Source organism: Chlamydotis macqueenii, unplaced genomic scaffold, assembly GCF_036417535.1.
Source record: "Chlamydotis macqueenii isolate bChlMac1 unplaced genomic scaffold, bChlMac1.mat HAP1_SCAFFOLD_74, whole genome shotgun sequence".
NCBI lineage: Eukaryota > Metazoa > Chordata > Aves > Otidiformes > Otididae > Chlamydotis > Chlamydotis macqueenii.
In genome coordinates, this window is record NW_028239247.1 from 1 (window position 1) to 107,706 (window position 107,706).

General features: G+C 45.2%; 1 protein-coding gene across 1 annotated transcript; it reads right to left on the reverse strand.

The window, feature by feature from the left end:
- Positions 1 to 13,918: 13,918 nt before the first annotated feature.
- Positions 13,919 to 84,316, reverse strand: LOC147595991 (protein patched homolog 1-like; the record flags this gene model as incomplete). Its single annotated transcript, XM_086771760.1, has 15 exons — positions 83,459 to 84,316; positions 81,651 to 81,843; positions 48,919 to 49,108; positions 47,610 to 47,679; positions 46,712 to 46,803; positions 43,767 to 43,965; positions 43,044 to 43,165; positions 39,788 to 39,935; positions 39,087 to 39,218; positions 38,650 to 38,805; positions 37,894 to 37,992; positions 36,879 to 37,004; positions 18,059 to 18,177; positions 14,583 to 14,985; positions 13,919 to 14,248 (listed from the first exon to the last, which is right to left on the reverse strand). Coding segments are annotated over exons 1-15 (2,586 nt in total), but the record flags the coding sequence as incomplete, so codon positions are not given.
- Positions 84,317 to 107,706: the final 23,390 nt, after the last annotated feature.

Sequence of the window (107,706 nt, forward strand, 5' to 3'; positions counted from 1 at the left end):
CCATCCCCATTCTATGATTCTATGATCTTTCTTGTAGGCCCCCTTGAGGTACTGGAAGACCACTATAAGGTCTCCCCGGAGCCACCTCTTCTCCAGGCTGAACAGCCCCAACTCTCTCAACCTGTCCTTATAGGAGAGGTGCTCCAGCCCTCTCATCATCTTCATGGCCTCCTCTGGACCTTCTCCAACTGGTCCATGTCCTTCTTATGTTGGGGACTCCAGAACTGGACACAGTACTGCAGGTGGGTCTCACCAGGGCAGAGTAGAGGAGCAGAATCACCTCCCTCGACCTGCTGGCCACGCTCCTCTTGATGCAGCTGTCCTGGTTCTAGCCAGGATAGAGTTAATATTTACCTGAGCTGGGTGGAGAACTGAAGCTGGTAGCCCCTATGGCTGGGATAGTTAACTAATTAGCTAACAGCTGGGGTTAATTTACCCAAATTAGCCAAAGGGCTATTCCATCCCATCTGACATCATGCTCAGTATATAAGTGAGGAGGGTGCTGAAGGGAGGCCCTCCTAGTTGGAAGAGACTGGCTGTGGAGATCTGTTGTGAGTTATTGTACTGTATTTGTGTTCCATCACTCTCTTGTTTTCTTCTGTCATTACTGTTAAATTTACTTTTTGTTCAATCTCAACCCGCGTGTTTGGTTTTTTTTTCCTGGTTTTCTTTTGTTTGTCAAATCTCCTCCTATTCTCTTGGAGAGTGGGGGGAGTGAGAGAGAGACTGCGTAGTCTGGTCCCCGTTGGGGCTGAACTACGACAGCAGCCCCGGATGCGGTTGGCCTTCTGGGCCACAAGGGCGCATTGCCTGCTCATGTTGAGGTTCTCATCCACCAGCACTCCCAAGTCCTTCTCCTCAGGGCTGCTCTCGATCCATTCCCTGCCCAGCCTGTATTTGTGCTTGAGATTGCCATGACCCAGGTGCAGGACCTTGCACTTGGCCTGGTTGAACTTCATGAGGTTCTCATGGGCCACCTCTCCAGCCTGTCAAGGTCCCTCTGGATGGCATCCCTCCCTTCCAGCGTGTCGACGGCACCACACAGCTTGGTGTCATCGGCGAACTTGCTGAGGGTGCACTCTATCCCACTGTCCATGTCGCCAACAAAGATGTTGAACAGGGCCGGGCCCAACACGGACCCCTGAGGGACGCCACTTCTCAGTGGTTTCCACTTGGACATTGAGCTGTTGACCACCACTCTCTGAGTGCGGCCATCCAGCCAACTCCTTATCCATCGAGTGGTCCGTCCATCAAACCCATGCCTCTCCAGTTTAGAGAGAAGGATGTCGTGTGGGACAGTGTCAAAAGCTTTGCACAAGTCCAGGTAGATGATGTCTGTTGCTCGTCCCTTGTCCACCGATGCCGTCACCCTGTCATAGAAGGCCACCAAATTGGTCAGGCACGATCTGCCCTTGGTGAAGCCATGTTGGCTGTCACCAACCACCTCCTTGCTCTCCATGTGCCTTAGCATGGTTTCCAGGAGAATCTGCTCCATGACCTTGCCAGGCACAGAGGTGAGGCTGACCGGCCTGTAGTTGCCCGGGTCCTCCTTGTTCCCCTTTTTAAAAATGGGGGTTATGTTCCCTCTCTTTCAGTCATCGGGGACCTCACCAGACCGCCACAGTCTCTATGATAGTGAATTGTTTTATATTACAGCAAAGACTAGTCTGAGTGTGTGAAATATTTTTGAAGTATAACACTTCTTTTGGAAGAAGTGATTTATGTCATCTAAATCTCAGGGTACTCAGCCTGCTGAGCTGGAAGACAGGGACGTGGAGCAGAATGAAGCCCTCATAACCCAAGGGGAAATGTAGTTCCCCAGGTCCTCCTTGTTTCCCTTTTCAAAAATGGGGGTTATGTTATCCCTTTTCCAGTCAGCGGGAACCTCACCAGACTGCCACGGCTTCTCAGATACGATGGACAGTGGCTTAGCAATTTGTCATGGTTTTGTTAGTGAGGGGGGGCCTAAGGTGGCAGCTTCTGTAGGAAACTGCTAGAAGTCGCTCCCCTTTGTTCAGTGGACTTGGCCAGGCCTAGGGCGGACCTGCTGCTGGCCAGGGCCGAGCCAATTGGTAGCAGAATGTCTCGTGATAACGCCTCTGCGATAACGTATTTAAGAAGGGGAAAACAGGAAAAAAAAAGAGAGAGGAGAGAAGATGTGAAGAAGCTGAGTTGGGGGCAGAGGCGCAGAGGGGGAGGCGCAGGCCTCATGGACCTTGCAGGCCTCACTCTCTGGCCTCTCGCCAGGCAGCCGACTGGGCCCGACTCGGTCCATCCCGGCTGCAAGAAGTGGAGAGGAGATGAGAAGTGAATAAGATGTAAAAAAGATCCTGAGAGACATCTACCAGCCTGTTGTGAGGAACGGCTGCAGACGCCAAGGTCAGTGAAGAAGGAGGGGGAGGAGTAATGCGGCTCCTGGCCAAGATTCCCCTGCAGCCTGTGGTGACGACCATGGTGGAGCAGGTTGTCCCCCTGCAGCCCATGGAGGTCCACGGAGGGGCAGAGATCCACTTGGAGCCCGTGAAGGACCCCGTACTGGGGGAGGTGGATGCCTGAAGGAGGCTGTGGCCTGTGGAGGCCCTGCTGGGACAGCTGTTCTAGAGGGACTGCACCCCGTGGAAGAGATGACCCACGCCGGAGCAGTTCCATGAAGGACTGTGGCGTAGGGGTGGGACCCCACAACGGAGCAGGGGAGGAATGTGAGGAGTTCTTCCCCCGACCATGAAGCAGCGGCGTGAAACAACACGTGATGAACTGACCGCAACCCCCATTCCCTCTTCCCCCCTGTGCCACTCAGGAGGGGAAGGTAGTAGAGATAATGTTAAGCCCGGGAAGAGGGAGGGGTGGGGGGAGGTTATCTTGTTCTCTGTCTCATTATCCTGCTGTTTGTAGTAATAAATGAATACTTTTCCCCAAGTCGAGTCTGTTTTGCCCGTGATGGTAACTTTAAGGATTTCTCCCTGTCCTTATCTCAAACCTCGAGCCGTTTTCCTTATATCATCTCCCCCTGTTCTCTCGGAGGGTGGGGGGAGTGAGAGAGAGACTGCGTAGTCTGGTCCGATCGGGGCTGAACTACGACACAATTTCATCTGCCAGTTCCCTCAGGACCCATCTCATCAGGTCCCATGGACTTGTGCACCTTCAGTTTCCTCAGATGGTCCTGAATCTGCTCTTCTCCTACGGTGGGTGGTTCTTCATTTTCCCTGTCCCTGTCTTTGCCTTCTGCAACTTCAGTGGTGTGGCTAGAGCCATCGCCAGTGAAGACTGAGGGGAAAAAAGTCATTGAGTACCTAAGCCTTCTCCATGTCCCGAGTAACCAGGTCACCCGTTTCCTTCCAGAGATGGCCTACATTCTCCCTGGATTTCCTTTTGTCCCCGATGTACCTATAGAAGCTTTTCTTGTTGTCCTTGATGTCCCTGGCCAGATTCAGTTCTGTCAGGGCTTTAGCCTGCCTCACCTGATCCCTGGCCGCTCAGACAATCTCTCTATATTGCACCCAGGCTACCTGTCCCCGCTTCCACCCTCTGTAGGCTTCCTTTTTGGTTTGTTTTTTTTTTTTTTTCAGTTGGTCCAGGAGTTCCTTGTTCATCCATGCAGGGTTCTTGGCATTTTTGCCCAACTTCCTCTTTGTTCGGATGCATCACTCCTGAGCTTGGAGGAGGTGGTCCTTGAACATTAATCAGCTCTCTTGGGCCCCTCTTCCCTCCAGGGCTGTATCCCATGGTATTCTGCCCAGCAGATCCCTGAAGAGGCCAAAGTCTGCTCTCCTGAGTCCAGGGCAGAGAGCTTGCTACACGTCCTCCTCGTTGCCCTAAGGATCTTGAACTTCACCATCTCATGGTCACTGCGGCCAAGGCTGCCCTTGAGCTCCACATTCCCCACCAGCCCCTCCCTGTTGGTGAGCACAAGGTCCAGCATAGCACCTCTCCTCATTGGCTCCTCTGTCACTTGCAGGAGGAAGTTATCATCCATACATTCCAGGAACCTCATGGATTGCTTGTGCCCTGCTGTGGTGTCTCTCCAACAGATATTGGGGTGGTTCAAGTCCCCCATGAGGACCAGGACTTGTGACCATGAGCTGTAGCAGACCCCCACTGTAATGTCGCCTGTCCCTGCCCTCCCTTTAATCCTGACCCATAAGCTCTCGGTCGGCTCCTCATCCATTCCCAGGCAGAGCTCCACGCACTCCAGCTGGTCACTGACACAAAGCATGACACCCCCTCCTCCTCTCCCCTGCCTGTCCTTCCTAGAGAGTCTATATCACTCCATTCCAACACTCCAGTCATAGGAGCCATCCCACCACGTCTCCGTGATGCCAACAACGGTTGTAGCCCTGCAGATGTGCACATGTCTCTAACTCATGTTGTTTGTTCCCCATGCTACGTGCATTGGCATAGAGGCATTTATGTTGGGCCCTGATGAAGCCTACTTGCTGGCTGGAGCGGCTGGAATTCCTTTGGGCTGCTCTTCAGGTGCTCTCCTGCTGACCTGTGATCCTTCCCCAGGTTCTGGGCACCTGTTGTTGGTACTGGCATCAAACTGACAGTAGTGGGATGGATTGAGGTTCCCCTCCCCCGACAACTTTAGTTTAAAGCCCTCTTCAGCAGCTTGGCAAGTAAAAATATGTTGGCTGCTGGAATAGGGGTTAGGAAGGAATTCCTACTGACCCATGTGAACATCTGGCACTGTGAAACACAAGATAAGATCATCCTTTGCAAAATCAAGCCTAATTAAAAGCCATCAGGGAATTTAAGCTACCTCATTTATATTCAGTCACTTTACAAAAATAACGTTAATATTTCCAGTTTAAACAAATGATTAATGTTAACTGTCTTCTGTTGCATTTTCAGATAATAGAAAATGTTAACATGATTTGATACCAGGAAGTAAAAAACAAATGAGTCTCTGAAAAAAGAGGTATGTTAGGCTGAAGTCACTCCAAGTACTGGCAATTATGTGCATGTTTTCTAAGAATCATTGGCTGCATTGGCCATCTGTAAACAGTTACAGTAAAAATTTACAGTCTCAGTAAGTCAGCATATTTTATTTTTCTGTTTGCAAAAGATTCCTGACGATTCTTCCAACAGAGACAGTGGTAGGACAGAAGTATTTCTGGGCAGGATATGTTTGCTCACAAGAGGGCTGTCCTGGTTTTGGCAGGGATGGAGTTAATTTTCATCTCAGTAGCTGGTGTGTTTTGGATTCCTTGTGTGAAGAATGTCGATAAAACACTGTCGTAGTTCAGCCCCAACGGGGACCAGACTACGCAGTCTCTCTCTCACTCCCCCCACTCTCCGAGAGAATAGGAGGAGATTTGACAAACAAAAGAAAACCAGGAAAAAAAAAAAAACCAAACACGCGGGTTGAGATTGAACAAAAAGTAAATTTAACAGTAATGACAGAAGAAAACAATAGAGTGATGGAACACAAATACAGTATAATAGCTCACAACAGATCTCCACATCCAGTCTCTTCCAACTAGGAGGGCCTCCCTTCAGCACCCTCCTCACTTATATACTGAGCATGATGTCAGATGGGATGGAATAGCCCTTTGGCTAATTTGGGTAAATTAACCCCAGCTGTTAGCTAATTAGTTAACTATCCCAGCCATAGGGGCTACCAGCTTCAGTTCTCCACCCAGCTCAGGTAAATATTAACTCTATCCTGGCCAGAACCAGGACATTATCCACCCCTTATTCCATACCATCTACATCATGCCCAGATCCTACACTTTCCAATTAATCATCAAATTTTTCTTCCTTTTATCTACTTGTATGCAGACACACAGATGTAACTCTCTTAGTCCATGGTCCATCCTTTCAAAAGGTCTGTTGAGTTTATCCAGTCCATAACTTTGGGCTCCATCTGTCATAACAGGCTCTCAGCGTAGGACAGAAAACACAGTGTTTCCTCAGGTAGTCTGTCTGGTGCAAGTGACTTAGCAAGTTCATAGTCCGGAGACTGAAGATCTGTTGGCAGGTGCTAGTAGCAAGAGCCAGTTCTGGTTGCATCACTGCTGCAATTTTTCCTATTTTATTAAAGTTCATTCTTTGTTGGTATAAACGATTTTACTATAATACTTTTGACACAACATAAGTATCTCAGGGCGTGGAGCAGGAAGAAGCAAGGAGGGACACATAATAGCTAGATAATGACATACAGTACTGTATAGTAACCGACATCAAGCACTTCAAATTATTGGCTCTTTTCACCTAAAATTAGATCTCCTTGAGGTACACATCGGACTTTCCCATCCTCCTGCATTACCCACCAAGTACACCCAGGTCCTTGAGCAAAAGCAATCCCATGCATGGGTTTGCCTTTGCCCAAGGGAGAAATGACCCAGACTGTCTTCCCCAGTACATTCCTTACATGCACCACAGGGACTTTATCCCCTTCTACAGTATGTAGAAGTTCAGATTGGGCAGGGCCAGCTCGATTGGTGGACCCCCGAGTGTTGACTAGCCAAGTGGCTTTTGCTAAATGATTATCCCAATTTTTGAAGGTTCCACCACCCATTGCTTTCAGAGTTGTTTTCAGCAGCCCATTATACCTTTCAATTTTTCCAGAGGCTGGTGCGTGATAGGGGATGTGGTATACCCACTCGATGCCATGCTCTCTGGCCCAGGTATCTATGAGATTGTTTCGGAAGTGGGTACCATTGTCTGATTCAATTCTTTCTGGAGTGCCATGTCGCCATAAGACTTGTTTCTCAAGGCCCAGGATGGTGTTTCGGGCAGTGGCATGGGGTACAGGATATGTCTCTAGCCACCCAGTGGTTGCTTCCACCATTGTAAGTACATAGCGCTTGCCTTGGCGAGTTTGTGGGAGTGTGATGCAATCAATCTGCCAGGCCTCTCCATACTTATACTTCAGCCATCGACCTCCATACCACAGAGGCTTTAACCGCTTGGCTTGTTTGATTGCAGCGCATGTTTCACATTCATGGATAACCTGTGCAATAGTGTCCATGGTTAAATCCACCCCTCGATCACGAGCCCATTTGTATGTTGCATCTCTCCCCTGATGGCCTGAGGTGTCATGGGCCCACCGAGCTAAAAATAGTTCACCCTTATGCTGCCAGTCCAGATCCACCTGAGCCACTTCAATTTTAGCAGCTTGATCCACTTGCTGGTTGTTTTGATGTTCTTCAGTGGCCCGACTCTTGGGTACGTGGGCATCTACGTGACGTACTTTTACAACCAGATGCTCTAACCGGGCAGCAATATCTTGCCACAGTGCAGCAGCCCAGATGGGTTTGCCTCTGCGCTGCCAGTTGCTCTGCTTCCATTGCTTTAACCATCCCCACAGAGCGTTTGCCACCATCCATGAGTCAGTGCAGAGATAGAGCACAGGCCATTTTTCCCATTCAGCAATGTTAAAAGCCAGCTGGATGGCCTTCACCTCCGCAAACTGACTCAATTCACCTTGGCCTTCAGCAGCTTCTGCAACTCGTCGTGTAGGACTCCACACAGCAGCTTTCCACTTCCGATGTTTTCCTACAATACGACAGGACCCATCAGTAAATAGGGCATACCGCTTCTCATTTTCTGGGAGGTTGTTATATGGTGGGGCCTCTTCAGCACGCGTCACCTCTTCCTCTGGTGGCTTTCCAAAATCTTTGCCTTCTGGCCAGTCTGTAATTACTTCTAATATGCCTGGGCGATTGGGGTTTCCTATTCGGGCCCACTGTGTGAGCAGTGCAACCCACTTGCTCCATGTAGCATCCGTTGCATGATGCGCAGAGGGGACCCTTCCTTTGAACATCCAGCCCAGCACTGGCAGTCGGGGTGCCAGGATGAGCTGTGCTTCAGTACCAGTCACTTCTGAAGCAGCTCGAACTCCTTCGTATGCCGACAGGATTTCTTTTTCGGTTGGAGTATAGCAGGCCTCAGATCCTTTATATCCCCGGCTCCAAAACCCAAGGGGTCGACCACGGGTTTCCCCTGGCACTTTCTGCCAGAGACTCCAGGTAGGGCCATTCTCCCCAGCTGCGGTGTAGAGCACATTTCTTACCTCTTGCCCTGTCCGGACTGGCCCGAGAGCCATCGCGTGAACAATTTCTTGTTTAATTTGTTCAAAAGCCTGCTGTTGTTCAGGGCCCCATTTAAAATCATTCTTCTTTCGGGTGACTTTATACAGAGGGCTTACAATCATACTATAATTTGGAATATGCATCCTCCAGAAACCCACAACGCCCAGGAAAGCTTGCGTTTCCTTTTTGTCAGTCGGTGCAGCCATAGCTGTTATTTTGTTGACTATATCTATTGGAATCTGACAACGCCCATCTTGCCATTTTATCCCCAAAAACTGTATCTCTCTTGCAGGTCCTTTCACCTTACATCGTTTTATGGCAAGCCCAGCTTTCAGGAGGATTTTAATTATTTTCTCCCCTTTTTGAAAAGCTTCTGCTGCTGTGTTGCCCCATACGATGATGTCATCAATGTACTGCAGGTGTTCTGGAGCGCCACCCTTTTCCAGTGCAGTCTGGATCAGCCCATGGCAGATGGTGGGGCTGTGTTTCCACCCCTGGGGCAGTCGATGCCAGGTGTACTGGACGCCCCTCCAAGTGAAAGCAAACTGCGGCCTGCATTCTGGTGCCAATGGGATTGAAAAGAATGCGTTGGCAATATCGATGGTGGCGTACCACTTGGCTGCCTTGGATTCCAGTTCATACTGAAGTTCTAACATGTCTGGCACGGCAGCACTCAGTGGTGGTGTTACCTCATTCAGGCCACGATAGTCCACTGTTAACCTCCACTCTCCACTTGATTTTCTCACTGGCCATATGGGACTGTTAAAGGGTGAGCGGGACTTGCTGATCACTCCCTGGCTCTCCAGCTGATGAATCAGCTTATGGATGGGCATCAGGGAGTCTCCGTTGGTGCGATACTGCCGCCGGTGCACAGTTGTGGTAGCAATTGGCACCTGTTGTTCTTCAACCTTCAGCAACCCCACAACAGAAGGATCCTCTGACAGAACAGGCAAGGTGGACAACTGTATAATTTCCTCCATCTCCAAAGCACCTACACCAAAAGCCCACCAGTACCCTTTTGGGTCCTTGAAATATCCCCTTCTGAGGTAATCTATACCAAGAATGCATGGAGCATCTGGGCCAGTCACTATGGGGTGCTTTTGCCACTCATTCCCTGTCAGGCTCACTTCAGCCTCCAATACAGACAGCTGTTGGGATCCTCCTGTCACTCCAGAAATACAAATGGGTTCTGCCCCTTTACAGCTTGATGGCATCAAGGTACATTGTGCACCAGTATCCACTAGAGCTTTGTATTCTTGCGGGTCTGACGTGCCAGGCCATCGGATCCACACAGTCCAATAAACTCTGTTGTCCCTCTCCTCCACCTGGCTGGAGGCAGGGCCTCTCTAATCCTGGCCCCAGTATTCATTATTCATTTCTTTTAAATATGCATCAGAGGTCCTTTCGAGAGGGTCAGAACTAAAGCTATTCCTTCTACGCTCCCTATTGGAGACTGGTGCAACAATTTTCCGGGGAGAACTTCTATTTGCAATGGTTTTTCCACGCAACTCACGTACCCGCGCCTCTAGGGCAGAGGTCGGCTTCCCATCCCACTCCCTCATGTCCTCTCCTTGGTCACGCAAGGTAAACCACAGGGTACCTCGCCGCGTAAACCATCTCTCTTGAGCAGGGAAACGTTTACTCCTAATAGCTGAAATATTGGCCCATACCAGTGGGGAATGGGACATATCTGCTTTGAATTGCTGGAACTCCTGGGATAGTTTCTCCACAGCCGAGACACAGGCCCTTAGGGAGGAAGACAGGCTTTCCTTGTACTGCCAGAGTCGGCCAGCCAGTTCATCCACTGTTTCTTCCTCTCCATCTTTCCAGGTCATAACTGCCAATGAGTTGGCATATGATGACAGTGCACTTCGAACAAACTTCCGCCACATTTGTCGTGTGCACCTGACTTCATCTGGATCCTTAGGTAACTGATCATTGTCCAGGTCATCATAAATAATCTCCAGCACAGCTAATTCCCTCAGGTACTGGATACCCTTCTCCATGGTAGCCCACTTGCCTGGATGACACATTATATCCTCCTTGAAAGGATACCTCTCCTTCACACCTGACAGGAGTCGCCTCCAGAGGCTGAGGGCTTGTGTCCCTTTTCCAACTGCTTTGTCAATGCTTGCTTCTCTAGAAATGGATCCCAGTGGCCTAGCTTCTCTGCCTTCTAATTCCAAGCTATGGGCCCCATTATCCCAGCACCGCAGCAGCCAGCTGATAATGTGCTCCCCAGGATGACGGCTAAAATCTTTTCGCATGTCTCGCAGCTCGCTCAGGGATAGAAATCTGGTGCTCACTGTCTCCTTTAGGAGTTCTTCCCCTGAGGAAGAGCCTGCCTGCCGAGTTCTTCCTAGGCATGTAGCAAATAAACCTTCCTCTTCTTCCTCCTGCTCCGTCCTAAAAGGGGCTTCTTCTTCCCTCACTAAACGAGCTGACTTCCGCTTCCAAGTCTTCTTGGATACAGGGGCAACTGATACCAGCACGGGTTCACCCTCTGATTCAGCTGCAATGCCTGTTGCTGGGGTTTGAGTCCCTACATTGCAGGTCAGTTTGTTCTCCCTCACACCATGCCACGTATTAGTATCTTGCCTTAGGGTAAATCTCGGGAGGAGATTCCCAAAAAGTGGGTTTGCAGCTCTAGACAAGACTTGGCACACATTCAAAATACATAACAACAACATCACAGTGGCTTGAATATCCCCCAGATCTTTAGAGTTCTCAAAAAGTGGCTTAACTACCCTGGAAGTGAAAGAATTCAGGAAGCTGTCCACATAGGAATACCAATTTATCTCTAAGGCCATTGATGTCACCATGTCATAGATGTATATGGCATAGTATAACAGAAGGATAATTCTCATCATTTTCCCTGAGGTGATAAACACCACCACTGGGAACACGTAGTACATATAGGAGCATAGACAATACAACAACATAACCAACCACTGCAACATCATGACCAATAACTGACAACCAATACAACAAGCACATATAAACAAATTTGTTTCAAGCAAAAAAAAAGAAAAAAAAAGTCAGATCTGTTATTATCTCAACCCTTCATGCCCCACGTTGGGCGCCAAAATAACTGTCGTAGTTCAGCCCCAACGGGGACCAGACTACGCAGTCTCTCTCTCACTCCCCCGACTCTCCGAGAGAATAGGAGGAGATTTGACAAACAAAAGAAAACCAGGGAAAAAAAAAAACCAAACACGCGGGTTGAGATTGAACAAAAAGTAAATTTAACAGTAATGACAGAAGAAAACAAGAGAGTGATGGAACACAAATACAGTACAATAACTCACAACAGATCTCCACATCCAGTCTCTTCCAACTAGGAGAGCCTCCCTTCAGCACCCTCCTCACTTATATACTGAGCATGATGTCAGATGGGATGGAATAGCCCTTTGGCTAATTTGGGTAAATTAACCCCAGCTGTTAGCTAATTAGTTAACTATCCCAGCCATAGGGGCTACCAGCTTCAGTTCTCCACCCAGCTCAGGTAAATATTAACTCTATCCTGGCCAGAACCAGGACAAACACCCTGACCATAGGAGTTGTTGTGAATGAGACCAAGGACACTGTCTGGCTTTCCAAGTCTCGCTAACTTGCAGATGCAGGAAGCTGGGCGAAAGACAGACAGAATAATTGCCCCAAACTGGCCAAAGAGAGTGTTCCATGCCATAAACGTCATGCTCAGTATATAAGTGGGGGCAGGCCAGGGTGGGTATCTGCCTTCCTGGCATCCATCTTTTCTCCTCATTTTGCTGGCATCGTTCCCCCTACCTTGCTGGCTCGCTTTCACTCCTTTGCTTGCTGCTCGGTTTTGTTTCCCTGATCACATCTTGGGACGGGCTGTATCGGTCACTGGGACATCGGGTGGTGAGAAATCGTGCATTGTTCATTTTGTATATTTTAGTATCCTTATATTCTGTTATTATTGTAGTTTTCCTTTGCTATTTCAGTAAACTGTCTTCATCTCAGCCCATCAGTTTTCCTTTCTTCCCAATTCTCTCCCCCATCCTGCTGGGGAGGAGGAGGGTGAGCAAGAAACTGTGTGGTGACTCGGGCTAAACCACAACAAGGACACTGTTAAATTTTCTGAGATATAACGTTACTATTTATCTTAAATATAAAAGAAAAGTTTGCCTCAACATGAATAATTATAATATCATGCCTTTAATAAGCCTACTTTAATATAATTATCATAATACTACCTATAACACCTCCCTCTCAGTTACAGTTCAGCACAGAAAAAGTAGCACCATAGAAAGAGTGAGGATACTTAATTGGAAGTTGTTCTGGTTTTGTTAGTGAGGGGGGCTACGGTGGCAGCTTCTGTAGGAAACTGCTAGAAGTTGCTCCCCTTTGTCCAGTGGACTCGGCCGGGCCTAGGGCGGACCCACTGCTGGCCAAGGCCGAGCCAATTGGTAGCAGAATGTCCCGTGATCACGCCTCTGCGATAATGTATTTAAGAAGGGGAAAACAGGAAAAAAAAAAAAAAAAAAAAAAGATGTGAAGCAGCTGAGCAGGGGCAGAAAGGGGGAGGTGCGAGCCTTGTGGGCCTTGCAGGCCTCACCCTCTGGCCTCCCGCCAGGCAGCCAACTGGGCCCAACTCAGCCCAGCCCGGCTGCAAGAAGTGGAGAGGAGATGAGATGTGAATGAGATGTAAAAAGGATCCTGAGAGGCGTCTGCCAGCCTGTTGTGAGGAATGGCTGCAGACGCCAAGGTCAGTGAAGAAGGAGGGGGAGGAGTAATGTGGCTCCTGGCAGAGATTCCCCTGCAGCCTGTGGTGCAGACCATGGTGGAGAGGTTGTCCCCCTGCAGCCCATGGAGGTCCATGGAGGAGCAGAGATCCACCTGCAGCCCGGGGAGGACCCCACGTCGGGGCAGGTGGAGGCCTGAAGGAGGCTGTGACCTGTGGAGGGCCCACACTAGGGCAGCTGTTCTGGAGGGACTGCACCCCGTGGAAGAGATGCCCCACGCCGGAGCAGTTTCACGAAGGACTGTGGCCCATGGGAGGGACCCCACAATGGAGCAGGGGAGGAATGCGAGGAGTTCATGAAACAACGCGTGATGAACTGACCACAACCCCCATTCCCTCTTCCCCCCTGTGCTGCTTGGGGGAGGGGGGAGGTAGAGATAATGTTAAGCCCAGGAAGAGGGAGGGATAGGGGGAGGTTATCTTGTTCTCTGTCTCATTCTCCTGCTGTTTGTAGTAATAAATGAATAGTTTTCCCCAAGTCGAGTCTGTTTTGCCTGTAACAGTAACTTTAAGGATTTCTCCCTGTCCTTATCTCAAACCTCGAGCTGTTTTTCTTATATCATCTCCCCCTGTTCCCTCGGAGGGTGGGGGAAGCGAGAGAGAGACTGTGTAGTCTGGTCTCGATCAGGGCGGAACTACAACAGAAGTCTAGAATGTACGGTATTCTCCCAATTCAATAAAATGATTAAGCCCCAATGAACTTTCTTCATGCCAGCAGATCACTCATGTGCTGAAAGTTAAGCCTGTGCCAAATACGTTGCTGGACCAGGGCTTTTCATTTACTGTTCTCAAAATACTCAGTAAACATTTATTTCCCCAAGAAACTGGGCCATATTTGGCCATTAATTATAAAGCAGATCTCCTCATTAGACACCTCGAAATTAATGGCATGAGATACCTCTCATGGATATAATCTTTTAAAGCTCCAAAACTGCTTTATTGGGGAGTAAACTTATCCACAAAGAATTTAAGTGAACTGTTGGAGAAACAGTGAATTGATATCTGAGTTTGGATCAGAACCTAAGCATTTTCCCTCCTGCTAGCATGCTTTAAACCATGTGACTGCATTACTACAGTGAATAATTGCTTGCTGCTGTAGAATTAAAAATAAAACTTCATGCAATTCTCTCTTACCTTGCAGCCAGTCTCGAAAGTAGTGCAACCACATTTTGGGAAGCTGCTTATCCTCTTCCAACAAAACGTATGTCACATTACTGAAACTTTTGTGAAGTTCATAAAGTAAGTGCTGAACATTGGGATAGTCTGCTTTCTGTGTCACTATATACATGTTGTAGAAAGAGAAATACTTGAACTGTGCTGCAATGAAGTCATATTCCTGGGTTTCTCGTGGTACAATGTCTGTGAGATTCAGTCCATCTCTAGCTCGAGTAGTTCCATAAAGGCTGAGCCCAAGTAAACCCAGAAAAAGAAAAATAACCACAATCTGCAACAGAAAATGGAACTGCATTTGTTTTTATGTTCCTAAAGAAATTAATAACTCATAATGGCACACAGAATCAGGTTCAAAATTAATATCCATCACTATACTTTTAAGTCACCAAGACCCTCACTCATAACTTACATTTGAAAAGTATGTCACTACAGCACTACCAAGATAAAACTTTTAAAGTATGAAATTAGGTGTAGAAGTAATAATAATTGTCATTTCAAAATAATTATATTTATTCCTGATATTTAATACTGTTATCAGGACAATCTTCCTACTGGGTAAGGCAGAAGTCTATTTTAGAAAAACAGGTAAATAGTTTTCTGATTACCTTAGCTTTTGGTTTTAGGAGGAATGGAGCATAATGCTTTTCTGCAAAAGATGAGAGTGTCCATTTAGTACAGGGTGGCTCAAGGTAATGCATACTGGAGTTAGAGAATTGGGAAAGCAAATCTCTTGTTGAGCTTGTGCTTTCTGGGCTCTGGCAGCTGAGATTATCTTGCGTCACCATCATTGGCTGTATAGATATTGCTGAGCAAGGCTCTGCTGTGGTGTAGTACATCTGTGCATGAGGATCATATTCTGTGCACAACTGCACTGTAGACTGCATTGTGATCTGAGTTTCATGTGCAAAATTGTGACTGCTGTATGGGGGTGGAGGACTGTAGCAAGTATTATCACTGTTTTCCACATATGGTTGAGGCTCTATCTGAATCACTCTAGTGGCACACAGACTGCAAGAGAAGAGAAAAACATCTGTTCACATTTAGATAGGTCTTTATTTTAATCAGGCTAGATAGGATAATCTGCTTCCATCTGAGACTGCTTCTATTACTATCAAATTGTTTATGTTAATTAAGCATAATGTTTTCATGAGGATTTCCTTCTGCACTTTTAGGAAATATTTCTTAGATATGGTTTAAAGTGTAGGCCTCTGAGCCTGTTTCTGCATGTTTCTTATGCCCAAGAAAGAAGGAACCAGCATTTGTCTGAAGACACTGGCATCCACTCACATCACTCTATTAATTTCACACGCTAATCAGGTCAATAGCCAGGTAGTTGCACACAGTCTGAATGCATGATATGTGTGTGTGAGTTTACCATGCTGAGAATTAAACCATTTAGAAGATCAAAATGTAAATACATGACATGCTGAGTTCTTCTGTTTAGAACTATTAAAGTAACTGTTAAATAATATTTGGACCTTCTGGATAAGATCTCAGACTTTTGGGAGTGTTCTGGTTTTATTTAGTGAGGGGCGCCTAAGGTGGCAGCTTCTGTAGGAAACTGCTAGAAGTCGCTCCCCTTTGTCCAGTGGACTCGACTGGGCCTAGGGCGGACCCGCTGCTGGCCAGGGCTGAGCCAATTGGTAGCAGAATGTTCCGTGATAACGCCTCTGCGATAATGTATTTAAGAAGGGGAGAACAGGAAAAAAAAAAGGGAGGAGGAGAAGTGAAGACGCTGAGCGGGGGCAGAGAAGGGGAGGCGCGAGCCTTGTGGGCCTTGCAGCCCTCACTCACTGGCCTCCTACCGGGCAGCCGACTGGGCCCAACTTGGCCCGGCCCGGCCCGGCCCAGCTGCAAGAAGCGGAGAGGAGATGAGATGTGAAAAGATCCTGAGAGGTGTCTGCCTGCCTGTTGTGAAGAATTTTTGTGAGAGGAACGGCTGCAGACGCCAAGGTCAGTGAAGAAGGAGGGGGAGGAGTAATGCAGCTCCCGGCCAAGATTCCCCTGCAGCCTGTGGTGATGACCATGGTGGAGCAGGTTGTCCCCCTGCAGCCCATGGAGGCCCACGGAAGAGCAGAGATCCCCCTGCAGCCCGTGGAGGATCCCACGCCGGGGGAGGTGGAGGCCTGAAGGAGGCTGTGGCCCGTGGAGGGCCCGCTGGGACAGCTGTTCTAGAGGGACTGCACCCCGTGGAAGAGATGACCCACGCCGGAGCAGTTTCAGGAATGACTGTGGCCCCTGGGAGGGACCCCACGGTGGAGCAGGGGAGGAATGCGAGGAGTTCTTCTCCCGAGGAGGAAGGAGCAGCGTAAAACAACGTGTGATGAACTGACTGCAACCCCCATTCCCTCTTCCCCCCTGTGCTGCTCGGGGTGAGGGGAAGGTAGTAGAGATAATGTTAAGCCTGGGAAGAGGGAGGGGTGGGGGGAGGTTATCTTGTTCCCTGTCTCATTCTCCTGCTAGTTTTAGAAATAAATGAATAGTTTTCCCCAAGTCGAGTCTGTTTTGCCCGTAACGGTAACTTTAAGGATTTCTCCCTGTCCTTATCTCAAACCTCGAGCCGTTTTTCTTATATCATCTCCCCCTGTTCCCTCGGAAGGTGGGGGGAGTGAGAGAGAGACTGCGTAGTCTGGTCCTGACTGAGGCTAAGCTATGACAGGTTGAAACCACTTGCCATACACTGACTGCATGTTTTAAGATTAAAGTAAACATATACAAGGATTAATTCCCAGGAAGGATGGGCAACATGGAGAGACAAAATTACAGAAGCAATTTTTGAAGCATTCCCTTTATTGTAGTCTATGCAAGAACATAATGGATACCTAGGTTTTTTTTAAAAAATGTCATAAACAAGCCTCCTTCTGTAAATAAAAACAAATTGCTGATAGAAAACAGTATCAGAGATTTTTCACCAAGTGGAAAAATCCTACAAAAAGGAAGAAAATGTTGCCTACCTAAACAAAACAAGCTCTTATTAACTGAATTTCTTCATATGTACATGGGGGCAAATTCTGATTCACATTTGGTACAACTTTAGATGGGGCAATAAATGGAAAGTCTGACTGCCCTGTACTTCTGAGAATCAGAGATCCAAAATTCAAGCACACTAGACCATCCAGTGAAACTAGGCCTGAATCAGAAACAGAAAGCAGGAGTCCTGGCTTGTGATCAACTCCCTGTTCTAATGACTCCCTGAAAAACAAATTTAGGAAAGTACTTTCTTTGACATCAAAGTTAAAGAGGTCAAACTGTGTCTGCTCCTATGTGGGTGTGAAAGGCTAAGAGGACACAAGGGGAGTTCTCTACATGCTGGTTATGACATGCGTGTGAGAGTACATGTATAGAAATGTAGCTTATCTTCTTCATTGCAGGTAAATGCAGAAACTAACGTAGAAAATATTCTTTATCTCTAAGTGGTGGCTCCACTGATGACAGTAGCTTTCTCCTAGCCTGCCCCTGCCCTCAGAGTTGGATGTGTATTAGGTAGGAGTGTGCATACTATGATTCTAAATTAGTATTGGAGCCATAACAGAAAGTTTATCAATCACTATCTTGCAATGGTACTGATCATTCTGAATTCCTCATAGTTCTATGAAAAACTGGGCTAAAGGAAGTAATTTTATAGTTTTTACATTATTTTTACGCATTTAATTTCAAGGCATAAAAAGCATAACAATTAGCACATAGTGATTAAGTATAAGTAAGGCTTCTGAGTACCCCAAGTTATTTACAGTCTTCCATAAGAGACTGGAATTAAGTCTTCCAAGGTTACCCGATATCAGCACTGGACACATTACAGTACCCAATAAAATTCTAAAAATACAGATATTAATAAGTATGGCTCTTTTACATGCTTCCAGAAAGTTGTCGTCCAGTGGCTAAAATGGATGTACATATGAATAAAGGAAAAAAATCTGTGTGTGTGTGTGTGTGCGTGTAATGTCTTTCAACTTTTCCCCTCAGTCAGATAAAAAACCAAGGTAATAAATGTAGTTCAGTCACTATCAATAAAACCATGACAATAACATACTGACCCTGCTGCTGTCCTGCTGCAATGAAGAACTCATTCACACATTCTCACCTTGTAAAACAGCAGAATATATCCAGTCTCTGGTCTTGCCGACGATAAAGGTCCATGCTCAGGATAGCAGGAAAAATCAGCAAAATCATAGCAAAGTTGAATACCACCACAACTGCTGCCTAGAGATCAATCATAAGAGAAGCAAAGTCATTACTAAGCTTCATTTAGGGCATTGGCTTTACAAAGCATAAAGCCTCCTTTCAATTCTCACCCATCCACCCATTTATCGTGTTTACTCATCAGACCCTTTCAAGTTTCTCCTGAGGGAACTGGGAGGTATATTTTTACATCCCAGTTTCATTATGGTAGGCCTACTCTAGTTAATGAATTTATTTTAATATTAACCTTCATATTATTTTAATATCTCCATATCTAGAGCTATGATGGCATCAAGATTTTTAAAGTGGAAAAAACAGATTCGTCAATAAATTACATTTTTATATGAGATTCTGCCCTATTTAGAGTCTCACAGTACAAAAAGATGGAAGCAAAAGCAAATGAGGAACTAGGACTGAAGTTTAACATTTAAGGGATCTGAAGTAATTTAAGTACTACAATAACATTAAAGCACATTATTAAATCAGTAATGAAATAAAAGTTTAATTAAATTTTCATGAAACTGCTCTATTTAGTAAAACACTATGCATTTGATGTATATTTGGACTGTACTGTATTTGAAGTCTAGCAAAGAGTAACATTTTGAGATTATCTGTCAAACTCTCCTGCTTGTGTTTAACAGAACTTGATTAATGAGCCAGTCTACCAAAATGAGTCTTAAATTGGAACAAGAATAGTCAAGTTAATTTGCAAAGTGATCATTATTTGAAGAAAAACAACCTCTATGAACATATGTGGTGAAGCATCTATCATTATTGTTAATGGCATTTATTTTCAATAAAACATAGCTAAGATCACTAGCCTTACATAGGGAAAAATTGGGCACAGATGGGTTTGGAAGACAGTAGAGATAAGGATAAGTCATTGAGGAATTTTATTTCTTTTTCCTCAGAAAACTTGAAAAAAAAATAGTTGAGCCATCAACAGATAAAAAAAAGGAAACTCTTACATTTTACTCATCATATAATCAGTAGGCATCTCTATAGTAGTTCAGTTTCAGGCTGAGGAAAGCATATAAATTATCAAGTGTCTCCACCTGTAACTTCTGAAGTAAACACCACGCGGGTTCAAACAGTCAAAAAAAGGACTATTGGATTACACAAATTAAGTGCCTGACCTGATGCAAATGAGCCCTCCTTTTTCCAACACAGATCAATGGCTGCTTTTAATGCTGAAAATCAGCCCTTAAAACTGGCAACTCAAAAGATGAGACATTCAAAATTCATGTTTTAAAAATGCTCAACTTATGTGACCCTAATTAATAAAATTTTGTATTTTTGTGTCTCTTATCTGTGAAAATCAAAATAGTAACCTACTGAATGATTTTTAGGGTTTTGAAGCTGTAAAGTATAATAAAAAGACTAGTTCTTGTTTTTACTTTTCTGAGAATGACAGAATCAGTTATGTATGTAAACATTTTATAGTTATTTCAATCATAAATATATTGTACACAAAAGTGGTTCTTACTGATGTTTCTCTTTTGTTGTCTCCAGTCTGCTTAAAGTAAGATTTTGGTCCTGCTAATTGGCTGGAGATGATATACATGAATGACATTTTTATGAAATTCACATGAATGAGTTTTTATGAAATTTTCCATTAGGTGCAGCCAATGAATATCTTGTGAAACAGAATCTAACTTGAGCAAACCATGTTACTTTGTATAAACAATGCAAACCCTGCCAAGGACTATACCCTTGAAGAGAAACTGAGACTGATAAAAACAAAACATCTTGCCCCAGAAGGTGTCAAAAGCTGTATGATTGTCAAAGGAGCATGAATTCAGCAATAATCTGACGTGCGGAAAACAGACTCCACAATCTGTAAGATTGTAAAGTAGGCATGTTTATTCAGAGCTGGGCAGCACGGGGGATCGCTCCTCCAAACGTGCGCAACGTGTTAAGAAACAGGTACAGTATTTATGCATCACAGACATCCATATTCATAGAATTCCCGCGGACTTGGTTATAGATTAATTAGGTTTCCGAGAAATCATTATCATAAGTTTCCTCCCAGGACAGGTTATTCCCCCGTCTCTGTGTCCATCTCGTGTCTGTGCTCAGGAGTCACAGTCTCTCTGGTGGTCGTTCTCTCCTCCTTATCACTATGTCCAGCTGCCTGGATTCAGACCCTTGTCCTGCTTTGTTCTTGCTGCCAGGGTTGTTTCTTGCTGACTTATCTTTGCTTTTACTACACCTGATTCTAGTACAATGTTTCCCTATCTAGCTGAAAACACCACAAGCCGCATCAAATTGCTATATAAAGGATTATGGACACAAACCTTAATCCACATTCTACCTTTTCAGTTTAAGCTTTAGGGGTCCCTGAACTTCAGAAGTCCAGAGTTTTCCTGGTGCCTTTTTTACCCTAGTGTGGTGTATCCAGGCATTCTGCTCTCTGATCTTGATTGCTGTAAAGGAGGTGAGGAGTACCTGGTATGGTCCTTCCCACTGTGGTTCCAAGGTTTTTTCTGCAAGAGACTTTACATATACATAATCTCCAGGTTGGATATTGTGTACAGGCCCATCAAACCCCTGCCCCGAGTTCCAATTACATATTTCCTAATTTTATTGAGCTGTCTGCCCAGTGCCACCATGTAGGAAGTCATAATTTCATCCCCAGTTTGCAGAGACGCCCCCCCTGTATTCCATAGGGTCGTCCATACAAAATTTCAAAGGGGCTCAGTCCTTCCTTTGCCCTTGGTCTCGTTTGTATATGCAGAAGGGCTAAAGGGAGTGACTGAGGCCATGTCAGGTTTGCTTCTTGTCCCAATTTCACAATTTGCTGTTTGATTAAGTGGTTCATTTTCTCCACTTGGCCACTCGACTGGGGGCGGTATGGGGTATGAAGTTGCCAATCTATACCCAAATGGTGGCTAATTTGTTGTACTACTTTTGAGACAAAATGTGGTCCTCTATCAGAGGATATGGTTGCTGGAACCCCAAAACGTGGTATTATCTCTTGTACCAATACTTTAGTTACCTCCCGAACCTTAGCTGTTCTGGGTGGGAATGCTTCTGGCCAACCTGAAAAGGTATCAGTTAATACCAGCAAATAGCGATACCCCCCTTTTCTTGGAAGTTCTGTAAAATCATCCTGCCATTGTTGTCCAGGCCTGTTGCCTTTCCCAATCTGGCCCATTTCTGGTTTGGGGTTATTTTTAGGATTAGTCTGGAGGCAAAGCTCACACTGTTGAGTCACCTGTCTCACCGTGGTATATAAATTTCTGGCCACAATTTCTCTTATTAAATGTTTATACAGAGCCTCTGTTCCCCAATGCCTTTTTCTATGTTCCTCCCATATCAAGTGCCACAGTAAACAAGAGGGAATAATCATTCTTCCCTGTGGGGTATAAGCCCACCCCTCTTCATTATATGACCCTTCCAAGTCTGTGATAAGTTTCTGATCTTCCTTGGTATATTCTGGCTTACTTTCTAGGGAGATTTGCCTATCAGGAATTAGAGCTCCTTCTATTTTCACCGTTGTTTTGGCCGCTTGTTTTGCCTCTCTGTCCGCCAGTTCATTCCCTTTTTCCAAATCTGAGCTCACTTTCTGGTGTGCCTTAATATGCATAATTGCCACTTTCTCAGGGAGCTGGACAGCTTCTAGTAGCTTCAGAATTTCTTCTGCATGTTTGATATTTTTCCCCTGGGAGTTCAATAAGCCTCTTTCTTTCCAAATTGCTCCATGTGCGTGCACAACTCCGAAGGCATATTTTGAGTCCGTGTAAATGTTCACAGTTTTGCCCTGGGCCAACTCCAGGGCTCGGGTTAGGGCAATTATTTCTGCCTTCTGTGCGGAGGTGTTCATGGGCAAAGGCCCTGATTCTATTACCTCTTGACTGGTGGTGATGGCGTACCCCGCATGTCGATTGCCATTCGAGGCATAGCTGCTCCCGTCTGTGAACCAGTTTTCCCCATTTTCCATGGGGCTGTCCCTCAGGTCTGGGCGGCTTGCGTATGTTGCTTCGATGGTTTCCAAACAGTCATGATGCACCGGTTCTCCTGTGTTCCCGCTGAGAAAAGAAGCTGGGTTGACAATGTTAGTGACGGCATGAGACACTAAGACAGTCATTTTCTGGCCCAGAGTAAACTTTCGGGCTCCCTGTATGTTCAACATCACAGCTGCAACCGCCCGTAGGCATCCAGGCCAACCCTTTGCAGTGGCATCTAACTGCTTAGAGAGGTAGGCAACTGCCCGTTGATATGGACCCAGATCTTGTGCTAATATTCCCAGGGCAATGCCCTGCTTTTCATGAGAGAAAAGAAGAAATGGCTTACTCACATCTGGGAGTCCTAAGGCCGGGGCCGACATCAACGCCTTTTTCAGTAGCTCAAAGGCTCGTTCGGTCTCCTTGTTCCACTCAAGGTGCTTCTGCTCAGTGGCTGTCAGCGCATACAGTGGTTTAACAAGCAGTCCATAATTATAGATCCACAATCGGCACCACCCGGTCATTCCCAGAAAGGTCCGCAACTCCTTTACTGTCTGGGGTTTCTGAGTTTGGCATATTGCCTCTTTGCGGGCCTGTCCCAAAGTTCTCTGCCCCGCACTAATTTCATAGCCCAAATAATTCACTTTACGTTGCATTACCTGGGCCTTCTTCTTGGACACCCGGTATCCTTGGAGTCCTAAGAAGTTTAACAGACTCACCGTCCATGCCATACAGTCTTCCTCTGTTTTGGTGGCGATCAGGATATCATCCACATACTGCAACAACTTTCCTTCCTCAGACGGGGTTTCCCAAGATTCTAAGTCTTTTGCAAGCTGATTGCCAAAAATGGTAGGACCATTCTTAAATCCTTGCGGCAACACCGTCCAAATGAGCTGGGTCTTCCGACCACTCTTAGGGTTTTCCCATTCGAACGCAAACAATTTTTGACTGGCTTCGTGGAGAGGGAGGCAAAAGAAAGCATCCTTCAAATCTAAAACAGTAAACCAACTTAGTTCAGGTGCTAACACAGTCAGCAGGGTATATGGATTGGCCACTACTGGGTAGAGGTCTTCAGTTATCTTATTCACCGCCCGTAAGTCTTGGACCACCCAATATGACCCATCGGGTTTCCGAACAGGTAATATAGGGGTATTGAATTCTGACTCACACTCCTTTAATAGTCCTAACTGCAGAAATTTTTCTATCACCGGCCGGATTCCTTCTCTATCTTCCTTCTTTAGGGGATATTGTTTAATTCTTACCGGTCATTGGCCTTCCTTAACCTTAACTTCAACAGGTGGAGCACTTTTCGCTCTTCCAGGTACATCAGTAGCCCATACCCCCAGGTACACTTGGTTTAGGATTTCCTCATTAATTTTTCCTTCTGAGGGGAGACTGGTTAAGGTGAGACTCAATATCTGAACATATTGCTGATCTTTTACCTCCAGAGTAATTTCTCCTTTTTCAAATATAATCTTTGCTCCCAATTGTTCCAACAAATCTCTTCCCAAAAGTGCTTTTGGGGAGTTGGGCATATATAAAAACTTGTGGATGCCCCATTGTTTTCCCAATTTGTATTCTAGAGGCTTACAAAAATATGCCTTTTCACTTTGGCCAGTCGCTCCTTTTACCATGACATAATCATTTCCCAGGGGCGTCAAGGCTTGATTCAAAACCGAGTATGTTGCCCCTGTATCTACTAAAAATTCCGAACAACACCGCCTCAGTTTACCTCTGAGCTCCTTGTTGTTTTCTCGCTCGAGTGCGAGTACCATAGGGTCCTGTGGGGGTACCATTCCACAGCCCCTTTGCCACTCCGGGTGGTTTCGGAGGGTGAAAAACATATCTGCATACGAAACCTCGTCCCATTTCCCTTCTCTCCTTACAGCATTAGTTGTTACAGAGTATTATAATCTATTGACCCATTGAGCGGCCACTTAACCTCACCTCCTAACTTACACAACGGCCACCACCGATTGCAATATTTGATAAGGGTCTTCTTACTTTCCGTACCTCCAGTCCCAACAATATCTTTCCAGTGGGCAAGTGCACACCCCAGAGGACTCTTCTTTAATATTCCTCCGTGGTTGTTTCACATTTTACAATCTCTCCCAATGATCCTTAATTTTGATTTGGCTGCCTCTCTTAATGAGCTTCCACGCAAATTGTCTCTTACACTTCTATATAATCTCTCTTCATGCCAACATACAAAGGTACTCACAGTGTTCACACTCTCATGGACGTCCACACATTCATAGTGGTCACACAAGAAACTTGGGAAAGAGGAAAGTCCCCTTGCTTTCTAGCCCACCTCAGAAGAATCTGGGCGGCTAAGGGCGGCTGGACAGACCTCGCGCCGCACACAGTCACAGCTTTGCTCAGATTCCCGGGACTCACTCACGCTTTCACAACACAGGCATTTACACCATAGAAGGTCCCATACACAACATAGAATTTCCACCACGCAACACAGAAGATCACACACACACAAAAATATTCAAATCATACAATTATTGCTCCAGTTGACAACCTTCCAGCAGCTGCAAGTATCTTTTAAAATCGCAAGAGGCCCGCTTACCCTTCTCCTGCTTCTCATATACCGGTCATCAGCAGGTCCATCCTGGCTCCCGACAATGGGATGCAGCGGTTACCTCGGAATCACTCGATCTACCCCCAAGATCGCTAGCGGCTGCTCTATCGGTCAGCGAGTCCCCTCTGGCGCCCCAAACCAACCTGGGTACCCACCCAACGGGGACTGTGCTGCACGCCAGACGTCTCTGCACGATTACCACCTGCCCCAGCCATGGCAGTTACAGGCTCAAAACATACCGTTTGGTGTGTGGCTTCAGGAGGTCGTTGTCTGCTCCTGCGGTGAGCGGCTGGCAGCGGAGGCTCCTCCGAGGAAAGTGCTCGGGGCGCGCCTAGGGGCGTCCGCTCCGCAGTCGATCCCGCAGCCAAGCAGAGAGCCTCCTGCCTGGCTCGCCAAACTGATGTGCGGAAAGCAGACTCCACAATCTGTAAGATTGTAAAGTAGGTATGTTTATTCAGCACTGGGCAGCACGGGGGATCGCTCCTCCAAACGTGTGCAACGTGTTAAGGAACAGGTACAGTATTTATGCATCACAGACATGCATATTCATAGAATTCCCACAGTCTTGGTTATATATTAATTAGGTTTCCAAGAAATCATTATCATAAGTTTCCTCCCACGACAGGTTATTCCCCGGTCTCTGTGTCCATCTCGTGTCTGTGCTCAGGAGTCACAGTCTCTCTCTACTGCACACCAGGTAAACAAACCCAGATTTGGGACAACAGAGACATAACTACTAAAATCGAGTTTATCTAGTGTTTAAAGCCTAATTAGCATTTAATCATTACTTTAATCTTTAAGAGAAAAGATCCCATGATCATTTCATGATTTATAAATATCAACACAGAAAGATATGTAAGGTCATAGATAAGACTTCAAAATTAAGTGATTTCCTTTTGATCCTCTCTAGAATAGACTGAATCTATCAGGAAAACAAATGATTGCTGTTGAAAGCAAGGTGTTTGTTGCACCTAGTTCATACAACCACTCTCTTATTGCTGCTAAACCAGTGAAAATTGAATCACCCATAAATCACAAGTAATTAATTGTGTCTAACCAAGAGCTTCCATCAAGGATCAGCTATGAATTGCTGAGATTTGGAAAAATCAGCTGAGATCTGGTCTAAGAATTCTTATATCTCTCAGCATGCCTGAAAAACTAACTGAAGTCCTCTACTGCTCACTTCTATAAACACTTCCTGCCTTATCAGTTCTTTGCAGACCGTAGACCCCAGTGACCTTGAATCTCAAATGCCGCTAAACCCAAAAACTAATGCATGGCTGAGATGCCATTAGTTATATTTACATTTGATTTTCAAAGGAGAATTGAAAGTATCCCAGCAACACATAGTAAATCTACCTATTAAAATGGTATCTCTTTTTAAAGCAACTAGATTTTCCATTGTGCCATACTGGTGCTGATGTACTGATCCTGAAAGTCAAATATTTCTAAACAAGCTTCTCATTCCTGACTTGTAATTTGATGGAGTCCTATAGCTTAACAACACACTTACTATATATACTTCCTCTCACTCACTCTCCACCCCAACATCTCAAGGACATAACATTTCACAGTTTTTGCAATTAAATACATAAAATATTGTTTGTATATCAATTTGAATTTGTTGTCTCATCAAAAAACACCCCATGGACTGATAAGGTGCAGTGTGCCTTCCAGTTCCTGCTGTACATCCCCAACTCCAGGGGCACTTGGAAGCGAGTAAGACAAGGGAAGAGGTGGTTTAAGATTCAGATTAGCAAGAGGCGAAGGAAGAATTGTTGAGGAGTGACTGAATCTCTGACCTGATGCATTAGCCACCACCTTCCCTCCCCAATGCTATTTACAAGTCTGGTGGCTGGGAATGGGAACATGAAAAAATGTGATCTTAATCTTGGCAATATTTGCAATCTGTAATGGTGACATTGATTAGAAAAGCACCAACAAAAGTGTGTGGTAATAGGTGTCCCAATGTACAGGTAATCTGCTAGCAGCAGTTGAGCTGAGAGCAAGCAGAGGATTTTTGGGAACAGGCAGGACATCTGCTTTCACCCTTTCAGAGAGGAATGGTCAAATGGGAGAGGAAAGGACCTCAGGTCTTTTCCTTGAAAAATCAATAAAGGCAAGATTAGTACTAGAGCAGGAAAAAACATGGGGCTTACTCAAAGGTGTTAACTGAAGATGTTCAGTGAAATGAGAACATCAGAGAGAAGTAAAAAAAAAAAAATCCATTAAGCAGGTAAAACTTGATCACTTTCTAAGAAACGTGCTCTGATTTTGCATTTTTTAATAATGCACAGCCTAAAATATTATTGCTGTTGCTGCAACTGTTAGCTGAAACAGAAGAATGACAGCCCGTGCTGAAGGAAGCAAGGAAGAAGCAAGCCGGGATGATAGATTGGGGCCCTGACAAAGGTATGTGCTGCTATTTGCCATTCCTGGCAGCCCACCCAAGGAGAATGGGTATGCTGTATAGCCAGAGGTGCTGAACAGATGAGGAGGTCTGTCAGGGAAACTTCCACCCTACGCTGCCTATCTGCAGCTCCCTCCTGACAATATACAGGCTCAGACTTTCCCATCTCTTCTCCTTAGTCTTTATTATTGCTTGTTAAATTCACATATCAGAAGCAGGGAAAGCTAAAAGACTTGGGGAAGGGGACAAACCACTTCAGCAGAGTAAGATAATGAGGGAGCTTAAAAACTTAAAAACCTACCACCACCACCTGGTAATCACTTTTCTATTTAGGAAAATAAGTTATCATTCCTACTCGTAGTGATTTAACCCTAGTCAACAACCAAGTACCACACAGCCACTTGTGATGGTGTGCCCCTCCTCAACCTGACCTCTTTTCCTGTAACCCTGCTCAAGTGATAACCATCAGTGATGTGTTTGGTCCTGATTGTGATGGCAGCATCAGGCTTAAAGTGGATTTGGGGGAGACAGATAACAACACAATAGCCAAGGGCTAATTTATGGTAATGTGCCCATCTAAGCACAGTGCTGGTCAATGTCCAACTCAAGCCACATTTGACAGAAACTAACATCTACAGGGGGTATGCAAATATGACTATTAGTCGATTATCTTACTCCATAAATAGTGAGCAGCCCAAGAGCCCTTGGAGCTCTCCTGCATGACAGCAGGCTGCACACTAGGATCTCCCCTTGAGTAGGGACACCTCTCAAGGTTACTCCTTGAGGTTGAGAGATTCCTTGCTGCAAGAGATTCTCAGTAAGTTACTAATAGCATGCTAAACTTGGAGATCTTAGCTAAGTGATACAAAGGATTTATTGTGCACATATAAACCTTTAGACATAAACTATTGGTCAAGCCTGGGACTAGGATTGGATCCAGCTGCACCTAGACTCCTCTCTGAGAAGGAGTTCAGAAAGCAAGGGGACCCTTTCTGAATCTCATGACTCAATGGGAGGGTCTCCCTGACAGTTTTGTCTGACCCTGTCCTCTATGTAGTAAATAATCCAGCGTACCTTGCCATCAAATCTTGTTAAATCACTGTTGCATTTACCATTTACTATTAAACTTTGTTAAATTACTGGTTTATATCAATAAAGTAAATTGTTGCTTCTCTCTTATGAGTGAGGTGCATAACTCCATCCACGACACCAATTGCTCACTCTCCCCCTCCCTGGGGAGAATGGGGAAGACAACTGGAAAGAAAGGTGTCGGCTCTCTTGCCAGCAAACCAACCCAGGACGCACCGGAGCCCCGCCCCGGGGAAAGCAGGGCATCACACGGATACCGCCAAGCCAAGCCTTCAACTTAATGCTGCGCAACACAGGGTTAAATACCCGGACACCCGCTGCGCACGCGCCCCCTGTGCTCATGGACCCATCCGAGCGAACCGCTTCTCCTGTGCACGCGTGCAGCCCATTCCCGCTAGCAGCCTTGTTGCTAGGCTGTAAGCTCTGCCTAACAACACCCACCTGCTTGCTAATGTGACCCAACAAAAGGAAAACTCATGGGTTGAGATAAAGGCAATTTACTAGGGCAGTAAAGGAAGAGATGATGATTATGATAATAATTTTATTATTATTATTATTAATAAAAATATAAGGATAAGAACATATACAAATGCACAATTTCTCACCACTCAACAACCTATACAGCCCATCCCACACAGCAATCACGGAACAGAATCGAGAGTGATCACGGAACAATCCCAAGAGAAAGAGAAAGAGAGAGAGCTGCCCGCTGGCCAACCCCCACTTATATACTGAGCACGATGTCTATGGCATGGAATACTCTCTTTGGCCAGTTTGGGTCAACTGTTCTGGCTATATCCCTCCCAGCTTCCTGCACCTGCACATTAGTGAGACCCAGGAAGCTGAAAAAGTCCTTGATCTCTTAGCAACAACTCATAACATCAGTGTATTATCAACATTCTTCATGTACCAAATCCCATACTAATTTCAAAACACAGTGGCTACTGGGAAGAAAATTAGCTCCATCCCAGTTGAAATCAGGACAGTACTGTGAGGAAAAAATAGTTACTGCTAGAACTTATTGGGCAAAGTTCCACCCTTATTCACCATCCCTGGAGGCATTCAAAGAACGTGTAGATGTGGCACTGCAGGACACAGTTTAGTAGGCGTGGTGGTGTTAGGTTGATGGTTGGACTTGATGATTTTGGAGGTCTCTTCCAACCTTAATGATTCTATGATTCTGTGGTTAGTGAGTCTATATCATTCCTCTGCTGTTAAGGGAGGAAATTTCTGGTGCAAGCAAGAAGTTAGGTGAATTTATATGAAGCCCTGTCTTCTCTTTCAAGGGCAGAATTTATTCCATAAGGGTGTCTAAATATTCTGTCTGAGGAAAGAATTCAGCCCAGTGGTACTTATACTCTGCCATGCCTCCTTCATTTATACTCAAAAGAAAATGCTATATTTAAGACATTCCTACAGTAAATTTCAAAAACTTTCATGGGATTTCTTAGACAATAAGGGGCTTATTTAAGGGGTTTTAGGTTTTGAGATGCTGAATGTGTCCCAAGTACTCAGTCACAAGAATCACCTCTAAGAGAGTGTTCAGGACTTTGAAGGAGTGGGTCTTTTCAAATGTGTTGCATTTCTTAAAATCAGAGGGGTTGTCTAATGGAAAATGGTGATTTTTAAACTCAGCAAGAGTTAATCCACTTTGTTGAGTTAACCCTAGCAAATTCCTATGACAGCAGCAAACTTGCAGTGTTTCGGTTCCATAAAGTAACTGAACAACTCACAGGTATCAATGAACTGCATTAGCTGACAGAACAGAAGCTGAAAAAAGAAAGCACTAATATGCAAAACATAAGTTTCTAAGTAAAAGATAGGCTTCCACATGCAAAGTTACTCAGGAAATAATTTATTCTCCCTAGCAGCTGGGTTATTTTACAGATACTGGTCCTCAAAAGTTACGGAAACTCTGAGTTATCTTGCAGTATCTTAAGGAAAGCAAATGAAGAGTAAAATAAGGGCAAGAACAAACCTTTTTTTTTAAGCCTATCTGTTAAAAATTCACTATCTAGATGAGAAGGCAGCATCTGTGAAAAGTAAACTGCAGTATTTCATTGCTTTGTAAATTTTGCTAGAAAGCTAACAAAGATGACAAGGAATTCTTGTTTAAACAAGCCTGAGTAAGAGGGACAGGGAGGAAGAAGATTGTGAATAAAGTAATCCATATATACAGACCACTCACCAAAATCTGCCATGGTTATCTGATTCTGAATGCTACGATTAAATGCATTATCTGGTTTTGATTATACCTGATGAAGCTAGACAATGCAAGTAACAGATGTTCCTTTCTAACAATAAGGGCTGTAATTTGAGATTCCTAACTTATACACACAGATTGCTCTAGTACCAATAAATCCTCAGTACAGGTCTCTGGTTGGCCTTTTTGCACATTTTTCCATGTCTTGTATACATACAAGGGGTTACTATGTGCAAGGAAAGACAGATTACAGATGCATCTGAGAAAGAATTAAGCCACTCAAACATTCATTTCTGGACACTCAAATGTACCTACACATAGATTCCATGTTAATCATTGCCTTAAAATTAATGATGTTTTTTTTTGTTCATGATGTCATTCTGAATAATACCAACATGTCCATACACAGATATGTTGAAATCTCATTGGAAACTTTGTCTTTCCTTTTGCTTTTTGAAAGCATCATGCATTTGACAACATGAGCTTCCTTTTCTGAGCTTCTGCTGATTCAGTTTGCAGCAAGTCATAAGATATGGCAGCAGGTAAAAAAAAAAGACTTAAAAAAAAAGATTAATTTAATTTATGCTCAAAATTACAGTAACAATTACAGCTGTTGATATTCCAAAGGCAACCTACCATGTTCTGATGTGAAAAGTGAGAACAGGCTGATCAAAATTAGATCAAAGAAAGCAGCACAGCAATATGACTAGAATAAAATGACCCATCTCTGTTGTGTTCTTATTAGGAGAGTGGCATTTAGGCTGAAGTAGTTTTTATAAAGCACAATCACTGCAAAGCCAGACAACAGGAAAATAGGACCTCTCTTCTGATTCCTAGGGAAGATCTCCAGTATCCTTTTTGCTGCTTAAGATATGTTAGATGTTTGAGATTGGGCCATAGATTACAGAATAGAATCATAGAATCATATAATTACTTAGACTGGAAAAGACTCTTAAGATCATCAAGTCCAACCATAAACCTAACACTGCCAAGTTCACCACTAAACCATTTCCCTAAGCCCCACATCTACACGTCTTCTAAACACCTCCGGGGATGGTGACTCCACCACTTCCCTGGGCAGCCTGTTCCAGTGCCTGACCACTCTTCCAGTGAAGACATTTTTCCCAATATCCAACCCTAAACCTCCCCTGCTGCAACTTGAGGCCATTTCCTCTCATCCTGTCACTTGTTACTTGGGAAAAGAGACTGACACCCACTTCTCTACAATCTCCTTTCAGGCAGCTGTAGAGAGTGATAAGGTCTCCCCTCAGCCTCCTTTTCTCCAGACTAAACAATCCCAGTTCCCTCAGCTGCTCCTCATAAGACTCGTTCTCTAGGCCCTTCACCAGCTTCGTTGCCCTTCTCTGGATGCTCTCAAGGTCCTTCTTGTAGTGAGGGGCCCAAAACTGCACACTATTCAAGGTGTGGCCTCACCAGTGCTGAGTACAGGGGCACGATCACTTCCCCACTCCTGCTGGCCACACTGTTCCTGGTGCAAGCCAGGATGCTGTTGGCCTTCTTGGCCACCTGGGCACACTGCTGGCTCATGTTCAGCCGGCTGTCTACCAGCACCCGCAGGTCCCTTTCCGCCAGGCAGCTTTCCAACCACTCTTCCCCAAGCCTGTAGCATTGCATGGGGCTGTTGTGACCCAAGCGCAGGACCCAGCACTTGGCCTTGTTGAACCTCATACAGTTCACCTTGGCCCATCGGTCCAGCCTGTCCAGATCCCTCTGCAGAGCCTTCCTGCCCTCGAGCAGATCGACACTCCCGCCCAGTTTGGTGTCATCTGCAAACTGAGGGAGCACTCAATTCCCTTGTCCAGATCATTGATAAAGATATTAAACAGAACTGGCCCCAGCACTGAGCCCCGGGGAACACCACTTGCAAACAGCTGCCAACTGGATTTAACTCCATTTACCATGACTCTTTGCGCCCGGCCATCCAGCCAGTTTTTTACCCAGCGAACAGTATACCCATCCAAGCCATGAGCAGTCAGTTTCTCCAGGAGAATGTTGTGGGAAAGAGTGCCAAAGGCTTTGCTAAAGTCTGAGTAAACAACATCCACAGCCTTTCCCTCATCCACTAAGTGGGTCACCTTGTCATATAAGGAGATCAGGTTGGTCAAGCAGGATCTGCCTTTCATAAACCCATGCTGACTGGGCCTGATCCCCTGGTTGTCCTGTACGTGTCATGTGATGGCACTCTAGATGACCTGCTCCATAACCTTCCCCGGCATGGAGGTCAGGCTGACAGGCCTGTAGTTCCCCAGCTCCTCCTTTCGGCCCTTCTTGTAGATGGGCGTCACATTTGCTAACCTCCAGTCAACTGGGACCTTCCCAGTTAGCCAGGACTGCTGATAAATGATGGAGAGTGGCTTGGTGAGCACTTTCGCCAGCTCCCTCAGCACCCTTGGGTGGATCCCATCTGGCCCCATAGACTCGCATATGTCTAAGTGGTGTAGCAGGTTGCTAACCATTTCCCCTTGGGTTATGAGGGCTTCATTCTGCTCCACGTCCCTGTCTTCCAGCTCAGCAGGCTGAGTACCCTGAGATTTAGATGACATAAATCACTTCTTCCAAAAGAAGTGTTATACTTCAAAAATATTTCACACACTCAGACTAGTCTTTGCTGTAATATAAAACAATTCACTGTCATAGAGACTGTGGCGGTCTGGTGAGGTCCCCGATGACTGAAAGAGAGGGAACATAACCCCCATTTTTAAAAAGGGGAACAAGGAGGACCCGGGCAACTCCAGGCCGGTCAGCCTCACTTCTGTGCCTGGCAAGGTCATGGAGCAGATTCTCCTGGAAACCATGCTAAGGCACATGGAGACCAAGGAGGTGGTTGGTGACAGCCAACATGGCTTCACCAAGGGCAGATCGTGCCTGACCAATTTGGTGGCCTTCTATGACGGGGTGACAGCATCGGTGGACAAGGGACGAGCAACAGACATCATCTACCTGGACTTGTGCAAAGCTTTTGACACTGTCCCACACGACATCCTTCTCTCTAAACTAGAGAGGCATGGGTTTGATGGACGGACCACTCGATGGATAAGGAATTGGCTGGATGGCCGCACTCAGAGAGTGGTGGTCAACAGCTCAATGTCCAAGTGGAAACCACTGAGAAGTGGCGTCCCTCAGGGGTCCGTGTTGGGCCCGGCCCTGTTCAACATCTTTGTTGGCGACATGGACAGTGGGATAGAGCGCACCCTCAGCAAGTTCGCCGATGACACCAAGCTGTGTGGTGCCGTCGACACGCTGGAAGGGAGGGATGCCATCCAGAGGGACCTTGACAGGCTGGAGAGGTGGCCCATGAGAACCTCATGAAGTTCAACCAGGCCAAGTGCAAGGTCCTGCACCTGGGTCGGGGCAATCCCAGGCACAAATACAGGCTGGGCGGGGAATGGATGGAGAGCAGCCCTGAGGAGAGGGACTTGGGAGTGCTGGTGGATGAGAAGCTCAACATGAGCAGGCAATGTGCCCTTGCGGCCCAGAAGGCCAACCGCATCCTGGGCTGCATCAAGAGGAGCGTGGCCAGCAGGTCAAGGGAGGTGATTCTGCCCCTCTGCTCTGCCCTGGTGAGACCCCACCTGGAGTACTGTGTCCAGTTCTGGAGTCCCCAACATAAGAAGGACATGGACCAGTTGGAGAAGGTCCAGAGGAGGCCACGAAGATGATGAGAGGGCTGGAACACCTTTCCTATGAGGCCAGGCTGAGAGAGCTGGGGCTGTTCAGCCTGGAGAAGAGGAGGCTCCGGGGAGACCTCAGAGCGGCCTCCCAGTGCCTAAATGGGGCTACAGGAAAGATGGGGAGAAACTCTTCAGCGGGGCCTGGTGTGACAGGACAAGGGGTGATTGTTTCAAAATAGAGGAAGGTAGATTCAGATTAGATATTGGGAAAAAATGTTTATAATGAGGGTGGTGGAATAGTGGCCCAGGTTGCCCAGAGAGGCGGTGGGTGCCCCATCCCTGGAAACATTCCAGGCCAGGTTGGCCGGGGCTCTGAGCAACCTGATCTGGTTGGAGATGTCCCTGCTCCTTGCAGGGGGGTTGGACTGGGTGGGCTTTGAAGGTCCCTTCCAACCCAAACCATTCTATGATTCTATATCCCCTGTAAGAAGAGAGATCTAGTTTTTGGCAAGTCAGAAGAACTAAATACTGCTAACTATTCAGGACTAAATCTCTAGTTTAAGATGCCACAGTGTTCTGGTTTTGTTAGTGAGGGGGGGCCTAAGGTGGCAGCTTCTGTAGGAAACTGCTAGAAGTTGTTCCCCTTTGTTCAGTGGACTCGGCCGGGCCTAGGGCGGACCTGCTGCTGGCCAGGGCCGAGCCAATTGGGAGCAGAATGTCCCATGATCACGCCTCTGCGATAATGTATTTAAGAAGGGGAAAACAGAAAAAAAAAAAAGGAGAAGAAGAGAAGATGTGAAGCAGCTGAGCGGAGGCAGTGAGGGGGAGGCGTGAGCCTTGTGGGCCTTGCAGGCCTCACCCTCTGGCCTCCCGCCGGGCAGCCAACTGGGCCGAACTCGGCCCGGCCTGGCTGCAAGAAGTGGAGAGGAGATGAGAAGTGAATGAGATGTAAAAAGGATCCTGAGAGGCGTCTGCCAGCCTGTTGTGAGGAACGGCTGCAGACGCCAAGGTCAGTGAAGAAGGAGGGGGAGGAGTAATGCGGCTCCTGGCCAGGATTCCCCTGCAGCCCGTGGTGAAGACCATGGTGGAGCAGGTTGTCCCCCTGCAGCCCATGGAGGTCCACGGAGGAGCAGAGATCCACCTGCAGCCCGTGGAGGACCCCACGCCGGAGCAGGTGGAGGCCTGAAGGAGGCTGTGGCCCGTGGAGGGCCCGCTGGGACAGCTGTTCTAGAGGGACTGCACCCCGTGGAAGAGATGACCCACGCCGGAGCAGTTTCACGAAGGACTGTGGCCCGTGGGAGGGACCCCACGCTGGAGCAGGGGAGGAATGTGAGGAGTTCTTCCCCCGACCATGAAGCAGCAGCGTAAAACAACGTATGATGAACTGACCGCGACCCCCATTCCCTCTTCCCCCCTGTGCTGCTCGGGGTGAGGGGAAGGAGGTAGAGATAATGTTAAGCCTGGGAAGAGGGAGGGGTGGGGGGAGGTTATCTTGTTCCCTGTCTCATTCTCCTGCTAGTTTTAGAAATAAATGAATATTTTTCCCCAAGTCGAGTCTGCTTTGCCCGTAACGGTAACTTTAAGGATTTCTCCCTGTCCTTATCTCAAACCTCGAGCCGTTTTTCCTTATATTTTCTCTCCCTATTCCCTGGGAGGGTGGGGGGAGTGAGAGAGAGACTGCGTAGTCTGGTCCCAATCAGGGCTGAACTACGACACACAGATATCTGCTCGACTATGCAGCAAACCAATACCTTTATTCTCCTTTACTTTCTCTGTTATTCAATACCAAATTGCCTATTGAGAAGAAAATGGTAAACAAGTTACTAATGTTGGTCATGTAGTTGCAATCATGAACACTCTGTGATTTAATAGCTTAATGCAGGTATGCTTAAATTGCTGAAAACAGCAATAATTGCTTCTGCTATTAAGAAAAAATGCAGTCCTTGCTTCCTCTGGGTAGGTCAGGGCCTCAAGGAAAATGAAAAATTATTGGAGAGCCAGGCTATAACAGAGGAAAAATGACTACTGAAAAAGCAGTTTGCCTGCTCTGCACCAAAGTCAGATAATGCTATATAAATCGCTTGTGTGTTAAAAACATGTCAGAAGAGAAATTCATAGAGCTGTCTTGAAAGAGCCCTTGCTTTCTAAAGAAGCTTTTTTCAGCATCCTTAATATTTCATCTTTCTGAAGGTATATTTTCACAAAAATAAGAGAAGACAGAGAGAAAAGGAGAGAAAGTAATACATGCTTCAGTACAGAAAATTCAGATTTTCTCTCAAAACAGAACAGAAAATTCTCAATTAAGTTTTCTCCAACACTTTGCAAAAATTACATTGGGAACAAGTCAGTACAAACTGCTGCAGCAATAATTAATGTGGCAAATGCATTCTCTCTGCTGTCATTACACTTTGGTTATGGTTTGTAATAGCAGCAAATTGGACAAATCTCAGTGAAAGGATTAAATTCCTACTTAGGAATGTGATGTTATAAACTAGAGTACAGTCTACTGGTCTAGACTGCCTTAAGGATTCAAATCTTGCTGGAGACTTGTTTCTGCTTAGTTGCATATTTCTTGGGTTTTGCACTCAACCTAGTTGGGATAGGACAGGATATTCTTTCACCCACTAACAGGATGTGAGAGACTCAAGGTGTGAGAAACAGAAGGAGCAGAATCAAGGGTAGAGAGCAGTTGGTTATCACCAAGAACTATGGTAAACAGTAATCACATATTGGTTCAGTGAAGTGCAGAAGCACTGAACATGAACTTTAATTCTACCATTAACAGTTATTATCATTCACTTTCCACAATGACACCATCTACAAGAGCTAACAAAACAACATAAAAACTTACTTGGAGTGAAAATGCTCGTAAAGCAGGAATAGGGATTAAGGCAGCCATAAAGAAAGCAGTAACATTGCTGATAGATGTAAGGGCTACACTTACTCCTGTTCGCTTCAAACATTCACCTGTTCTGTCCTGTAAAATAAATGACATATCATACAAGTCAAGTAAATAAGATCCTGCAAATAATGGAGTCATCCTACAGATATAACATGGTAACAGTGAAAACTATTGCAAGGAAATTCTGAATACAAGTGTGCATTTGAGAGATGTAATAAACAATATACTAAGTACACTGTCCAGGAAAAAAGCAGATGACATACAAAGTGCTTACATTTTTTGAGGGTAGCAAACATTATCAAAACTGACACTGGCTTCAAAAGTCAGTTAAATGGATACTGGCATTATATCAAATACATCAGTTATTAAGTAGGATATATTTTGTATCAGTGCAGTCACTTGGTGTTCTCAACATTTTTCAGACAAAATAAGCAGGCATTAACAGCGTAGATGCATAATGTCTTGAAGAAGCATGTAAGAAAAAAAAAACAGAAACCCCAGGAACCACACAAAAAAACCAGAGAGAATCAAATGCAGGACTCTTTCGCAATGCAGTAGGTTATTTTGAAGTATATGGAGGTTGTAGTACAATGAGTTTGTAGTGCCTGCATGTCGAACCAGCTAGAAAGAGCACACAGACATTGCTTGTACAAAACAGAACCGGCAAATATATATTGCTTTTTAATGATTTGTACTTTGGATATGAAACTTTGGACTGAAAATAAAAGGAAAAGATTATAAAAGTGAGGAGGATCTTAGATTTCATAATGTGAATAATGTGAATGTCATGGTTAATTATAAATAAAAGGAAAGAAAACCAGGTCCTAGGACAAAGATCTCTAGAACAAAAGCTTTTTAAAAAAATCATTACTAACTAATTTTAGGTATAATATATTTTCCTATATGAGGCTTTTTCTTTTATTTTATTATTTTATTTACCCCCAACTCCCCATTTTGTCATTACCTCAAATGGAATTCTCTTATTTTGACCTGTTTCACTAAATGCATGTACCAGAAGGAACACATCATCTACACCAACTCCAAGAGCAAGAAAAGGCAAAACCTTGGGGGAGAAACAAAACAAGCAAAAATTAAAGAACGTTTAAGAACATTTTTATATTATTCTTATGATCTACCATGCAGCTAGCCATTAGATGGCTAATCAAAATAACCTTTACACTACACTCTGAACACAAATCCAAGGTTAAAATGAAAATCAATAGGATGCAATACAGCTATTAACTTTTATTCTGAAAGACTGCTGAGGAACTTGCAGTATACCATTTATGGGTACAAAACCTCACTAAAAGCAATTCAAGTTTTTGGCAGGCAAAGAATATCAGGTAATATTTCAAGTTATTTTCAAAATATTTTCAGGAGTTGAACATCTTGATATATGCAGATGTAAGGACAAAACTTGCAGCTTCTTATGTACAACTAGATGCTTGCACTCATATCGGGACACAGAAAAACAAAGATCCTAAAATCTACCTAATTAAACAAACTGCAGAATATCTGCCTTTTTCTTAAAAATAATTTGGCAGTACATTCTCTTAATTTCTTACAGCACAAGCTACTAGACAGGAGAAAGACACAAGTTAAAAATCTAAAAATCAAAATGCTTTCTCAGCTTTTGTTTTTCTTCAAAGATTGATTCAGATGTGTTCATTTACTAACAAAGTTCTTGTAATTTAGCAGCAGACTTGTGGCTCCTTAATACCTGAGTTGTGGCAGCATTAAAGGAAATTCCAATCAATGAGCACAGACCCAATCCTGCAGCCACTGAGAGAGCAACTAAGACGACTCCTGCCAGCCCCACAGCACCCTGAGACTTGGCACAGTCCCACCGCAGCATTGTTAAACAGGCATAGGCAAGCTGAAAGCAGAGCAAGGATTGGATTAGAATGGATTCTTCTCTATCAACTATATCCCCCCAACAACATACACAGCTTACAAGTGTTTTTAAACAGAACAGACACATCAGAGATGTTACACAGAGGAACAGGTGACAACTCTGAGCCAAATGTTTACAAAATGTAATTTTTATTTTAAGTATTCTGAAAATGTTCTGGACTGTTGACTGGTAACAACAAGGCAGCCATTTGAGCCCTGCTATACTACTGGAGTCAATTAAATAAATAGAATTTATTTTCTTACCATTAGTAAGTAGCCACTAGCTACTCTGATAACACTGACATCAGAAAATGACTTTAAAATGTCATCCAGGGTAGTTGTAGTAAAGGAAAGCACCTTCTGAGTAGAGTTTTGAGCAACACTTTGATGAATAACCTATGGAAAGAAAAATAAAATTTAGTGTGGCTAAAAAAAAAGTCCATTATCATCTTCTACAGCACATATCAGAAATCAACTACTTTTGCCTTAATGTTCCTGTTAAAGCACACACCCTATACAAGAGATCTCACTGATGCTACATGAAATAAATATTTTTGGTAATTATTTCCTGCAAGCTACTGATGATCAAACATTATCCATCATCCTGATTCATCATTCAGGAAAGGCCACTGCATTTACAGCTCATTCAAAACATTTAACTTAACTCCTGAAATGTAAAGGAGGTTTCTTCTTTCCATAACTCTGCCATTGATTTGCTGTTCTATGAGTTTTGCCTTTAATCCAAGGTCCAGCAAACAGTAAAACGTTCATGGCTTCTCATATGTGAATAAGCAAGCAGCTTCTTAATTAAAAAAAAAGAAGAAATCAGCCTTTTTAAATAGTCTGTTACAGGACAAGGATAACGTTAAAACCAGGAGATAACACTGAATTCTAGTTTAAGCATCTTCCTTGAGAAAATACTATAAAACTTTAGAGCAAGATATCTAGGTTATTTTCAATTTTACCTCAACATACATCCGCTGCCAGGCTTCCAGAATTGCTGCTGCCTTAGCCTCACTCCAGTTGATATGTGAAACATATTCATACCCCTTGAAGTGCTCATACATTTGCTTAGGAGTCATTAACTGAAACATGGTTTGCAAAGCCTGGGCACTGTAACAGGGAGAGAAGAGAGAGGAGAAAGAGTCGTAAAATAAGCATTTTTAGGAAATGATTTTTCACTGCATAAAGGCTCAAATGAGAGCCTAATAGGAGCTTGCACGAGTTCTTGATATTATAGGGTACATGTTGACATGAAAATAGAACAGAGTATAATTATTCTACTATGTATCTGCTGCAGCTGTACTGGTCTATACAGTATTGAGGCTAAGTCTGTTTTCACTGAAGTTGGTGAGAGTTTTGCCATTATTTTCAATAGGAACAGTATCAGGAGCAAAGAATGTAACCCTACAAATCAGTTATAAAGATCATGACTGACAGACAGATTGCTATGAGGAGCACACAGGAACAGTTATTCCTATGAGATCTTGCAAATGCTGTTGGCAATTTGTCATTTGAAAACCTCAATCTTTTTCATCCCTTGGAGAGAAATGCCAGACTAAACTCCTGACACTTGACAAGCAGCAAAGAATACACAAAAGGCAATAATTATGCATCATAAATTTCCACAGTATGTAACTGTATCCAACAATTTTAGAAGCTTAAGGAACTATTTTATTTTTCACCAAGAACAAAGTCTTTGGCTATTTGTTAGAAGAGACTTCTGTGCACTTTTTCAGAATAAATCAAAATTAGTAAGAAATTAAACTTCCAAACATAAAAATCCATATCAAAATTCTATTAAAATATATGTATTAAATATGCAAGAATTCTACTTCTTTTAATTTGATATAAATTTGGATTCAGTGTATACATCTAAAAAATGTTTTTCTATGTCCTATTTTTTTAACACAGTTCTATTTCAAGGGATTTTCTCCCCAAAGTCCAGTGCTCCATGACATCTTCAAGAAGATTGCAATGAAAGGTTTTATTTCATCAGTCAAAAAAGTATTAAAGATGCAGCAACATAAAGAATATACTTTTCTCTGAATTGACCCTAAAAAAACAGTTCACATATAATGTGCACAGAGAAGGGCAACGAAGCTGGTGAGGGGTCTGGAGCACAAGTCTGATGAGGGAATTGGTGACAGCCAACACGGCTTCACCAAGGGCAGATCGTGCCTGACCAATTTGGTGGCCTTCTATGACAGGGTGACAGCATCGGTGGACAAGGGACGAGCAACAGACATCATCTACCTGGACTTGTGCAAAGCTTTTGACACTGTCCCACACGACATCCTTCTCTCTAAACTGGAGAGGCATGGGTTTGATGGACGGACCACTCGGTGGGTAAGGAGTTGGCTGGATGGCTGCACTCAGAGAGTGGTGGTCAACGGCTCAATGTCCAAGTGGAGACCGGTCACGAGTGGCGTCCCTCAGGGGTCCGTGTTGGGCCCGGCCCTGTTCAACATCTTTGTCAGAGACATGGACAGTGGGATAGAGTGCACCCTCAGCAAGTTCACCGATGACACCAAGCCGTGTGGTGCCGTCGACACGCTGGAAGGGAGGGATGCCATCCAGAGGGACCTTGACAGGCTGGAGAGGTGGCCCATGAGAACCTCATGAAGTTCAACCAGGCCAAGTGCAAGGTCCTGCACCTGGGTCGTGGCAATCCCAGGCACAAATCCAGGCTGGGCGGGGAATGGATGGAGAGCAGCCCTGAGGAGAAGGACTTGGGAGTGCTGGTGGATGAGAAGCTCAACATGAGCAGGCAATGTGCCCTTGTGGCCCAGAAGGCCAACCCCATCCTGGGCTGCATCAAGAGGAGCGTGGCCAGCAGGTCGAGGGAGGTGATTCTCCCCCTCTACTCTGCCCTGGTGAGACCCTACCTGGAGTACTGTGTCCAGTTCTGGAGCCCCCAACATAAGAAGGACATGGACCAGTTGGAGAGGGTCCAGATGAGGCCACGAAGATGATGAGAGGGCTGGAGCACCTTTCCTATGAGGACAGGCTGAGAGAGTTGGGGCTGTTCAGCCTGGAGAAGAGGAGGCTCCGGGGAGACCTTAGAGCAGCCTTCCAGTACCTAAAGGGGGCTGCAGGAAAGGTGGGGAGAAACTCTTCACTAGGGTCTGTTGTAATAGGACGAGGGGTGATGGTTTTAAAATAGAGGGAAGTATATTTAGATTAGATATGAGGAAAAAATTTTTTACACTGAGGGTGGTAGAACACTGGAACAGGTTGCCCAGAGAGGTGGTGGGTGCCCCATTGTGTGAGGGATCTCAGTGATGGTCAGTGTAGGGCCACTGTGGGAAATTACAAGCTGCACACAGCTGTGAGAACGCGACCTTGGAGAGGGGAGCTAGAAGGGTTGTTATCTCAGAGAGGGGAGCTAGGAGGGTTGTTATTGAGCAGGATGTTGCTGCTATCCGGGAACCGCTGTTAGCCAGCAGGGCACGTACTTGGCAGGCCTTGCTGCATGCGCTGGCCATGCGTGCATCAACGCCTAGTCAGTACTCTGCCACTGAATCTGCTGAGGGGATAAACAGAGGTGGCTCAGAGCAGAGGAGAGAGAAAGGACCCAGAGCACACTCTATGAACAACAGGGGATGCCCTGAAGGTGCTGTGCCTACCTCCCTTCTCTGCTCTGACCCTGCTGATCATCATCCTCCTGCTTGGCGCTGTCTCCGGCTTAGTTGGGTTGGTAAGACTCTCACAAAGGGAGAACAATACAATAACTGCTTATGCTAGGAACTGCTTATGCTAGGCTATAATAGAGCAATAAATACTGTTGCGCTTTTAAATATCATATGTTGGGTGAACTCTGTGCATAGGAATCCTATGAACCAGGTACACCCATCCCTGGAAACATTCCAGGCCAGGTTGGCCGGGGCTCTGAGCAACCTGATGTGGTTGGAGATGTCCCTGCTCCTTGCAGGGGGACTGGACTGGATGGCCTTTGAAGGTCCCTTCCAACTCTAACCATTCTATGATTCTATGATTCTTAGGTTAGAAGCAGGCAGTAACGACACCTTAAATTTAAATAACTGCTTAATCAGTCTTTTATATTCTGTTCTCATCAAGGATGCCCTCCTAGACCAGGGTTCATAATATACATCATTCACAGATTCTGAAAGGCAGCTGATTTTGGCCCCCTGCCAAAAAAATCCCCAAACTCTAACAAAGAAAAATTCTAACATTTTCTCTAAACATTTGTTTGCTTACCTGACAAGTTTACCAGAACTATTCTTGACTGTACCACCTATAATTAATTCCTCCTGCCAATGCATGTATTTTCTTGACAGTCCATAGCATCCACCACTCAAAACAAGAGCCACATCAAGAGGCTATAAAAAAGTTTTAAAGAAGCAATTCATCAGTTGCACAACTTCAGACAAACTCATATCCTAAATCAACACCTAGTATACTGAAATAACAGATATTGAAGATCATCTAGGAAGTCTACAAAGAGAAATGTGTTCAACAAACACACCGTAAACAAACTAGCTCAATGCTTGTTCACCAGACAGCAACTTCTCCAAAGCCTAGTGTGACTGAGAAAGGGATATATAAAGTTGAGTCAACAAAACTGGCCCTACTTGAAGGAAGATCTTGTTGCACCGTGTCAGTGTATAGTGGCAGCCATATTCCAGGAGTGACAGCATCTGCCTGAGGCATGTTGCCTGCTGAAATGGTGTGACATCACATTGCCACACCCAGTCAGTAGCTGAGAACTGTAATCTCACTCTAAATATGTGTGATTAATATTGCATCACAGGCTGAGGGAAAGTTAGTGACTGTGAGCTAATGGTATATAATAGGAACCAAATAATGAAATCACTGAAGAACATAAAATATATATTGCTTGGAAGGGAATGGTACCCTTTTCTCTCACCAGACATAGAGAGTCTCCCTTGAAAAAATATACACAAAGGTAACCAAACTTACTTTAGTGGAATTTTTGTTGGGAGCTGTGATTGGACAATCAGGATCAGCAGGATTCAGACAAGGTCGATCCATATAACCATGACCAACCTCTGCTTTATTCAGCATTTCTTCCCAGCTCTCCACTTGGTAGTTAATTTTCTTTAACTCTTCTAAGAATTCTAAGGGGTCAAAGTTGATCCACTGCAAAGGAGGTTTCCCTCTGTAAAAGAAATCAGGGAAAAATGACCAAAAAAGACAAAATAAGTACTGAAACTTAATTTTTTAATTTGTATTTGCACAAATGATGAAGTTGTTTTTCTATTACAAGCTATAACCCTTAGTGGACATGGTGGTGTTAGGTTGACGGTTGGACTTGATGATCTTGGAGGTCTTTTTCAACCTTAAAGATTCTGTGATTTTATGATTCTATGGTAAGGTTGTTTCATAAAACGAAATGCATGTTTTAATTACATTTGTTTATGTATACTTTTCTTGTAGCCCTGTGGTGATTTTAACAAAAATAGTCAGTACTTACATACCAATTTACTGTATGAAAGGGAATATTCACATGTTAAAAATACTTTCATTACAAATTAAGTAAAAAAGAAAAGACATCAAGCACTTAAATAACAAAAAAGCAGCCAACTGATGCTTCAAAGGATTTGGAAGGAGAGAAGAGGGTGTCGTAGTTCAGCCCCAATCGGGACCAGACTACGCAGTCTCTCTCTCGCTCCCCCCACCCTCCAAGAGAACAGGGGGAGATGATATAAGAAAAATGGCTCGAGGTTTGAGATAAGGACAGGGAGAAATCCTTAAAGTTACCGTCATGGGCAAAACAGACTCGACTCACCTGATCTAGTCAGGGATGTCCCTGCTCCTTGCAGGGGGGTTGGACTAGATGACCTTTGAAGGTCCCTTCCAACCCTAACCATTCTATGATTCTATGATTCTATGACTTGGGGAAAACTATTCATTTATTTCTAAAAACAGCAGGAGAATGAGACAGGGAACAAGATAACCGCCCCCCACCCCTCCCTCTGCCTGGGCTTAACATTATCTCTACTACCTTCCTCTCCCGAGCGGCACAGGGGGGAAGAGGGAATGGGGGTTGCAGTCAGTTCATCACACATTGTTTCACGCCGCTGCTTCATCCTCGGGGGAAGAACTCCTCGCATTCCTCCCCTGCTCCAGCGTGGGGTCCCACCCACAGGCCACAGTCCTTCGTGAAACTGCTCCGGCGTGGGTCATCTCTTCCACGGGGTGCAGTCCCTCCAGAACGGCTGTCCCAGCGGGCCCTCCACGGGCCACAGCCACCTTCAGGCTTCCACCTGCCCCGACGTGGGGTCCTCCATGGGCTGCAGGGGGATCTCTGCCCCTCCGTGGACCTCCATGGGCTGCAGGGGGACAACCTGCTCCACCATGGTCGTCACCACAGGCTGCAGGGGAATCTTGGCCAGGAGCAGCATTACTGCTCCCCCTCCTTCTGAACTGACCTTGGTGTCTGCAGCTGTTTCTCTCACAAGAAAAGTTCTTCACAACAGGCTGGCAGACGTCTCTCAGAATCTCTTCACATCATCCAGCTCATCTCCTCTCCACTTCTTGCAGCCGGGCCGGGCCGAGTCGGGCCCAGTCGGCTGCTCGGCGGGAGGCCAGAGGGTGAGGCCTGCAAGGCCCATGAGGCTCGCGCCTCCCACTCTCTGCCCCCGCTCAGCTGCTTCACATCTTCTCCCTTTTTTTATTTTTTTCCTGTTTTCCCCTTCTTAAATACATTATCGCAGAGGCGTTATCATGGGACATTCTGCTCCCAATTGGCTCGGCCCTGGCCAGCAGCAGGTCCGCCCTAGGCCCGGCCGAGTCCACTGAACAAAGGGGAGCGACTTCTAGCAGTTTCCTACAGAAGCTGCCACCTTAGGCGCCCCTCACTAAACAAAACCACAACAGAGGGAAAGAAGGGAGGGAGGCTGAGGAAAGAAATCCTTTCACATGTACCAGATTACTTCTTGCTAGTCTAATAATCATCTTGCAAGTGTAATCAATCAATATAGCTGATGTTTGTTTATCTATAACAATTCTGTGCTCCTGCAAATGCTCTGGCTGCTTGACTATCAACCATCAAGCTTTCCTGCTACCATGGCTGTCATCGCTATCACTGTCATGTCTCCTACCTCCCACTTTTGAATTTGTGATGTTGACAGACTACAAAGGCTTTTGGCTGCCTTATTCTGTGATTCAAACCACACTGTATCTGCTTAACCAGGCTTAAGTCTTTATTTGAAATCTCCCAACCAGAAAATGCAACCCCCTCTTATTTCCCCATCTAAAACTATACACTAAATGTTAGGAGATAGCCATTGCAAATTGCTTTCACAGAAACATGCAAACCAGGACAGAAACAATAACTCAAATGCTAACTCTTGCATAATTAACAGAAAATGCCTGCACAGATTAACAATCAACTCTTTGAATGATCCAGGGCTTATAATATCACACTCGCAAAATATGAGAAACCACCTATAAAAGATACATTTGGTTTCTTTAATGATCTCATAAGCAAAGGATTTGAGTTTTATTCCTTAGGAAGACTTGAGATTTTACCCAAGAGACCTACATTTTCTTAGAAATAAAATTAATTCCCACACAAGGGGGGAGGGGGCAAAAAAAAATGCAAAAAAAGCATACAATTTAAAAAGCTTGAATTCAGAATTTATATTTCCTTTTGCATACTAGCAGAACAAGAAAAGTAATGACACAGGACTTAAATTGATGCATACAAATAATTTTTTTAGAAACGGAAAAATCTTTGTTCAATTAAAAAAAAAATACATGTGCATTTTCTGCAAAGACACTACAATTTTTTTTTTTTTAAAACCAGAATCTGAATAAGCAATGGGATGCAACTCAAAATCATGCATCACTTTACTTTTAAAATCAGACAGACTGGAAAGTTATAAAAACAGCATGCTTACAATAGATAGGCAGTTCCTGACTGTAGCTTTGCTCCCTCCCAGAAGCAGTCCAAAGGAGTGATAATTAAACAAGGATAAAGATATTCTATGATCTGTCAAAGTCAGAAAGGGAAAAAAAACACAGTTAGACTACAATATAATCTTGTGGTTTAACCCAGCAGGCAGCTAAACACCACACAGCTGTTCGCTCACTCCCCCATCCCCCAGTGGGATAGGAGAGAGAATCAGAAAAAAGGTAAAACTCATGGGTTGAGATAAAGATAGTTTAATAGGACAGAAAAAGAGGGGAAAATAATAATAATAATGATAAATAATATACAAAACAAGCGATGCACAATGCAATTGCTCACCACCTGCTGACTGATGCCCAGCCAGTCCCTGAGCAGCGATCGCCACCCCCCAGCCAACTCCTCCCAGTTTATTGCTGAGCATGATGTCATACAGTATGGAATATCCCTTTGGCCAGTTTGGGTAAGCTGTCCTGACTGTGCCCCTCCCAGCTTCTTGTGCACCCCCAGTCTCCTCGCTGGCAGGACATGAGAAGCTGAAAAGTCCTTGACTTAGTGTAAGCACTGCTCAGCAACAACTAAAACATCAGTGTGTCATCAACGTTATTCTCATACTAAATCCAAAACACAGCACTATACCAGCTACTAGGAAAAAAATTAACTCTATCCCAGTCGAAACCAGGACAAATCTAAACAACATCCAATGCCAGGTTGGATGGGACTCTGAGCAACCTGGTCTAGTGGAAGGTGTTCCTGCCCACGTCAGGGGAGTTGGAACTAGATGATCTTTAAGGTCCCTTCCAACCCAAACCACTCTATGATGATTCTATGAACACAAGTTGAATCATGAGAATATAAAATGTTTATAACCAAATGCCTGTTATGCCTACCTGGTCCATGTAACCTGCTTCTGTGATAAGTTCTCCTGATTTATAACATAAGTGTTCCAATTTCCATTGTCTGTAATAAATATAAAGAACAAGTTTGTTTTTTCTTTCACAATTACTGAAAAGTTATTTTTAAAAAGTAATATACATTAAAATTGCAACTCACATAGATGTGGTGGCCTGAAGTAGTGAATCACTGAGAAAGACAAATTTTATTCAATGTAGGTATATCACAACCTCACAAAAAAAAGAAAAGGTCTTTCTTTTTGTAGCTATAACTAAAAATATTTATTTCATTTTTACTAAACAGTCTCTGCAAAAGTCATTAAAAATAATGGCGCTACTTTTATATTAATAGGCTAGTTGACACAACTAAAATGGACAGAAATGTGGCTTTATATAAATGAGACCACTTGTGACTTATATCACTCAGTGACACAAGAGAGAGAAGTCAGCTTCAGGCTCAGACTAGCTCTGACTCATGCATGCAGGAGTAAAGAAACCATTATAATTTCTGTTTTCCTTGTTCAGCTGTATTACAACTTCCACTGTAGTGACTTATAGCACCTTAGAAAAGGCAGGAATTGGGTAAAAGATAATTGGAGTCTAGGTAGTAGTTCATTTAGGCATCAGTTAGATGTGCTGAAAGACAGCAGGCTTCATTGCCTTGCAGACAGCATCCCTAGGCACATCATAATGTAAGTAGTAACCCTGGAGGAATCACTTGTCATGGAGAGATCTCACTAGCCCAAAGTTGGTGCCTTGTTAAGGTGCACTTTTAGTATTTTTATTGTTGGACAACTCTTAACTCCTGCTTTTCAGACAACTCCCAGCCCTCAGTATGTACACACAGACACTCTGAAGGCCACTCTACTATGATTGCATCTATATTATTAAATAGCCCAGTAATTCCACCCACTGCCATTTCTCTTCCATTTGCATTTTCCCTTTAAACTCAAATTACTGGAAAGCTTTTCATTGTTAGGAATCTCATCAATAAAGTCTTATTTTTAAGAGCACATTTATCACTCCTTTACCAAGAAAAATGCTGGACACTAATAGAACTGCTCATAAGGGTACATTTTCAGAATCTCACTCAACACCTCTTACACCATTTTATTTGTTAAAAAGTCAACTAGTCACTGCTATCATGTCACAATTTCAAGTATCAGTAATTAGTGACATTCAAATCAAAACACAGTTCTAAGGGAAAGGTTCTGAAGTGCTATCCATTAAAAATATATGCAAGGAAACATCTGACCACCTTCTAGCTGTTACAGATTATCAAGAAAAGTTTTGCTTTTTTCCTTACCTGTTGTACATATAAACATCTACTCTGCTGGCCTGAAGTGCAGAGTCAAGGTGCTGTCTGAGTGCTTCTATTGTTAGTACATTAGCATCATCTTCCTGTGGAGTCTGAATCATGAGCTGGGGGTTAAACATGGCCTCTTCTCCAATCTTCTGTCGTGTGTAATTTAACTCCCGACTCACTCGTCCACCAACTGATGGATAAATATTAACAGCTTTGTATTAGCTAATAACAGCTTATTCTGGATTCACATGATGAGCACTCTCTGGTCAGAAAATTTTTACCATGTGCATGGAATATTCTACCTCAAATTGATTACAGCGTAGCTCTAAATCTAATATCAAATTTATTTTAGTAACAGTGTAACAAAAAACATATTCTCCATTAAAAAAAAGCCATTGTCTCTACTGCACTAAAACACTGATGTGCAAATTGGAGCCTCTTAAACAACATGTTTTTTCTATATTAGAAGCAATATTCCATATGTAAAAAAAACCCACAACCTTTTCCTTGCAGACCAGACCAAATACTCTTATGTTACAATTTCTTTCACTTGTATAAACAGTCTGCCCCAATAGCACATTTCAAGATAAATGGCTTCAATTTACACTATTCTAAATAATTTGGCAAAGGCAGAAGGGAGATGTTTCTCTTCAGTTAAAAAAAGGGAAGAGGGAAAGAGCAATTGTGCATGAGTACTTCTTTCAGCCTTATATAAAGTGAAAAAATATTAAATTTACATAAAGAAGTGCAGTCCTGAGTGCAACAGAGTGTAGCAGAAAAGGACCATCTACAAACAATTTGCCCTAGTGGTCCAGAACTTGCATAACATGGTGTGATACAGGGGATAATTCATACACATCTGTTTCTAAACCCACATGAGCTGAGCAGATGTGCTCCATATCAAAACATGGATTAAAAAGAAAAAGAAAAAGGCAGAGAGAGACTGCAAAGGAGACAGGCTCTAGAGGGAACCATATTCAATTTGCCTTGACAGAGAAAATTACATAAGAATGGAAAATTATCTTCCTACTTACAAAAAAACCCATTCAACTAGAGTACATATAGTTTATATAATCTCCCCTATAGTCCCTCTAGAAAATACATATGGGAGGGGGTTCAATTAATTCAGACCATTAGTTGAATAAAGACCACATCCAGATGAGGAGGACAAGAACACTACCAATATACTGTTTCCATCCCTTACAATTTATTAACTTTATTGTTCTGCTAGGCCCAAGCTACAGATCTGGTCTCATTTGTTACATTTTTTTCAGTTGTAGTTACCTTGGCACTGGTGATCTGAATTACTGTCAACGTTTGGTTCTGCAACAGTAGGAATAGAAGCTATACATGTACATCTCTCTCTTCTTAGGCCACATAATGGAAAACGGATCTGTAACCAGTCAGTAGTGTGAGAGATGGCATTCTCAAGTCTGAACAAGCCTAGGACATACTATTTCAATCAGTTGGATCCTCACTCTACCCGTAACCCCCCTGGGGCTAATGGGACCATCAGGCAAGAAGCTAGGCCCTAGCATGGATAAAGCTGTCAGAATCAGGACCTCAACAATCATAGTCACTCTGGCACAAAGTATCACTTAATTTTAGTTCAAGAATTCTTTGAAGAAGTAAGTATTTCTACAACACACTACAACCATCGTCTCAGCCTGTCATATGTGGCACTACCTCCTTAACATCATGTAACAATGATCAGCCCACAGTAACAAAAAATAAAAAGCAAAGTATAAATTCCATACCTAGATTCCCCTTATAACTTATTGTCGTAGTTCAGCCCCGATCGGGACCAGACTACGCAGCCTCTCTCTCGCTCCCCCCACCCTCCGAGGGAACAGGGGGAGATGATATAAGAAAAACGGCTCGAGGTTTGAGATAAGGACAGGGAGAAATCCTTAGTTACCGTTACGGGCAAAGCAGACTCGACTTGGGGAAAAGTATTCATTTATTTCTAAAAGTAGCAGGATAATGAGATAGTGAACAAGATAACCTCCCCCCACCCCTCCCTCTTCCCGGGCTTAACATTATCTCTACTACCTCACCTCCACCCCGAGCGGCACAGGGGGGAAGAGGGAATGGGGGTCGCGATCAGTCCATCACGCGTTGTTTCAAGCCGCTGCTTCATCCTCGGGGGAAGAACTCCTCACATTCCTCCCCTGCTCTGTTGTGGGGTCCCTCCCACGGGCCACAGTCCTTCGTGAAAATGCTCTGGCGTGGGTCATCTCTTCCACGGGGTGCAGTCCCTCCAGAACAGCTGCCCCAGCGCAGGCCCTCCATGGGCCACAGCCTCCTTCAGGCCTCCACCTGCTCCAGCGTGGGGTCCTCCACGGGCTGCAGGTGGATCTCTGCTCCTCCATGGACCTCCATGGGCTGCAGGGGGACAACCCGCTCCACCATGGTCGTCACCACGGGCTGCAGAGGAATCTCTGCCAGGAGCCATATTACTCCTCCCCCTCCTTCTGAACTGACCTTGGCGTCTGCAGCCGTTCCTCACAACAGGCTGGCAGACGCCTCTCAGGATCCTTTTTACATCTCATTCACTTCTCATCTCCTCTCCACTTCTTGCAGCCAGGCTGGGCCGAGTTGGGCCCAGTCGGCTGCCTGGCGGGAGGCCAGAGGGTGAGGCCTGCAAGGCCCACAAGGCTCGCGCCTCCCCCTCTCTGCCCCCGCTCAGCTGCTTCACATCTTCTTCTCCTTTTTTTTTTTTCCTGTTTTCCCCTTCTTAAATACATTATCACAGAGGTGTTATCAGGGAACATTCTGCTACCAATTGGCTCAGCCTTGGCCAGCAGTGGGTCCGCCCTAGGCCCGGCCGAGTCCACTGAACAAAGGGGAGCGACTTCTAGCAGTTTCCTACAGAAGCTGCCACCTTAGGCGCCCCTCACTAACAAAACCAGAACACTGATTAACATCTCTCTTATTACAGTGACAGAATATACAATAAATAAGACTGCATATGCATGGTAACAAAAAAGCTACTGTTAATTTATATCATTAATTAAACCCTAAAACTACTTAGACTTTGCCTGAAGTGTTTGAGTATATGCACATTAATCACAACTAAATGCAAATTCAAATCAAATAGCATACTCCATATCAAATAATCATTCTAGATTGAAAGTTACTTTGCAAATACATATATAAAATTTCTTGCACTGCTACTATGTTGAAAGAAGTGATTGTCCCACTATGCTCAGCATGGATGTGGCCTCACCTCAAGTACTGTGTGCAGTTTTGGGCTCCACAATATAAGAAGGATATAAAAATATTAGAATGCATCCAAAGGAGGGCAACAAAGATGGTGAAAGGACTAAAGGGCATGATTTATGCAGAGTGGCTGAGGATAGTAGGTTTGTTCAACTTAGAGAAGAGGAGATTGAGGAGTGACCTCATTGCTGTCTACAACTTCTTCCTGAGGGGCAGGGGAGATGGAGGTGCTGATCTCTTCTCTCTGATATTCAGTGATAGGATGTGAGGGAATGGCTTAAAGTTGCATCAGGGGAAGTTCACATTGGATATTAGAAAAAAGTTCTTCACTGAGAGGGTGGTCAAGAACAGGAACAAGCTCCCCAGGGAAGCCTGTCAGTGTTCAAGAAGCATTTGGACAATGCTCTTAGATATATGGTTTAATGTTTAAGTTGCCCTGGGTGGAGTCAGGAGTTTGACTCGATGATCCCCGTGGGTCCCTTCCAACTCAGGATATTCTATGATTCAATGATTTATAAAATTCTACTTTCACTCATGAGGCTGATGTTCATGTCCACTGCTGTCTTTCTCCATCAGCCAGTACTCTATGATATGCTAATACATTTTGCTTCGTAGTACAGAGACAAAGCAGTGGGGATAGGGGAGCACATATATACTAATATATGTCTTGGAACAAAAGCTTGCTTTTGCAGTCCTTTATACTGTAATTACTTCAGAACACAAAATGTATCTTTCTCTTTTTTTTTGTTTAAATGCCACCCAAGACAATAAAGACTCAATTGGACGAGGACTATGGAGTCAACCATAAACATCTACTCCTGCTACTATACTCTTTCCCATTCCACTCACACTTCATTTTTTAATTTAACTAGGACTTGAACCAACAGATCACACCATACAAGACAAAGGGCAACATTCCTATCTGCTGGAAGTGACCAATTGTTTATATTCAAAACAAATGATTGCTTCCTAATCAAGATCCTGTTAAACTATATTAATTTCACTGAACAAGGCAGGTTTAGCTAATCTGAATTGCATCAATCACACAAGTCTGTCATCAGAAGCAAAGCTGTTTTTTCCCCTTTTACATTGAAAACAGGAATAGCAAAAACATCCAAGAAAGCAGGCACATGTTCCAGAATTCAACAACAGAGCTGCTGCACATTCTTCTTAAGGCAATACATCAATTAACTATTTATTTGACGGGTCATAGAATAATAGAATGGTTTGGATTGGAAGAGACCTTCAAAGGTCATCTAGTCCAACCCCCCTGCAAGGAGCAGGGACATCTCCAACCAGATCAGGTTGCTCAGAGCCCCAGCCAACCTGGCCTTGAACGTTTCCAGGGATGGGGCATCCACCACCTCTCTGGGCAACCTGTTCCAGTGTTCTACAACCCTCAGGGTAAAAAATTTTTTCCCAATATCTAATCTGAATCTACCTCCCTCTATTTTAAAACCATTACCCCTCGTCCTGTCACAACAGGCCCTGCTGAAGAGTTTCTCCCCATCTTTCCTGCAGCCCCCTTTGGGCACTGGGAGGCCACTCTAAGGTCTCCCCAGAGCCCCCTCTTCTCCAGGCTGAACAGCCCCAGCTCTCTCAGCCTGGCCTCACAGCAGAGCTGCTCCAGCCCTCTCAGCATCTTTGTGGCCCTCCTCTGGACCTTCTCCAACTGGTCCATGTCCTTCTGATGCTGGGGGCTCCAGAACTGGACGCAGTGCTGCAGGTGGGGTCTCACCAGGGGAGAGTAGAGGGGCAGAATCACCTCCCTCAACCTGCTGGCCACGCTGCTGGGGATGCAGCCCAGGATGTGGTTGGTTTCTGGGCCGCAAGGGCGCATTGCCTGCTCATGTTGAGGTTCTCATCCACCAGCACTCCCAAGTCCTTCTCCTCAGGGCTGGTCTCGATCCATTCCCCGCCCAGCCTGTGTTTGTGCCTGGGATTGCCTGGATCCATGTGCAGGACCTTGCACTTGGCCTGGTTGAACTTCATGAGGTTGGCACGGGCCCACCTCTCCAGCCTGTCCAGGTGCCTCTGGATGGCATCCCTCCCTTCCAGCGTGTTGACGGCACCACACAGCTTGGTGTCATCGGCGAACTTGCTGAGGGTGCACTCTATCCCACTGTCCATGTCCTGACAAAGATGTTGAACAGGGCCGGGCCCAACATGGACCCCTGAGGAACGTCACTCATCAGTGGTCTCCACTTGGACATTAAGCTGTTGACCGCCACTCTCTGAGTGAGACCACCCAGCCAACTCCTTATCCATTGAGTGGTCCGTCCATCAAACCCATGCCTCTCCAGTTTAGAGAGAAGGATGTCATGCGGGACAGTGTCAAATGCCCTGTTCATAATGTCCATTATGAACATTTCTTCTCCCAAAAAGAATAAAGATAACTCCACACGCTAAATGCAGATACTTTATATAACAACACTCATACAAAAAGATTATAAAATTAGATTGCAGAGGTAAAAAGATTACGTGAAAAAATATGGATGGACCAAAAGCAAATATATACATCGGTGGCCTTTCAATATATCAGAAAAAATAAAGAACAAGAAGGAAGACAAAAAAATTACAAAAATTTTCTACCAGTTAGATGTTTTCACTTCTTTTAACTGAAAGTTTACAAAAATCACTGTAGGCTGCCATGCCCAAAGATCTTGCATGTAAGCAAGGAAGTGCTTGCAAGGCACCATTATGGAGAAATCCCCAAAATCCTTTCTGGAAAATCAGCATGCTGAGGTGCCTCTCTGAAGTGCACGTACACTAATGCATGCAGCATGGGGAATAAACACAATGAGTTAGAAATCTGCGTGTAGTTACAGGGCTATCATCAAGAGACACATACACACAGCTAGAAGCAGCCTCACATTTAGAGGCCCTTGTCCTCATGGGGGACTTCAACCACCCTGACATCTGCTGGAAGGTCAACACAGCAGGGCATAAGCAAGCCAGGAGGTTCCTGGACTGCATTGATGACAACTTCCTGACCCACGTAATAAAGGAGCTGATGAGGAGAAGGGCTCTGCTCGACATCATACTCACCTGTTGTGGTTTTGTTAGTGAGGGGGGGCCTAAGGTGGCAGCTTCTGTAGGAAACTGCTAGAAGTTTCCCCTTTGTTCAGGGGACTCGGCCGGGCCTAGGGCGGACCCACTGCTGGCCAAGGCTGAGCCGATTGGTAGCAGAATGTTCCCTGATAACGCCTCTGCGATAATGTATTTAAGAAGGGGAAAACAGAAAAAAAAAAGAAGAGAAGATGTGAAGAAGCTGAGCAGGGGCAGAGGCACAGAGGGGGAGGCGCAGGCCTGTTTTGGCTTGAAGGAGTCCCATGGGATAATGCCCTGGAGGGAAGAGGGACCCAAGAAAGCTGGTTAATGTTCAAGGATCACCTCCTCTAAGCTCAAGAGTGGTCCATCCCAACAAATCTGAAGTCAGGCACAAATGCCAGGAGGCTTCTGCGGATGAACAAGATGCTCCTAGCAACACCCAAACACAAAAAGGAAGCATACAAAGGGTGGAAGCAAGGACAGGTAACCAGGGAGGATGCATTGGGTTTGCGTAGCAAGGTTTTGGTAGCAGGGGGGGCTACAGCAGCGGCTTCTGTGAGAAACTGCTAGAAGCTTCCTCTATGTCTGATAGAGTCAATGCCAGCTGGCTCCAAGACAAACCCACCGATGGCCAAGGTCGAGCCAATCAGTGACGGTGGTAGCGCCTCTGTGATAACATATTTAAGAAGGGGAAATAAAAAATCTGAGCAACTACAGTTAGAGAGAGGAGTGAGAATATGTGAGAGAAACAACTATGCAGACACCAATGTCAGTGAAGAAGGAGGGGGAGGAGGTGCTCCAGGCGCCGGAACAGAGATTCCTCTGCAGCCCATGGTGAAGACCATGGTGAGGCAGGCTGTCCCCCTGCAGCCCATGGAGGCCGACAGAGGAGCAGAGATCCACCTGCAGCCCATGAAGGACCCCATGCCAGAGCAGGTGGATACACCCAAAGGAGGCTGTGATCCTGTGGAAAGCCCATGCTGGAGCAGGCTCCTGGCAGGACCTGTGAACCTGTGGAGAGAGGAGCCCACACTGGAGTAGGTTTGCTGACAGGACTTGTAACCCTGTGGGGGACCCACGCTGGAGCAGTTCATGAAGAACTGCAGCCAGTGGGAAGGACTCACATTGGAGAGGTTCATGGAAGACTGTAGCCTGTGGGAGGGACCCTACGCTGGAGCAGGGGAAGAGTGTGAGGAGTCCTCCACCTCACGAGGAAGGAACAGCAGAAACGTGTGATGAACTGACTGCAATTTCCGTTCCCCATCCCCCTGTGCCACTTAGGGGGAGGAAGTAGAGAAAATCAGGAGTAAAGTTAAGCCTGGGAAGAAGGGGGGGAGGTGTTTTAAGATTTAGTTTTTATTTTCTCATTATCCTACTCTGATTTGACTGGTAATAAATTTAGTTAATTTTCCCCAAGTCAAGTCTGTTTTGTCCGTGACGGTAATTGATAAGTGATCTCTCTCTGTCCTTACCTCAACCCACAAGCATTTCTTTATATTTTCTCTCCCCTGTCCAGTTGAGGACAGGGACTGATAGAGTGGCTTTGGTGGGCACCTGGCATCCAGCCAAGGTCAACCCACCACAGAGGAATACAGAGACACTGTCTGAGCATGCAGAGATGAAGTTAGGAAAGCCGAATACTACCTGGAATTTAATCTGGTGAGGGATGTCAAAGATAAGAAGAAAGATGTCTATATGTACATAGGTAACAAAAGGAAGACTAGGAAAAATGTGGACCTGCTGCTGAATGGGGCAGGGGATCGGGTGACACAGGACATTAAAAAAGCTGAGGTAACAAATGCTTCCTTTGCCTCAGTGTTTACTAGCAAGACAAGCCTTCAGGAATCCCAGATACCACGGGAAAAGTGTGGGGCAAGGGTACTTACCCTTGGTGGAAGAGGATCAGGTCAGAAAATTCTTAAGCAAACTGGACATACAGGAAAGTTATCAGGAGTAGTCAGCATGGATTGACGAAGGGGAAGTCATGCTTGACCAACCTGATAACCTTCTACAATGAAATGACTGGCTTGGTAGATGAGGGGAGATATTGTCTACCTTGACTTGAGAAAGGCTTCTGACACTGTCTCCCATAAGATCGTCACAGAGAAGCTGATGATGTATGGGCTGGATGAGCAGATAGTAAGGTGGGTTGGAAACTGGCCAAACGGTCGAGCCCAGAGAGTAGTGATCAGTGGCACGAAGTCTAGTTGGAGGCCAGTAACTAGCAGTGTACCCCAGGGGTCAATACTGGGTCCAGTCCTGTTCAACATCTTCATTGATGGTCTGGAGGATGGGGCAGAGTGTACCCTCAGCAAGTTTGTTGATGACACAAAACTGGAAGGAGTGGCTGATACATCACAGGGTTGTGCTGCCATCCAGAGGGACCTTGACAGGCTGGAGAAACGGGCAGGCAGGAGGCTCATGCAGTTCAACAAAGGGGAACTGCAAAGTCCTGCACCTGGAGAGGAACAGCCTCATGCACCAGCACATGCTGGGGGCTGCTCAGCTGGAAAGCAGCTTGGCAGAAAAGGACCTGGAGTCCTGATGGACACCAGGCTGAACATGAGCCAGCAGTGCGCCCTTGCAGTAAAGAAGGCTAATGGCATCCTGGGCTGCATCAGGCAAAGTATTGCCAGCAGGTTGAGGGAGGTGATCCTTCCCCTCTACTCAGCACTGGTGAGGCCACATGTGGAATGCTGTGTACAGTTCTGGGCCCCCCAGTACGAGAGAGATGGAGCTACTTGGAGAGAGTCCAGCACAGGGCCACAAAGATGATTAAGGGACTGGAGCATCTCTCCTATGAGGAAATGCTGAGAGAGCTGGGACTGTTTAGCCTGGAGAAGAGAAGGCTTGGGGGGGGGGAATCTCATCATTGTATATAACTACCTGAAGGGAGAAGGTGCAAAGAAGATGGAGCCAGGCTCTTTTCAGTGGTGCCCAAAGTCATGGACTAAATAAACTCAAGACATTTATGAAAATTTTATAGATATAAGGGTGTGATATCTGTTTATATATCAAAGGATAGGAAGGAAGAGTTGATTAATGAGGATGTATTAGATAGTGCAGAATGTACGCATGATGTAAATGGTATGGAATAAGAGGTGGAGAATGTACTGGTTTTGGTCAGGACAGAGTTAAATTTATTCAAAAATTTCTTCATCCATGTTTTGGATTTGTGCTGAAAACAGTGTTGATAACACACCAATGTTTTTGTTATTGCTGAGCAGTGCTTGCACAGCATCAAGGCCTTTTCTGCTTCTAATGCTGCCCTGCCAGCAAGTAGGCCCAGGGGTGCACAAGAAGTTGGGAGGGGACACAGCTGGGACAGTTGATCCCAACTGACCAAAGGGATATTCCATACCATATGCCATCATGCTCAGCAATAAAACTGGGGGGGTGGAGGTTGGCAAGGGCTGCTGTTGTTTAGGGACTGGCCGGGCATCAGTTGGTTGGTGGTGAGCAATTGTTTTCTTTTGCATCACTTGTTTTTCTTGGTTTTGGGTTTTTTTTTTTCTTTTCCCCTCTCTTTGTTGTTGAGGGTTTTTTCTTCTTTTTTTTTTTTTAATTATTAAACTGTCTTTATCTTGACACATGAGTTTTCTCACTTTTACCCTTCCAATTCTCCCCTCCATCCTGCTTGGGAGGAGTAAGTGAGTGGCTGTGTGGTGCTTAGCTGCCTACCAAGGTTAAACCATGACACCCAGTCATTAAACAATAAAATGCTTTGGTGCATCATAGAATCATAGAATAGTTTGGGTTGGAAGGGACCTTCAAAGCCCATCCAGTCCAACCCCCCTGCAAGGAGCAGGGACATCTCCAACCAGATCAGGTTGCTCAGAGCCCCGGCCAACCTGGCCTGGAATGTTTCCAGGGATGGGGCACCCACCACCTCTCTGAGCAACCTGGGCCACTGTTCCATCATCCTCATTGTAAAAAAAATTTATTCCTTATGTCTAATCTAAATCTACTTCCTTCTACTTTAAAACCATTACCCCTTGTCCTATCACAACAGGCCTTGATAAAGAGTTTGTCCTCATCTTTCTTATAAGCTCCATTTCAGTACTGGAAGGCCGCTCTAAGGCCTCCCCGGAGCCTCCTCTTCTCCAGGCTGAACAGCCCCAGCTCTCCCAGCCTGGCCTCACAGCAGAGCTGCTCCAGCCCTCTCAGCATCTGCGTGGCCTCCTCTGGACCCTCTCCAATTGGTCCATGTCTTTCTGATGTTGGGGGCTCCAGAGCTGGACGCAGCGCTGCAGGGGGGGTCTCACCAGGGCAGAGTAGAGGGGGAGAATCACCTCCCTCAACCTGCTGGCCACGCTCCTCTTGATGCAGCTCAGGATGCGGTTGGCCTTCTGGGCTGCAAGCGCACATTGCCGGCTCATGTCCAATTTTTCATCCAGCAGTATCCCCAAGTTCTTCTCTGCAGGAATGCTCTCGATCCCTTCATCATCCAGTCTGTACTGGTATTGAGGATTGCCTCAACTCAAATGCAGGACCTTGCACTTGGCCTTGTCAAACTTTATGAGGTTCATATTAGCCCACTCCTCAAGATCTCTCTGGATGGCATCCCTTCCCTCTAGGGAATTAGCTGCACCACTCAGCTTGGTGTCATCTGCAAACTTGCTGAGCAAATAAGTGATGCACCTTCCAAAGCCACAATTGTGAAATTCTATTAATAATTTTCATTGGCACAATTTCTGACTGACAGATTTCTACTAACTTACTTAAAATTTTGAATTTATTGTGTCATTCAGTTCATGTACTCATTTCTACCTCAATGTAATTTTCTTACTTATACTTTTCTCATTATTTATGTTCAACATTTACATGGTATTACATTAACATGCTTATAAAAAAAACCTTGAACCTGCTATTAGCAACTTCAGTCCATTTCATACTGAGTAGCTTTAGGATTAAGTTTGACCTCTGCTACACTAGCAAATCTTGAACCTAAAGGAGGCAATGAGTGACAGCCAAAAGTAATTACTTTTTAATTTGCTGTCTAGTTATTCACAAGGAATAAAATTATTTATTTTTCAGGACACCTTACAATGTTCCATGTCAAGCTACTATAATTGCAACGTATAGCCTGAGGTGGTTTCATTTTTTTTTTATATGAACACTACTTTTACTAATCATTCAATAGCTACCTTGTGTATAACTGCACTACAAATAGCTTAATAAAGAACAAGCTCTCTATAAAAAGGAACATGCCTAGGAGATAAAAATGTTCACCCACCAACATGGAACACAGATTTGAGAAACCAAAGCCAACATTTCCAGAAGTACCTACTGGTTTTGGAGCCTCAGTTTTTGTATGATCAGTTTGAGGTGCCTGAACAGGGCAAAATTTTCAGGAGAATCCCCCTTCTAAAGACTGTGGCCTTAAGGTGTTTCGATTTGAGCACTTGGAGGGGCAGGGGAGAACACACTTCCACTTTGAGAGACACTAAATTTTCCATTTTTCCAGTATTGTAAATGTGTACCATTAGAGCAGTCTGGTCCAACATTTTTACATTGACAACTCAAAGCACTGAAATCATACCTCTAATAATAATGGACAACTCACATAAATGTCTTCTCTTCAAAGGATCTTTTTTGATAAATCAGATGAATAGATCAGTGTCTCTTACAATGTTTCCATTACAGCTTGAGCAATGCCTAATGCAGGCAACATCTGCAATTTGCAATACCTATTATCACTAGAATGAGACTAGAGAGGAATAAAATAATGCCCACCACCACCTTCATGACTTGGTAGCCATATAAAAGCAAAGACTGAGAAATATACGCCAATGCAGTCACCTGAGAATTACTATCCAACCCAAAAAGCAGCAGTGTGCAGAGGAAGACAAAGACAATCTGGACTTGCAAGGAGACTACGCAGCCTCTCCTACGCCATGCCACCTCCAGCACTCCACAGTAGACAAGTGCCTGTGGGAAAGCTACAGGCACCCTGTCTTCTCTCCATTCAGCACCTTCTCCCTGCTTGGACGGTAACCAGGAAGGGTCTTTGTTATTCTACCTCTCTTCCCAGCTTTGTACATAGTATGTCTTTCTCAACTTTGACTGCTATTAAGGGCTTCCTTCTACTCTTACTTACTTAGTCTCTCTTTGTACTGTTCCAATATGCCATCTCTATTAACATGTATACCTGTGTTTCCCAAAAACAGCAGAACAAAACTAGTTTCAGTTAATTACAATGGTATGCAGATAAACCAGACAGACACAGCTTCAGCTCCCTGTCCTAAGTGTGCACTAGGATTAGAAAAGTTTATAGTCACATAACAGAAGGCAATACTTAATAACATCAATTACAATTTCCATTTGTATTGATAAAGGAGCTGTCCTGGTTGTGGCTAGGACAGAGTTAACATTCACGTGAGCTGGGAGGAGAACAGGAGCTGGTGGCCCCTGTGGCTGGGGCACCCAGCTGGGCTAGGTTACTGATTAGCCAACAGCTGGGGTAAGTTTCCCCAAACTGGCCCAAGGGCTGTTCCATCCCATGGGACACCCTGCTCAGTGTATCAGTGAGGGGAGTGGGAAGTCTCCTGTTACTTGGGAATAAACTGGGCATCAGGATTTGCTGTGAGCTATTGTACTGTATTTGTTTTCCATCTGTTTTGTTTTCTTCTGTTATTTCCCATAAACTTATTTTGTTTGATCTCAACCCATGAGTTTTGCCTTCTTTTCTTTACCGATTCTCTTCCCTGGCCCCCTGGAGGGAGTGACTGAGAGACTGTAGCTTGGTCCTGAGTGAGGCTAAACTATGACAGGAGCACATACTTCATGACAACAAAACATAGTAGCCAACTATTAATCACACAGGATTGAAAACACCTAAAAAGAAATCAAGATACAAGAGCTGAACTTCTCTGGCAGGTTATGAAGATTTCCCTGCCTCTTATTGGGCATGTAAAAAAAAATGGCCTTTTGGTTTAAAGCTTCCTGTTGCTCTCAAAGGAGTTTTCTTGGATGTCTGAGCTTGTGTGTGCTGCTGTCCTGGTTTTGGCAGGGATGGAGTTAATTTTCCTCTCAGTAGCTGGTGTGTTTTGGATTTTGTATGTGAAGAATGTTGATAAAACACCCTGACCATAGGAATTGTTGTGAATGAAACCAAGGACACTGTCTGGTGAAAGACAGAATAATTACCCCAAACTGGCCAGAGAGAGTATTCCATGCTGTCGGTGCATAGTTGTTTAGAGCATAGTCCAGCCATGTAGAGCAAAGTCTCAGTTGTGGTCTCAGACCCTACTGCAAGCTAGGCAGAGAGCCAACTACTGTTACTGTTTCTGTTCTTCTACACCCATAGGTCCTCTAACCACCACCAGGTGTCCCTTATCTTTTTCCCACCACCAGGTGTCCTCGATTTTGCTTCTCTTAGAAAGTCCCTTATTTCTCAATCCCAGGGCTTCTGATTTTTGTCGCCCCCTACACCATGCCATAGACGTCATGCTCAGTATATAAGTGGGGGCAGGCCAGGGTGGGTATCTGCCTTCCTGGCATCCATCTTTTCTCCTCATTTTGCTGGCATCGTTCCCCCTACCTTGCTGGCTCGCTTTCACTCCTTTGCTTGCTGCTCGGTTTTGTTTCCCTGATCACATCTTGGGACGGGCTGTATCGGTCACTGGGACATCGGGTGGTGAGAAATCGTGCATTGTTCATTTTGTATATTTTAGTATCCCTATATTCTGTTATTATTGTAGTTTTCCTTTGCTATTTCAGTAAACTGTCTTCATCCCAACCCATCAGTTTTCCTTTCTTCCCAGTTCTCTCCCCCATCCCGCTGGAGGGGGGAGGGGTGAGCGAGAAACTGTGCGATCACTCCGGCTAAACCATCACAGCTGCTCATGTTTTTGTCAGCAACAGAATATAGTTTTTCTGCACACAGACAATATTAGTAGCCACTTGATTCTTCCTAACAGAAGAACATGTAAGACAGTATCTTCCTTAGAATTATTTTAAACAATACTTTCTCTAGGTCTGACTGGCACAGTACAGAGGTAAAACTGCTAGCCTAGAAGACTTGCTAAATGCTTTCATTAAAATTTAGGTTATTCAGCACAGGAAACAGGACTAGTTGGAATGTATGCTTCTTTAAAAATTTTAAATGCTGTTTACTTGTAGAGTCAGAACTGATTTTGGTTTATGTGGTCAGTCTCTGAATTTAACTACTGATTGTAAGATATCATGTATGTTCTAATATTCTAACAATGCTAAGGACAGATCTCACAAGTTCATTAGGGTTATATTCTAACACCACTTTTGCTACCTGCACTGATTTTTCTGCTCACTTATTTCATTGTGCAAAATAAAGGTTTAATAGGGTGTGCCTGAAATTGAGCTATCAAAAAAAAAAACCCCACAAACATGTCAGTTAACAACAATGAGCTACAGGAGCCAGAACATAATCATTGCTTACTCTTGTCTTAAAGAGATCACATCATTCAATGGGCTGTGCAACAGATCATTTAAAAAATATAATCTTTATCATGTAATTAAACATGATCTATGCTAGCATTGGACTAAGGACTGTCAGAAGTCTCATGCTGCATTTAGGTTCTCTTGCATGTTGCTTACTCTGCTTACTACACATACCCATATATCTATAGTTCATATGTATTGGCAACAGTTGGGCTTGCCCAGGTTCAGAAAGCCTGCACTATACCATTTCCTTTTCCAGCATCCAGATGGACGCTATGCTCCCCTCTCATGATAAGCTTCAACAAAAGGACATCATCTGCCTAGAATGTCATCATATCCCAATATGAAGATTTAGCCACATCCATTGGCTTCTAGGAAAATCAATGTGACCATCTCAAACGCTTCTGTCACAGTGAGAATTACATAATGTCAGATTCTTAATTTCTGCTTTAAAAAAGAGGGAGGAAAATATTGTCTGCTACAAATAAAATAAAGTTACAGAAAATACCAAAGCACTTCAAAAGACTGCTTTTTATTTCCCAACCCACCATATGATATAATTTACATTCCTCACACATTCTGGGGATGACTCCAATGTTGCTGTTACAAATTTCATTAATGCTAACGTGGTTACAAATAGCAAAAATAAAATCATATCAAAAATCAGTTTCCATTCTGTCACAGTTTGACAAAGTTCAGGGCAGTGACAAGGACACAAAGCTGTCTGCAGACTCAGGAAGATAATCCAACAACAGCTATCTCACCTCATATTGGAAAACTTTCTCTGCAACTTTAAAGGTGAAAATATTTTATTTCTAAAAAATCAAATAAAAGCTTATTTTATATGTGTGCATCTGTATTACCTAAAGGTAGAAAAACTGTATTTCTGATGAGGTAAAACAGATTTCTTGCTAAAACAAATAATTATATATTTTGGAGGCACTTCCTTGGAGCCTCTCTGGGTTGAGAAAGTGCAATAAAAAAAAACATCTACAAGCTGAATAAAAAATATAAGAAGTAAGAAAATGCAAAAGAATATAAAAAAGACAAAGCTTGTACATGGAAATCATAGAATCATTAAGGTTGGAAGAGACCTCCAAGATCATCAAGCCTCCAAGATCATCAAGTCCAACCATCAACCTAACACCACCATACCTACTAAACCGTGTTGTCCTGGAGTGCCACATCTACACGTTCTTTGAACACCTCCAGCGATGGTGACTCCACCACTGCCCTGGGCAGCCTGTTCCAGTGCCTGACCACTCTTGCAGTACAGAAGTAGTGTGGCCTCACCAGTGCTGAGTACAGGGGCACGATCACTTCCCCACTCCTGCTGGCCACACTGTTCCTGATGCAAGCCAGGATGCTGCTGGGCCTTCTTGGCCACCTGGGCACACTGCTGGCTCATGTTCAGCCGGCTGTCTACCAGCACCCGCAGGTCCCTTTCCGCCAGGCAGCTTTCCAACCACTCTTCCCCAAGCCTGTAGCATTGCATGGGGCTGTTGTGACCCAAGCGCAGGACCCAGCACTTGGCCTTGTTGAACCTCATACAGTTCACCTTGGCCCATCGGTCCAGCCTGTCCAGATCCCTCTGCAGAGCCTTCCTGCCCTCGAGCAGATCGACACTCCCGCCCAGTTTGGTGTCATCTGCAAACTGAGGGAGCACTCAATTCCCTTGTCCAGATCATTGATAAAGATATTAAACAGAACTGGCCCCAGCACTGAGCCCTGGGGAACACCGCTTGTGACCGGCTGCCAACTGGATTTAACTCCGTTCACCACAACTCTCTGGGCTCGGCCTTCCAGCCAGTTTTGAACCCATCGCAGGGTGCACCTGTCCAAGCCATGAGCTGCCAGCCAAGTAATTCAAGCTTTCCAATTAAACATAAAATTCAGTAGCTGTTTACTGAGCTGGGACACGTTCTTGGTAACAGGACACGAGCTATTCATCTCTGGATCACTAGTTCTAATTCAACCAGGAAAAATAGTGACCACAAGATGTTTACAATCAGACAGCTACTTGTTAAATGAAAATGTGAAATGAACTGGTGGTCTCAATCCATTTCCTAGTGGGCGAGTGTGGGAGATTCAACAGAGACCTACATGAACCTAGTTGATACAGCAGTAAAATAAGGTCAGGAAAAGGACAAAACACAGGTGCAGGAAAAGAAACTGCACTCAGAGGCAAGAAACGAAAAATGTAATCGAGTAAGAATGAGGAACTGGAAACCAAAGGAGAAACTGGATGAGAGCATCAATAACCAATCAGAAGTAAGCACAATCAGGGCCAACAGCAAATCATAAATATGTATGCTCAGCGCGTGAACAAGGAAAAAATATATAATGAGAAGAAAAAGAATAATAAACGTCTCCATTTCCCCCAAAATAATGGAGTCCGTGTTTCATTCCCTTCAGGCGAGTGTCCATATTATAGAAAACCACCACCACAATTGATATCCTTGTTGACCATTTCAACAAAGAGATGAGAAATGAATGGATATGGAGAGGGAAGTACCCTTTCTTCCAAAGGCACGGTCCATTCAGGTCAGAGCTGAGCCACAGTTTTTGGTGGAGAAGCCAAACTACAGAATTTTCTGAAGCAGCAAAGAAATAAAGGATTCTAGACTCTGATATTTCCTGGAAATCAAGGAGAAGGTCTACAGCTAGTATAGACTTGTAACTCTCTAATAGTTCATGGTCCTATGACAATTTACACCAGCTAAGGAGCAAAGCCTTTTTTTTTTTTACTTTTCAGTAATTTAAGAAAACATTTGTGCATTCTTAATAGCAGGCCAAAATTCTCAATCATACTGAAAATGACTGAATTATAGAATCATAGAATCATTTAGATTGGAAAAGACCATCAAGTCCAACCGTTAACTTAACACTGCCAAGTTCACCACTAAACCATGTCCCTAAGTGCCACGTCTACATGTCTTTTTAATACCTCCAGGGATGGTGACTCCACCACTTCCCTGGGCAGCCTGTTGCAATGCTTGACAACCCTTTCAGTGAAGACATTTTTCCTGATATCCAATCTAAGCCTCCCCTGGCGCAACTTGAGGCCATTTCCTCTCATCCTGTCACTTGTTACTTGGGAAAAGAGACTGACACTCACCTCGTTACACCCTCCTTTCAGGTCTCCCCTCAGCCTCCTTTTCTCCAGAGTAAACAACCCCAGTTCCCTCAGCCTCTCCTCACAGGGCTTGTTCTCTAGACCTTCCACCAGCTTCGTTGCTCTAAAGTTTCCAGGAGTTCTGCTGAATAGAGTATGTAATGGGCTTCAAGGTCTAAACCATATGATTTTAAAACATCTGAATATAATTGCTTTAACTTACATTAACTTGACTAAGAGCTTCTGCTAGGTAATACAGTAAAAACCATTTGTTCCATAGATGTCAGTTTTCCTTGAGATTCAACTTTTCATTTAACCTCTCAGTGCCCTTGCCTCAAATATGTAATTGATTTCCTCTGTGATTAAAAGCAGCATTTTTAAGCTTTTTCATCTGTACTCCTAGAATAGCACAAATTTAATCTGTATATGGAGTAGCAGAAAATTTGAATACAACTTTTTAAGGTAACAGAAAACAGTCAAGACAAATTCTTTATCCAGAACCTTTTAGGGGATACCATTTCCTAAATTATGTTTTTAGGAGACAGCAAAACTAACACAGAAAAATGAAAGGAATTAACATGTTATGAAACAGGGTATAGTTTCTTCCAAGTATTCCCTATCAGCTGCTTGCTGTACCATTTGTTGTTGCCTAAGCAGCTTCTTTCTGAATGGCTTCGCACTGAAGCAAAACTGTTCTCACTGTTGGACACAATCAGGTCAGGTCACCGCTCCCCCCAGCACCGAACCTGCTGCCTGTCATGGCTCCCTCCATCTCAATATTTCTTACTGGCCACCAGCTCCCAAGACAGTGCTGCATCTGTCAAGAGGCGCATTTCTCTTAGTTTGCTTGCTATTCACACCAACCAGTAAAGCGTACATTTGACTTCGTGTATGAATGCAATTAGAGATTACTGTCAGATATATTGACAGTGTGACCATATGTCTAAGTTTATTCTAAAATACAAAGAACTGGAAAAGCAAGATAAACAAATGAATGAACAAACAAACCACATGAAACAACCTTTACTTTCTACTTTTGGCTAGCCTAATCATTCAGATAATTTTACTTCACTACTGTCGTAGTTTAGCCCCGCTCAGGACCAAAGCAGGATAATGAGGAAGAGAACAAAAACAACTTCCCCCCACCCCTCCCTCTTTCCAGGCTTAACTCAATTTGAATTGTCTCTACCTCCTTCCCCCCACCCCAAGCAGCACAGGGAATGGGGGTTATGGTCAGTTCATCACTTGTCGCTATCCGCCACTCCTTCCTCCTCGGGGGAAGCACTCCTCACATTCCTCCCCTGCTCCAGCGTGGGGTCCCACCCACAGGCTACAGGCCTTGGTGAAACTGCTCTGGCGTGGGTCATCTCTTCCACGGGGTGCAGTCCCTCCAGAACGGCTGCCCCAGTGTGGGCCCTCCACAGGCCACAGCCTCCTTCAGGCACCCGCCTGCCCTGGCATGGGGTCCTTCATGGGCTGCAGGTGGATCTCTGCTCCTCCATGGACCTCCATGGGCTGCAGGGGGACAACCTGCTCCACCATGGTCGTCACCACAGGCTGCAGGGGAATCTCTGCCAGGAGTCGCATTACTCCTCCCCCTCCTTCTTCACCAACCTTGGCGTCTGCAGCCGTTCCTCTCACCAGAAATTCTTCACAATCTGGCTCAGGGAAATGCCTCTCAAGTTCTCTTGACATCTCCTCTCTTCACTTCTTGTGGCCCAGACGGCCGCCCGGCAGGAGGCCAGAGGGTGAGGGCCACAAGGCTCGCACCTCCCCCTCTCTGCCCCCTGCTTCTATTTCTTCACTTCTTCTTCCTCCTTTTTTTTTTTTTTCTGTTTTCCCCTTCTTAAATACGTTATCGCAGAGGCGTTATCAGGGAACATTCTGCTACCAATTGGCTCGGCCCTGGCCAGCAGTGGGTCCGCCCTAGGCCCGGCCGAGTCCACTGAACAAAGGGGAAACAACTTCTAGCAGTTTCCTACAGAAGCTACCACCGTAGCCCCCCTCACTACACAAAACCAACACAACTACCAATCCTACCACACTGCAAAAATGATCTATTCTCCCTTTAAACACAAAATTATTAGAATGTCTAGAAAGAGGAGGAAAAATGCCCCTGCTATAGCAAGTATACATAAAATACCAGAGATTTTATGAAATTGATTTCTGCACAATTAGTTAAGACCTCCTAAAATCCGCATACAGTGTCAGTGCTTGCAATATACACTCTCTATCAGTGCATTCAGCATGTTGCATAACATTAACCCCAGCTCCCTTCTCTCAGTTTCTGTAGAGTTGACATCACCCCTCAGCACTGAGCACTATTTTCACCATTATACAGCGAGCCCTCCCTTTCATTGTCTTTCCACTTGAGGCCACATGGGGCAGAACACAATGGAAGCCCCCAGCTTCACACACAGGCTCCCCCAATCTGTGAAAAACATCACTCTGGACTGATTTATTTCTAATACTTCCTTCTCTCCGCATCTGTGCGGGGAAACACACATCAGCAGGAACCACTTTCATGATTTTGTTGTGATAAGGATTAGCTGGATTAGGGGTTGATTCATAAGGACTCCCTGCAGCTGTGAGGAAATTTCATCACAAGGTCAGTGTGGTGGGAACAATATTCTGTCAACATCACCACTCCTTATAACTGACTACAAAACAATACAAAAGAAAAAAAAGAGTTGCAAATGTGAAATATATGAACGAACAGTTTATGGCAACAAAGAAAATTACAGATTTCCCTATCAGCTCTTTAAAAAGATGTGTACACTTCAGTGCTGTATTACTTGCAAACAGGAAACCTGTATTAGTAATTTTAAATTTATAAAAAATTCAGCAGTTTAGGAAATGGGAGGAATCTGGGGTATAAGTGTAGCAACCCACACACAGAACCACAGAGGAACTTTTAGCACTTATTCTAAAACCAGTTATGCAACTTGAAGACTGTTGCACTGTTGAGATTTTATTACATATAATGTGGTTACTTTCAAGGCTATTTAATTCCTAGACCCTAAGTGCAATAAGTAACAGAGACAAAAAAAAATTGTGGGTTAGAATGCAGAAAGGAGAAGCAGAACTAATTTTTTTTGTTTTTCTGTTCCTTAAAGCACAATTATCAAACTCTTATCTTTCTCCCCAAAGATACCTCTCCCCCCCATCATAAAGGCATCACGCAAAGACAGCAACACATTTGTAGCCTGCATGATGCAAAACAAAATCTACAGTGAAAGAGGGGAATTTTTGTTTTGCATATGTGTATGTGTGTGGTAGATTTGGGGAGCTTTTTTTTTTTTGCTTTTTTTTTTTTTATTTCTTTAAGAGCAGTCCCTCTTGACTGAACAGCCCAGTTCTGTGCAAAGCCTTATCTGTTATATTTCTGCCTGTCTTTCTCTTCGGTTTAGCACATTCACCAACACTAGAAAAGGAGGTAAAGCAATAGAGGCTTTGACCTGCAGCTGTAACACAATACTTTCGCACAGCCCTGTCGACCCCTGACATAAGTTTTACACCGCAGCTGGCATTTACACACTTAACATTACCATATGCATAGCCTACTCTGTGCTAATTATGCTAATCACCTGTCTAACGCTCTGCTGTGAAAAATGGTTGTATTTAGCAGTCCACTGCCTACCAATATAGCTTACTGTGTGGCTGAAATGTACATTCAGATGGACCTGAATGGCAAAATTTTTCCACACTGCTGGCTTCATTCAGACCACAGAAAAAATTATTCAAGTCAACTGGTTTCAGTCCTCAACAAAAAAGCTACGAGAAAAAAAGTGTGTTCCTGCCCTAACATTCTAAGTCTGCTTGCAAGCAAAATGATAAATCAATTGGTATGGGAAACAAAAAGGGGGAAAGATTTATTTTGACAGCCATGTGAAACTGTAGCTTTTAAAAAAAAAAAAAGGAAAAAAAGGAATAAAAAAGGTCATCCTATTTCCCCAAATCTCTAGAAAGAGACAGATAGATGTTTAGGCCTGATCACAATTCTCTGAGTTGATAGCTTTTATCTACAGTTGAAAGACATAATAAACACATTTCAGTTTTATTTTGTCTCATGTCCTTAATAACTTGCACTAGAGTATCAGATTTTTTATTATTTACCACTTAAACAGCATTAGTTTCTAAACAGCAAGGGCTTCTTTTGAGTATGAGGAATAACTTCCCCTCAAGAAGTCAATAGAATAAGACCAGTGTAAATTAAATCACAATCAGGCCCAAGTGGACAATCAAACAAGAGAAATGCACAAGAAAAACCCTCCAGGAAAACTAGTACAGGAAAATCTCTCTTTTAAATACTATGTTGGTTTTGTTTAGTGAGGGGGGGCTATGTATCCCCCTCTCACTAAACAAAACCAACACAAATAACTATACTCTTTCTGCCATTATAGCAAAGGTAACTTACAAAGAAAAATTTAAAGTTAAAATGGGTGGTTTTTTTACATTATCATAGTGTCAGGAGGAAGGGAGAGGTTAAATGAGTTCCTAAAGCTTATTTTTCTTTTGGCTATCTCACTAAGGAGACTACACTCAGATCTGCATTGATATTACATTCCTGTAGCTATTTAAATATAATTCATCACATACAAATAACTTCCTATAACCCCTTTCCCCTCTGCACATATCCAAGGAAGCTACAGCAACTTAGAGATTTGTCCAATAACCCAAATGTAAATCTGATTACTGCATCACCCTTGGCAATTTCCCTTTCAGGTCAGATTTGTGGAATCTCCTTTCAACTAGCTTTTAAGTGTTATGAAATTACGTGTTCATATACAAAATGGAAAAATGTGCAAATAAACCTCTTATATTCATTACGAAATCTGAAGAAGATAAGTGCACTGGAAGATAATTAATTGTTAATACATACCAAAGGATACTTAATTAAAAAAAAATTCCTCACTATGAGGGTGGTGAGGCACTGGAACAGGTTGCCCAGAGAAGTTGTGGATGCCCCTATCCCTGGAAGTGTTCAAGGCCAGATTGGACATGGCTTTGAGCGACCTAGTCTGGTGGAAGGTGTCCCTGCCAATGGCAGGGGGGTTGGAACTGGATAATCTTTAAGGTCCCTTCCAACTCAAACCATTCTATGATTCTATGAAAAACAATAACAGCTTCTGCAATCCAGAAGGTGCAGTATAACACTCACTCTTTCTATTACACAGCATGAGGTCAAGAAGAACTCTATACCTCTGCCTTCTCTACTTTCCATCCTTTATCCACTATACTTACAAGTGCACGAGTATATGATCATCCCACTGTACTCAACACTGGTGAGACTGCACCTTGAATAATGTGTTCAGTTCTGGGCCTCTCACTACAAGAAAGACATTGAGGTGCTGGAGAGTGTCCAAAGAAGAGCAACGAAGTTGGTGGAAGGTCTAGAGAACAAGCCCTGTGAGGAGAGGCTGAGGGAACTGGGGTTGTTTACTCTGGAGAAAAGGAGGCTGAGGGGAGACCTGAAAGGAGGGTGTAACGAGGTGAGTGTCAGTCTCTTTTCCCAAGTAACAAGTGACAGGATGAGAGGAAATGGCCTCAAGTTGCGCCAGGGGAGGCTTAGATTGGATATCAGGAAAAATGTCTTCACTGAAAGGGTTGTCAAGCATTGCAACAGGCTGCCCAGGGAAGTGGTGGAGTCACCATCCCTGGAGGTATTAAAAAGACATGTAGACGTGGCACTTAGGGACATGGTTTAGTGGTGAACTTGGCAGTGCTAGTTAACTGTTGGAGACAATGATCTTAAGAGTCCTTTCCAACCTAAACGGTTCTATGATTCTATGATATATAGTGAAGGTCTTTACTTTTCTCTAATATTTTACATATTATATAGTTGTTTCACTAAATTAAGCAGACTCAACCAAGCCATATCTTGATTTCTAGAATCTATTTCAGTTATTATTATCTGCCAGTTCAAAGCACTAATTTATTTTCACTCTTTCAGCTCCAAAATACTGGCTGTGCAGCCAAACACACACATAACACTACAGCTACTGTGCCTATTTCAGAGTGTGTGGATTTTCCCCCTTCCTTTTCTTCTCTTTTTTTTTAAATAGATGGACCACCTCAATCTCATGGCACAGAACACTACACTGCAATACTTGACTGTGTAATACATCTGGCATTTTTGGGCAGGATTCCTGAGCTAGAGGCCAGAAGCCCTTAAGCAATGATTCTGGGGAGTGAGGGGAATCATACAAGTTGATTTAACAGTGCTCATTTCTACTTTGTTGCACTTAGCTTTCAGTTACTGACTGAAAAGTAGAAATGCATTAGACTAGTAAACAAGAGAAGGTTTTAATCTATCTGGCTCAGATCCAGCTTCAGGTATATGGGTGCACAACAATGCACACGTGCCTTAAAATATCAGCTTCTTCTTGCACGTGGGTAATATACAGATATTTCAAATATACAATGAAAACTTGTATATTTGAAGCTGGAATTAAGCTCTATATGATTCTCTAAAGGAACAACATCTTTGTAGGAGTCAGGTTATGTTTTTCCTCATTCCCTTACCTCATATTTTGGTCAAGAACTGAACCAACTAAGTTTTCAAAAAAAACAAGCAGAAGTTAAAGCCAAGATATTCATTCTAAACAACAAAATTAAAATCTTCCTATGCATGAAAACGTATATATGGTTAGCAGTTTCTATAAGGGGCTTTTTACCTCAGAAAATGGCTATTTCTGCCAAATTCAGGATGTTTACAGCAACTGAGGCAATGCTGAATAAAAATAACAGAAAAAATAAATAATAGCAGGTAAATCGTATTTATGGTTATTAAACTTTCTTGTTAAAGAAAAAAAGTTTATACAGCTAAGAAGAATAAGAATTATTTAAAAAAAAAATACTGAATTCAAAGTTATTCCTTGTAATTCCATTCCACCTATTTCTAGTAAGACCCTGCAATACACAATGGGTCAAAATTATTACAAGTCAATATCTGTTGTGCTTTTGTTTGTTTGTGTGTTTGGATGAATAACAAGGATGAACATGTGGCATTCATCATTCATATTTAGCATAATGTAAATAGAAAAATAAATAGCACAGATCATGCAAAATAGGAGCCAAATATTTTCCTGTTCTCCCTCTTGATTCATGGGCAGAGAAATAAAGTGGGTATTATAAGATATTATGCATTTTCAGTACACAGAAATAACAGAATCGTTTAGGTTGGAAGGGACCTCACGAGATCATCTAGTCCAACCTGCCTGCTCAAGCAGGGTCAGCTAGAGTGGGCTGTCCAGGACTGTGTCCGGTCAGGTTTTTAATATCTCCAAGGATGGAGACTCCAAAAATCATACTCTCCATAGCACTGAGTTTTCTCTTGTGAGGCACCGTCTCAGAAATCTGCTCCCTCAGTAAAGCATCAACAGTAGAAACTCATGGTTTCTACCAGTAATAGTGGAAGTTAGGTATCTATATCTGTTCTGGTTTCGTTGGGTGAGGGGGGGCCTAAGGTGGCAGCTTCTGTAGGAAACTGCTAGAAGTCGCTCCCCTTTGTCCAGTGGACTCGGCCGGGCCTAGGGCGGACCCACTGCTGGCCAAGGCCGAGCCAATTGGGAGCAGAATGTCCCGTGATCACGCCTCTGCGATAACGTATTTAAGAAGGGGAAAACAGGAAAAAAAAAAAAAAAAGATGTGAAGCAGCTGAGCAGGGGCAGAAAGGGGGAGGCGCGAGCCTTGTGGGCCTTGCAGGCCTCACCCTCTGGCCTCTCACTGGGCAGCAGACTGGGCCCAACTCAGCCCGGCCTGGCTGCAAGAAGTGGAGAGGAGATGAGAAGTGAATAAGATGTAAAAAGGATCCTGAGAGGTGTCTGCCAGCCTGTTGTGAGGAACTGAGAAGAGGGGCTAAGGAAACTTTAATAGATATGGCATTTATTGATTATTGCTGTGCATGCTAATACAAATAGCGCTTTATGCTTTGCTGACTACCTATTGTAAAAACTACCCGAGGGGGGGGAAGTCTTGCATTCCCCAACCGAGGGGCCTTGCTTTGTGCTTTGAACTCTTTATCTGAAGTGAGAAGTCCTGCACCTCCCGCACAAGGACAGTCCTGATAAGAACCAAGGGGTCTCCTGGGAGAAGTCCTGCACCTCCCACACAAGGACAGTCCTGATAAGAACCAAGGGGCCTCCTTCAGGAGCCAGCTAAAACTGGCCAAATGACCTCTTGGAACTAATTGTAATACCCAAATGACCTCTTGGAACTAATTTTAATACGGAGCGGGGATAGCTCATGCATATGTATAGGCGTGTTTTTTTTAACTTCATGCATATGTAACACTTGGTTGTATAAAATTCAAAGTGAATTGCCACGCCAGGCGCGCACGGTTTTGGCGGGACTACCCCCCGTGCTGCCCCGTGCCGAATAAACATACCTACTTTACAGTCTTACAGATTGTGGAGTCTGCTTTCCGCACGTCAGAACGGCTGCAGACGCCAAGGTCAGTGAAGAAGGAGAGGGAGGAGTAACGCGACTCCTGGCCAAGATTCCCCTGCAGCCTGTGGTGAAGACCATGGTGGAGCAGGTTGTCCCCCTGCAGCCCATGGAGGCCCACGGAGGAGCAGAGATCCCCCTGCAGCCCATGGAGGACCCCACGTCGGGGCAGGTGGAGGCCTGAAGGAGGCTGTGGCCTGTGGAGGGCCTGCGCTGGGGCAGCTGTTCTGGAGGGACTGCACCCCGTGGAAGAGATGACCCACGCCAGAGCAGTTTCACGAAGGACTGCGGCCCGTGGGAGGGACCCCACGCTGGAGCAGGGGAGGAATGTGAGGAGTTCTTCCCCCAAGGAGGAAGGAGTGGCTTAAAACAATGTGTGATGAACTGACTGTGACCCCCATTCCCTCTTCCCCCCTGTGCCACTCAGGAGGGGAAGGTAGTAGAGATAATGTTAAGCCCAGGAAGAGGGAGGGGTGGGGGGAGGTTATCTTGTTCCCTGTCTCATTCTCCTGCTAGTTTTAGAAATAAATGAATACTTTTCCCCAAGTCGAGTCTGTTTTGCCTGTAACAGTAACTTTAAGGATTTCTCCCTGTCCTTATCTCAAACCTCGAGCTGTTTTTCTTATATTATCTCTTCCTATTCCCTGGGAGGGTGGGGGGAGTGAGAGAGAGACTGCGTAGTCTGGTCCCGATCGAGGCTGAACTACGACAATATCTTTCTAAACTCTGATAGGAGACTACACTCCTTACTGTAGAACTGTCACTTAGCCATTAAGGAGTTTTACTAGCTTCTTCAGGTTTTCCTAGATAGAGTTACTAATAATCACAAATAGGGAAAAACTTCCTACATAGTACAATACTGGAGTGATTAGAGAAACTAAGAGAAGCAAAGGCATATTGAACATAAATAATGAAGATTAGGAAAATATATACAATTGTAGGATAGACAAAGAATAATGAACTGCTCAGAAAAATTCTGCACTTTAGCTCCTACTGAACTCCAAAAAGAGCAGCTAGGACCATGTATAGCCACATAATCATCTTTGGAGAGAAAAAACACCGTGCAAAGGCTGGAAGACTGAACTTAATTCTATACACAGGAGAAAAAGTTTGACAAGGAACACTATTGAAAGGTCTATAACCAAAACAGTATTTTAACCAGTCAGAATATTCTTAAATAGCTAGCTGTGGGGCAGAAAACTTTGCAAGCACAGTTTTACCTGACTGCTCATAGGTTGAAGTGCATAATTCACTGTTATTTTTAACAAGAGCCATGCATAAAAATCCATGAGTATCAAGATGAGAACATATTCTATTAGATACCAAAAGGAAAGCAGTTGCAGACACGGTAAAATTAGCATCCTAGTAGACACAACTCAAACAGGTCATAGGGAGGTCAGCTTTGAAGGAAAAATCCAAATGAAATATAAACATGGTATTGTGGAAACCAGACAAATCTCCCATAGCTTTGTCCAGGCAGCACTAATCTAGGCATCTGCTGTAGAGCATAATCTAAACAAAGGAATCCATCAGTTCATACACCTGGAAGTTGTCATATTTTGGAGTCTCCTAACAGTTATGCATAACTGAAACATTCACTTGCATGTAATATCCTTTAAATATGTTGAGCAGTCAAGAACTGTTACATGCATACACTATGTGTATTACTACCTTTCTGAGAAGCCACCACAAATATTATTTAGTAACAGTTTTTGGACCATCTCTTCCCACTGAAAAAATAAATAATGAAAATAGATAGAGTCAGGGTGAGAAGTTTTCCTTAATGCATGCTCTGTTGAAAGTAAGTTTGAGTGTCTATGGCTTTTAGTAGAGTTCACTGAGCCAGCCCTACTGCTTACCTACATTCCCTCTGTTCCTGCTCAACAGCAGTGGTATAGGGAACAAGAAAGTAACGTGGCTTTCAACTGTTCTACTTCACTCCTGGATTTATGCACCAAAATCTCCAAGCTCTCCAGTACTACAAAAATGCCCATCTCAACCTGTTCATAACCAGCAAAATCTCCAGGGTGCAGGAATTCACTCAAAGCTCAGGAGAGAGGAAAAAAGGAATGGTGCAACCAAGGCAGTGCCCTATCTAAGCATACATGTTCCAACAGAAAAGGAAACAGACCCTTCCAAACAAGGATTTATAGTGCACATTCTGGCAGAGACATTAGCCACAGCATGATAAGTTTGGAAATAATAATGAAAATGAATTTTCTGGAGCCTCAAGTAAATTTAACTCCTCTGAAGTTTGAAAAGCAAAAGGAATCGTGTTCTTACAACTTTGGGGGGGGTGCCAGTTCTACAGAACAAAATCCTCCTCTTGCCCTTCCCATAATAGGTAGAGTGGGGGCACTTGTCACTTATTAGTCTGGTACAGCTTTGTACAAATGCGGGGTGAAGGTCTGGTTACACTAAAGTAATTCCAAGTTCTGCCACTGCTTTCAATGTGTTCAGGTTTCACCCTTTACCTTCTCAGTGACCAAAGAATAGTTGCACTATTCTAGACTAAACTAGAGTTCCACTGAGTTAAAACTCTTAAAGATAAAATAGGAATTGTAAATACTTACTTAAGTTATTCTTTTGATGCATGAGCTTTTCAACAATGAGCATCAACCCTGAGCAGTGACATGGATATCTGTCAAGATTAAACTTGACAGAGACCTATCAATGATACAGAATGTAATACCTGCATTTAAATAATTGGCAGGGGTTTGTTGGGGGTGCAGTGGGGTGTGCTGCAGGAGTGACCTCTGTAGGAGATCATGGACTGCCCTGTGTTGTACACAGCAGGTTCCAACTGCATGTCAATGGAGGTAACCCTTCCCCTTTATTCAGCACTGGTGAGGCCACACCCAGAGTCCTGTGTCCAGTTCTGGGCTCCCTGGTACAAGAGAGACATGGACATACTGGAGAGAGTCCAGCAGAGGGTCATAAAGACAATTAAGCAACTGACTGGAGCACCTCACATATGAGCAAAGGCTGAGACACCTGGGACTGTTTAGCCTGGAGAAGAGAAGGCTTGGGGGGGGGGAATCTCATCATTGTATATAACTACCTGAAGGGAGAAGGTGCAAAGAAGATGGAGCCAGGCTCTTTTCAGTGGTGCCCAGTGACAGGACCAGAGGCAGCGGGCACAAACTAAAATGCGGGAGATTCCGTCTGAACATAAGAAAATCCTTTTTCACTGTGAGGGTGACTGAGCACTGGAATAGGTTGCCCAGAGAGTTTGTGGAATCTCACTCCTTGGAGATACTCAAAAGCCATCTGGACATGGTCCTGGGACAATCAGCTCGAGGTGGCCCTGCTTGAGCAGGGAGGTTGGACCATATGACCTGCAGAGATCCCTTCCAACCTCAACCATTCTGTGATTTTTTTCCTTGTTAACTGCACTTTTCCTGCTAGGCCAGTCACACAGGTGTTGTCAACAAGCAGTTTCTTTTATTAAACTGTCAAGAAAATCAGGTAGCATAAGATGGGACCACCCTTTTACCATAGTTCAGCCCCACTCAGAACCAAACTAAGCAGTCTCTCTCTCGCTCCCCCCACCCTCTGAGAGAACAGGGGGAGATGATATAAGAAAAACAGCTCGAGGTTTGAGATAAGGACAGGGAGAGATCCTTAAAGTTACCGTCACGGGCAAAACAGACTCGACTTGGGGAAAACTATTTATTTATTACTACAAACAGCAGGAAAATGAGACAGAGAACAAGATAACCTCCCCCCACCCCTCCCTCTGCCTGGGCTTAACATTATCTCTACCTCCTTCCCCCCCCCGAGCGGCACAGGGGGGAAGAGGGAATGGGGGTCACGGTCAGTTCATCACACATTGTTTTACACTGCTGCTTCATCCTCAGGGGAAGAACTCCTCGCATTCCTCCCCTGCTCCATCGTTGGATCCCTCCCATGGGCTACAGTCCTTCGTGAAACTGCTCCAGCACAGGGCATTTCTTCCACGGGGTGCAGTCCCTCCAGAACAGCTGCCCCAGCGCAAGCCCTCCACAGGTCACAGCCTCCTTCAGGCCTCCACCTGCTCCGGCGTGGGGCCTTCCACAGGCTGCAGGTGGATCTCTGCTCCTCCATGGACCTCCATGGGCTGCAGGGGGACAACCTGCTCCACCATGGTCGTCACCACGGGCTGCAGGGGAATCTCAGCCAGGAGCAGCATTACTGCTCCCCCTCCTTCTTCACTGACCTTGGCGTCTGCAGCCGTTCCTCACAACAGGCTGGCAGACGCCTCTCAGGATCCTTTTTACATCTTATTCACTTCTCATCTCCTCTCCACTTCTTGCAGCCAGGCCGGGCCGAGTTCGGCCCAGTTGGCGGCCCAGTGAGAGGCCAGAGGGTGAGGCCTGCAAGGCCCATGAGGCTCGCGCCTCCCCCTTTCTGCCCCTGCTCAGCTGCTTCACATCTTTTTTTTTTTTTTTTTCCTGTTTTCCCCTTCTTAAATATGTTATCGCAGAGGCGTGATCACGGGACATTCTGCTCCCAATTGGCTCGGCCTTGGCCAGCAGTGGGTCCGCCCTAGGCCCGGCCGAGTCCACTGAACAAAGGGGAGCGACTTCTAGCAGTTTCCTACAGAAGCTGCCACCTTAGGCCCCCCCTCACTAACAAAACCAGAACAGAAGTGAACCCCAGTAATATCAGGGCAATAAACCTCAGGGACGTGTGCTGGATAAAACTGCAATCAAACATTATTTACCAAACACATAAAAAGGCAGAGACAAAACAGTAAGGGCAAAAATTGACAAAAAAAACTTTGCCACAACAATCTCACAAGGAATTAAGAAAAAAAATGTTGGGGAAAAAAAAGAATGTTTATAACTGTTTGCATTAGTAATTAAGGTGCACAGCACCTAATGTCCAGAACAGATTCTGAATGTATATCTCTGCCTATAGGTGGGATCCTGCAGTGCCTGCTCTATTTTTCTGGGCTGTGGGGGTTGATTTCATCATATTTTGGGCTCCTCAACTACATGTACCAAAAATAATTCAATTAGTAGTGCATTATTTTTCAAAATAAAAAGAATACTCAACTAAATGATCCATGAACTTCATCCTGACACCAATACAGCTGTCATCTGCAAAGATAAAATCTAGTCCTATATTCACAGGGCAAGACAGACCACCTTGAGTAACTTTGCACTCAGCACTAAGTTCTCAACACACACACACACACACAGAGGGTATTTACTAATGATTACTTATGCAGTTTTCTGTATTAACTTTTATAAGTCATATTCTTCTGCAAGCTACTTTGACAGTGGTAGTTACTCTGGATTTATGTCAACAAGGTCGGGTCTGGTTTTACACCAGCGTAGCTAAAATGGAATCTGATGATAAGTAAATAATATTTTCTCTCTGAAAAGAAAAAAAAAAAAAGTTATAATCTAGAGTCGTGCCTCTCAGACTAGGGTTACCCTGAGCAGGCCCCCGGGACAGAAGGGCAGTGATGCTGACTGCCTCCAGGCCCTCAAAGGAAGCAGCCGCTCCACATTCCCTCCCAGCATCCTGGGGTGGGGCTATTTCTAAAGGAAGCACACAAACCCCCAGCCTCTCAATACAAATCAAATTCTTCTCCTTTACCAAAGCAACCTTCCTACACAGATGATTACCAACACAAAGGCAACATAGATGAGCCTTTTGATTGGTTTTGGAGAACATCTACCCCTCTGGCCTAGGGCACTGCCTGTGGCCACCACACACCCAGGTGCCCAGCCACAGCCTCTGGGGCTAGCCAGAGCCAGGCACTGCTTCACTTCAGCAGTCTTCCCCCCCCGCCACCCCCCCCTCTTTTAAACCTTGGGACAAATGTTTCTCCCTCACAGCTGAAAGTTGTCCAAAACCACAGGACCATACACAGGCACCCACCTCTCTAGACCGTGCTCCTCAAGGCCTGCCACAGGCACATGCACTCCCAAAATGGCAAAGGGGGGGGGGAGGGGGGGAGGGCCCTCCTTGCAGCGCAGCCTCCCATCTCTGGGACCAGAAAGACACCCCTGCCAGCAGCCCTCCTGTCCAGAGAAAGGGGCTGGAGGGTGGACAAGCGATATAGCTGAGCACAACAAGGCCAGGCACTTACCCAGAGTGCACAGCCCACTGTCCTGCAGCCCTCCGTGGGTGAATTGGTATGTGCCACCCAGAGCCAGGTGCCCTGCTGCCTGCCCCCTCCCAACCTATACACACTCTTCTTGTGTTCACCAACCTCACAGAGCCCCACAAAACACCACAGCGCTGGGCACAGCCAAGGCTTTGTAGGCTTCCCTTGTCTGCCAGCCTAGCCCCTAAACAGTCAGCAGGCCCTCCCCAGCATGAAGGTCCATTATACATACATACATACATATACACACACACACACACACACTCAAAGTCTCTGACACTCAAGCTCTTTTTATCCAGCTCCTGAGGTGAAAGGGGAGATGTGGGGAGGGATGGCATCAGAAAAAAAAAAAAAAGCAGATCTTGGACTTACCTTCCACCCACAGCTCCTCCACATTGGTTTCAAGATTTGCTGCCTTTAATCCTACAGCAAAAGCCCCAAATACGAGAAGGCCAACAACCAAAAACTTTCCACAGTTTTTTTGAATGTAACAGCCCAGTTCAAATAACAGTCTCTGAAACTTAGCTCTCAGCCACAGCGGTGCTTTTCTTCCAGTAGCTTTCCCCTACAAGGCAAGGAAAAGTTAGTAGTTAAGAGGCTGGGGCAGACACTGACACAGGCAAAGCACACTTATTCCAAGGGAGCATACAAGGAAAGTCCCCCTCCAAGCACTAACACAAGTAGAACAGTTATTTATATATAAATGCTCATATCCTCACAGTGTCCCTTGGAGTAAGGACAGTATTGCTGTCCTTTGTGAAGGGCCTTCACTCCATGGCTCAGCCGAGCAGCTTGCAACCACCATTAAGTATTCCTGTAGGCCAAGATGTGTACCTGCTGGTAACCATCCTATTGCTAAACCACCACACAGGTTTGAGATTCCATCACTGATTGAAATCTGTATAAATGAGACAGTGTGTGTGCCTGCTCCCTGCCTAAGCTGCTCATCACTGTCTTGCACTCAAGTCACCCTTATCAGATCAGTTCAGGTTGCAACACACTCATTTATGCCGGTAAGATTCATGGCTCTAGGAGAGAAATAACCTAAGTCGATGAATCTCAACAGGCACATCAAGAAAAGAAAAAAAAAAAAGTCCCCTTGCCTGTTCTCATTAGACCTCTAAAGGGCTGATGGGGGAAACTACTTTGTAGGAATTTGTTGCCATTTCTCACATTCCCAGCCCTTAGCACAAGTTTGTAGTAAATACATGATCTACGTGGTGAGCAGTGCTGTAAGTTCATAAGCAATTAATTTCCATAGAGTTTGGAAACACCGTGAGATCTTAATTAGGAAGTAAAACAGCCATCTGTAAGTTACAACAATATTTGTGAATGGAAGAGGGCAGCCACAAGGATTTATTTTTTTTTTGCCTTTCCCCTTTTTACAAAGCCTAGAAATCTGCTCCACGAAATAAAATGCTCTTTGCAGAAAGGCATTGTCTCTCGAGGTTGTTTATTTTAAACATTTTTTGGTTTGCAGATGTTAGCAGTTGGGACTGTTGCCCCTCCCCAAGTCGGGCTTCAGCACGCTACTGCACCTCCGGCGTTTCCACGCTAACAATAAAGCCAGTGAGCCGGGGGGACTCAGTACGACCTGCACAGAAAATTTAAGGTAGTAATTTATTTACAACTTTCACTTTTTCCTCCGAACGCTGAGGAACGTTACGAACTTTCTTTGCTATAAGAACCCCTCTCTGAGGGTAGTTGCGTTTTCGGTACTCGGTGGAGAACTTCGCAAAAGCACAACTTTTTGCCAAGTAGCCGCTCATTTTCTCCCCTTTTCCGGTTAGAGACCGGTGTTAAAGAAGTTGCAGAATGCTACGAGGGAATAGAGAGAAGCAAAGGAAGCGGAAAGGGGAGAGAAAAAGCGAGAGCGGGCCACAAACTACCCGGGGGAGGCCGGGAGGGAGGTGAAACTGCCTCCGGGAAATTTAACTAGAGAAGCGCTCCACAGCACAAGCTCACACTAGGAGAAAGCATATGCAAGAAGAAAGGGAAAGAGAGCACTCTCTCCCGTACTAAAGAGTCACAGACGTCCCTCTCTTTTTTCCCAGCATTTTATTGGTGTCTGTTTTATTTCCATCTCCTCCTTCCACTCCCCACGAGAAAACACCTCCCCCATAATAACAGTACTAGTATGTATCTATATCTCTGAAAAAAGTCTGAGAGATTGAATGCACCTTTGAGATCTGCTCCAAGGCGAAAGCCGCATCGCAGTAGCTCGGTCGCTGCAAATACTCCCGGTCGGGCGCCGAGGCGCGCTGGTTCCCTCCGGTCCTTCGCCTCCTCCCGCTATCGTTCCTCGCTGCCCGGCTAGGACGGCTGCCGCCGCTGCCCTCCGCACCCCTGCTCGTTTCCGGCTCCAACACGTTAACGGCTGAGGCCATGTTGTCGCCGCTGCCGGCGGGATGAAGGAGTTGCCTTTAGTGCTGCTGCCGCCACTGCAGCGGGGCCCAGAGCCCAGTAGTGGCCCGCGGAGTGCAGCGGGGCCCGCGGAGGGCTGGCGGCGCTGCAGACCGCGGGCTGCTGCTGCCGCTGCCGCCGCTGCGCGTCCACTTCACGCAGGGCGTTGGGCGGTGGCTGCCGCCGTGGCCGCTCCTGCCGAGTCGCACCCCACGTCTCCCATTGCCACATCGCGTGCTGTCCCCGAGGTGCTGGCAGTTGCTCCCCGCACCCAGGGAGGGAGGGTGGGCGGGCAGGCGCGACTCCTGCCCCTTCGCCGGTTGCCGCCGCGTTTTTCTCCGCTCCCGTTGAAAACGCTTCCTCTGGCCGCCGCTGCCTCCAGGAAGCCGCTGTCCGCGGCGGCGCTCAGCGGCGGCAGCGCGGCAGCGGCACGGCGGGCTGCGGCTGCTGCTGCACTGTCTCGCCACGCTGCACCATACTGCCTAGTGCTGGGGTGCTACCCGCGAATCATGGGGCCGGCGAAGCTCCGCACTTTGCCTCGCGGCGGCGGGCGAAGAGCTGCAAGGCGCTCATCCTCGGCGTGTGTGCGGCAGGACCGAGCTGGAGCACTTTGGCTCAAGAGATGAGGTGAAGAAGAAAAAAAGGACTCTCTCCATTTGGATAAAGAGGAGGAAGAAGAGAGAGAAAGAGGGAGGGAAAAAAAGAACTGAAAGCCCGCCCCTAGGGCTGTCAGATGACTTGGGTTTCTACGAGGCAGATTGGCTCGAGGAGGGTAGAAATTACTCAGCAAACATGACTATTATTAGCTGCTTAGCAACAGTTCACCAAAGTAGAGAGACCACCCAGGCCGGCAACCCTTGTGTGTGCATCTCCAGCTTCAGGGGGAGCCTTAAAGAGATCCAGACTTCTTAGCATGCAATACTTCCATTAAGGAATGCACTCCCTCCTTTCTTCTTAATTTTCTTTTCAAGATATTTTTTTTTCGTTCGGGATGCATTTAGACAAATATATGCTCAGAACTTTCTCGTGATCCATATATAGATTTTATTTTTATTAAAAAAAAAAAAGAAGGGGGAAAGGGGAGGAAAGCAGCATTAAACGATTTCTAAAGCCCTTAAAGAAAATCCTTTTAGGGGCACCTTGGCCTCAAGCTGCAACAAATACTGGGAGGTCCAAGCTGAATTCCCAGGTTTGCAGAAATAACAACAGGGTGGTGAATACTGCGGTAGGAAGTGCCAGGTTTTTCTCACTCTGACTTTATTTTTAACTGAAGAGGTAACTTAGTTCCTTAGCCCTGTCCAGTTAGAAAAACACAGTGGAAGCTTATGACTTGAGGGATTTAAAGCCTCACAGTATCTAGCCTGTTTCAACTTAGGGCTCATTCTTTAAATCTGAAACCGGAGGATAGCCAATTTTAATACATTTTACTGTAAAAATGAATTAAAGGCAACCTGCCCTCTTAAACTATAACTTCTTAAACTATATGTGATTGTTTACTTTTTTTGCACTATTCCTCCCCGTCTCTGCTCATTGCGAATCAGCCATTAATGCTGCCATTACAGCTGCGCGCATTCTCGTCCAGCCTCTGGGTTGCGCGCACTGGCCCCCAGCGCGGCTCCCCGTGGAGGAGCCGCGGGAAGCAGGGACAGCACAGAGGACGCTCCACTCCACGCCCCGTCGCGCCCGGCTTTGGCCCGGGCAGACATCCCAGTGCACTCGCGCGGAGGACAGAGAAAAACTCGCTCGCCGCGGCTCCGCGCCTGGCCCGGGGAGGCTCTTTGGGAGCTGCCTCCGAGCAGGGAAATTGCTGCGCAGCAGCGAAGGAGCGCGGCTTTAAGGTGCACCTGGTGTGTCTTCATTAAAAAAAAATAAATAATAATTTAAAAAGTCGAGAGAAGGACAGGATGAGATGGGATTGGACCCAACGTGCGAGCGAGAGCCTGGGACAACCTCGCCGGGCGGCGCGGAGGAGCGCTGCCCCTTTTCTTTCCGCGCTGCAGGCAGCCGCGGAACGTGTTAGGAGATCTCTCCCGGTACTTTGTCCCGTACCACGCTGGAACCGCCAAGCCCGCGGGCACCGGGCACCTTTCCATTCAAATCCGTCAAACGCCTAGGGCTGCGGCCGTGGACAAAGCCCCCAAGCCCCGCGGCACTGCCAGCGTCATCCTCTCTTGGGGGAGAGGCTGTTTTGCAGAGTCTGTGCGCCGGCAGCGGGCTCCCCTGGCAGGGCTGCGAGCCGCAAAGCCTCAGCACTAGGAGCGGCCTATGCGCCTCACCATCAGTGCAGAGAGTCTTTTTGTGAGATTGCATTGTGGCACCCATTAACAGGGGTTTTCCAGGATCACTGTCACCAGTGGAGGATCCTCTTTCCTTTCCTCTCCCTTCCCCCACTTCCCCCCCACTTTTCCCCCACACTTCCCTATAGTCTTTTGATTGCAAGGGAAATCTGCATCTTTGAAGGCCAGGCCTTGTGTTCCTTACTGAGCTGTCTCCAGGAAAACTGCTGGGAGCAGCACACACATTGTACATACACACACATGAGAGAAAGAAACCTAAAGGGAGCCAGAGGCTGGTTTCAGTTGGAGGATGAAATCCACACCTAAGATGCAGTCAACCACCTCTCTTATTCAAGTTTCAGCTTGGGAAAATAACTGTGTTTCTCATTAGGAACCAATGTGCCATTGCTCCTGCTCCCATTCAACCTGACCAGGTCTGATGGGGTGGCAGGGCTGAGAGACAGGGAATAAAGGGACTGGTGGACAGGTATTTTGGCTGAGCCTCCAAAACTGTATAAGACTGTCTCTTCAAGTACCATGAGCCTTCAGACCTGCCCTGCCTGCCTCCTGCCTGCTAGGCTGACTTCTCAGGGCTTCACAAAATAGACCAGTGCACTTAAATTCTTACTCTTGGTTCCAAAACTTGATCTGAAGACTCAATTTAACAAGTGCTATTTTAATCTCCTCTCTCCCCCTGTGATCTGGAGGGATTTATTTTTTTTTTTTTAGCATATGGAAGAGATTAGTTACTGCAGGGATTTAATTGACCTTGTTTATTGGGTGTATGTGGCAAGGGGATGGGTCAACTCACCACACCTTTTTTTTTTTTTTTTTTTGCTTTTTTCCTTAAGGAAGAAGTGTCAGTGTAAAAGTCTCCACTTGGGTGGTAAGAGCTGTGGCTGTCCCCAGTTTATCTCATAGTTGATACCTGGGTGCTACATTCCTAGCGATGTTTTTTCCTAATCAATCTGCCCTTATTTACATTTATAATTATCCCTGATATCCTTTAATGGAAAGCTGTTCTGTATGCCACAAAGGAGCAATTAAGGCATCCATAGCACCAATCCAGGAACATAGGCATTTTCTTCTGCAGAGGGCTGTGGAGAAATGCAAATTCAGAGCCACTAAGTTTCTGTGCTCCTCCAGTACAACAGCAGATTCTCAGGGGAGGACAATCCAACTGCCCAGGGAGCTGTGAAGGACAGCAGCAGTAGAAGCAGTCCTCTCGCTCCAAAACCTGGAGGATATCCCAGCTCTAGCAGACCTTGTGGTATTCCACAAAGGGCTTTAGTTTTATAAACCAAAGTCATCTTCAAAACAGATTATTTTCTGAAAAAATGCTTTGCCACTTGCAGGACTTCAATGTGCACAAAGAGGTGGGAAGTTAAGCTGAAAAGTTTTTAGAAAATTCAGACAACACTGAGTCTGTGTAACAATATAACTCAACTCTTGCATTTGGAAGAAAGCAAGGCATTCATTTTCATGATCTCTGCCATCAGATCTTGCAGAAAAAAAAAAAAAAAGCTAAGTGAGATGATATCTTTGACCCACTGAAGGAGCAACAAATTTATTAGAGATATAGGCATGAGAAATGAAAAGGAAGTAAACCAGTGCAGGCTTATTGTGTCTTTCTTTCATACTGCTAATCCAGTATATATATCACTCCTACATGTCTCAAAAGGGCTTTATACACTACAGCAAAGGCAGAAGAAAAAAATAGGGGGGGGGGGTGTGTTTGAAATTGTCCTGGTTCTAGCCAGGATAGAGTTAATATTTACCTGAGCTGGGTGGAGAACTGAAGCTGGTAGCCCCTATGGCTGGGATAGTTAACTAATTAGCTAACAGCTGGGGTTAATTTACCCAAATTGGCCCAAGGGCTGTTCCATCCCATCTGACACCATGCTCAGTGTATCAGTGAGGAGGGTGCTGAAGGGAGCTTTCTGCTACTTGGAAGAGACTGGCTGTGGAGATCTGTTGTAAGCTATTGTATTGTATTTGTATTCCATCACTGTTAAATTTACTTTTTGTTTAATCTCAACTCATGTGTTGTTTTTTTTTTTTTTTCTGGTTTTCTTTTGTTTACCAATTCTCCCTCTGTTCTCTCAGAGGGTGGGGGGAGTGAGAGGGAGACTGTGTAGTCTGGTCCTGATTGGGGCTGAACTACAACGGTTATTTTGGTGCCCAACATGGGGCTCTTTTTTTTTTTTTTTTTTTTTTTTTTTTTTTTTTTTTTTCTTGAAACAAATTTTTTTTATACCCACTTATTGTATTGGTTGTTAGTTATTGGTTATGATGTTGCAGTGGTTGGTTATGTTGTTGTATTGTCTATGTTTCTATATGTACTCTGTGTTCCCAGTGGTGGTGTTTATCACCTCAGGGAAAATGATGAGAATTATCCTTCTGTTATACTATGCCATATACATCTATGACATGGTGACATCAATGGCCTTAGAGATAAATTGGTATTCCTATGCAGACAGCTTTCCAAATTCTTTCACTTCCAGGGTAGTTAAACCACTTTTTGAGAACTTTGAAGATCTGAGGGAGGTTCAAGCCACTGTGATGTTGTTGTTATGTATCTTGAATGTGTGCCAAGTCTTGTCTAGAGCTGCAAACCCACTTTTTGGGAATCTCCTCCTGAGACTTACCCTAAGGCAAGATACTAATACGTGGCATGGTGTGAGGGAGAACAAACTGACCTGCAATGTAGGGACTCAAACCCCAGCAACAGGCATTGCAGCTGAATCAGAGGGTGAACCCGTGCTGGTATCAGTTGCCCCTGTATACAAGAGGACTTAGAAGCGGAAGTCAGCTCGTTTAGTGAGGGAAGAAGAAGCCACTTCTAGGAGGGAGCAGGAGGAAGAAGAGGAAGGTTTATTTGCTTCATGCTGAGGAAGAACTTGGCAGGTAGGCTCTTCCTCAGAGGAAGAACTCCTAAATGAGACAGTGAGCACCAGATTTCTATCCCTGAGCGAGCTGCGAGACATGCGAAAAGATTTTAGCCGTCATCCTGGTGAGCACATTATCAGCTGGCTGCTGTGGTGCTGGGATAATGGGGCCCATAGCTTGGAATTAGAGGGCAGAGAAGCTAGGCAACTGGGATCCATTTCTAGAGAAGGAGGCATTGACAAAGCAGTCGGAAAAGGGACACCAGCCCTCAGCCTCTGCAGGTGACTCCTGTCAGGTGTGGAGGAGAGGTATCCTTTCAAAGAGGATGTAATGTGTCACCCAGGCAAGTGGGCCACCATGGAGAGGGGTATCCAGTACCTGAGGGACCTGGCTGTGCTGGAGGTCATTTATGATGATCTGGACCATGAGCAGTTACCTAAGGATCCAGATGAAGCCAGGTGCACACAACCAATGTGGCGGAGGTTTGTTCGAAGTGCACCACTGTCATATGCCAACTCATTGGCAGTTATGACCTGGAAAGATGGAGAGGAAGAAACAGTGGATGGACTGGCTGGCCGACTCTGGCAGTACAAGGAAAGCCTGTTTTCCTCTCTACGGGCCCGCATCTTGGCTGTGGAGAAACTATCCCAGGAGTTCCAGCAATTCAAAGCAGATATGTCCCATTCCCCACTGGTATGGGCCAATATTTCAGCTATTAGGAGTAAACGTTTCCCTGCTCAAGAGAGATGGTTTACGCGGCGAGGTACCCTGTGGTTTACCTTGCGTGACCAAGGAGAGGACATGAGGGAGTGGGATGGGAAGCCTACCTCTGCCCTAGAGGCACGGATACGTGAGTTGCGTGGAAAAACCATTGCAAATAGAAGTTCTCCCCAGAAAATTGCTGCACCAGTCTCCAATAGGCAGAGTAGAAGGAATAACTTTAGTTCTGACCCTCTCGAAAGGACCTCTGATGCATATTTAAAAGAAATGAATAATGAATACTGGGGCCAGGATTAGAGAGGCCCTGCCTCCAGCCAGGCGGAGGAGAGGGACAACAGAGTTTATTGGACTGTGTGGATCCGATGGCCGATGTGGGTCAGACCCACAAGTGTATAAAGCTCTAGTGGACACTGGTGCACAATGTACCTTGATGCTGTCAAGATATAATGGGGCAGAACCCATTTGTATTTCTGGAGTGACAGGAGGATCCCAACAGCTGTCTGTATTGGAGGCTGAAGTAAGTTTGACTGGGAATGAGTGGCAAAAGCACCCCATAGTGACTGGCCCAGATGCTCCATGCATTCTTGGTATAGATTACCTCAGGAGCGGGTATTTCAAGGACCCAAAAGGGTACTGGTGGGCTTTTGGTGTAGGTGCTTTAGAGATGGAGGAAACTATTCAGTTGTCCACCTTGCCTGGTCTGTCAGAGGATCCTTCCATTGTGAGGTTGCTGAGGGTTGAAGAACAACAGGTGCCGATTGCTACCACAACTGTGCACCAGCAGCAATATTGCACCAACCGAGACTCCCTGATGCCCATCCATAAGCTGATTCATCAACTGGAGAGCCAGGGAGTGATCAGCAAGTCCCGCTCACGCTTTAACAGTCCCATATGGTCAGTGAGAAAATCTAATGGAGAGTGGAGGTTAACAGTGGACTATCGTGGCCTGAATGAGGTAACACCACCACTGAGTGCTGCCGTGCCAGACATGTTAGAACTTCAGTAGGAACTGGAGTCAAAAGCAGCCAAGTGGTACGCCACCATCGATATTGCCAACATGTTTTTTTTTTTTTCAGTCCCATTGGCAGCAGAATGCAGGCCACAGTTTGCTTTCACTTGGAGGGGTGTCCAGTACACCTGGCATCGACTGCCCCAGGGGTGGAAACACAGCCCCACCATCTGCCATGGGCTGATCCAGACTGCACTGGAAAAGGGTGGAGCTCCAGAACACCTGCAGTACATTGATGACATCATCGTATGGGGCAACACAGCAGCAGAAGCTTTTCAAAAAGGGGAGGAAATAATTAAAATCCTCCTGAAAGCTGGGCTTGCCATAAAACGATGTAAGGTGAAAGGACCTGCAAGAGAGATACAGTTTTTGGGGATAAAATGGCAAGATGGGCGTCGTCAGATTCCAATAGATATAGTCAACAAAATAACAGCTATGGCTGCACCGACTGACAAAAAGGAAACGCAAGCTTTCCTGGGCGTTGTGGGTTTCTGGAGGATGCATATTCCAAATTATAGTATGGTTGTAAGCCCTCTGTATAAAGTCACCCGAAAGAGGAATGATTTTAAATGGGGCCCTGAACAGCAGCAGGCTTTTGAACAAATTAAACAAGAAATAGTTCATGCGGTGGCTCTTGGGCCAGTCCGGACAGGGCAAGAGGTAAGAAATGTGCTCTACACCGCAGCTGGGGAGAATGGCCCTACTTGGAGTCTCTGGCAGAAAGCGCCAGGGGAAACCCGTGGTCAACCCCTTGGGTTTTGGAGCCGGGGATATTCTCTTGAGATACAGTGTCAGATTATAATTCAACCACACAGTTACTCTAACAGCCTTATCAAAACTGTACATACAACTGAGACTGGTGATGAAACAATATTAAAGTCCTTGAATCAGAACTAAAACTTGTCTGCTTAGAAACTGGCAGATATCAAGCTTGGCTTAAAAAAAAAAAAAAAAAAAACAACTTTTTAACCTCTAAACAGCAGACCTTTTGTCAATTCCTCTCCTCTCTCTCTTCTCAGAAGCCAGGTATAAGTTCCATACTAAGGCTAAGGCAATACACAAGATGGAGCTATATCACTGAAAATCTCTGAACTTTTTCACTCCTTAAAAATTAAATGTCATATGCTCTCCTTAATTTCTTCCTCCCTCCCTTCCATCATTCCTTCCATCTTGACTGTTGCATGTTGCCCTCCCTTCCTTCCCGTGGGAGGTGGCAATTGCCTTTGCATAATTTGTTTTGTTATTCTTTCTTCTTCCTCTTTCCTTTGCTTACTAAACCATCCTTTTTTCAATCCATAAGTTTTCTTGCTTTTGCTCTTCCTCTTCTCTCCTACATTCCACTGTGGGAGTGAACGAGTAGCTATTTGGTGCTTAGCTGCCAGCTTGGGTCAACCCACTGCAGTGCTTTATGAAAGCTGGAAAGGAGAATGGTATAGTAATTGAGAGAAAAAAAGAATGAAGACCTGAGAGTGTCATTTAGGTCGTGAAAAATGCTGAAGAGAAAAAGAATAATATGTTGAATGTGTGCTATAATATCTTGCTATAGTTGATGAGAGCCTTCAGATGTATCTGCACAAGCATTAAAATGTGTTCATGTCTCTGAAGATGAATGGTGCTATGTGAATATGTATTAGGAATTTATTCATATCTAGCTATAAAACCATTTTTTAGGAAGTTCAAGTCTAGAGCCAGTGTGTGATTTTTTAGCACTTTGGAAATTCTTCCTTTCAGTAGCAGTGTGCTATGTATTTCTCCCTTTCTGTATAGGGTGTGTGGCACATATAAGGAGTCTGGTTATATGACATAGAGAAACGCAAAAGTTTCAGTGGTTATTCCTTCTGGCTGACTAAACACACATAACATTTCTCTGTTTCAGAAAGACTAAGATATTTCAAGTATCTTTGATATAATTTCAGAAATTATCAATTCCTCCTTAGAGGATATAAGAATTTAATATTTTTAAAGTAGGAGCTTGCTTTGTATTTTTCCAACCTGCTGTTTTTAGTATTTCTCTTTTGAGGAGTATGACTGTTGAGCAAGCAGTCATGCTGTAGTATACTAGTCTGCTGCTATAATCTGTTAAGGAAAACTGAAGGTAAATTCTTGTTTCTTTACAGAAAGTAGCATAAACAGCTTTTAAAACTATTTTGCGTATTCCCTAGTGTAGGGAGATCATAAGCTGGTGTAGGCCAGAATATGTCAGTCCATTTTATTTTGATTGGATCTCAAATAATCTAAAAATTGTCTCCAAAGAAAGAATGTTTTTGGTCGTCTTATTTATTTATTTTCTAATCCATTTCTTGTATGTGAGCTTCTTTGGTCTTCATTAAATTCTCTCTATATTAAAATTATATACAATTTTAACCACTTAAAAGAAAGATTGCAAAGAGTTGCAATATATTTTTCTTCCAGATTTGTTTGAACAATGATATAGATACCAATGCTATGGATATCATAGTTGTCTGTATATTACAATTGCTGAAGATGAATTTGTAACCATCCTTTCACAGTGCAGTCTTTTAATTTATTTTTTTTTTTACCGGCAGTAAAGAGTATGAAAATCATTCTAACTTTCTAAAACAGTATCAATATCTGGTTAAATAGCCGTAAATCAGTTCAATCAGGTAGCAAATGTGCAGTAAAGATAGAAAGAACAAAATGAGCAGTGGATAGCTATGTTCTTGTTTTCCTGTATTTGACTTCTTAAGAAGCAATGCATGATTTAAATTTTAAAAGGAGAGTTTGCTGGTTTCAGAATGTTTTAAACAAACAAACAAAACCTCAATTGATGCTATCTAACTTTTTAAAGCAACATCTGTACTGGCATTCTTTTTGCTTTATTTATAATAAATGTTATTAATCTTTGGTATTTCTTTTTCCTTGCTCTTTCATAGTGTTGAATTATGATCTAACATTAGTATAAGCCATGATTTTGTAGCATATGAAAGCTACTTTTGTTAGTTTGCCAGTGGAAGGAAACAGTGTGTATTTGGTAAATCTGAGTAATGGAACATTTCTCATATGATGACTCCTGCATCATTGATCTAATGCATGTCTTTCCCTCTATAATCTCCACTTTCTGGAAGAGTTCTCTGGAGCCTTCAAGTGTGTACTTTTATGCAGAACCAGTACGTGAGCACTGAAATCAGGGCTTCAAGTATCTTGTTCCCTTCTCTCCAATCTCCATATCCCTATAAATCCTAATCCTAGATATTATACCAAATAGAGAGCTTGTAAAAAATTGTTTTCCTGCTTCAAGGACTTGTTTTGGACAAGAATGCAAACAGTAGTTGACTTTTTTGCTGCTGATGCTTCTTTCCAGTCTAAGACTGTTAAGCAAGATCATTTTGAATTATGCATGCACAACACATGCTCTCCATGTTTCCCTTCTGGGGCTCTTTCTTCAACCAGAATCTTAGTCTAGTGCACATACAAAGCAGAATACATTTTATTCTGTGAGGTATGCTAGAATAGGTTTGTATTTGATCATTGCAATTTAGCTGACTCTGCTGGTTTTATGTAGCGGGGGGGCTACAGTGTCAACTTCTGTAAGAAGCTTCTAGAAGTTTCCCCTTTGTCTAGTGGACTCAACAGGGTCTAGGGTGGACCCGCTGCTGGCCAGGGCCGAGCCAATTGGTGAGACTGATAACACCTCTGCAATAACGTATTTAAGAAGGGGAAAATTAAAGAAGAAAAAAAAAAAGAGAAGAAGCAGAAGCGCAAGCAGAGAGGGGAAGGCATATGAACCTTGTGGGCCTTGCAGCCCTCGCCCTCTGACCTCCCACTGGGCAACTGTCTGGGCCCAACTCGGCCTGGCCCAGCTGAGAGAAGTGAAGAGAACATGAGAGAGGTCTGCTTCAGCCTGATTGTGAAGAATTTATTGTGAGAGGAACAACTGCAGACACCAGGGTCAGTTCAGAAGGAGGGGGAGGAGTAATGCAGCTCCTGGCAGAGATTCCCCTGCAGCCTGTGGTGCAGCCCATGGTGGAGCAGGTTGTCCCCCTGCAGCCCATGGAGGTCCATGGAGGAGCAGAGATCTACCTGCAGTGGAGGTCTGCCGGCAGCGCATGGGTGCAAGGATGCGGAGGGAAGGAGGGGGAGGTTGCTGCTCTGGGCATCTGTTGGTGGCACTAACATCAAACTGATAGGAGTGGGATGGACTGAGGTTCCCCTCCCCCAGCAACATTAGTTTAAAGCACTCTTCACCAGCTTGGCAAGCCTATGACGTAAGGTGCTCTTCCCTGTTGACGTGGAAGTAACGGACACTGCTGACGACCAATATGATCAAGCAAATGCCAATTTATTGTTGATACATCCCGGTTAATATAGCCCTTCTAATTCCGTATCATGAGCAAGCTCTCTACTAATTGGTTAACTATATCATGCACGCGCTCCTAGCTAAAATATGATTCGTTAAGTCTCTTTGTTCACGCGCACAGCTCTCTCCACCTGCACCCTGCTTCACATTCAGCCCCCAGTCACGTATGCCAGCTGTTTTCCTTCTTCTCAAGGTTGCTTCGTTTACTTTCTCACAGGAAGCTTCATTACTTTCTCACAGGCAGCCTCATTATTTTCTCACAGGTGGCTTCAGTACTTTCTTACAGGCAGCTTTAGTACTTTCTCACAAGCGGCTTCAGTGATGTCCTTGAGGCCTGCTGCTCACAAACATAACAATTCCATTCGGTCTGGATTGTTCACTAAGTGCCCCTGGTACTCCAGGTATCCAACAAATCCCCCTTTTTGTTTTGAACAATCCAGACCCACTTTCATCATACGTTCCATAGCTTTCACAAAGCATTTTTAAATATACCCCAAAATCATCAGTGTCAACAGCAAACCCGTCAATAATACCAACCCATAAACTATCAAATCTTTTAGCCAGCCTGTGACCCCCAAGGATTTCAACCAGTCTGCTAACCTGCTTTCCACTTGTATTGCATGCATGTTGCATCATAACTCTGCCAACAGATAGCGTATCGACTTAGAGTGATCAGAAACATTCATGCAACACATACCTTCAAAATCTTCACATCCATGTCCATGCGCTAATAACAAAAAATCAATGGCTGCTAGATTCTGCAAAAATATCATGACGCATGCTATCCATGTCTTCTAATAATCCTCATAACATGCTAGAAGTTAAATTCATTTGCTTTTGTGCCCAACAAGCTAATCTATTTAAGCTAGCTAAAGTTTTTGCAGTTGCTGCCCAAGGAACAAATAAAGATAATGCTATCCGCTCAGCTGTACCCAACAGGGTTAAATTGCTGTCACAATGGGGAGTCAATACTTTTAGCGATCTTCTTGCTCGAGTATGATTCCGTAATGTTCTCATAGGTGGAGCAAACACTATCAATTTTCCAAAATAACATGGTCCTCCTATGGCCCTTTTTGGTACTCCTGACCTTATTTTACTACAATATCAACTAGGTTCATGTAGGCCTCTACTGAATCTCCCCTTTTTTTTTTTTTTTTTTTTTTTATGAGCCAGATTGTCTGTATTGAGTTGTTAATCATTTTTTGCAAGCATGGTATGTTATGCCTAGTATGATGCCTAGTATCACAATTCCGATTTTAACCAAGGACAGCAACCACCCAGTTATGCCACACACAAGCTTAGTTAATAAAATTACTGATCACACATTATACATATTCATGGTTACGAAGCAAAGCTAAGTTTCACTACCTTCTAGTAATTTTCTATGATAACATTCTTCTACTATTATAGATATAACAACTCCAGTAACTTATCTATAAGAGCAATGACTAGTTTTCTGCAGGCCTCTGTTGAAACAAGCCATAAATTCTGCTAACAATGTTTTGTATCTTAAAGCTTCCCTTCTCATTCCATGGCTTTCTTCCTGAGAGCATGATTGCATTCCTCCCCCAAGGTCGGTGTGCTTTCACTGACACCGTACTGGCTCGAGAAATACCCACATCTCTCTCTTCTTTCTTTATGAGAAGAGGCTTGTTTCAACGCTTTATCTGTTAAAGTCTGCACACATTTTAAGACACAGAATATAGATCAAAATACATATATAAAAGGAATGAATAAGCATCCTACAGCTATTAGTAACAAGCTTATATCAAGTCACCAAAAGATGTCTGAATATATTAAAACCATCACTTTGTTGCAGTTTTTGTACTCCTTTTTGCAAGTTTTGAATACTTTGTGAATAGATTCCGAATGATCAGACAGATTCATGCAGCAAAGCCCATCAAAATCCTGACAACCATGATTTTGTGCTAATAATAATAAAAAAATCTATTGCTGATCTATTCTGTTACTAACCCAACTATGCCAAAGACACCGCCGAGCAAGAGGCTGTTTATCAGCCGGGTCAGAGCAGAGAAGGGAGACAGGCGCAGCACCTTCAGGGCGTCCCCTGTTGTTAATAAAGTGTGCTCTGGGTCTGTCCTCTCCCCTTCGCTCCGAGCCACCTCTGTTTATCCCTCAGCAGATTCACTGAAAGAGTACTGACTGGGTGTTGCTGCACGCGTGGCCAGTGCATACAACAAGGCCTGTCAAATATGTGCTCTGCAGGCTAACAGCGGTTCTGTTTTGTAAAGTAGCACAGTATATAGAATCTACATCAGTTAACAGCGTTAATAGTGCCGATGCAGTTGTATTTATTTGCTTAGCAAGCCAACAGTCCAATTTATTTAGCGTAGCTAATGCCTGGGCACTTGCCACACCAGGTGTAAAGACTGAAGCAGCAATAATTTCACCTGGTTTCCAAAAGTCTGTATTGTCTTGGCAATCAGATTCAATGCTATGTATGCTTCGTTTAGGTCTTTTATGCTGTCTGGATTTTGATATGTGCTCGCATGATTACATCATGCTGTCTCGTTGCAATGTATAGATCTTAAAGCATTTACAATCATTACCCCTCTAGAAACATTAGTTCTTGAATAGTTAAAAAATAGACAGAAGTCCATCTTTACTGATCCCAAAAAGTTCCATCTTTTGTAGTTTTAGCACTCAGCACTCGTGGTTGCTGCTGTTTTACACAGAGTTGCCGTCCTACTGGTATCTGGCAGGTCAACCAAACATGTTCTGAAATACCCGCAGACGATACAGACAGGGATCCACTTGTTTACTGCTCCTGTAAAGACATGAGCGTATCCCTTCCCCCATGTTATAAGAGGGAATGGTCCTTCCACTTATACAAAGCTCGACTCAGACAGGAGTATCTGTTAACCATGTCAGGGACGGGGGGGTGGGGGCGCCTGGCGGCGGCTGTGGCCCCGGGCATATAGGAGGAAAGAAAACTAAAACCCGAGGTTTAAGACAAGAATAGGGAGGGATCCTTAAAGCCACCGCTACAGGCAAAACAGACCATCACTAAAACCAAAGCAGGCTAAGGAAAAAGGGAACAAGACAACCTCCCCCCACCCCTCCCTCTTCCCGGGCTTAACACCATCTCTACCTCCCTCCCCTGCCCCCTGAGCGGGACAGGGATGGGGGGCAGGAAGAGGGAATGGGGGTTACAGACAGTTAATCACGCACCGCTTTATTGATATCAACGGTTTAACTGCTGCACCTACAGCAGCAGCCATGACTGTAGCCTTTTCTTGTTCTAACATTCGCTCGGCAGCTTCCAGCAGTTGCCCTGGACTAGATCCTTTTGGCAGCACACTAAGGGCTCTTAAGGGCTCTCTTAGGCTTTTATTTTTTGGTTTTTTTTTTTTTTTTTTTTTTTTTTTTTCATTAGCATTATTAAAGGCAAGCATATCTAAGAACTTTGCTTTCATGTCATCATCCAGATCAGGGTGAGCCATAATTGCAGTGTGCAACCGATCAATAAATTTCCCATATGGTTCTGTGGGACCTTGCCTTACTGACGTAAAGGCAGGTCCGAACTTTTCATTGTACACCCTAGCAAGCGCTCTATAAGCCAAATCTTGGCCCAGTTGTAATACTTCAGTAGCAAATTGCGCTTGCCAATCAGATCGTGTGTAGGGTCCCGCTCCCATCAGCATTTGAGTTTGCACCCCGAATAATGGATCACCCTGTTGTCGAGGCGTTGCAGCTGCCCTATCACAAGCAGCCTGCCAGTACTGAAAGAACTGCAGCTGCTGTGACAGTAGCAAAAGCATCGGGACAATCATTCTAATATCATAAGGAGTTAACAACTGTGACAAAAAAAATATGCTGCAACACAGATTGAGTATATGATGATTTTAGCCCATACTGAGTAACTGCATTTTTAGCTTCCTTCAATATTTTCCAGTCTAATGCCTGCCACACACTTTTCCCAGTATTATCAGTCACAACTGGAAATGCCATGGGAAAAGGCTCTCCTTCTGTCAAAGCACCTCGAATCACCTCTTTCCATTGCACTATCGGATTCAAAACCCCAGCCCCTCCCGCCGGCGTCCCTTGCAAAGGTGCAAAAAGACTGATCTCACCCGATGCTCCGTTCGGAACGAATAGGTTGGACGCTGGCAGGTCTCGATGTGGCACAGGCGAAGGAGTTGACAAGTTTCCCAGCAACGCTTCTAGGCGAACCTCTAGGGCTTCCAGTCTTTTTAGTGTCTCTTGCAGCTGTGCGTCCTTCAAGCCGGATGAATGTTCATCCCCCTCTTCCTCACGCCGTGGTGGCAGGGAAGAAGGTGGTAACGGGGGATAAACCGGAGCTGTTGGTGCCGGCGAAAAGGCTCGTGACTCCGAGCCTGCACTGGCGCAGCGTGGCGGGGTGCCTGGCGGTGGTACATCTGATGGTGGTGAAAAGCCTTTGGCAGTTTTTCCCTCTGGTGCCCGCATATCTATAGTTATAGGGGCTGTGGCTGCAGTTCCTGGAGTCCTTGCTGGGGCTCGAACCCCCCCACCCTCAGCACGGGCCGGGGCGGCGGCAGGGCTCGTTAAACCCGAGAACAGCATGCTAGCAGCGGAGGTGGACCCGCCGGCTGGAGTTAAGGCCGCAAAAGCAGATGTGGCAACTGAACGCTCGGCTTTCATGCTTATCAATGTTTCGTTAATTAGCCTCCACACGGTGGAGAGTTTGCTCGCCTCCTTTGATCCTTTACTTTTTTCATCCCACAGCTCTTTTCCTATCTTCTCCCATGTCGGGAGTTCAAAAGCATCATCAAGTGTGGGGATTAATTCCCTTTTCTTTGCCCACTGCAGCAAAGCTTCTAGGACGGCCGAGTCATAACTCAGTCCTCTCATAGAGAGCATATGTTGGAGGAGCTTAACCACTGCTGACTCCTCTTTGGTCAGCGTGGACCCCATCTCCTCCCCGGCCGCTCGCCTGGCCAAGACGAGATTCCCTCCGTACCTTTTGTACCTTTTTGCGCTATAGCGACTTCCCGAGTGCCGGGGCAGCACTCGCCTTCGACCGGCTTCCGCCCCCTCTTCTTTTCCTATTTCGGTTCCGTCGGGATGTCCAACGCCGATCTGAGGGTCCCTGTTTGGGCGCCACCTGTTGACGCGGAAGTCACGGACACTGCTGACGACCAATATGATCAAGCAAATGCCGATTTATTGTTGATACATCCCGGTTAATATAGCCCTTCTAATTCCGTATCATGAGCAAGCTCTCTACTAATTGGTTAACTATATCATGCACGTGCTGCTAGCTAAAATATGATTCGTTAAGTCTCTATGTTCACGCGCACGGCCCTCTCCACCTGCACCCTGCTTCACGTTCAGCCCCCAGTCACGTATGCCAGCTGTTTTCCTTCTTCTCAAGGTTGCTTCGTTTACTTTCTCACAGGAAGCTTCATTACTTTCTCACAGGCAGCCTCATTATTTTCTCACAGGTGGCTTCAGTACTTTCTTACAGGCAGCTTCAGTACTTTCTCACAAGCGGCTTCAGTGATGTCCTTGAGGCCTGCTGCTCACAAACATAACAATTCCATTCGGTCTGGACTGTTCACTAAGTGCCCCTGGTACTCCAGGTATCCAACACTTCCCCTTTTCTGACAGATGGACCCCATCAGCCCCCAGCAGACCAGGTTTCTCAAAGCAAGTCCCATGGTAGCCGAATCTCTGGCTGTGGCACCAGTCTTGTAACTGTTTGTTGATTTGCCATATTCGACTGGCCCTTTCAAACCCCTTCCCTTTGACTAGGAGGACTGATGACAAAACTACCTGTGCTCTAGAGACCCTTACTGCTGCTCCCAGGGCTCTGTAATCCTTCTTGATACTCCTCAGGCTGCTCCTGGCTGTGTCACTGGTGATCACATGAAACAACAGCAGCGGATAATAGTCAGTAAGTGGGCTGTACGAAGTCTGGTAGTCTCCCCAACGTGGGGCTCGAGGAATCTGAGATAAGGATTGAGTTTAATTGGGAGCGGTAATGGGCAAAACAGGGATTGAACTTGACAAAAGAGCAAAATGATTAGGGGAAATTTATGTTCTGATTGTGGTGAAGGGATAAGTGGTGAATTGTGTGTAAATTGCATGGTATATTCACTGTTGGTGTTTTGAGGATATTATTTTGATTCTTGGTGCGGGGAATTCTTTTTCTTTTCTGTTGATGTGTGTGTATTTTAGTTAGAATTCTTAAATACGTAATTCGCAGAGGCGAGGGGTGGAATGTTGTGGTTTTGTTTAGTAGGGGGGGCCTAAGGTGGTAGCTTCTGTAGGAAACTGCTAGAAGTCGCTCCCCTTTGTTCAGGGGACTTGGCCAGGCCTAGGGTGGACCCACTGCTGGCCAAGGCCGAGCCGATTGGTAGCAGAATGTCTCGTGATGACGCCTCTGCGATAACGTATTTAAGAATGGGAAAACAGAAAAAAAAAGAGAGAGAAGAGAAGATGTGAAGAAGCTGAGCAGGGGCAGAGGCGCAGAGGGGGAGGCGCAGGCCTCATGGGCCTTGCAGGCCTCACCCTCTGGCCTCTCGCCAGGCAGCCGACTGGGCCCGACTCGGTCCAGCCCAGCTGCAAGAAGTGGAGAGGAGATGAGAAGTGAATAAGATGTAAAAAAGATCCTGAGAGACATCTACCAGGACCAGCGTGTTGTGAGGAACGGCTGCAGACGCCAAGGTCAGTTCAGAAGGAGGGGGAGGAGTAATGCGGCTCCTGGCCAAGATTCCCCTGCAGCCTGTGGTGACGACCATGGTGGAGCAGGTTGTCCCCCTGCAGCCCATGGAGGTCCATGGAGGAGCAGAGATCCACTTGGAGCCCGTGAAGGACCCCGCACCGGGGGAGGTGGATGCCTGAAGGCAGCTGTGGCCCGTGGAGGGCCCACTGGGACAGCTGTTCTGGAGAGACTGCACCCGTGGAAGAGATGACGCACGCCGGAGCAGTTCCACGAAGGACTGTGGCCCGTGGGAGGGACCCCACAATGGAGCAGGGGAGGAATGTGAGGAGTTCTTCCCCCGACCACGAAGCAGCGGCGTAAAACAACGTGTGATGAACTGACCGCAACCCCCATTCCCTCTTCCCCCCTGTGCCGCTCGGGGGGGGGGGGAGGTAGTAGAGATAATGTTAAGCTTGGGAAGAGGGAGGGGTGGAGGGAGGTTATCTTGTTCTCTGTCTCATTCTCCTGCTGTTTGTAGTAATAAATGAATAGTTTTCCCCAAGTCGAGTCTGTTTTGCCCGTGACGGTAACTTTAAGGATCTCTCCCTGTCCTTATCTCAAACCTCGAGCCGTTTTTCCTTATATTTTCTCTCCCTGTTTTTCTCGGAGTGTGGGGGGAGTGAGAGAGAGACTGCGTAGTCTGGTCCGATCGGGGCTGAACTACGACACTCGGTGACATCCCTGATACGAGCCCCTGGTAAGCAGCACACCTCTCTAAAGAGTGCATTGGATTGGCAAATGGGTGCCTCCGTACCTCTCAGAAGAGAGTCGTTGTGGTGGTTTAGCCCGGATCACCACACAGTTTCTTACTCACCCTCCCCCTACCCAGTGGGACGGGGGAGAGAAATTGGGAAGAAAGGAAAACTCGTGGGTTGAGATAAAAAACAGTTTACTAAAAATACTAAAAACTACAAAGCTACCAGGATATAAGGATATTAATATCTACAAAATATACAAAATGAACAATGTACAATTTCTCACCACCCGATGTCCGAATGACCGACGCAGCCCGTCCTGAGCAGCAATCACAGGAACGACACCGAGCAGCAAGCAAAGGGGGGAGAGCAAGCCAGCAAGGTAGAGGGAACGATGCCAGCAAGCAAGAGAGAAGAAAAGGGTGCCAAGGGTGCCAAGGGTGCCCGAACACATACCCGACAAGAAAAGGAATAACTGAAAATGATGCCCCCTCCCATGGGCAAGCCCCACTTATATACTGAGCATGACGTTTATAGCATGGAATACTCTCTTTGGCCAGTTTGGATCAATTATTCTGTCTGTCTTTCGCCCAGCTTCCTGCATCTGCATGTTAACGAGACCTTAACGAGACTTGGAAAGCCGGACAGTGTCCTTGGTCTCATTAACAACAACTCGTATCATCAGAGTGTTTTTATCAACATTCTGCACACACAAAATCCAAAACACACCGGCTACTGAGAAGAAAATGAACTCCATCCCTGCTGAAACCAGGACAGCATCCACCCCTTATTCCATACCATTTACGTCATGCTTATAGATATACACACAGACATCACTATCTCAATCTTTGAGCTATCCCTCCAAAGTCTGTTGAGTTGATTTAGTCCAAGACGTTGGGCCCCATCTGTGATAGCAGTCTCTCAGGGCAGGAGAGATGGTGTGTAGTGTGGGGTTGTTACATACTGCATCTGGAACTCGTAGCTGGTACCTCTGGTGCGGCTGGTGTATCACATCCATGGTCTGCGAGTTTGAAGATGTTGATCTCGAGGGAGTTGTTGGTCGCCAGTTCTGGTTCCATCAGTGCTGCACGTCGCTCGGTTTCATTGAAGCTTGTTCTTCACTGTTGAGTGTGATTCTTGCTGCGATACCTCTGATAGAACATAAAAGAACTACAGACATGATTATATACAGTTCAAATTCTTGGCTATTTTCACCTAGAATCAAATCTCCTTGAGGTACACATTGGACTTCCCCATCCTCCCACATCACCCAACAAGTACACCCAGGTCCCTGAGCGAAAGCAATCCCAGGGATGGGTTTGCCTTTGCCCAGGGGAGGAATGACCCAGACTGTCTTTCCCAACATATTCCTCACATGCACCACTGGGACTTTATCCCCATCTATAGTATGTAACAGTTCAGATTGGGCAGGGCCAGCTCGATTGATGGATCCCCGAGTGTTGACTGACCAAGTGGCTTTTGCTAAATGTTTGTCCCAGTTTTTGAAGGTTCCACCACCCATTGCTTTCAGTGTAGTTTTCAGCAGTCCATTGTCCCGTTCAATCTTTCCAGAGGCTGGTGCGTGATAGAGGATGTGATATACCCACTCGATGCCATGCTCTTTGGCCCAGGTGTCTATGAGGTTGTTTCGGAAATGAGTCCCATTGTCTGACTCAGCTCTTTCTGGAGTGCCATGTCGCCATAAGACTTGTTTCTCAAGGCCCAGGATGGTGTTTCGGGCGGTGGCATGGGGTACAGAATATGTCTCTAGCCACCCAGTGGTTGCTTCCACCATTGTAAGCACATAGCATTTGCCTTGGCGAGTTTGTGGGAGTGTGATGTAATCAATCTGCCAGGCCTCTCCATACTTATACTTCAGCCATCGACCTCCATACCACAGAGGCTTTAACCGCTTGGCTTGCTTAATTGCAGCGCATGTTTCACATGCATGGATAACCTGTGCAGTAGTGTCCATGGTCAAGTCCACCCCTCAATCACGAGCCCATTTGTATGTTGCGTCTCTTCCTTGATGACCTGAGGTGTCATGGGCCCACCGAGCTAAAAATAGTTCACTTCTGTGTTGCCAGTCTAGGTCCACTTGGGAAACTTTAATTTTAGCAGCCTGATCCACCCTTTGGTTATTTTGGTGTTCCTCAGTGGCTCGACTCTTGGGTACGTGGGCATCTACGTGACGTACTTTTACAACCAGATGCTCTAACCGGGCAGCAATATCTTGCCACAGTGCGGCAGCCCAGATAGGTTTGCCCCGACGCTGCCAGTTGCTCTGCTTCCATTGCTTTAACCACCCCCACAGAGCGTTTGCCACCATCCATGAGTCTGTGTAGAGATAGAGCACAGGCCATTTTTCCCTTTCAGCAATGTCTAAAGCCAGCTGGATGGCCTTCACCTCTGCAAACTGACTCGATTCACCTTGGCCTTCAGTGGCTTCTGCAACTCGTCGTGTAGGACTCCACACAGCAGCTTTCCACTTTTGATGTTTTCCCACAATACGACAGGATCCATCAGTGAACAGGGCATATCGCCTCTCATTTTCTGGGAGGTTGTTGTATGGTGGGGCCTCTTCAGCACGCGTCACCTCTTCCTCTGGTGGCATTCCAAAATCTTTGCCTTCTGGCCAATCTGTGATTACTTCTAAGATTCCTGGGCGATTGAGGTTTCCTATTCGGGCTCGCTGTGTGATCAGTGCGACCCATTTACTCCACGTGGCATCAGTTGCATGATGTGTAGAGGGGACCTTCCCTTTGAACATCCAGCCCAGCACTGGCAGTTGGGGTGCCAGGATGAGCTGTGCTTCAGTACCAATCACTTCTGAAGCAGCTCCAACTCCTTCATATGCTGCCAGTATCTCTTTTTCAGTTGGAGTATAGCAGGCCTCAGATCCTCTATATCCCCGGCTCCAAAACCCAAGGGGTTGACCTCGAGTCTCCCCTGGTGTTCTCTGCCAGAGACTCCAGGTAGGGCCATTCTCCCCGGCTGCGGTGTAGAGGATGTTTTTCACATCTTGTCCTGTCCGGACTGGCCCAAGGGCTACCACATGAACAATCTCCTGTTTAATTTGTTCAAAGGCTTGTCGTTGTTCAGGGCCCCATTTAAAATCGTTCCTCTTTCAGGTCACTTCATAGAGGGGGCTTACAACCACACTGTAATTTGGAATGTGCATTCTCCAGAAACCCACAACGCCCAAGAAAGCCTGTGTTTCCTTTTTGTTAGCTGGTGGAGCCATAGCTGTTATTTTGTTGACCACATCCATTGGAATGTGACGACGTCCATCTTGCCATTTTACTCCTAAAAACTGGATCTCTTGTGCAGGCCCCTTGACTTTGCTTTGTTTTATTGCAAAATTGGCTTTCAGAAGGATTTGGATTATTTTCTCCCCTTTCTCAAAAACTTCTTCTGCTGTGTTGCCCCATACGATGATGTCATCAATGTATTGCAGGTGCTCTGGAGCTCCACCCTTTTCTAGTACAGTCTGGATCAGCCCATGGCAGATGGTGGGGCTGTGTTTCCACCCCTGGGGCAGTCGATGCCAGGTGTACTGGACCCCCCTCCAAGTGAAAGCAAACTGTGGCCTGCATTCTGGTGCCAAAGGAATGGAGAAGAACGCATTGGCAATATCGATGGTGGCATACCACTTGGCTGCTTTTGACTCCAGTTCATACTGAAGTTCTAGCATGTCCGGCACGGCAGCACTCAGTGGTGGTGTAACCTCATTTAGGCCACGATAGTCCATTGTTAGTCTCCATTCTCCATTCGATTTTCTCACTGACCATATGGGACTGTTAAAGGGTGAGCGGGACTTGCTGATCACTCCCTGGCTCTCCAGTCGACAAATCAGCTTGAGGATGGGGATTATGGAGTCTCGGTTGGTGCGATATTGCCGCCGGTGCACCGTGGTGGTAGCAATTGGTACCTTTTGTTCTTCAACCTTCAGCTTTCCCACAACAGAAGGGTCCTTTGAAAGTCTGGGCAAGATGGACAGCTGTTTAATTTCCTCTGTCTCCACGGTGGCTATACCAGAAGCCCACCGGTGCCCTTTTGGGTCTTTGAAATACCCGTTCCTGAGGTAATCTATACCAAGGACGCATGGAGCATCTGGGCCAGTCACTATGGGGTGCTTTTGCCACTCATTCCCAGTCAGACTCACTTTGGCCTCCAGCACAGTCAGCTGTTGGGATCCTCCTGGCACTCCAGAAATACAAATGGGTTCTGCCCCTTTACAGCTTGATGGTATTAGGGTACACTGTGCACCAATGTCTACAAGAGCTTTATACTCTTGTGGGTCTGATGTGCCAGGCAATCAAATCCATACAGTCCAATAAACTCTGTTGTCCCTCTCCTCCGCCTGGCTGGAGGCAGGGCCCCTCTAGTCCTGTTTATAATATTTTCTATTCACTTTCTGTGAGTATGAATCAGAAGTTCCTTCCATAGAATCAGAGGTGAGATCAGCCCTTCTACGCTGTCTGGGGAACTGCCCACTGGAGACTGGAGCAGCAAGTTGCCTGGAAGAACCTCCCTTTGTGATTGTTTTACCTCGCAACTCACGTACACGTGCCTCTAGGGCCGAGGCAGGCTTTCCATCCCGCTTCCTCATGTCCTCTCCTTGGTCACGCAAGGTAAACCATAGGTCATCTCGTCGGGTGTACCGTCTCCCTTGAGCAGGAGGAGGATGAGGTCTTCTTCTAATAGCTGAGATATTGGTCCGTGCAGGTGGGGAGCAAGAATCTTCGAGTTTCTGACACACCTCAGATAGTTTTTCTAACAGTTTTTCAAACTGGCTTTCAGATTTCTCAGTCAGTCTTTCTGTAGCTGAGACACAGGCCCGCATCGGGGAAGAGAGATTGTCTTCATATTGTCGGAGCTGGTTAGCCACTGCACGTACTGGTGGCATCTCATCATCTTTCCAACTCATTGCTGCCAATGAGTTGGCATACGATGATGGTGCACTCTGTACAAATTTCCGCCACATGGGTCGGGAATATTCAATTTCATCTGGATCTACGGATGTCCATGGGTCATCCAGGTTATGATAAATCAGCTCCCGAACAGCTAATTCCCTCAGAAACTGGATACCTCTCTCCATGGTGGTCCACTTGCTTGGGTGGCATACAATATCTTCCTTAAAGAAATACCTGTCCCTCACACCTGACAGGAGTCGCCTCCAGAGGCTGCAGGCTGCTGACTCTCTTCCAATCGTCCTGTCAATGGCCGCTTCCCTAGACAGGGATCCCAGCTGCCTGGCTTCCCTGCCTTCTAATTCCAGGCTACTGGCCCCTCTGTCCCAGCATCGGAGCAACCAGGTGACAAGTTGCTCACCTTGATGACGGCTGAAATCTTTTCGCATATCTCACAGCTCACTCAGGGATAGGGACCGGGTGACTGCCTCTGCTT